Genomic DNA, 141873 nt, shown 5'->3' with positions numbered 1-141873 from the left:
GCTTCATCTAGATAAGAACCTAATTCCATTAGGAGTTCCCCTGGTACACATTAATCAGACAAGACAAGACTTGTTTAGGGACCACACAGCTGTCTGCAGAAAGCTGAGCTCATAAATCAAAGTTTTTTCCCTAGAAAAAAAGCTTATTACCCTTGGTACCACCCACACTCCAGGCCTTTCACACCAACACAAGTAGCACAGGTCATTCAGAAAAATTTAAGTACATGGTAGATGTGTTCCAGGATGAGAGAGGCCTACACTGACCTGAATCTGCTCCAGTGTCTCCCTAAAGCACAGCTTTGCAAACACTGGAATACTGAAACAAAGCTGCCTCGGGACCACTGTGGCCACAACAACTGCTTACCAGACAAGGTTTAAAAATAAACATTCTGCTGACTTGATTATTACGTGGAACCACATTACAGAGAACCTTATGTCTCTCGGCTTCTTAATCTGTCACACACAAAACGTACATGCGTTAATTTTCCCTAAAGAATGCAGAGAAAGATGACAGAAAAAGGATCCTAGAGGTTTTCATTTAGGGAAATATCCTGATATATTTAAATTCTTTAACAATAAAGTTATGACGGCCTGGCGCGGTGGCCTAGTGGCTAAAGTCCTTGCCTTGAATGTGCTGAGATTCCTTATGGGCACCGGTTCTAATCCCAGAAGCTCCACTTCCCATCCAGCTCCCTGCTTGTGGCTTGGGAAAACAGTCAGGGATGGCCCAAAGCCTTGGGACCCTGCACCCGTGTGGGAGACCTGGAAGAAGTTCCTGGCTCCTGGCTGTGGTTTGACACAGCACTGGCTGTTGTGGTCACTTGGGGAGTGAATCATCGGACAGAAGAAGATCTTCCTCTCTGTATATCTGACTTTGCAAAATAAATAAATAAACCATTTTAAAAAATAAAGTTATGAGTGTCAAAAGTGACATTTTTAGTAAGATCCTTAAAGGATTAGGGTTTGATTTAACTGTATCAAAATCTAAAAAAAATACAACTATCGGGCCCGGCACAGTAGCCTAGCAGCCAAAGTCCTCACCTTGAATGTGCTGCGATCCCTTATGGGCACTGGTTCTAATCCCAGCAGCTCCACTTCCCATCCAGCTCCCTGCTTATGGCCTGGGAATGTGATTGAGGACAGCCCAAGGCCTTGGGACCCTGCACCTGCATGGGAGATCAGGAAGAGGCTCCTGGCTCCTGGTTTTGGATCAGCTCAGCACCAGCCATTGTGACTGTTTGGGGAGTGAATCATTAGACAGAAGATCTTCTTCTCTTCCTCTCTGTATATCTGATTTTCCAATAAAAGTCAATTAAACCTTTAAAAAATGCAATTATCTGCTGATGTAGCAAGTGGGAGATGCAAACACATATTTATACAAAAGTGATTTTGCTGCAATAAGAAAAAAAACCAATGGGGTCACAGTGGCTCAACTGGTCAATTCTCCCTAATGGTGCTGGTATCCCTTATGGGCAGTGCTTGTATCTCAGCTGTTCCACTTCCCATCCAGCTCCCTCTTGATGGCCTGAGAAACCATCAAAAGATGGCTCAAGTCCTCGGGCTTCTGCACACACTTAGGAGGTCTGAAAGAAGCTCCTGGCTCCTAGCTTTGGATTGGCTCAGCTCCAGCTGCTGCAGCCATTTAGGGAGTAAACCAGGGGATGGAAAATCTTTCTCTCTGTAGCTTCTTCTTTCTTTATTCTGCCATTCCAACAGAAATAAATCTAAGGAAAAAAAAAGGACTTGAATATTCAATAAAAAACTGCCTGCATTCCTGCATTTTAATAAAGATTAATGAATCTGCATTTAGAAACCAAATTATTAAAAATCACTGCAGAAAAATATTGAATGACATGGGAGAATGTTCATGACAGTGAAAAATCTTAGTCATGAAACCTTATATATGTATATATGCATATATATACAAACACACGTACATCTATATATATATATGTAGAGAGAGAGAGAGAGAGAGGCAGAGAGCAAGAAAAAATGCTGAGGATATACAGCTAACAGTGCTTATCACCTCACCTTCAAAACTGGCTATAATAAGCATGCAAAGTTTATACTTAGCATTCTAATTATTTTATAATGAAGAGGAAAATTAATTTATAATTTAAAAAAATTATTTGAAAAGAAGACAGCCAGATTCAGATAGAAAAAAGATCTTTCCTCCACTAGTTCATTCCCTAAGTGCCCACAGTAGCTGGGGCTGTGCCATGTCAGAGCCAGGAGACTGGAATTCCATCTAGGTTTCTCAGCTGGATGCCAGGAACCCAAGCACTTGAGCCGTCCTCTGCTCTGCTGCCTCCTGGGGAGTGCGTTAACAATGAAGCTGGAATTGGAAGCACGCCAAGCCTATAACAACATAGGCCTTCCATCATGTGTTGAGGGGATGTCCTCACAAAGTTACTTTAAAAGAATGGCCGTGGGGCCCAGCTCCCTGCTTATGACCTGGAAAAGCAGCAGAGGATGGCCCAAGGCCCTGGAACCCTGCACCCACATGGCACACTCGGAAGAGGCTCCTGACTGCTGGCTTCAGATTGGTTCAGCTGGTTTTGCAGCCATTTGGGGAGTGAACCAGTGGATGGAAGATCTTTGTTTCTCCTTCTCTCTGTAAATCTGCCTTTCCAATAAAAGTGAATAAATCTAAAAAAATTTCGATCTTTAGAAAATTGTGACTGTTGATCTGCTTTGCACAGCTATTGAGCGTTCACTGTTACTCTTACATTTACTCATGTCACAGGCCAGTTTCAGAACAATGCAAAAACCTTAGGGAAAATCCACCTCCTTTACTTCATAAACTTTTGGGTCACTCCAAAAATGGGGAACTTCTGAAGTTGCAACTGGCTTGGTTCCTAAATCTACATCAACTACTTGCTTTCCATCAATCACTACCAAATCATCACTGCCCTAAATCTGGATTCCAGAACCAGAGTTGAACACTTTCTGCTGGCTCTTCAGGAAGGCCTCTGGCAGAGAAGGCTCTGCTCTGACCACGGTGCTGCTACCACACGGAAGGTGCTCAGCAGCCTGGACTCTACACCAATGTGCTTGTGAGTGAACAGAGCCTACACCTGGATCCTGGGGGCTCTTGTGTTCCAAGAATACAACAGAAAAGTCTGACATGGAAGAAGCTGGCAGTGTTAGGCATGGGCGGGGGTCTGAGCAGTTTTCCGCATCCCATGGTTTGAGAAAATGCCAGAAGGCCCAAACCACCCCTCTGATCACAGGCTGCCCTTGCTCCTTCTAAGCGGCCTCCAATCTCAGAGAGGCACAAGGGTTCCCTAGCAAAGAGGTGGATTTTGGCTCTGGGGAGACACTGTCAGCCGGGGCTAGCTTTCCAGCAGCACAGGTAAGTGGAGGGGATCAAATGGCAAAAAGAGCCATCAGCGCATGGCAGGTCAGTTCATGGGACTTGGCAGATACTCCGCCACGGAAAAGTTATTGCTCTGAGAGTCAACTTGGGATTGGTGGTGCCAGGGGGTGGGAGGGAGCAAAACACAAGCCTAACAGGAAAGGTCAAGAACGAGGCTGCCAAGCCCAGAAACATGTGACACTTGACCCTCCCGTACAATACGTTTAAACAAAGAAAAAAAAGCTTCTAAAAGAGCTTCTGAGAGATTTCACTTCAACATCTATTTTTGGCATCTACTCAAATTATCAGAAGATCTAGCAACACTGGCCCTTTGAGGAGTCTGAGTGCAAGCTTAACGTAGCCCCTGGGGGACCAGGGCTGAGGGGGACATGATGGGTTCTTTTTTTGACTCTCTGGGCACACAGCAAAGATCAAAGGCACCTTATAATGGAGGAGAGCTGTCATTTCTCTTATTAAAAAAAAAAAAAAAAGCCAAAACCTGCTCTAATTCTAAGAGTCCCAGCTACTCCAAATAGTCAGTTTCGGCATGAGGATGTGAGTAATACTCAGACTATGGTTCCTTTTCCTCAGGTTACCTCCCCTTCAGGGAATCCACCCCCATCCCCTTAACTGGAAACCTCAACTCATTATGTGCCAGCAGAGGGGCTGACTCAGTTAACATAAAGCCTCTCTAAGCTGTGCAGTAGTTCCTTTTTGAGCCTTGACAGAAACGTTCTAGAAACCAATGTTTCAACAAAATAAACTCTCAGGCTTTGGCAAAAATTTTTCTGTGCCTTCCCTCAAAATCATTTATGTGATATTTTGCCATTGGTTTATCATCTCCTGGATATGGAGATTCTTAGATTCATTGCTAAATTCACAGATGCATGTTTCTGCAATGCCACAAGGTTTTCAAGCCACAAAAAGCATACAGCCTTGTTTAAGCATACAGTTTTCAGCCTTGTTTAAGTATACAGTCATCACAATTCTACTGAAACATTTATATATCAGAAAATTGGTTTTAAATCCCTTCAGTGGTTAGAATGAATTCCAACTGTGTTATGAATAGAAACAGGTCTAACCAAGTAAAATTGCAGGCACCAAAAATAGTATGAGCAAGAAAAATGAAAATAAGATTAGACAATGTGTATCTACCAGAGTGCTGGACAGATGTAAACCAAAAACGTGTCTCCACAGAGGCCAGAAGTACACAGAACTGACAGAGTACATGGATGGCTCTACTAGTTATCTTTTTTACTTAATCATTTCCAAATTGCTTGGTAGCTGCTGAATCCAACATATTTCACGTAGTCTAATTAGGATCCCTAAGTCTCCAGTTTTCATAGACCTCATTCTAAAATTCCATGCGTTTCTATGCATCCTGGCCTATACCCACAGGCCCCAGAGAAGCAGAGGCCTCCCCTGGGAGCCCCCTTGGCAAACAGCCAGCTTAGTCATATGCAACCCCAGCTTCTCAGCATGGCAGCTACAGGCAGCACAGCTGGGTGAGGCAGCAAGGGTCAAGTCCCAAAGCCCAAACTGCTGCCTCTAAAGTCATATTTTCTTTTGCAAACTATCCTTGACACACAGGCAAAACGTATGCAAATACAAGAGAGCAAATAATGCACCATTCTCTCCATAGCACTGGAGGTAACACATAAGCAGTGAAACTAACTCTTCAAAAACAATTTGTTTATTAATTGATGTGACAGGCAATGAGAGAAACACAAAGAGATGACCTATCTCGAGATGCACTCCCCAAATAACCCCTACAGCTACGGCTGGGTCAGGCTAAAGCTGGGAACCAGGAACTCAACCTGGGTCTCCAATGATGGTGGGGGAAGGGACCATGCAGGGATTCAAATACTTGAATCACCACCTGTTGTCTCCCAGGGCACACATGAACAGAAAGCTGGAACTAGAAGCAGAGCTGGGATTTGCACCCCAGAGCCGGGAGGGCATCCCAGGAAGCATCCTTTGACAGAAGATTGGAATGAAGGATCTGAGAGCTCTCTTGGGCTACTAGCAGGCAAAGAAGGAGGGAGGGCCAGACTCTCAGGATAGCTGCATGAGACCAGGCTGATCCCAGACTCCTTAGCCCTGCAACACAACCACCTCACGGCAGGGCAGCCAACTGTGTGAATTAAGCAGTCCCGAAGGGGACTTTGGTGCCTTGTTCCTTCTAACTTCCAGAAAAATCCTCACATTTCCTGCCAGAGTCTTGGGGAAAGTACTGAAAGAAATACTGAAATATAAAACTTCATGGGAAATACCAAGGAAAGAGATTTAAAGAAAAAAATTTCGCTTTAAGAAAAAAAAAATTGTTTTTGAAGAAATAAAATAGACAATGACTGCCTAAGAAACAATGATTAGTCTGACCCTGGATGTCTGGTCCTGGGTTGGTCTCACACAAATAATATTTAGGTGGTCTGGCCTGAAAGAACTTTGAGTTATATTGCGATGCAAGCACCAAGCCCGCCTTATCCACTCCTTTCTAATATCCCCCCCTCCAAACACAGAGTCACTACTCATCCAACAAGCACCTTCTGTGTGTGGAGCACACTGTACCAGGATGAACAGGTGAAGTCCTTCCCTCACTAACTATCCTGCTGTAAAAATTCAAGTTGTGAGGACACTAACGATGCAGAGTCAGGAAGCACGCCCTACACACCACAGTCAACCACCTGCTCATATTTCAGGGAAATTTCTGGGTGTGTGAGAAATACCTGAACCCAGAAAACACACATTTAAAGGGATTTATATACTCCTCCCCGTTTCGCTATCCTCTGTCCCTCTGTTAACAACAGACTTTGAGTTCATCGCATCGCTTTTTTTCATGGCAGGCTTCCACCCTCTCAAAGGTTCTTAGCAGGCTTTCCTCTTTTACCGCTATGATTCTTCTGCTTAAGGCTCTTCAGAGCCCAAAGGACGAAAACGAACAGTCTCAAATGCCACCTCGGAGTCACTTGCCCAGTACTGTTCACCGGCCCTACTTCATGGATTGCAGCTTAGTCTCACTTTCTCCCAATAATCAAGTCTTAGCGTTTTTCATTCCTGTTTTGTGCTTACAACCTCAGGCTAGATGCTCGGACATTTTTTTCTCGCTTTCTGTTACAAACTTGGACCAACAACTTTTCACCCACTCCCAACGCTGACTCAGACCACTTTCTGACAAGATATAAGAAAAGAAAGAGAGGGGACCTGTGAGATGGCTCAGTAGCTAAATCTTCCCTTGCAAGCTCTGGGCTCCCATACGGGTGCCAGTTCATTTCTGATCCAGCTCTCTACTAATGGCCTGGGAAAGCAGTAGAGGACAACCCAAAGCCTTGGGACCCTGCACTTGTGTGGGAGACCCGGAAGAAGCTCTTGGTTCCTGGCTTCAGATCGGATCAGCTCTAACAATTGCAGCCACTTGGGGAGTGAATTGCTGAATAGAAGATTGATCTGTCTCTTTCTCTCTGTCTTTCCTCCTCTCTCTGTAAATCTATCTTTCCAATAAAAATAAATTTAAAAAAAATGTTGGAAAGGTGGACAGTAAGAACTGGGTCTTCATATTCTTCCACTAAACAGCATTCCCTCTTTACTCTTCACCTGACTGTATCACACAGACAAATCACACTGATCCACTATCAGTATCCAAAAACCTGGGCAGTTCTTTTTTTTTTTTTAAGATTTATTTATTTTTATTACAAAGCCAGATATACAGAGAGGAGGAGAGACAGAGAGGAAGATCTTCCATCCAATATTTCACTCCCCAGGTGACCACAATGGCCCGTGCTGCACCGATCTGGAGCCAGGAACCTCCTCCAGGTCTCCCACATGGCTGCAGGGTCCCAAGACCTTGGGCCATCCTATACTGCTTTCCCAGGCCACAAGCAGGGAGCTGGATTGGAAGTGGAGCTGCTGGGATTAGAACCGGCGCCCATATGGGATCCCGGGCGTGTTCAAGGCGAGTACTTTAGCCACTAGGCCACCATGCTGGGTACCAAAAATAAATAGGTCTTTTTAAAAAATTCATAATATGAAGTTATTTTTCTGCCTTTTTAATTTTTGTGTTTCTATTTGTTTTAAATGCAGGTAGTGGCTACAAATTGAACTAACATTGCCTCTGAGACTGGCATCTCAGCCAAATTTTATGGCCTCATGGCTAAAATGTATAGAAAAATATCTAGACTTTCAGAATGCTTTATTTTCTTTTCTACTAGAGAGACACTATTCTATGCTATTTGTAAATTTTTGTTCTTGCCCGAGGTGCCAGGGCATGTGCCTACCCGTGATCAGAAGAGAGCCAGCTATTGTATACCCTTGAAAACTCCCAGGATGTCTGAGAGCTCAGCTCTGCTCGGCACTAGCTGGGGAGTCAGCGTGGTGAAGGCAGCTGAGGGCCACCAGGACGAAGTCGGCCCAGCTTGGCGGCAGCAGACCCACCAACCCTGAAAGACTGGAAACCAGCAGCGGTGAGAGCATAGTGGAGCCCGGGTCTGGCCAGGCTCTTACTTCCTGGAAGGCTTTGTGTCCTGGGCAGCAGGACTGCACGTGCTGGTGAATTCCTCGAAATTCTGCAACCTTGGATTGGGAGGAGCCTCTTCTGAAGGGCAAAACAGCAATCTGGGGAAAGTTGTCAGGCTGTGAATATTCACTTGCTCATTCCTCTCCAGATTCATTTTGCTATTTTAAGCACACCAAAATGTTAGCTTAGTTTGTTCCTATAATTAGTTGTGTTTATTTGGAGAGTTGAGAGCCTAGGGGGAAATGCAGAAAAGTTTCTCAGGACTTTGTCCAGGAATCTTTAAGCCTCTGGTGGCACCGCCTCAGTGAGAACGAGGAATAGAAAAACACTTTCAGAAATGTTAACGCCTTCATTTGCACCGAGGGGTATTTTACCGTCATATCTACGAACTAATTGATATGACCAGATCTTGGCATTAGTGAAATATTTTTAGAGTTTATGGATCAGTAACAGTCTAATTTATAAATTATGTTCTTTTTTTAAAGATTTATTTATTTTTATTAGAAGATATACAGAGAAGAGAAGAGAAGAGACGAGATGAGACAGAGAGGAAGATCTTCTGTGTGACGATTCACTCCCCAAGTGACCACAACGGCCGGTGCTGAGCCAATCCAAAGCCAGGAACCAGGAACTTCCTCCAGGTCTCCCGTGCAGGTGCAAGGTCCCAAAGCTTTAGGCCATCCGAGACTGCTTTTCTGGGCCACAAGCAGAGGGAGATGGATGGGGGGATGGAGCTGCCAGGATAAGAACCAGAACCCATATGGGATCCCGGCACGTTCAAGGTGAGGACTTTGGCCGCTAGGCCATCGCACCGGGCCCTCATGTTCTAATGTGCTGAGTATGTTGTAGTAATCTGGAACCAGTGGCTCCCTCCCCTTCACTGAGGGAGTAAAACATCACTTGTCTTTACTGTACTTTTTATATTTGACTTTATATCTGATGTTCCAATAAAAATATCCAACAACAAAATATATATAAATTGGTCCATAGAATGTAGAACTATTGAAATCAAAGTCTTTTCTTCCGCTGCTCCCCCTTTTAGAGATTTGTCTTCATTGTAAAGGCAGTTACAGAGAGAGGAGAGGCAGAGTCCCATCCGCCGGCTCACTCCCAAATGGCCCCAAAGGCCCTTGCTGAGCCAGTCCAGAGCCAGGAGCTGGGGTCTTCTGGGTCTCTCAAGTGCATCCACAGGCTCAAGGAATTGGGCCATCCTCTGCTACTTTCCCAGGCCATAATAACTGAAAGCTGTATCAGAGGTATAGCTGCTAGATCTCAAACTGATGCACATATGAGATGCTTGTGCCACACACAGGCAGAGGCTTAGCCTACTATGCCACAGCACAACCCCACTACTGCTGCTTTTGTATTCAAGACAAAAATCTTCTTTTGTTTTTTTTAATGCAGTGGTCGTTTTATGTCAACTGATTAAAATAATTGAACTGTGTGTCAAAGCTGAGCCTCCTCAGGGGTTCAGAAGAGCAATGGACAGCATATCCAGCTGCACATGGAGGATATGGTAGTACACTGGAGCCTGCAGAGGACACCTGGTACCACAACAGAAGAGAGAACAAGTTGATCAACAACCCCAGCCAAGTGTTGGCAGTGAAAATCTGGGAAGAAAATCAGACAGAAAATGTTCTTCTCTGTCTCTCCTCTCTATATAGCTGACTTTGAAAAAAAAAAAAAAAAGACCCACAATTTTCTTAGTAGAATAATGTTTAACAAGATTGAGTGTAACTTATTTATTTTTTATAAGATTTTTTTTTAATTGGAAAGTCAGATATACAGAGCAGAGGAAAGAGAGGAAGATCTTCCATCTAATGACTCACTCCCCAAGCAGTCGCAACAGCCAGAGCTGCACTGATCCAAAGCCGGGAGTCAGAAACCTCTTCTTGGTTTCCCACGCAGGTGCAGGGTCCCAAGACTTTGGGCCATCTTCTATTGCTTGCCCAGGCCACAGGCAGGGAGCTAGATGGGAAGTGAAGCAGCCATATGGGATCCCAGCATGAGCAATGTGAGGACTTTAGCCGTTAGGGTACCACACCAGGCCCCAAATAAGTGTAATTTAAAATGATTTGTTTTTCCAACTAAAAAAAAACCTAAGAGACTTCCAACTCTCACCTCATATTTTTGTAACCAGTGACATAAACAGGGCCTAAATATGAAGTGGCAAGTACAGGTGGTCCAGCCTCAGAGGCACTGCCAGGACTAGGACAGGTCTTTTGAACTCTACTGTGCTAACGCAGTGTTTGAATGTGTTCCTTCAAGGAGTCAGTCTACAATCACCAGCAAGACACCCAGACTTGTGTGCTATACTTAAGAGGGAGCTTAGTGCCAAACACACAAAACTGCTGCTGCCTCTGCTTGCAGGTGTCACATTCTGACCTGCCTGACCTCAGACACTGAAGTGACTGCTGAATGACTTCAAAATTGGCACAGGATATTACACATCACATGAAGATGACAGGCTAAACTGGGAGTTTCTGATGTAATTTAAGTGAAATGGGGCCCAGCACAATGGCTCAGCAGCTAAAGCTTTGGCGTCACACACGCCAGGATCCCATATGGGGCACCAATTTGTGTCTCAGCTGCTCCACTTCCCATCCAGCTCCCTGCCTGTGGCCTGGGAAAGCAGCAGAAGATGGCTCAAAGCCTTGGGACCCTACAGCCACGTCAGAGACTCGGAATAAACTCCCGGCTCCTAGCTTCAGATAGGCTCAGCTCTGGGCACTGCGGCCACTTGGGGAGTGAACTAGCTGATGGAGGATTTATATGTATCTCCTTCTCTCCCTGTAAACTTGTCATTCCAATAAAAATAAACAAATATTTATTTTAAAAAATTTAAGGAAAAGGCAGGACAAAAGGTACAAATGTAACCTTTAAGGCACATTCCATGAAAAAAAAAAAGTTAAGCTATACTTGATTAAATAAGAATTTCTGTGACCAGCACCATGACGTAAGTATGCTAAGGCTCTGTCGACAGCGCTGGCACAGTTTGGTGGTCTCTAATTTAGAAGGTATACAAGCACAGTTTGGGTCTCAGCCACTCCATTTCCATTCCAGCTCCTGCTAACAGCCTAGGAAAACAGCAGCAGATGGCTGAAATGCTTGGGCCCCTGCACCCATGTGAGAGACCAAGAAGCTCCTGCCAGCTGGCTTCAAAGCAACTCAGCTCCAGCTGCTGCAGCTTTGAGAAGTGAGCTAGAGAATGGAAGATTCTCTCTCTGTAACTCTACCTTTCAAATAAATAAATAAAATCTTCAAAAAGATTCACAAATTTCTGCTCTGTGAAAGACTGTGAACAGAATAAAGACAAATCTCAGACTGGGAGGAAATATTTGCAAAAGACAACTGATAAAAGATTATTATTCAAAACAGAGAAAGAACTCCTAAAACTCAAAAATAACTAACAGGCTGTTTTAAAAACTTACTAAACACCTTTAGGAGATACCTGACCAAAGAAGACAACAAAGAGAAGATGTAAAATCATGTTATTGGCAATATAGGAAGGTGTAATACCTATGCAAACCTATCAGAAAGGTGAAATTACAGAACAGAGACCCCACCAGAGCCCGGCAGGATGACAGCAGCAGCAATTCTCATTCACTGCCAGCAACGCAAGATGGAACCCACAGCTTGGTAGTTTCCTAGACCCAAACACACCCTTGTCCTATGAATGAGCAGCTGTGCTCCTAACAGATGGGCATGAAGGGCACTGGTCAAAGCCTCTGCTTGGGACTCTTGCACAGCATACCAGGAGGACATGGAGTTCAGCATTGCCCCTGATCCCAGCTACTTGCTAATGTGCACCCTGGGAGGCAGTAGGTGGCTTTTCAGGCACTTGCGTCCCTACCAGCCATCTAATTTAGCAGACTGGGTTCCTGGTTCCTGCTCTGGCCTGGACCAGCCCCGACTCTCACAGGCATTTTGGGAGTGAGCCAGAGGATAAAAGATCTCTGTCTTTATCATTCGCCTTTCAAATAAATAAAACAAACAAAGAAAAATTATTTTGATAGAAAACTTACACCTAGAGGAAAAACTGCACAAAAAATCTGTTAATGGTAGTATTATTCAGGATGACTAAAACTTTCAAGCAACTTAAATGTCCTTCAGCAGGCAGATAGATAAACTATGGTGCATCCAGAGAATGGAAGGTATTCAAGGCTAAAGAGAAATCTCCTATTAATTCATAAAAAGACATGTAGGAACCTTAAATACATGCTCCTAAGTGAAAGAAGGCAGTCTGAAAAGGCTACATACGGCTCCGGCCATCGCGGTCAATTGGGGAGTAAATCATCGGACAGAAGATCTTCCTCTGTCTCTACTCCTCTCTGTACACCTGCCTTTCCAATAAGAATAAATAAATCTTTTTTTAAAAACTGCTCTAAAACATAAAACTTAGTTTTTTAAAAAAGCCACCACAGCCACAACTATATAAAATTACCCGGTAAGAAGAAAACATACCACATTTTAAACAGTGATTTGTCACACTGCTGCAACTATTTTTCCTTTTCTTTGTCTAAACTTTTTGGAAAGTCAGATATACAGAGAAAAGAGACAGAGAGGAAGATCTTCCATCTTCTGATGCACTCCCCAAGTGGCTACAGCAAACTGGAGCTGAGCTGATGCAAAGCCAGGAGCCCAAAGCCTCTTCCAGGTCTCCCATGCGGGTGCAGGGTCCCAAGGCTTTGGGCAGTCCGCAACTACTTTCCCAGGCCACAAGCAGGGAGCTGGATGGGAAGCAGGGCCTCCAGAACATGAACAGGCACCCATATGGGATCCTGAAGCGTGCAAGGCGAGGACCCCAGCCATTATGCTACTGCGCCAGGCCCCTCCTTGCCTACATATTTAAGAATCCTTTCATACTTAAAATATTCCTAAACATCACTAATACAAAAAAATTTGATCCTTCTGGTTCTAGTCATTTAGTTAAAATAAATGACTGTTTTAACTAGGATTTCCTGAATGATAGAATTAAGAACTAATTAAATTGTAGCTACTCAGTTACCTGAGGCCAGCCCAGGCTACTACATATATACTATCTTGGGTATAAAAATTCAGAAATTAGGGCCCGGCAGCATGGCCTAGCGGCTAAAGTCCTTACCTTGAATGCACCGAGATCCCACATGGGCACCGGTTCTAATCCCAGCAGCCCACTTCCCATCCAGCTCCCTGCTTGTGGCCTAGGAAAGCAGTCAAGGACGGCCCAAGGTCTTGGGACCCTGCATCTGCGTGGGAGACCCAGAAGAGCTCCTGGCTCCTGGCTTCGTATCAGCACAGCACCGGCCATTGTGGTTACTTGGGGAATGAATCATCGGATGGAAGATTTTCCTCTCTGTCTCTTCTTCTCTCTGTATATCTGACTTACCAATAAAAATAAATAAATCTTTTTTAAAAAATTCAGAAATTAGGGCCCGGCGGCGTGGCCTAGCGCCTAAAGTCCTCGCCTTGCACGCGCCGGGATCCCATATGGGTGCCGGTTCTAATCCCGACAGCTCCACTTCCCATACAGCTCCCTGCCTGTGGCCCGGAAAGTAGTCGAGGACGGCCCAATGCTTTGGGACCCTGCACCCACGTGGGAGACCTGGAAAAAAGTTCCTGGTACCTGGCTTCAGATCAGTGCAGCACCGGCCTTTGCAGTCACTTGGGGAGTGAATTATCAGACGAAAGATCTTCCTCTCTGTCTCTCCTCTTCTCTGTATATCTGACTTTGTAATAAAAATAAATGAATCTTTTTTAAAAATTCAGAAATTAGACAAAAGACATAGGGCCATTTTACAAAATACATATTTCTCAAGCTGAAAGAGAGCTTCAGCCTGGCTTTGGCAAGCGTTCCCACTACCAGAGCAGAATCCTACAGGCAACAAGTTCCCCACATCCCCCACATCCATTCAGCACCTTCTGCCCTATACTAACCTGGTAGCCCAGATCTTCTCCATTCATTCAGTTCCTTACTCCCTTGTCATTCTTGTATTCAATATTTACCCATTACTTTTCTTTTTTACACAGAATTATAGAGAGCCAGCTTCTGTCATTACCAGCCTGGAGAGTTCCTAATCTATAAGAGGAAAAGATTCTCAAAACAAGTAAAAACTATAAATAGGGTCCCATATACTCTTTTCTGTAATGATCAGTTAATGATGTGTTCTGCTTTGCAGACCTTACAGCTTCTGTGGCAGTCGTGCAACTGCCACTAAGGGACAAAAGTGACCCCTGGCAGTATGGAAACGAAATGGCTACGTTCCCATAACATTTATTTTTGGAGGCATAGGCAGCGGGCCAGTTCTGGCCTGCGCACTGCTGTCTGCTAACCTTTGGCAGGTGGCACACCAGGGAAATGTCCATGAGCAAAGAGCACAGGCAGCAGACACCACATCTGACTTGGGCAATCACACCAAACTAGAAGACAGTAGTGTAGTAAGGAAATTTTTGCCCAAAAGTCACTGAACTGGTTCCTCAAAAAGCAGTCCTTAAGCACACAGTGGAGAGGGCAGAGTCGTAAAGCACATGTGATACTGCTGGTGAGTAACACGATACTGACTCTGGACTTTTTCTTAAACATTTCAAAAATGATCATCAATGCTGTGAGCTAACACAGACTCACAGAAGTTATCAGCTGGTCTGAATGTGTACAACTCTGGCTGTGTGCATACAAGGTACATGCACACCTGCCAACTGCGTGCACCCACATCCTATGATGTGACCCACAGGACATGGCCTTCTCCATCTGAAGATAAAAACCCCAGTCTCCAGCTAACAAATTAATCATGTCCGGCTGGGATCAGCTCAAATCTTATTACTGCTCATCAACACACACATGAAGTCAAACAAGAGGAAATAGGGGAGACACACAAAGGTAAGAGGAAGTGAGATAAGGCTTACTACAGCCACTATGGATAATTTGCTCAAGTAAAACTTTCCTTTTACACTCTCCCATTTTTCAGAATTGAAAAATGTGAAAATGCTGGCAAGTAAAAAGAACATAAATGCCCAAGACTTAACAAGGAGAAACAAATGTTGTTAACATTTTGTTCTTTTCACTATAAAGCTCACATAGACATATTTATTTATTTACAATGCAGAATTTCAGAGGGACAAAAGGTTTTTCATCCGCTGGTTTATTTCCCAAATGTCTGCAACACACAGGATGAGCTAGGCCAAAGCCGGAAGCCCATGACTCCAGCTGGGTCTCCCAAGCAAGCAGCAGGAACCCAAGTGCCTGGCCATCATCTCCTCTCTTCTGGGAAGTGTATTAGCACAAAGCTGGTTGGAGAGAGGAGGCAGGACCCGATTCCAGCCATTCTAGAGCATCACATCCTGGGCAGTGCCCACCCTGAAAATCTCTTCTCTGTGTATATTTTAAAAAAAAAGATTTTAATTGTTTTTGCTTTCTTCATGAAATATTGTCATGAGTACTTTCCCATATGCTTTATTATGGCTCAAAAGAATGATTTTGTAATGTGTATATTTAAAGTCCATCAAATGAGTAGGTCATAATTTATTTAAATGTCCCCCATTTTTGGATATTTAGATCATCCCCTTCTTTTTCCTAACACTTTAAAAGTTAGAAGTAATCCTAACGAAGCTTACGAAGCTAGTTAAATACAATACTTTCTTTCATTTATTTGACAAGATACAGTTTCCTAAAACAAAATTCCATGCTGGAACCCAACTGGTGAAGGCAGTTATTAGTATCATCAGTGGCCACAGGAAGAAGCATGTCCCCTGGAGAAGGAAAGGGGCCAGGCATAAAACCACATCATCAACCCTCCTTCACGGGACATTAAGCTCTCTGGTCTTAGAACTTCTCTACTAATGGCAGAACAGGTAGTAAAAATCAATCCACGTCTCATCTGCGGCCCAAGAATGATGGGGTCTCAAGACTGAGCCTGGACTGCTCGCTCTGCAACAACCAGTGGAGGAAAACTTATGGATTCACTGCTATTATCAATATGGTGTAGCAGAAACGATATTAAATAGCTTATGACAGAGGCCTCATTCTGAAATATGGGGCCAACTAATGGGTCTTTGTCCCATGGGCATTCGGAGGAGGACATGGCGGGCAGAATGCCACAACCAGATGTGGAGGCCAGTCCAGCAGCAGCAGCAGCATGCATCCAAAAGAACAGGGGCTAGGAACCCTCTCAAGCCCACAGCAATGGAGGAAGCCAGAAAGATTTCTCCCATCTAGCTGTCAATCAGAAAACAAAAAGAAACTGAACATCTACTTCATCCAGTTTACAATGCTGGACTCTTCTCTTTCTAGAATAACATATCTTTGGCCTTTAAGCAAGCCAAGAGGAACAGAAGATAACTCTCTACAGGGATGACAACTGCTCTCCTGAGTCACACACACAAAGTAAAGTCCCAGCTCAGACCTCAGTTTCTATAGCAAAGATACAAGGTAAAAGGAAAGCACTTGTGTTTGCCTAATGTCAGTCATATAAAATAAGGCTGTTAGGTCTGGGCCCAGCAATATAATACAATGATACTATTCTTTTAATTAAAGATAAGAACAGAAATATGTCTGGTTAAAATTCATGCCTAATATTGTGTTGTTTACAGAATGTTGAGAAAGACATTATTTTTCACACCTAAATTTTCCAGAGTTATCTAGGGATAAATTACATTCTATGTACAGTCAAAACACACAACGTTTTGTAACAGCTTTTCTCAAAGCTTCTCCCCAGCTGTAGCTGTCTGACAAATCAAGAGATGTGTATGAACAGGGCATAAATGCTTCTTTCCATGTTCCTGCCAAAATAACTTTGTCTATGCAAACATTGGACCAGGACTAGGGAAGTACCTTTCAGTAACAACTAGAATAATCAGGTTACATACAGATCTGTCAAATGCGGAAAGCAATCACCTTTATCTCCTATTCGGAACACTGCAAACGGCTGAAGTCAAGGCTTTGAGACAATTACTCAGGTGACCAACAAGCTCACGTCACACAAACAGCCAACTGTCACTAGTCACAGGATTTGCTTTCAGACAATTCCTGCCGGCCCATATGGGTGTGTTTGCTTTTCAGAGCATGTCCAATTTATTGGAAAGTGTTGGTAAGGAGACAGTACACACACACTTACCTTACCAGGGCATCTGGTTTGCTTAGCTGGTTATTAGGAATACAGTTTTCCATTAAGTCCTTGTGTGTACTTGGGCTCTTGCTGGTACATTTCTGCTTCTTCTCGTTTTTACTGGACGAGGAAGGAATACTCCCATTTGTGGCGCTGTGACTTCGAGGTGAGGAGTTCACAACTCCACTGGCATTTTTGTAGTTTTTTGAGGAAGCAGTGCATGAGTCCTCTTTCAAGAGATTTTCTGTACTTCCCACAAGATCGTTATTTAATCTTTTACTATTGATATGATTTTCCATATACTCGATTTCTTGTATTTTAGAGTCTACAGGCTGTAGAATATTGTTGTTGTTTATCCCAAGGTTGTGTTTTTTGGCATCCTTGTCCTTTTCTTTCCCTTTTTCTCGGTACTCTATCTCTGGCAAAGTTGTGGAGAGCTTTTTGTTGGCTGGGATACCTCCGTTGTGGTGTATGAGGATTGAGGAGTCCATATCAGGTAACCCTTTGGCTGCTACAATACCAAAAACAAACCAACAAACAAAAAAAAGCCCACACCAGGATATTTAGTTTTTTAAAAACACAGAATAGACTGAAGCAATGACCTGTATTATCTATGCTTAGAAATTCAAACACTAATTTGCAAACTCACTTAGGGGCAATAATCCAGAGCTTATGATGCTGACTCCACAAAGCAAATCCAAATACAGCTGAGAAGCTGCACATATAGAAAAACCACTATCATCTACAAAGAACAAGCCATTGCACGCCTGGGCTTGAAATTACGGTCAGGATTTTATAATTAACAGTCACACTTCAATCAAATGAAACTTGTTGTCACAGGCATGAGCGAGTACAAGCCAATCAGTCTCCTATGAGGCCTTGGTTAAATAAACTGCTAATACCTTTCCTGCAGAGTAAAGGACTCAATGAAACAAAGCGGTGCGATCTGGGGATACACAACATCTATCATTTTTCTTGACTCCAGCATTGGGGTAATAAAAAAATCTATTGCTTTTACCAGACCACTTGCAAAGAATTTTCTGTATCTGGTCCACACATTATAATTTGTTAAAGTTTAGTGGAAAAGAGATTTTTTGTGTGTGTGCCATATTAAAGAAAAAGATATTGACACATATTATCACACTAAAAGCAAGGCCCCGAATTCCCTACTCCCAAACCAAAGGATTCTCTACAACTGAGGGTTACACACTCAAGACTGGTGCTGTCAGAAAGATCTCAGGGAGTGCACCAGGACCCCACTGCGGCAGCCTGTCCCCAAGGCTTCCGGTGAGAAAGCTGATTGCGCACACCTCCAGCTTCCCAGCTGGTTTCAACCACAAATTCACATAGTTGCTATTTTCTTGTTGGCAGTGAATATTTTAAAGTGTTTGTAGTAAACAAAAAAGATCTAAAAATAATAAAAATGTTTCAAAGTACATGGTCTCCAGAGAGTAGGTAAAAAATTCCACCCCTACTCTATGTTTCAACAAACAAAACAATGCCCCTGAGGCAGAATATCAGAAAATAGGGAAAATCTAAAATTCTAGTCATTTCTCAGAAAAAAATTAAAACTCTGCTGAGAGGCAAAATAACTGAGGCTCAAACTGAACCACAGCTTTAGGGTAAAGACCTACCTTCCTCGGCCTCCTTCTCCTGCTTCTGCAGCATTTGTTGCTCTGGAGGGAGGGCTTGTTGGAGAAGCTGCATGTAAAATTCGTTCTCTTTCTGCACTTCCTTTTGCTTCCTTAATCTCATTTTGTAGCTGACATAACTTTTGAAGCCAAAGCCCAAAGTCACCACGGGGTACCCAATACTAGAAAGAAGACAGTCCAGCCAGTCAATGCAAGTTCAAAACATACAACTCATGCATTAAGCACAGGAGGAACCCTAGGACTTAAAATCAAAACATAAATTATTAAAATTAACTCTAGCTGAGGACAGTATTCAGGAACCACATAAGTAAATGCAACATCTGCTGTGGAAATCAGGCAGTTGGCACACAGAACTAACCCCCAGGGAAGGTGACTACGAGGCCGTAAGAAAGCACTTCCTGTCTGATCTTGCTGCTCTTCAACCTGAGTCAAGGAGTCACAAGAGAGCTTGTCAGACCCTGAGGACGATGTCTGAAGAAACGCTGACCTGTTCTGCTGACCTCAGAAATTGGCATCTGGGTGCTCAAGATAACGACAGGTGGCCACAAGGACACATTCTACATGTTAAAGGACTCTCAAGGGGTCAGTGTGCTCGGCCCAACCCTCAGGCCGAGGCTTCCTGTGTCAGAGTGTCTAGGTCTGAGTTCTGTCCGCCACGACTTCTCTGGCGTCCTGCAGATGGACACCCTGGCAAGAAGCAAATAATGGCTCAAGTACTTGGACTGTTGCTTCTCATGTGGACATCTGGAAAATGAACTAGCAGCAGGAAGATCTCTATCACTCTGCCTTTGAAATAAACCTTTTAAAAAAGACATCAATTAGCAATTAGTCTGAACGTGATCTTTCTACAAATTTGAAGCGGTAAGTTTTATTGACTAGGTTAATTTAATTAACCTGTTTGTAAAGAGACTAAAACTATTGGAAACAGTATTTAATTCCAATTTTTCACCATAAATATCAGCGAAAATTGGTGTTTTTAAAATATGGCAATTCTATGTTCTTTTATGGTGAAATTGCAACACATTTTATCAAGACATTTTGGAATTATTATCTGACTATAATAAAGACAGCTAACATTTATCACAGACCTATCTGCGTGGCATTAAGCTCGAAGCTTTACATGCATCACCTCATTTCCTGTTGCTCAGCCCCGCCAGGTTGGGGCAGTGAGGCGTAAAGTCATCGGGCACTCTGCGTCTCTTCGCACACTCACTTGCCTGAGAAGTGAGCGCCTGCCCTTTATGACATGCTTTGTTGCTCTTTGGACCATGTAAAACCTCCAAGTTGAATTTACCACCCTACATTGAAATGAATGATAAATTAAGAAAATACAGACTTACCAGTGAGCAGCAAATGGACGACAAAGGTCAACATGAAAATTTTTGAGATCTTTAAATCTAATTGCTGCTTCAATATAAACAAAGAGAATCCAAAGGGATACTGTAGGCAAACACACTCCCCTTTCTGTGGCAAAGCAGAAGAGAGACAAGCATCAATGACATATTAACCAACAGAACAGATGGGCTGCTGGGAGGCTGAGTCAACTACAGTAAGTTCTATTAAGACTTCCTACTCGAGTGAAGTAAAACGCAATCTGACCCAAACTGAAAGCTTTTGTATGACAGTAAATTACACTGCATCACTGGAAAAAAACAATCATTCTGTCACAAAATATTTATAATGTATGTGAAACAAAGGATTCGTAGTTATAACATACAAAGAACTCCTATAAGTCAATGAAAACTAGAGAAAAACACCTGTAAGCCATAAAATAAATTATTTTAAAAACATGAAAAATCTGTTCAAATTTACTACTGAGTAAAAAAAATAAAAGATAATTAGATTTTATTTTTTCAATCCATTAGGTCGGAAATTTAAAAGATAAAAATAGTGCAGAAAAAATATGGGGCAAATTTCATTTTTATCTTTGAATAACATAAAGAAGGGAAATATCCTTAGGGGGCAACTTGGCAGTACAATTAATCTTAAATACTTATACTGTTAACTCAGAAACTCTTAGAAATCTATCCTACGAAAATATACAAAAGTTCTGAGATAAATGTATAGGTATACTCATTATAGCATTATTTGTAGTGACAAAACATCGTAATTCACTTAAGTAGTCAAGAAACAAGGAACTTTTAAATTATTACAGATCTATATAATGAAAAATGTTGCAACTCATCTAGAGAGTAGAAGATTTATAACGTTATGGGAAAATATATCTAAAAAGTAGATTCTGGAAGATCTTTCTCTCTGTTTCTCCTCCTCTCTGTATATCTGACTTTCCAATAAAAATAAAATAAATCTTTAAAAAGTAAATTTTTAGGAGCCAATACAGTGAAGTGGCACACTAATCCTCTATCTGAAGGCATCAGCACCCCAAATGGGTGCCAGTTCATGTCCTGGCTATGCCACTTCTGATACAGCTCCCTGCTTGTAGCCTGGGAAAGAGCGGAGAATGGCCCAAGTCCTTGGGCCCCTGCACATGCATGGGAGACCTGGAAGAGGCTTCTAGCTCCTGACTCCTGGCTTCGGATTGGCTGAGCTCTGGCTGTTTGGCCCTTTTGGGAGTAAACCGGTGATGCAAGACCTCTCTTTGCCTCACCTTCTCTCCATAAAATCTGCCTTTCAAATAAAAATCTATCTTTAAAAATTTAAATTTTAAGAATGAGTTTTAGATGACAATGAAATGTTTTTCTGACACCTAATTACTATTAAAAAATTTTTAACCACAGATCATATTCCTTTGGTAATTAAAAACAATTGTCAAGAGAGGAAAAACGTAACTTGCAACAGAGAAAGTAAGATGTAAATAATGGGAAACTTTTCGCTGATCTCGAGAAACAGAATCTGAAGCCAACATTTGTCTATGTGAGCCCGTGACAACAGCAGGGTATTTATGAATACAGGCTGCACAGATATGGGTGGGGCACAATCAGTGACTGCAAGCCCATTTCCTATGGATGTCTGAGATGGAACAAACAAACAAACAAACAAAAACTATAGAATCTGGAAACACGAAAGTTCAATTTAGTCCAACTTCCTTTTTTGTTGAAGAGCAAATTTTTGTTGGAGTTATAAATAAATAGCTTCCAAGTTCATACAGTGGTGAACCTGCTGTAAGGAGACCCCTAGTCTCCTAGGACACTGCAACTCTCAAGGATGCCAGTGATTTTATCCATTCTCATGGACTGAACACACCAACAACAGGAATTTTACACAAAGCAGAAAGAAAAACTGCAATCCATAGAAGAATGTATTTTCAAAATAAATTAAAACATTTCTAACCCTACCCTCCACATTAACTTATAAGGTTATGATAAATACATATCATAGAAAAAAAGATAAAATATCTGTAGTTCTATATCAAATGAATAAAATTACAAGACATTTTTGAACAAGCAAAAGTTTTACATGGTACATTCAATTTTGTATATTTTTTTCTCTTTATTAATAGAAATGAAAAAGTTAATGTAGTATTATTCCTCTGTGGCCACGTAAATACCATCAACCATTCCCAATATTCTTCTTTTGTAAGAGACTCGTTTACTTATTTGAAAGGCAAGAGAAACAGAAACAGGAGGAGAAACAGATAGAGAGAGATGGAAAGCTGCTTGTGGCAGTCAGGCCAGGACTAGGCCAAAGCCAAGACCCAGGGACTCCATCCTGGCTTCTCACAGGGTGGCAGGTGCCCAGGCACTCAGACCATCAGCAGTTACCTTCTCTGGCACACAGAGCAGAGCAGCCAGAACCCTGACCTGCCTGTGTGGGCTGCCAGCACTATAGGTGGCAACTTAATGCACTGTATCATAGGTCTTTTTACTAAAACTTCTTACTCATTTTTAATTCTATGTATTTAAAAAACAGAGAGAGACAAAGATCTTCCATCCACCAATTCTTTTCCCCAAATGCCTGCTACAATCAGCACTGGGCCAGATCAAACCCAAGATCCAAAAACTTCATCTGGATCTTTCCAAGGAGTGGAAGGCTCCGAGGCCTTGAGCAATCCCTGCTGCCTCCTCGAGTGCACAACAGCAGGAAGCTGGGTCAGAAGCAGAGCCACTCAGAAACAGAATGCAGGAAGCCCAGGCAGCGTCAGCTACACCGAGTGTCGGCCCCTTACTCCATTTTCAACTGTTAACATCACACAAGTTATGTATTAACGCAACGTATTTTATGAAAATAACTATATTTTCCAAATAAGAAAAACTAGTAAAAGTAACATTATTGTACAAATTTGATATTTCTAACGTCTGAGTTAAGACAATATAGTTTCTCACTATGTCCACCTTCAATCAACTGCTGTAAGTTGTCAAGTTTATTGTAAAAGTTTTGCTTAGCACGTAATACTTGAGCATTTTTATGGGGCACTGTATTTCAACACATGTATACAATATAAACTAATAAAATGAAGCAATCAGCGTTCCTATTCTGCCTTTGTCTGGAGCCCTCAAGCATCTCTCTTCCAGCATCTCTCTTGTATTACTGTGAACTGTGAACTCCAGTGACCCCATGGTGCTGAGGACACTTATCATATTCTTTTTTTTTTTAGATTTATTTTTATTATTTTTTATTGGAAAGGCAGATATACAGAGAGGAGAGACAGAGAGGAAGATCTTCCGTCTGATGATTCACTCCCCAAGTGAGCGCAATGGCCGATACTATGCCAGTCCGAAGCCAGGAGCCTCTTCCGGGTCTCCCACACAGGTGCAGGGTCCCAAAGCCTTGGGCCATCCTCGACTGCTTTCCCGGGCCACAGGCAGGGAGCTGGAAGGGAAGCAGGGCTGCCGGGATTAGAACCGGCGCCCATATGGGATCCCGGGCGTGCAAGGCGAGGACCTTAACCACTGCGTCACCGCGCCGGGCCCTATAATATTCTTAAGAAATTATTTTAAGTTCTAATAATCTAAAAACAAAAACTCTCTAAGTTACATAAAGAGTATTCATATTTGTTGGGCCCAATAAGAACAGAGTTGCTTCTTCATTTCTTTTGTTCACCTAAATACTAGTCACCCCAAATTAAAACACATCATGTTTGGCACAGTGATTAAGACCCCTGGCATCTCTTAATCAAATGTGTTAGTTCATATTCTACCTCTGGTCCCAATTCAAGTTTGCTGAAAACACTCCCCTGGGGGTAGTTAGGTCCCTGTTATCCACATGGAAAACCTGGATGAGGGCCCAAGCTCTCCATTTTGCTCTCAGCCAGGAGCTATCTCAGACATGTAAAGAACCAGTAGATGGGTAGTCTGCCGCTTTCTCTTTAAAAGAAACGCTCACAATTGAGCTAAAAGCATGCATTTCTAAACCTAGTATGGTGAGAGAGGTCAGTGTAATTTTTATGACACTATCTGTCTCACTGTCCTGTGGGTCAGCCACCAAACTACTGCACAGGTCTATAAACAGTTACAAATACATTACTGAAGGACATTGGGGAATCACCACAATTCATCTGAGTCCGAACAGACCAACTAAAGGGCTCCCTCCTACGTTACAAGATCACTTCAACTTCATACAAGAGAGAAAATTCAGACCAGGAGACTGTGATAAGCATTAAATAGCAACTCAGAACTGAAGCCAAGGACAAGAAAACACAGCTAAGAAACGATGCAAAGAAAATTACTTTAATAAGAGGAAAAAAAACTAAAGATTCTTTATAGTAGGGGCTGGTATTGTGGTGTAACATGTTAAACTACCAATGCTGGTTTGAGGGCCAACCGCAATAACATAGGGTTCAAGTCCTCGCCTTGAACACACCAGAACCCCATATGGGCACTGGTTCTAATCCCAGTGGCTCCACTTGCCATCCAGCTCCCTGCCTGTGGCCTGGGAAAGCAGTTGAGGACAGCCCAAAGTCTTGGTACCCTGCACCTGCATGGGAGACCCGGAAGACACTCCTGACTCCTGGCTTCGGGTTGGCGAGCCATTGCAGTCACTTGGGGAGTGAACCATTAAACGGAAGATCTTCCGCTCAGTCTCTCCTCCCCTCTGTATATCTGCCTTTCCAATAAAAATAAATAAATCTTTTAAAAAAAAAGGCTGGTTTGAATCCCAGTTGCTTTCCTTCCAATCCAGCAACCTGGCAATACACTTGGGATAGCAGCAGAATATGGCTCAAATGCCTGGGCCCCCTACCACCCATGTGGGAAGTTCACAATGGAAACTTGGAATAACTAAGTTCAACTATGTGTCTTCTAAATGGGCCAATATTAACTCTCCATCAGAGGCCCGCATCCTACAAGGCACTGCTGGGACTACAAGTCAGGTTTCACGCAGCTTTGCAGACAAATGTGACTCAGAGCTACCTTCAAATACCACTGCATACCAGTTAGGTTTTCATAGCAGGCTGCTGCCAAACAGCTCATCTTACCTTACTTGAAATAATGTAAGTGTAGCTTTCAGAAGGAAGTTAGAACTATCTGAAAATTCGGGTCAGCACAATGACCCAAATGGCAAATCCTCTGTACTGTAAGCACTGGCAACCCATAAGAGTGCCAGTCTGTGCCCCAGCTGCTCCACTTCTCATCCAGCTCCCTCTTTGTGTCCTGGGAAAACAGTAGACTATGGTCCAAAGTTTAGAGAACCTGCATCCACATGGGAGGCCCAGAAGACATTCCTGGCTTCAGATCAACTCAGCTCCAGCCACAGAGGCCACTTGGGGAGTTGAACCAGTAGATGGAAGATCTCTCTGTCTCTACTCTCTCTAAATCTGCCTTTCAAATAAAAATAAATAAATCCTTTAAAAAAAAAAGGAAAGGAAAAAAAAAGCAATACAGAATGGTCAAAGTGCTCACAATACTACAGAAGGAGGAAACCTGCCAAACCAAAGATTTTTTTGTGAAAATAAGACTTAAGAAGAAAACAGTCTTCACACTTCAAAACAAATGCTAACATGAAAAGGAGACTGTACTCAGAGGGCCTCCACTGTGTGAATTCAAGGTCATGCTTGGAAAAGTTTGCAGACTCCTAAAATTTTAAGGAAAAGATGGGTGCATTTCAGGAAGTTTTTCTGAGAAAAGCCTTTTTATAGCATCTTAGGAAATCAGCAAATCCATCTTAGGACATCCGGAATGAAAAGTGTAAGGGATGGGAAGAGGCATCAGCAGTGCAAGATGGCACAAGGACCTGCGTCCCAGTCATTTACAGAAGACTCGGGTGGCGTTTTGGTTCCCAGCCGGCAGCTGCAACCATTTGGGGAGCGAACCAGAGGATGGGAGAACCCTCTCTCTCTGTCACTGCCTTTCTTTTAATAAATCATTTTTTTTAAGTATTATTAAGTAAGAACATTTGAGCTCAATATGAGCAAAACCTTCATACTGCAGTTGCCCCTAAATGGAAGAGTGCCAGGAAAAAAAGCTTTTTCCACTTCAGATTTTTCAACCTGAAGCCAAACTGGCATGTGCCAGAGAGCCAGTGTGGGATTCCTGCACCCAATGGAGGCGTTCCTTAAGTGGCCTCAGACACACCTTACGCTCAAATTCCATGAACGTTACCTTACTTGGCACATGGCTATCCTGATGTAAATCCAGACTGAAATCATTTCAACTTTTTTTCAAAGTATCTATGCAATCAGAGTTGGTAATTGAAATACCTACAACCAAAATGCCAAATCCTAAAAGCTTAAACCTTTGATGCAAATAATGAACAAAAAGATAAAACATACTTGTAAAGGTAGATAATCTACTAAGAAAAGGTAAGTTTAAAATGTCTACCTTAGGGTTATGTATCTGGCCTAGCAGTTCAGGCCCCTTGAGATGCCTACATACATCAGAGTGCCTGGGTTCAACGCCAGGCTTTGCTCCTGACTCTGTTTCTTGCTAAGGCACACCATGCAGGGATCAGGCCAAGCAGGGAAGTGCCTGCACCCACATGGGGGATCCGGACTGAGTTCATTCAGTCTGGACTAGACCGGCTGTTGTACAAATTTGGGGAGTGAATCAGCAGACATAAGATCAGCATCTCTCATTTGCTTCTAAGTTTTAAAGTATATGCTAAACTCAACTCTATATAATTTATTCAAATAAATCATACCTTAAAAACTTGAATCTAAAATGTTATTCTGTCTAAGAAAGCCTTAGGAATTGTGGGGAAGAGGGGCGCAGTAGCTCAGCGGCTAAAGTCCTCACCTTGCATGTGCCAGGACCCCAATAGGATGCTGGTTCTAATCCCAGCAGCTCCACTTCCCACCCAGCTTCCTGCTTGTGGCCTGGGAATGCAGCAGGGATGCCCCAAAGCCTTGGGATCCTGAACCCACAGGGGAGACCAGGAGGAAGCTCCTGGCTCCTGGCTTTGGATCAGCTCAGCTCTAGCTGTTGCAGCTTCTTGGGGCAGGGGGGAGGGTGAATCATCGAACTGAAGATCTTCCTCTCTGTCCGATTTTCCAATAAAAATAAATAAATCTTTTTTTTTTAAAGATTTATTTTTATTATTTTTTTATTGGAAAGGCAGATATACAGAGAGGAGAGACAGAGAGGAAGATCTTCCGTCCGATGATTCACTCCCCAAGTGAGCGCAACGGCCAATACTATGCCAATCCGAAGCCAGGAGCCTCTTCCGGGTCTCCCACAGGGGTGCAGGGTCCCAAAGCTTTGGGCCGTCCTCGACTGCTTTCCCAGGCCACCGGCAAGGAGCTGGAAGGGAAGCGGGACTGCCGGGATAGAACCGGCACCCATATGGGATCCCGGGCGTGCAAGGCGAGGACCTTAACCACTGTGCCATCGTGCCGGGCCCAAATAAATAAATCTTAAAACAAAACTTCCCTGGGGGACGGCATGGTGGCATAATGGACTTATTTTCCACATGCAGAACCAGCATTCCTTATGGACACTGGTTCTGATCCAGTATTCTGCTTATGGCCTGGGAAAACAGTAAAGGATGGTTCAAAGCTAGGCCCCTGCAGCCATGTGGGAGACCCAGAAGAAGTTCCTAGCTTCCAGGTTCAGACCAGCCCAGCTCTGGATACTGTGGCCACTTAACAGAATGAACCAGCAGATGGAAGACTGGAAGACTTTTTCTGTTAATTTTTACAATAAAAATACAACTTAAAAAAAAAAGATGATGATGACTTACCTGTATGCCATACATACTGAACCCACACATAGGTGCTAGCAGCAAAAAAGAGCCACTGTATGGGGATGAACAGCAGACATATTATATTTGACGTGAACGCTACACAAACAAAAAATACTGAGAAGGCCTAGAGGGAAAAACAACACAAAATTAAAAACACACCTCAGAACTGAATTATTTCCAAACACAGGTTACTAAAAGTACATCAGACAAACTCATTGAATCTAAATGATAATTACAGAGAAAGTTAACAAGAAAATTTTAAACATTTAAAAGCAACCATTTAAAGCATGGATTAGAAAAGTAAAGGCATACATTTTCAAAAGCACCAAGCCTAGGTGAGGGAGTAACAGCTCTACCACGTGGCTGTGTAACACAACTGAGCTAATACATCGGGCCCAGGGTAATGGCCTAGTGGCAACATCCTCACTTTGCGAGTGCCAGGATCCCACATGAATGCTGGTTTATGGGAGGCTCGGAGGAAACTCCAGGCTCCTGGATTCAGATCAGCTCAGCTCTCTCTCTGGCTGTTGCAGCCATTTGAGGAGTGAACCAGCAAATGAAGGATCTTTCTCTCTTTCCTTCTCTATAAATCTGCCCTTCCACTAAAAATGAACAAGTATTTAAACACACACACACAAACTAAGAGAACAAGCCCAGGCCTGTGTCTTTACTCTAACTCAGCAATTCTCAAAATATAGCCAGGGAATTTCTGGGAATAGGGTGGAGTTCTCTGAACTTCTCTCAGTGGGTATTTGAGGTCAAAAGGTCTTTATAGTAAATTAGGATGTTATCTGACTCATTTGTCCTTATTCACTCATAAAAAGGACAGAATTCTCTAGAATTTACATGAGCTACTATAATATGATAGAATTCAAAAGGAGATATGAGAATCAAACTGTCTACTGAACCAAGACAGTCAAGAGATCTGCAAAAATAGGGCTGTACTATTTATTTTGAAGTCATTTTTCATTTAAAAATACAAGGTATATTAATGAGATAGGTTACTGTTATTTTAAATGAATTTGTAAGTATGCTTTTGAGTTTTCTGTTTTAACTTCTAAAACAGTAAATATGGGTATATGCAATCCATACTACCAAAAGCTCTTTGGAGTTCCCAATGATGTTTAAGTATATAGAGAGGTCCTGAGACAAAAAAAAAGAAAGTAAAATTTTAAAAATCGAGAACTACCAGTCTAGGTCTAACCCAATCACTAGCACAGAGGCAGAGGTTTCTAGAAGCAGATCAGAATAGGAATGGGCATGTATGGCTTCTTCCACTGCTCCTTACCCTAGGAAAGTCCTCTACCCAGCCCCTCCCCTGGAATGAAAACAGAGAGGGGGAGCTGTGATGACTTGGTAGTGGGTTTAGACAAAACGGCATTAGAGACCAGTTTCAGTTAGCAGATATTATTAGCTCATCCCAACACAGTCACCTTTAAGCAGTTCACTCTCAGCCACTGAAGATGTTCTTAGGAGGAAAATGAAACGCCCCACACGTGGAGAGCAACGTTAGTAAACATACCAGCCCCTGGTATCTGAAGGAGTCATAGACGCTTCTGATGAAGAGCCAGAAGGGCCACAGGTACTCAAATCTGAACTCCAGGACAAAATCGGCCAGAAGGACCAGCGCCCACACTACCAGGAATTTCAGGTATAAAAAGGTACTGCAAAATATAAACATAAAGAATTAACTGGAGGTCATTTATGCAGAACTAATAAATAGAAAATCCACTGATTTTATCTAAGAGACAAAAAAATAACTTCATATGCCATAAGGCAGATATATCCTGAATTTTCAATGCCCTGGTGTTTATTCTGAGAGCGATCTTAGCAAGCTAAGATGATGCCCAAAAGTGTTTAATTCCATTTAAGATTGGGAGAATAAAAAATCAAAATCTTACCACTGTTTTTAAAAACAAAATTAAAAACTAAGTGTCTGACTTCAAAATACTGCAACACTCTCAGAATTACGGCTTTCAAGCTGTTCTTCATTAGAAGAGAATGTCACAGTCTAAAGGCCTCAGATGGGCTGCTACCCCTCCCTTCTACATCTGTTCCAAGCCTCCTTGAAATTCTTCATGCACATCTCTACGTGCCTGACGAATTCCTTCCTTTCCCCCTTTCTAATCTTGAGCCTCTGTGATATTCATCTGCATTAACCAAATGAAAACCAAATGACTTCCCCCAAATAGAAACACGCTTCACAAGCAGATGCCATCCACTACAAGCACATAAAAAAACACATTCAAGAAAAAAATCTGCAAGCACCCAAACCTACTCCAGCTGAGGCGTCAGAGTGTTCAGCTGCCTCCAGTTTATGTTAAATCAAAACACTGTGACACTTGGGACACACATCTAACTACCACAATGGTTCGAGACTAGGTAAGGACATAATCAGAAAAAAGATCCAGGTATAAATTGTAGGTTCATGAGATGCCTTTAATATTCTAACAAATTGATCAGCTTTTACTTTCTGTATGCCTAATCCCACCAATTTTAGAGGTAAACTTTACTAAATATGGATTTCTTAGAATGGAGGGAGTTTGGTGCAGCCATTAAAACAAGACTTGGGACGCACACATTCAGGTGCCTAGGATCCAGTTTTGATTCGTTTCCAGTTCACCTTGTGCCCACACACATCATGGGAGGCAAGACAATGTTGGCTCAAGTTCAGTCTGTGTCAGCCTCACAGGGTACCTGGGTTGCACTCAGCACTCCTGGATGGCAGGCATTTGGGACAAACCAGCAGATGAAAGCTATCTAGACCTGTCTCTGCATCTCAAATGAATAAACTTATGCTTCCTGAACTATGTGGATGAAAAATGCCAAAAACTTACTTTGATTTTGACTAGAGCCATTGCCTAACAAAAAAGCCAAGAGTTTTACATGTATTTCAGTGAGGGCCCAGCGCGGTGGCCTAGCACCCCCACTTCCCATTCAGCTCCCTGCTTGGGGCCTGGGAAAGCAGTTGAGGACAGCCCAAGTGCCTGGACCCCTGTACCCATGTGGGAGACTATGATGTCTTCCCTCCTGACTTTGGCCTGGCTCAGCCATGGCCCTTTTGGACATTTCAGGAATGAACCAGTGGATGGAAGATATCTTTCTTTCTGTATATATGCTTTCAGCAAATGAATCTTTTAAAGAGAGCAAGGCAGAGAGAGAGAGAGACGGAGAGAGAGAAGAGGTTTGCTATAAAACCAGGGAACTTGGGACCAACACGGTAGCCTAGTGTCTAAATTCCTTGCCTTGAAGGCACCAAGATCCCATATGGGCGCCAGTTTGAATCCCAGTCCCCCCACTTCCCTGCTTGTGACCTGGGAGCCAAGGATGGCTCAAAGCCTTGGGACCCTGCACCCGCGTGGAAGACCTGGAGGAAATTCCTGGCTCCTGGCTTTAAATCAGCTCAGCTCCAGCCACTGCGGTCACTTGAGGAGTGAATCATCGGACGGAAGATCTTCCTCTCTGTCTCTCCTCCTCTCTGTATATCTGATTTTCCAATAAAGATAAATAAATTTAAAAACAGGGAACTTAACAAGAGGATAGTCTGAATCCCATATCACACCTTAGAGTTTCATTTCTAGTTTTGTTGGTCCGATGAGACCAGTGCTCTCCTCACTCATGAAAGCCAGGCCCAACCCAGCAGCAAGTAATGCACGCTGTTAGAAGCAACAACTGAGTCACACAGCGTCTAGCTTGAAATTAGATTTCAAAGCTGCTGGACTTGGAGATGGTGGCTTTTTCCTCCGTCTAAAACCGTTCCTAGGTTTTGAAGACAGAGCAACAGTCTCTTTACCATGTTTCAAAGGCATTTCAAAAATGGTATGAGATGCATTTATCTTCTTGATTAATCCTCTTTTCCGTGATTGGTTCCTAAACAGATCTGCACAGGGCACCAGGAGCACCTGCTCTGTCTAGGAGTTAACATTCCCTGGGTGGAGAAGGAACAGTATCACAGGCTGCTATCTGCCCAAACACCCCCAGGCCTGGCAGGAGTCTGGCCTAAGTGGCAACACTGCATCTCTGTATTTAGACAGCACTAACCAGAGAATTCAAGACTGGTGAATGCCTTAAAAAAAAAAAATCATTTAAAACTAACGCAAAAGACAGCATCTCTGTTAGTGACAGCATCTCTTTCTCAACCCTGTAACTTCAAGGCAGGAAGTCAGTCATATATTTTATTTGTAAACAACCTCTTTAACACCAGTGATGTTCTTTGACATCCAGCCTTTACAGTCTGGAAGTCCATGGACCTCGGGAGACATGATCTTTGTCACAAACAGGCCAAATCCTCAGCTTTCCTGACTTGCCTCTCCAATCAAGACACTTGGAACTTTTGGGGCTCATCTTGAACTCTACTGAGTCACTTCAGTCTCACAGTTCTAGAAACTTAACAAAGCTGTCTGGGGCAGGCAGTGATTAAGCTGCTGTCTGAAAAGATGGCCTCCATATCAGAGCACTGCCTCACGTTCCAGAAGCTCCACTTGAGATCCAGCTCTTCCTTTCAAATTAAAAACACAACATAAAACAAAGGGTGGGGAAGCAGAGGATGAAGGCCATGCTGAGCCACACCTTGGGCAGTTTCTGCAGCAGGAAGGCCTTCCCCGGACACTGAATAACTGGTGCCACACTCTTGGACTCATCATCTAGGACCATAAGGATAAGGAATCACTTCTTCATAAGCTACCCAGCCTCAGGTATCCAGAACAAAACATATTTAAAAAAAAACAGGACAACTAGTCTATGTTTTAAACTTGTCACTGTCACGAACTTCACTCAATTCCACCAAGTTCAGAAAAGACTGCTCTAGGGTCCAGTGCAGTAGCTTAGTGACTAAAGTCCTCACCTTGCACATGCTGGGATCCCATATGGGCACCAGTTCTAATCCTGGCGGCACCACTTCCCACCCAGCTCCCTGCTTGTCGCCTGGGAAAGTAGTCGAGGATGGACCAAAGCCTTGGGACCCTGCACCCGTGTGGAGACCCGGAAGAGCTCCTGGCTCCCAGCGTCGGATCAGCGCAATTCCAGTCGTTGCGCTCACTTGAGGAGTGAATCATCGGACAGAAGATCTTCCTCTATTTCTTTTCCTCTCTGTATATCTATCTGCCTTTCCAATAAAAATAAATAAATGTTAAAAAAAAAAAAACCCTGACTTTCTAATAAAAATAAAACAAGACTTGTTTTATTTTTATTGTACAGCAGATCAGATTTATGGAGAGAAGAGACAGAGAGAAGGTTCCTCCATCTACTGGTTCACTCCCCAAATGGCTACAATAGCCAGAACTCTTCCAAGTTTCCCAGGTACATGCAAGGCCCCAAGGCTGTCCAGCTTTTTGGGGTCTCTACTGCTTTCCCAGGCCAAAAGCAGGGAGCTAAAGGGGAAGTACAACAGCAGGGACACAAATCAACACCTATAAGGAATCCCAGCACTTGCAAGGTGAGAATTTAACCATTTGAACCATCACACCAGGCCTTTTTTATTTTAAGATATGCGGGAAAGGCAGGGTCTGCCAGGCCATGACTTGCCACCCTGGCCCTTAGGAGGAAAGCTGTGCAGGGAGCTGCTGCAGATTGCCCAGGGAAGAGGGTCTGGGGATGTACTGCAGTGGGAGCAGCTAAGGACACATCTGACAGGGGAGGAATGATTTCTGGAGTCTTCCATGGACCAGGCAACTGCATTCACACATAGACAAAGGAGTTGAGATCAGGTGGTTTGGGGCGTTGGGGGGGGGGAGGCGAAACTGGAAGGAAGGTATGTTTGGGTTAGGCCAAGGCACCCCCCAATCCAGCTGGGCTGGGCTAAACAGTACTGCCCATGACCCACTGTAGCATGCAAAAGCTAGTGCTAGAAGCAAGCCTGTCTGGTCTAGACATCAGTACTGGCCAGCAAGTATTGGAGCAGGGAGTGGGCCACATCAGGCTACATCACAGTACTCAACAGAATATCAAAGAACCAGATCTGGGGGCAGGATGAGCAGGAGAGCTGGGACTGGGGGCAGGTCAGGCTGGGCTAGTTTACCATACCCTCTGTCTCTATGAGAGCCAGAGTAGGTGTGGGTCTGCCAGACTAGGTAGCAGCACCAGATGGCAAGTGCCAGGACTAGGTAAGAGTCACATAAGGTTTGACCACAATATCCTTGGGCAGATACAATATCTGGTGTTGGGAGCATGCCAAGCAGGAAAACGATAGGTACTCTCCAGAGAGTACCTTTACCCACCACTGGTGAGCACAAGAACAAAGGCTGGGAGCAAACTAGGCTGGACAAGGCAGCAGCACCTGCTGACCTCTGTGAAGGCTGGGTCTGGTGGCGGGGCAGGTTGAGCTAAGCAGCAGCACCCATGAGCGTGAACAAGAGTCAGATGGTATATAGCCCAGGATGGGCTAGCCCACAGCACAGGCTGGCAGGAGCAAAAAATGGGGGCAGAGTGAGGTCTGTGAGGATTATTGAGGATCTCTCTGACTAGGCTGTCGTATCCACTAGTATGCATGAGGACTAGGTCTGTAGTGGGCTGACTGGGCTGGGCCCTAGCACCTGACACTTCCCTTGAGGTTATGGGGCGAGAACTGACCAGGCAGCCGCATCCATCAGTATGTATGTTGGCTCGTGAAGATGATAGACCGTGCCTAAACATGCACTGGCTAGTGCACACAAAGTCAAATCTAAGGTAGTTACCCCAGGCTATTTCTTGGTGGATTCCCCAACCAGGCTGCTGGATTCAGATCTCAGCCACAGGGAAAATCACAGGATGTGTGGGCTGATGTGGGGGTGTATGTGCCAGTCTAGGCCTACTCAGTTGCTGATGCCTATGCAGTTATAGCATGCCCAGATGCAACAGGGGACATGACAGCCAGCTCATCTAGGCCAGCAGGGAATACCACACTGCCTGCCTCATTAAAGGATAGAAAGCAGAAAAGGTTAGACAATTCTCCCGGCCAAGCCCTGCAGCATATTCTTGGGTCTGTGGATGCACTGAGGTGGACTCTGTCAACCAGCAGACCTTGGAAAGATGTTCTCAACCCTGGAGCAATGAAACCAATAACTTCTCAGGACAATCAACCCCACTCTGGTGGTACCCCTTAGAACACTCTTCCCCATATCGGGGTCTCTAAGGGATCATGAAATGACAGTCTCCTAGCCCCAGGTGCTGATGTAGTTTGACAGCATGCAGCAGTTCCCATCCCCTTTCTCCCTGCAGACACATTAAAAAGAAAAAAAAAAAAACTGAAACATTTATCTTACCCATCTTCCTCCATGCTTGATCCTCCCCACCCTAATCAAAGACCCAAACGGGGGTGCATTCCTTTCAACCATGTGAACAATATTAAGAACATAAAAATTTAAAATATATATATATTGAAATGTAAATCTCAAATAAATACAAGCTCTTTGAGATTCTTTCTCATTTTTAGTTTATTTTAAAGCGCACAGATTCTAAAACAAAAATAAAATTGAGAAATACTGGACTATGGGATATTCCATTGATGCTAAAGACCAACTAGAACCACTACTGATTTGCCAAGAACACCCTTGTATAAAATTTTAAAAAAGGGGAAAGATTCAAGTAACTCCATACTCCATTTCCTATTCTACACCTTCTCAGACTGCAAAGGGAACCTAGAGTCTGCTATACACACACAGTGCAACAACACAGTTGCACATCTAAAAATGTCCAAAAGAAAAAATACTCCCAGAATGGAAATCACTTAAAAAAAAAGCTTTCAAGAATTTTGTAGCATAGTTTATTTAAAGATCAATTTTTTTAAAGATTTGTTTATTTTTATTGGAAAGGCAGACTTACAGAAACAAGGAAACACAGAGAGAAAGATCTTCCGTTTGCTGGTTTACTCCCCAAGTGGCTGCAACGGACACAGCTGAGCCGATCTGAAACCAGGAGCGAGGAACTTCTTCCAGGTCTCCCACATGTGGGTGCAGGGTTCCAAGGCTTTGGACCATCCTTGACTGCTTTCCCAGGCCACAGGCAGGGAGCTGGATGGGTAGCAGAGCAGCTAGGACATGTACCATTATCCATATGGGATCCCAGAGGATGCAAGGTGAGGATTTAGCTCCTAAGCCATTATGCTGGGCCCAAAAACTTAATTTCAAGATATATTTATTTCAAAGGCAGAGTATCAGAGGAAGAGGAAAGAGGTGAGGAAAGAGTGAGGTCTTCCATCTGCTGGTTCACTCTCAAGACGGCTGCAACAGCCACATCAGGCCAGGCTGACACCAGGAGCCAGGAACTCATCCTGGTTGCCTATATAGGAGGCAGGGTCAAGTACCTGGGTTATCTTCCACCACCTTCTCAGGCACATTAGCAGGAAGCTGATCAAAAGCAAAGTAGGATTTGAATATGTACTCTGTATGAGATGCCAGTGTTACATGCAGCCACTTAACCTTCTAAGCCATAACGCTGGCTTGCAGTTGTTGCTATCATAAAGGATCATATAAAACACAAAAATATTAAAGAGAGTGACCACAACCTAACACAAGTGGGGAGTTTTTGAAGGTTAAAATTCTGCTTCAAAAGTACTTAACAGGCCTGGTATGGTAGCCTAGGGGCTAAAGTCCTCATCTTGCATGCACTGGGATCACAGATGGAAGCCAGTTCTAATCCCAGCTGCTCCACTCCCCATCCAGCTCCCTGCTTGTAGCCTGGGAAAGCAGTCAAAGACAGCCCAAAGCCTTGGGACCCTGCTCCTGTGTTAGAGACCCAGAAGTTCCAGGTTCCTGGCTTTGGATCAGCTCAGCTCCAGCTGTTGTGGCCACTTGGGGAGTGAAACAGCAGTCAAACCTTTTTCTCTCTCCCCTTCTTTCTGTAAATCTGACTAATAAAAATAAATAAATTTTTAAAAAGTATTTGATACCAGGTACCAGTGTCATGGCACAGCAAGTAAAGCCTCTAGCTACAACACTGGCATCCCACATGTGCACCAGTTCAAGTCTCATCTGTTCCACTTGTGATCCACCTAATGGCCTGGGAAAGCAGCAGAGGATGGTCCAAGGGCTTTGGTCCCTGAAACCATGTGGGAGATCTGTTAGAAGTTCCGTGCTTTGGTTTCGTCCTGGCCCAGTACTGGCCATTGCAATCATTTGGAGAGTGAACCAGTGGGTGCAGGATCTTTCTAACTCTGCCTTTCAAATAAATTTTTTAAAAAAGATTAAAGAAAAAAACCTGACACCACGTAGAATCCATGCAGACTGGAAAAGGGGAAGATGAAGGAGCAAACACAATGTAGAAGTCCTAGGAAACGTGTACAGCAGTACATACACACACAGACCCGCTCTGCAATGTAATCCAGGTTATCACACCCATCACCGACAGTCATCCTCTACCTCATCACACCTCCCATTCACACCACACTTCAACTTCTCCAAATGCTTTCCTAGTAACGCCTTCATCTTATTCGTGCCACTGTGAAGCAGGAATGGTCATTACTGCCATCCCACAGACAGAAAACCTGTGGACCAGGGGTGGACCAGGCTGCAGTGTGCTGGTGCCAGAACACAGTAAGAGCTCAGGAGTCCACGGGGAACCGTTTTCATTGCACCTGGAACCCCAAGCTGCCACTACAGTAAGTCAAGTGGCTCTCCAGATCAACAAGCAGACACATACAATGGAATCCTATTTTTGTTAGGAAAGAAATATTTATATACTTTTCTCAAACAAAGCAAAAACCCTACACTTAAAAATTATACAATGAGTGGAACCTGCCACTCATGTGAGAGACAAATCCTGGGGTAGAACTGAGGGCCTTTTCAAGAATATTGTTTCTAGAGACTGAGTGCTTAATTTTTTTTTTTTTTACAACTAGCATGTGTTATTTAACTTCTCATTCTGAAATAATTTCAGACTTATGGAAAAGCTGCAAAAATGGCACAAAGAATTCCACTGTATCTTCCACTGAGATTACACACACATACACAACACACACAACCAACTTGACACTTGCTTCTCATTCAGCTGGTGCATCTGGGAGGCAGCAGACAGAGAGCCTGAGTCCCTGCCACCCATGTGGAAGCCCTGGATGGAGTTCAGCCTGGTCCAGCGCTAGTAGTCAGCAGCATTTAGGAAGTAAAGCAGAGTGTAAAAGACATCTCTCCTTATCTGCTGCCCTCTCCCCATCATCCTACCTTTCAAATAAAACCAATCAGCTAATTTCAAAGGGTAAAGTGCCACAATGTAAGGAAACAAGACAGCCACAGACCCTGGAGTTACTCAGACACAGGTCTCCATCAGGCAAGTAAATCTAGCAATATTGGGTTTCCTCATCTGAAAACCTGAAGCTAACACTCACTGGTACTGAGATAATAAGATAAAAACATAATAGCAAGAGTGTAACAATAATCAGTTTTAGGACAATTTATATAAGGTGTCATGCTAAGCAATAGGGCATTACGCTCAGCTATGATAGTAGTGCCCCTTTTTCCACAGGGGACATATTCCAGCCCCGTCTGGATGCCTGACACTACAGACAGCACTGAGCCTGACAGACAGCATGCTTACTCAACTTACGTGATTCACTACTTTTCCAAAGATAAACAAGATTTTTAAAAATAAGTAGATGTGAAGCCATTGTGGCACTGTGGGTTAATCTACTACTTACAACGTTGGCACCCCATATCTGAGTGTTGGTTCAAGTTCTATTATCCTTCTGATCCAGCTCCTTGCTAACTGCGCACGGGAAGGCAGAAGTGCATGGCCTAAGTACCTGGGAACCTGCCACTCATGTGAGACAAGCGTGGCCAAGAATTGGCTGCAGCAGCACTGTGGGGAATGGATCAGTAGGTGGAACATCTCGCTCCTCTTCACTCCTATCCCCTCCTTTCCTCTTTCCTTGTGTTTCTGTCTCTCTCTCTGATGTTCCCTGCTTTTCAAATAAATCTTAAAAAATAAATAAATAAAAAGTTGGGCCCGGCACAGTGGCCTAGCGCCTAAAGTCCTCATCTTGAAAATGCCAGGATCCCATATGGGCGCCAGTTCTAATCCCGGCTGCTCCACTTCCCATCCAGCTCCCTGCTTGTGGCCTGGGAAAGCAGTTGAGGACGACCCAAAGCCTTGGGACCCTGCACCCACGTGGGAGGCCCGGAAGAAGTTCCTGGACCCTGGCCTCAGATCGACATAGCATCGGCCATTGCGCTCACTTGGGGAGTGAATCATCGGATGGAAGATCTTGGAAGATCTTCCTCTCTGTATATCCGCCTTTCCAATAAAAAAATACATCTTTTTTTAAAAAAGATTTATTTTTATTATTTTTTTATTGGAAAGGCGGATATATTGGAAAGGCGGATATATAGAGAGGAGAGACAGAGAGGAAGGTCTTCCGTCTGATGATTCACTCCCCAAGTGAGCACAATGGCCGATACTATGCCGATCCGAAGCCAACAGCCTCTTCCAAGTCTCCCGCGCGGGTGCAGGGTCCCAAAGCTTTGGGCCGTCCTGGACTGCTTTCCCAGGCCACTGGCGGGGAGCTGGAAGGGAAGCGGGGCTGCTGGGATTAGAACCGGTGCCCATATGGGATGATGCACTGTGCCATCGCGCCGGGCCCAAATAAATACATCTTAACAAAAAAAGTAGATGTAGTTTATTAGAACAGGCTCTCATTATCTTACCTCATAAACTTACGATTTAAATACTTAATTTACAATGGCAATATGAAGCTCTTCAGAAAAAATGTGTAAGTCAGATGTTCTCTATGGAGACAACTATGACACAAAAAAATGAGACAACTCAAGTGTGCAATCCAACAACATTCCCTCTCCCAGAAAGGTGACGATAAACAAAACATGTAAAGTAGAAAGAAAGCAGGTGCTCATGGCGTTCACTTAACCGGGTGGTGGATGCCCATGCTTCTCCCATCAGTACCTGGGTTCTGTACCCAGCTCCAGCCCTGATGCCACAGCCTTGCTAACAGACTGAGAGATCGTGGTGAGGGTTCAAACATGGGGGTGCCTGCCACCCACATCGGTGACTGGGAACGAGTTCCTGGCTCCCACTCAGGCCTAGCCTGGCCCAGTCCTGCAGGCAGGCACTGGAGGAATGAAGGTGGACAGTACAGCATTGTGTGTGTGTGTGTGTGTGTGTGTGTGTATGCGCGCATGCACACTCACATACTGTCCATTTTAAATGTTTTAATTCGAAAAAATGTTTTAAAAAATTTTAGAATATAAACAGAACTCATTTTGTAAAAGATGTACTTATTTATTATTGGAAAGTCAGATACACAGAGGAAGAGAGACGAGAGGAAGATCTTCCGTCCACTGATTCATTCTCCAAGTAGCCACAACAGCCAGAGCTGAACCAATCCAAAGCCAGGAGCCTAGAGCTTCTTCTGCGTCTCCCTTATGGGTGCAGGGTCCCAAGGTTTTGGGCCATCCTGGACTGCTTTCCCAGGCCACAAACAGGGAGCTGGATGGGAAGCAGGGCAGCCAGGATATGAACCAGCACCCATACAGGAACTCGGTGTGTACAAGGTGAGGACTTTAGCCACTAGGCCATCACACCGTGCCCAGAATTCATTTTTTATAAAGTGAGTGGCACAATGGACTAGAAGTAATTAGATCTGGAAAAATGAGAAAACTGTTCTTACTACACCTGAGAAAGAAGACTGAAGCCTCAGTGTTTCTCCCATCGGGGATGGTTTGTGTTGTCTACGTACACTCTTACTAGTGTTCAAGTGTCCTTGTGCCACAACACAGACAAGGTACTGACTACAGCAGTGAGCCACAGACTTGATTTTAAAAAAAATGGACAAAGTAATTATAAAATCTAAGAGCACAGGGAGATTACTTCCAGCTATCTTAAACAGCTCAAATGCCCCAGTGATACAGACGTATCTGCATAGACTGACTGCACCACTGCAATCCACTAAATGCGAAACCTCGAAGGAAACAAAAAGAGCAAAGAGAGGCTGTGAATAAATTACTTCTGATGTCCCCGTCCCATGCCTCAAACTGAGCACAGCGCACTTAATGTAAACAAATGAAGGTCAGTGCCACGGGAGACGTGTGATGAGCTGACCAATTTGCTATCAAGCATGTTAAATGGCAAGTTAAATATATAAAGCCTCAATGAATATTCTCTCAATAGTTGATAAAATTTTTCAAAGTTTCACCTGCCAGGATGCATGTCCCTGAAGGTAAGAAACCATGAGGAAACAGATTTAAGTGGACAGAAAGTCTAGCTAGGGGGATGTGTGTGCCACTGGCGTACGCCACTTATGTATGCAGCTTCTCAGGCAATCAAATGGTTATTGCTCCACATCTAATTCTTGAAAAAGAACCAAGTGAAATAATTACAGTCAAATGCAGTAAGTCTGCAGAACACACTAGATAATATGAAGAATAACTGCAACATATTATTTTACTTAACTACATGAAACATTTATCTGACCCTACCTTGAGCTGGTGGCCTAGCAAACGACAAGGCAAATACTCCCGAGACCCAGGGGTAACTGGGGGAAACGGCCAAAGAGACTCCAGCAACGTGAGTGCAGAACACGTGTGCACAAAACCAGTAAGAAAGTGCAACAAGTCACCAAGTCTGCCAATAAAACCAATCTCTTGCTCTAGTGTGGCTCATGCACGAAAGGCCATGAAGAAAAAAGGAATGCCAGTGACAAAAGAGGAAGCTTTTAAACAAATTATCTGAAATAGAGCACATCTGTCCTTTCCCCTTCTCAACCAGGCCAACTTTGGGGGTTTTCAAAGCACCTGGTGCAACTAACGTGCCAAAATTGTTCAAACAAGAATCCATAACGGAAGTCACAGGGAAGCCCTTTTTTAAATACACTACTGACAAAAACGAAGCATAAACATTCCAGTATGGCATTTTAAATTATTTCATGGCAACCACAAACATTGGAATTTAGTTAAATATACTTCACTACACACATCAGTACATCTCAATTTCTCCATTATGCCCAACCCCCCAACTCGAACATCTGTGTGTCACTTTGAGGTCAAGACCAGCATCACTGTCCATCACTGCCCGACATCACTGAAATGCTTCTAGGCTGTAAAGTTGCAACACCGGTGTCTAACTGCCAGTTGCAGAACACCTGCTCGGATCAAGGAAGCCAGCCTCCAGGGACTCTACTATGCCTAGCCCAGAGGCATCTACACTCAGGCTTGGACGGCACCTCAAGGAGGCAGGCCGGCGGGCAAGCAGGCAGCGGAACCTCCAGAGAACACATTACTTAAACAGGGGTCTAAAAAAGGAAGCTGGGAGGCTGATTAGGATGTCAAATGTGATCACTTTAAAAAGTCCCTTTAGAGACTCCCCCAAGACCCGGGAATGCTTCTCCAGAATAAAGATGGGAAGGTCTCGTCAACATGAAGGCCACCAGATGCTTCGTCCTGGTGGCCAAGGTCCTGAGCTGCGGGGACTTGACCATCAGGCACAGCACAGGCAGCCAGGAAGCAGTCACAGAGCACAGCGAAGGGAGCTTCCCCCAGGCATGTTACCAACATATAAAACTGCCCCAAAGCTGAAAAGCAAACCTTACTTAAAATTATTTTCATATTTACTTACGTAAATAACGAGTTTAACTGGTAAGTTTTGGAATATACTTTCAACACATGAATGAATCAACAATTGTCAATGAGAAGATGGGAGCACAGGAGAGCAAGCGAGCTGGGGGTAACCCCCACAGAATCAACCCTTAAGAAACACGCAGCTCCCAGCTGTGTGTTCCCCATACCTGGAGACATGAGCCTGCAATCTACCCTGGGAGTGGCTGCTCTGGTGCTGAGGGCCACAGGCCAGAAAACCCAGGCCTCAGAAAAGCAAATAGTTAAGGAGCATTCTTACTTACTTTTTAATAACTTGCTTTTATAATTGTCAAAATACTGTCACATCTATGTCACATCAGTTAGTGGCAACTGTCTACAGCCTGTGCTATCATAAAACAGCACAGGGCAAAGCACAGCTGTAAGTGTATCAGGTGAACCACTAACATGTAAATAAGCCAACATTTAGTTCCAGAGCAGCATTTCCACTGGAACACAACTCCTGAGTTCTCAAGGCTCTAATGCACTGTGCGGATCTGAGAGGATGGCATGTGCCATGCAGGGACCACAAGGAGCACGTCCCTTCCTCCACCACGCACTCCACACTGCAGACCGCTAACAAAAGGGATGCCTTCGCTTACATTATACTTACGCATTCATTTACTCACTCAACACTTGAGTATTCGACACTGATTGCTTACTCTCTGTCACGGTCTGTGTTGGCTCAGATTTTTTTAAACTCACACTGAATTTTTAACCCAATAATATTAAAAATCACCATTCCTGCTTCCTTTCTTTTAATTGAACTGGAGTAATATTTTCATTCCAGTTTCCATTTCTGAGTGATGGGAATATACCTACCTACAGGTAACACTGATATGTCTAAAAGGAGCTGGCATTGTGGCAAAGAGGGTACAGCACTGCTTCTTGCCCAGCTGCTCCACTTCCGATCCTGCTCCCTATTAACCACCTGGGAAGAGCAGCAGAAGATGGCCCAACTGTTTGGGTCCCTGCACCCATGTCGAGGGACCCCTCATCTCCACCAAGACCAGCACTGGCTGCATTGCCACGTGGGGAATCAGACAGTGGATAGAAGAGCATTCACTGGTTCACTCGATCACTCACTCGCTCTTTGTCTCTCCTCTCTCTGTAACTCCTTCAAAATAAATACTTTCAAACACACTTATACATATAGATACTGTCTAAAATTGATTTGCCTTGTCTCTTGCCCCGGAACAGAATTCCAACACAGCTGTGACACTAAGAATAAACAACATAATTAGACAATCGCCTCAGTAACAGTGGATGGATTGGAGGGCATGATTAAAAATGTCTCAGGAACAGAATTTTTTTTTATTAAATTACATCATGAGACACAGTTTCACAGGCACTGAAAATTTTTTAACCTAACACCAAGCAGCAACTTATCCCCATTTTGATGGTTCAGCTCTGTTTATGGCTGCACCAAATCTTAGAGACTTTCTTGCCTCTTCAAAAAATAAACCACAAAGGTTAAAACTGTGACAGCAACAATCGGTAATAATATTTACCACACTACAATGCACAGTTTCACAACCTGTACATGTACCTCCATTCATTCTCAAAACTCATCTAACTGATGTGAGGCTTGGAGCTCCGGGGTGTGGATGCACTGCCCCTGTCAAGTGCCAGAGTGGGCACTCAGAGTTTGAACCCAGCACTCTGTCTGTCCAGGGCACTCTCTCCACAGAGACCCCCTGCCTACACCAGCGCTCAGAAAGCTGTGCAGAGAACCAGAAAATAGTGAATCCACCAAGATTACACTATGAAACGGTAGTGCTTATCGAAACTTTCAACACAGCCTCAAAAAAGCCAACAGAATGAGCCCAACGCAGCAGCCTAGTGGCTAAAGTCCTCACCTTGCACGCACTGGGATCCCATATGGGCTCCTCCACTTCCCTTCCAGCTCCTGTCTGTGGTCTGAGAAAGCAGAAATGGACAGCACAGAGCCTTGGGACCAGGAGCTCCTGGCTCCTGGCTCTGGATCAGTTCAGCTCCAGCTGTTTCAGTCACTTGGGGGAGAGAACCAGCCAACAGAAGATCTCTTTCTGTCTCTCCTTCTCTCTGTAAATCTGACTTTCCAATAAAAATAAATCTTAAAAAAAAAAAAACACTTTGTTTAGTGAGGCCGAAATTCATCAGATGACAAAGGTAATAGCTGGTGTGAAAAACAATTTAATATAGACTCCATGCAGTGATCAACAGAAATTTGATATTCGTGTCTTCCAATCTCCTAATTTATGACTCGCCTCTTCATTCTGCTTACTTAGCAACTGGACATTTTCTAAACCTCTCTTTAAAAACAGAATTGTAAGAAGAGACCTGGTCTGGTTCTTCAGCCCCACACTCCACAACACAAACCAAGAAGCAAAAGAGAAAACTGAAATGTCACGTAACGTATGATCCTACCAAAAACAAGGGCAAAAAAAAAAAATGTTTTTAATCTTTTCATTACAATTTTACTTAGGAGAGCAAACAGGTGTGAGAGTACAAGTACTGCTGGTTTTTGGAAATCTCAGATATGAAACCAAAGAACTTGCATCATTTGCCATAAACCTCTTAGGGTAAGAGGAGATTCGAATCCCAAAGCCACCAGAATGCCAGACCTCCAGCAGCGCCTGAGCGCCTCCACCAGAGCCGCTGTCCTGCTACAGGCGGCAAACTGCTCCAACACAAGATGTTGACATCTGCTAGGAACAGCGGTCGGTCCTCTTGTGTTACCGCAACTGGCAAGCCCACAAACGCCACAGTCCTCCCAGGTCCACCTCCTCCCGTCCCCATGACACCAGGACACTAGGCTCCTCACATTTTTCTCAGGGGTGCATAAGGGGAACACTTTATTCAAGGATGCGCAGTGTGTGCAACTTGAAGGGACCTTCCTGCCACCCACTCACTCTGTGGGAAAAATACACTGTGAGTCAAAACAGGTCCAACAGACTCGGCACAGATTCGGGAATGTTTTACTCGCAGCCACTTGCTGATGGGCTAGAACAGTATCTGACACACACTGTATGTGCTGAACAAATGCATCTCATGCCATAAGGACATAGCTAATAACTTTCTCACTGTGCCTTCTTCACGCTATCACCTTAACTCATAAACCAAAAACCCCTATGTTTACATCCATGCACAGGGGCCGGTGGGAAACAGCCCTCCCACGCGTGTAAGCAACAGCATGCGCAAGACGCACAGGCCAGTAAAGTCCCTCACCCACTGCACAAACTGCACAACAGCACGAAGACTCCAAGCCTACAGCCAGGCACATGTGGAGAATTTGCCCATGTAAACCAAGCATCTCTCGGAACTCCTTTCTCCACTCAGGCAAGGGCCATCTACAACCAACCCTGGGAGAAGGACCAGCAAATGACAGTCGTGCACACAGTCCCTAAGTTCCCCCCATGAACCTGTTGTCCTTCTCCCAGGGAGGCCTGAATTTCAATTTCTATTTAAAGGGAGGCCACTTTTCTTTGGGAGGAGAAGGGGGGGCGGGGAGAATGAGTTTGGAGAAAAGCTCTAGGAAAATGTTTGGGGGAAACTAGCTGTTGGGAATGTTCAAAATATTGTTTGTCGAGAGACTGACCCCAGAGTGGGGCCACAGGGCATGATGTGGGGCTATGGCTTCAGCCATCGGTGCCAAGTCGGGGATCCCAGATGGGAAGCAAAAGACGCAAGCAGGGGCGGTGTGGCCCGGACCCAGGGGGTTCCAGGGGCCACAGTCGGCTTCCAACTTGGCCAGCTCTCCACCCGCCCCCGTGCCCGTGGTCCACGCACCTCCCGGCTCAGGCCAGACCAGAGGTCAGACCGGGATGGAGGGGAGCTAGGGGGTCCTGGGAGGGGACCCCCGAGGCCGGACGCCGCGGGTCCGGGGGCAAGGAGGGGCTCGCCGCCCCTCCCCCCGGCGGGCCCGGGCGCTCCAACGGCGGCGCGGCGGCTCCTCGGCCCGCGCCCGCCGCGCCCTCCCCACGCCCCGCGCTCCCGGGGTGGACCCCCGGCGGTCCGGCCGGCGGCTCCCGGGGCAGCGCTCCCCGGCAGAGCCCCCCGGCGCGGGCGTGCGGCCTAGTCGGGGTTACATAACGGGGCCGGGCCCCCCTCCGGAGCCGGCAGGAGCGGCGGGGCCCGCGCCCGGCACAAGGGGCGCCGCCGCTCTCACCTGCCGTAGATGCCCTCGGTGATCCGGTTCCGCTTTAGGGGGCGGCGGAGCTTACTGCAGTCGGCGTTCCGCCGCTTCATCCTCCCGCCGGGGGGCCGCTGCCCGCGCCGCCGCCGCCGCCTCTCGCCTCAGCCGCCGCCCGCCGCCCGCCCGCCCCGCGTCGGGCCTGGACTCTACCCCTGGGGCCGGTCACACAGACATGGAGCCAGCACCCGGGGGGAGGGGGTGGCACGCGGGCGGGGGGGTTCAGAGCCTCCTCCGCCTTCGGAAACAAAGAAATGACAATTCCGGGGCCCGCCCGCCCAGCACCAGCCAGCCGCCTGCCCCGCCTCCTCGACCCCGACGGACGGCCCGCGGGGCCAATCCAAGACGCCGCGACGCCGCGGACGGCCAATCCGAGGGCTCGCTGAAGCAAAACGGACTCTAGAATCCGCCTCTTTGAGGGACGGAAGAATGTGCCAATGAGGATGGTGGCTGGACCTGCGGCTGGGCCTATCAGAAAAGAGCTAAATAGAGGCTTATAAATAGGCCCTATAAATATAACATCCTATATTGTGCGTTGTTGCGAAGGTACGCTTCGCGGTTGGGAGGGTCGTTGCGTTTCACTGTGTTTTCATCCATGCCAGAGCAGGCCGCGCCTCCGGCTCGCGCGGCCCCGGCCTCGTGCAACCCGGGCTGGCGGCGAGCCGGGCTTCCGCGCCGACATGTGCTCCCTTCAGTCGCGTCATTATGTAAGGGAGCGTCCCGGCGGCCGCGTCGAGGCCCTTCCTGCGGACGCCTGCGTGCCCGGCCAGGCCGGCCGCGTCAGCGCGCGGCGGGGGTACGAATGACAAAGCAAACCCCACACACACCACACACACACACACACACACCCCGCCGGCTGCCCGCGACGTGGTGACAGCGCGGCGGCGCGGGGCGGGGTCGCCGCGGTTCCGCCCCACTCCGGGCGCTGCGTCACGGGAGGCGTGGCCGTGGAGCGCGCGCAGCCCGCCGGGGTGTCGGGGCTCCACGTCCGCAGGCCCAGGCGGCGTCCACGGGCCGTGCGAGGGCGCTGCCCCCGCGCGTTGTCGTCATCGTCGTCGTCGGGGGCGTGTCGGCCGCCGCTCGGTTGCTGCTTCCAGGCGAGGACGCGGGGACGGATACCCTGCCGGCCTGGCCCGGCTCTGTGCCGGGTGACTCGCGCCTCTGCTCTTTTATCCCTCTCAACGTCCCCTGCCTTGTCCGGATGGCCAAAAGAGCGACTGGAAACGACCGCAAAGACTGCTTAAAAAGGGGGAAGAGAAGTCAGGCTAGAGAGCCGGGGGCAGGATCGGAAAGCCACGCCCGCGCCTCGAGGCTGCTGCTGCTACTGCTGCTACTGCTGCTGCTGCTACTGCTGCTACCGTCTGGCTGCGTTCCTCTTCCCAGTTGATCCCCACAGATGATACTACATCAGGATCCGATAAAACAGGGGACATGCTAGCTATCACATCTTCTGTCCTGTTCTTTACCTAGCATAGGTGTTTTTCCGTGTTTTACCCCCTTCCTAGCTATTTGTGAGGGCTGCGGACTACCCTCGCAGGTGGCTTTCCCAGCCTAACTTCCCAACCACGGCGTGCGGGGTTAGTCAATATTTCAGGACATAATCCTAGGAATTAGATGCTATCCTGTTTTGTCTTGGGACACAGTGGGCCCCGTGATCACCCCCTGTCACAGCCCATCCGGGGAAGAACTTGTAGTTAGCACCAAATGCTTTTGTCAGAGCCACTGCAGTTTGACTTGCTCCTGCTTGTGGACCCTCAAAGATGGCCCAGTGCCTAGAAAGAAAATGCATTCTGAGGCGTCCAGAGCTGGTCAGCCGTGGCCCTACCCTCCTCTTCAAGCCTCTTCACTGGCCTTACACCAACTGCAACTGTATCTTCCGCCTCCTTGCCCTTGCACCATGGCCCGGCTGGGTGTGAGGTTTCCTGGTGAGGTGAATCCAACCACCTTCACAAAAAGCTCCTTGAAAACTCGATCCACACCCGTGGAGATGCAGGTCTAGAAGAAAGGCAAAGAGTACAAGCTTTTCCAGAGCAGTGTTGAAATTCCAGCTTGGCCGCTTAACTAGCTCGGGCAAGTTCCTGACTCTCTCAGAGCCTCTTTTCCTACCCACCTGGGTTTGAAGGCTGAGGCAGGCAGAGAGTGGTAACACCAAGTAACTGCTGTGAGAGTGGTCTTGTTGCCCACCCTCGCTTCCACACCAACAGGTTGGTAGGATGATGTTGGGTAGACAAGAATAGCAAAATCGGCAAGCTCCAAGTGGCACCCAGGCCTGCCCATCCCTAAGAAAGGGTGTGAGGCGGAAGGCGTTAGGGGGGACAGGCACACGGGAAGGTTCTGGCTCCGGACGCCAAGGGAACCCCATCAGGCATCACCAGAGCCCAGTGTCCCTTCATCCCCAAGGCCACCAGTGTACACACTGGATAAGCCGCTATATCTGGGATCTTCCCCCACTCCCTGCTGGGGCGCTGGGGTCAGGGTGCTGGCACCGTGTGGAATGTGTAGGTGAGTTATCCTGAGAATAGATAAGAGGGAGAGAGGTGCTGGGGACATGTGTCAGAACTGTAGCGCTTGTTGTCTAGCCTGTCATCAGATAAGCCCTTGACAGGACTGTGCTGGGCCACGGCGGAGGCGTGGAGTGCCTGGGAGCACTAGGAGGGAGCCTGGAAGGTCACCTGCTGGGTCTCCAGAAGCAATGCCAGCACAGAGAACCTCAGGGTGCTGGCCTGAGGAAAAAACATCAAAAGGCCTGGGCTCCAGTTCTACTTCAGACACCCACTCACCTGTCTAGCCTGGGTCAAGGTGCTCTGCGGAGATGCTTCTAGCCCTATGTCTCCCTAATATTATAGGCAGGTCTCATTGGCTCCATTTTCCAGGTGGGAAGACTGAGGTAAACCAAACACAAGGCCACACAGTTGGGATAGTATAGCAATTGAGCCCGGGCATGAGATCAAGCCCTGGGACTTCCAGCACCTGCTAGTTGTTGCTGATGTTAGGGGTGTTGATAGGGTGCTTGTCTGGGGTGGGCTGGGGAGGATGGCCTCATTGCAAGGCACTTACCCGCAGGCCTCAGCATCACTGCCCTTCTCTCTACTCTTGCCTTTCCTTCCAGACCCAGCTGCCTTTTCCCTGCTTTCCTGAGCCCAAGCCCTGTGGGCTCTAACCTAGTGCCAGCCTTTCCCCGCTCTGCCCCACCATAGCCTTTTGGGATTCTGAAGATGAAGAGCTAGGCTGTCCAGAGAGGCCTCCTGCCAGAGAGGCCCCCACCCCCCTCTCTCCCCACATTTCCACACTAATCAGGAAGCACAGTGCTGGTAATTACACAGATGAGTAAGACAGCAAAGTGAAATAATGGGCTTTTCTTCCAAAGACTGAGGCCCACACAGGAAGTGAGGCCAAACCCCACTCCCGGGACTTTCTGATGAGCCAGGGGTTGAGATTTACACTTGAGCTTCTGAGACCACCACATCCTCTTCCACAAATAAGTACAGGTCACACGCACTGCCTTCAGCAGCTTCAGTTCCCTCCAGCCCACATAACAGGCCCAGCCCAGGTGCCTTCAACTCTGCTTCTGGCCTACAGGAGTGGCAGTCCAGGCCTTGGAATGGCTACTTTGTCTAACAGGTGACTCTCTATCGCCCAGAGAAGCTTTCTCAAAGAAGATGCTCATTGTTGTGTTCACAACTAGGGCAGAGTAGAAATAGCACAGTTACTCTGAGAGGCTTGGTCTGAGACAGCGCCTTGGCATAGCAAGCTAAGCCTCTGCCTGTGATGCTGGAATACCATGTGGGCATCAGTTTGAGTCCCAGCTGCTTTACTTCCGATCCAGCTCCCTGCTAATTAATACACCTGGGAAGACCCAGAGCAATGGCTCAACTGGCTGATTCCCTATCTCCAAGCACAGCATCACGTTATGGGCACTTGTTCAAGTCCCAGCTGCTCCACTTTCCATCCAGCTCCCTGCTTGCAACCCGGGAAAGCAGTAAAGGGTGGCCCAAAGCCTTAGGACCCTGAACCAGCGTGGGAGACCAGTAAGAAGCTCCTGGCTCCTGGCTTCAGATCAGCTCAGCTCTAGCCATTGAGGCCATTTGCGGAGTGACCCTGTGCATAGAAGATCTTCCTTTTTATCCTCCTCTCTGTAAATCTGCCTTTCCAATACAAACAAACAAACAAAATACACCTGGGAACCCAGTGAAGGATGACTCAAGTGCTTGGGCCCTAGCATCCACATGGGAAACCTGAAAGAAGCTTCTGGATTCAGACCAGCCCAGCTGGGGTTGTTGCAGCCATTTGGGGAGTGAACCAACAGATTCACTCTGTAAATTTGTATTTCCAATGGATTATTTGTATTATATCATTTTTATAGGGGAAAAATAAGGCCTAAATCCACCGTAAGCGCTGAAAAACTTCTGGAAGGACACACACACACACACAGTACAGCACTGCTTTGTAGAGATGGGCCGTCATACCACGCTTTATGCTTTTTCGTGTTTTCAGGGTTTTCAGCAGCAGACATGCCAGAGCTGTGTGCTCACAATAATCACTAATAATCAGAGACTTTTTCCCGTAGCCTCAACACTAAATGCACAACCTCACTTTATCGGCACAGCTCTTAGAGGGAAACACTCCAATAACCCTCCGCGTTCTGGAAGACAAAGTAGGCTCAGAGACACTGTCATCCCCAAAGTGCATCCAAGTTTGGGTGATTTCAAGGCACTTGAGGAGTCAGAGAATGAGTGTTTGACTGAGCCAGGCTTCAGGAACATGTGCCTTAGGCAAGATCACGCCCTTGGTGGGCGGGAAGAGAGGACCTGCCCACCTCACTGCTCAGTGCCTGCCATCCAGTTTAGCTACGCTTGACTCTGGGCAAGAGGTCATGGCAAGTGTTCCCATAGAGCCCTTATCTGGCCAAAAAGGCAAGGTGACATCAGCCACTTCCAGATTGCGTCCTGAAAGAAGTTTCCTTAAGGGGAAAAGCTGTTGAGAGCTGCAGGCTCCCAGACTTTATTTGCTACCACACCTGGAGACCCCCCTCATGCTGCAAGCCATTCTCTCAGCACCCCCGACCTGTCCTCATTTATGGGGTGCAGGTTGCCAGGCACACCCTGTGTTTTCACCTTTGCAGGGACCCTGTGAGGAAAACATAACCATTACCTTGTGTGGCCCACAAAGACAGGGAGACTATGGGTTGTTTAGTGCCCCGGGTGCCATTTATGAGCTGTGTGACCTTGGGTTTTTGCATCATTTCTCTGAGCAGCAGATTCCTTGTCTATAAAACAATGGTAATGATGGGGAAAGATTGAGTGAAGTCTTGTGGGCACAATGCTTGCTCTGGCACTTGGCATTGCAGAAATATAGCTTCTCACCGCGGCCAGATGTGGATATATGAGGGTTGGGGGTATGCCATGGAGCCTGCTGCCACCGTGGCTAGTTTACCAACTGAGAACTAAACTCCAGGGGGCTCTATGAGTTGGCAGAGCCTGGAAGTCTTCTAACTTCATCTTACTAACATCTGGCACTTCTGGGCAGGTGGGTGCTTGGCTGGCTGACAGCTGAGCCACTAGCTGTGGGCCCAGCGCATAAACGCTTATACCCTGCATGGGGGTCCCCCCTTAAGTAAACCCGTCTCTCAGAAAGGCTGCCTGCTCAGAGGAGGCTGGACACTCCACTCAGGGGCAACCTTGAGGCAGATGGACACCTCTGAGCCCTGGGGGTCAGGGTGCCTTGCCTCTGATATGCCATTAGGCTGGTGGAAGCCTTAGAATCCCATGCTTTGGATTGGCTCAGCTCCAGCCATTGTGGTCACTTGGAGAATGAATCATCGGATGAAAGGTCTTCCTCCTCTTTGTCTCTCCTCCTCTCTATATATCTGCCTTTCTAATAAAAATAATTAAATCTTAAAAAAAAAGAAGAAGAAGAAGCAATGTAGGCCAGAGTGAGTGGTTACACACTCAAGGGCTAAGATTAGACTGCCTAGGTTAAAATCCCAGTTCTGTTATTTACCAGAACTGGACCCTAAATAAATCACTTAATTGTTCTCTGCCTCAGTCTCCCCCAGTGCAATGTAAGGTAATAGTTCCCACCCCACAGGATCACATACTGAGTTCAAACATGCGAAATGCTTAAGATAGAGGCAGGCGACGATAAGGGCATGATGGATATTAGTTTTGGGAATGAACAGCACAAAAGCAGACAGAGTTCTGTGGTTTCCTATGCATATGTTAATATATCATTATCATTAATATATCATTATCATTGATTAATTTTTGAAAGGACAGAGAACAATTGCCCATCCACTGGTTCATTTCCCATGGATCTATCACAACTGAAGCTGGGCCAAGCTGAAGGCAGAAGCCTGGAACTCAACTTGAGAACTCAATGCTACTTTCAGGTAGCAAAGAATCAAGGGCTTGAGCCATCACTTGCTTCCTGACAGAGTATACATCAACAGGAAGCTGGATTGAAAGTGGAGCTGGGGGCCTGGTGCGATAGCATAATGGTTAAGGTCCTTGCCTTGAACACACCGGGATCCCATACGAGCACTGGTTCTAATCCCAGCAGCCCCACTTCCCATCCAGCTCCCTGTTTGCAGCCTGGGGAAGCAGTCAAGGACGGCCCAAAGGCTTGGGACCCTGCACCTGTGTGGGAGACCCATAAAGAAGTTCCTGGCTCCCGTCTCCTGATCAGCACAGCACCACCGTTGTGGTCACTTGGGGAATGAATCATCGGATGGATGATCTTCCTCTCTGTACATCTGCCTTTCCAATAAAATAAATAAATCTTAAAAAAGAGAGAGAGAGAGAGAGAGAGAGAGAAGGCCCGGAGGCGTGGCCTAGCAAGTGGCTAAAGTCCTCGCCTTGAGTGCACCGTGATCCCATATGGGTGCCAGTTCTAATCCCAGCTGCTCCACTTCCCATCCAGCTCCCTGCTGTGGCCTGGGAAAGCAGTCAGGGACAGCCCAAAGCTTTGGAACCCTGCACCCCCGTGTAGGATATCCTGAAGAAGTTCCTGGATCCTGACTTCGGATCGGCATAGGATCAGCCATTGTGGTCACTTGGGGAGTGAATCATCGGATGGAAGATCTTCCTCTCTGTCTCTCCTCCTCTCTGTATATCTGACTTTCCAGTAAATAAATAAATCTTAAAAAGAAAGAGGAGCTGGGACTCAGACCCAGGCATTCCCGTATGAGCATCCTAACTGCTATCATTTGTTATTTATATACAAATAAACACACCATGCACACTGTTTTGTAACTGGCTCTTTTTCTTTTGTTTTTAACCAAATACTATGCACTTGTATGCCACTTTTGACAGTCTTTAAGAGCATTTTTCTTTGGCTTTTCCCACATATGTTCAGAGCCATCATATTGGTGGCAAATTATGTGTCCTGTAGTTTTCTTAGCCAGTGCCCTATGGAACACCATTGTTTTTACATTTTCCTTTCTGTAAATCAAGCTGCACCGACAAAAAGTGACTGAGGCCAACTGCCTGTGTGACCTGTCTTAGCTTCTTCACCTAAAAACAAAGTGAGGAGACTCTCCCGGTGCCCCAGCTCTAGCTGACACATAGCCTTCAGCTGCCGCTTGCAGAAGCTCACTACTCCCATGCAGCATGTTCCCTGGGACAGCTCCCAGGCTCCCCAAGGTCTTCATTAGCCTAGACCAATGTCACTGTCCCTGTAGTTCGCAGTCTAGTCTTAATCTCAGGGGTTCTATACCCAGGGGCCAGCGTGGGAAATCTCTATAGAAGGTGAGGAATACTCAATTTAATTAATTTACTTCCTCCCTCCTTCCCGCCTTTAAAAAAAAAAAAAGATTTATTTGTTTTTATTGGAAAGGCAGATTTACAGAGAGGAGGAGACACAGAGAGAAAGATCTATCATCTGCTGGTTCACTCTCTAAGTGACCACAACGGTGGAGCTACGCTGTTCCAAAGCCAGGAGCCATAAGCTTCTTCCAGGTTGTTGGGGGCACTGACCATTTCCTGCCCTGTGATTGGCCCTTTGCCCTGATTGGTGTGCCTTGGTTATCTTTAAGTTGATTGGTCAGGTTTGACAGTTAAGCAGGGGGGCTTGGCGGGGGAGGGGCTGGAGCGTAACGGTCATAACGGTCACAACGGAGTTAACGGAGTTAACGGACACAACGGAAGATCAGAATAAAGAAGCGCCTTGGAGACTCTCTCAAGTGTCGGGTGATTTCTTCCGCGGGACGGGAGGACCCCCGATACCAGGTCTCCCACATGGCTTCAGGGTCCCAAGCTGTCCTCTACTGCTTTCCCAGGCTGCAAACAGGGAGCTGGATGGGAAATAGAGCAACTGGGACATGAACTGGCTCCCATATGGGACATTGGCACTTGGAGGTAGAGGATTAGCCAGTTGAATCAACACACAAGCCCCTAGTTTGACCCACTGCCTGTCTTTCCCGCAAAGTTATGGTGAAGGTGAAATGAAGGAAGGAGTGAAAGAGGACTGAGGTGAATGGAATGCATCCTTTTACAGCAAGTTTGGCAGGAATCCATAGAGGAATGCATTTATTGAATGAATGAATCAATGTTGGAATAAACGCACCTCATCCCAGTTGGATCATGGCCCCTTCTACCCATGTTAACCCCACCCCCAGGCCCACAGAGCCAGCTGTGCAGCTTGAGATAAGGCCTATGGGCGCGTGTCTCCCCTATTGCTCCGTAAGTGGGTGCTCCTGGAAAAACCCAGCGCGGAGAGCAGCACCATGGGCTCCAAGTACCAGCGGTCGGTCCGGGGCTGCCTGCCCCCGTGGGCCTTGATACTGCAGGGCGCCCTCGTTGTCCTCTTCGTCTTTTTCGCATCCTCTGATCCTTCCTCCTCAGAGAACCAGCAGAGTCTCCTGGGGACCTACCAAGGTGAGGGTGCCCTGGGCAGGTGGTCACCAAGGCAAATCGCAGGGGCTGGGGCCAGGCGGTTCTGTGGGTCCCTCTGAACACCAAATTTCCAAAGAAAGCGATTCGTTCACTTTCCCCGACAAAAGGGGCTAGGAGCAGGGGTATCAGCAGGAAGTTTGTATTAAGCTGTCATTGCAGAGTGGGGGGTTGTCTCTTTCCCTTTTCCCAGATTCCATGTGCCAAACGGTTCCTTTCATTCTCGGCTTCCCTCAACTTTGTTCTCCTTAGCAGCAAGGCGTTGCAGCACTGCTGTTGCTTTTTTGTTGGCCTTTTTGGTCTTTCTTGCTCACTCCCACTCCCAGGAGACTTTAGTCTGTGGCTTCCCTCCCCCACCTTCTCCCTCTGAGGCCTAGAAGTCTGCATTCTGCTTGCAAATCCAAAGCCAGGAGATGGGATGGAGGTGAGAGAGGAAGTGTAGCATGGTAATAGTTATTTCACATGCAGCTAAAAATATTCCCAGGTTATGAGGAGAACAACTGTAAACAAAATAAATATCTACAGTGGTGTGACTTTTATAAACAATTGTTCAAGATTCATACATTTCAACTGACTTGATATGCGGATAGGCCTCCCTGAAGTTGGCGCTGAGTTAGCGGTTGAGCGCTTGCAGATTCCTAAGTGATGTCCATGGACCAGTCCCCTGGAAGAAAAGTACTCCAGAGCGATGTTAATGGACCGGTGGGCTGGAAGCAAAGGAGGGGCCCCTGAGCTCCAGGACAGAGGCCGGTAGACAGAGCTAGGACCTCAGTAGTTCTCGCACCAAGTACTACCACATACTGGGCTGGCCCAGGGAGGGGCATGCCATGACAAGGCCTGGGCACAAATTTAAAATGGATTGATTTTCTTAAAATGCAGAGTGACACACAGAAAGAAAGAGATCTTCCATCTGCAGGTTCACTCTCTAAATGACCATACTGGTCAGGGCTGGACCAGCCAGCTCATAACCAGGAGCAAGGAACGTTATCACAGTCTCTGATGTGGGTAGCAAGTGCTCAGAACCTGGGCCATCATTGCTATTTTCCTGTCCTGGGCATGATTTTAGTCTGTTTAAGCCTACTTTAGTTTGTTTTAATCCAATTCAATATAATCCCACACATTGCATCCAGTAGGGGACTCAGGTTTTCTGAGCACTTGCTAGGTACAAGTTACTATTTTTTTCTTTTTCTTTTCATTAAGAAAGTCAGATATACAGACAGCAGGAAAGACAGAAAGGAAGATCTTCCAAATTAGCAACCAGGCTATTGCACCCAGCCCAAAATATTCTCCAATATTAATGGTGCCAGGCAGTCTCCGAGTGGGGTCCATGGAGGCACACATCTGCCTGTCACATTTGATTTACTAACGTTTTTTTTTTTTAAAGATTTACTTTATTTTTATTGGAAAAGCAGATATACATAGAGGAGGAGAGACAGAGAGGAAGATCTTCCATCCAATGATTCACTCCCCAAGTTAGCGCAATGGCTGGAGCTGAGTCAATCAGAAGCCAGGAGCCAGGAATTCTCCTGGGTCTCCCACGTGGGTGCAGGGTCCCAAGGCATTGGGCTGTCCCTGACTGCTTTCCCAGAACACAAGCAGGGAGCTGGATGGGAAGCAGGGCCGCGAGGATCAGAACCAGTGCCCATATGGAATCCCAGGTGTGCAAGGCGAGGACTTTAACCACTACGCTATCACGCTGGGCCCTAGACTAACATTTTTTTAAACCTCAACCATGACTGACAAAGAGCTTGCCAGGGTGGGGCATGGCTGTGCCCTTTTCTTTTTGCTGGCTTGGTTGCCTCCAGCAATTGTTTCTCTCTGCTCTGCGTTCTCCTCCTAGGGGTTGCTTAAGTCGTAAATGTATTTTCTGAAAGTTGAGTTCAACCTTGATAAATGAGTTGGTCAGTCCACTTAATTTAATTTAGTCCATAAACTATAGTAACTTGTTCAACCTGCCACTCTTTTGTTGTTCTTGTTTTAATGTTTGTTTATTAATTTATCTCAGAGGTGAAGGGCTGGGAATTGCAGACCCCTGAGGGCCACTGGTAGGGAAAGGCCAGCAAGGGAAGGACTCAATCTTCCCACTTTTTTACTTTTTTTTTTTTTTAAGATTAATATTTGCATTGGGAAGCCCAACTTTACAGAGAGAAGGAGGGACAGAGAAAAAGATCTTCCACCCATTGGTTTACTCTCCAAATGGCTGCAACGGCCAGAGTTGGAGCTGAGCTGATTCATAGCTAGGAGTTTCTTCTGGATTTCCCTGCAGGTGCAGGGTCCCAAGGCTTTGGGTCGTCCTCTACAGCTTCCCCAGGCCACAGGCAGGGAGCTGGATGGGAAGTGGAGTAGCCAGGACACAAACCAGTGCCCATATGGGATTCTGGCGCTTGCCAAATGAGGATGTCACCACTGAGCAATCCGGTTCCTCTCTCTGAAACTTTACCTTTCAAATAAGATAAAATAAGTCTTTAAAAGAAAAAGAAATGTTTAAGACAACCATAGAATTTGAATAGAACAAGACTCTTTGGACAAACAGGAATGGGCGTTAGCTTTGTGAGGTGTGAGAGAAGCTCGGTGTCTGTTTCCTGAGGCCCCAGTTTGCAGAGTGGAGTACTGAAACAGCACGTGGAGTCTGCAGTTTGCTTCAAGCCAGAAAAAAAGAAAAAGAGGACAAGAAGGGAACAAACACTGCAACCGGATCCTTGTGACAGTTGGCAAAGCTTGGCGCTGTGTCTGCAGGGTCACCACTCTTTTCTCTGCTTTTTGGATCCATAAACATTTCCATAACAGCAAAATCATATTTAAGAGTCTAACATGAGTCGCAATGTGACGAAGAAATACTTGTCAGGAATTCCCGAAAGCAAAGAGATTGCAGGCTGCCTGACTGTGTGAGCAGTTAGGGGAGGCCTCTTATCAATGCATTAAACACCTACATGATTGCCAACCTCCCCAAGCACCTAGAGCGCCCTAGGTGAGCGCATCTCCGAACATGCTCCTCACTCTGGCTGCCTCAGAATCCCCTGGGAAGTTACCAGAAACACAGTTTCTCAGACCTCATGCTTGGGCACTGGGAGGGAGAGACCACACATGGACATTTGCGAACTGCTGCGGCTAGACTCATTTCAATCCTCCCTGGGCGTGGTGTTCTCTGTGAGCACTTGACAAGTTGCTCAGCTTCTGTCGTCTCCACTGCAACCACTGTCATCTGTTGCTAGTGTTTATCTCTTTAAGTGACAGACAGGATCCAAAAAGTTAACAGGCTAAAAGAGTATTGGTGTTAGTTTTTATTAATAAGCTTGAATTTTTTAAGGTAAAAATTAAAGTAGAGGTGCTAATATTTTTTTAAAGAGATTTATTTATTTTTATTGGAAAGTCAGGTATACAGAGAGAAGAGACAGAGAGGAAGATCTTCTGTCCGATGATTCACTCTCCAAGTGGCCACAACGGCTGGAACTGAGCTGATCTGGAGCCAGGGTCTTAGAGCCTCTTCCTGGGTCTCCTACGCAGGTGCAGGGACCCAAGGCTTTGGGCTATCCTCGACTGCTTTTCCAGGCCACAAGCAGGGAACTAGATGGAAAGCAGGGAGGCCGGGGTTAGATCCGGTGCCCATATGGGATCCTGGTGCATGCAAGGTGAGCACCTTAGCCGCTAGGTCATCCCGCTGGGCCCAAGGTACTAATATTTTCTTCCAGAAACTTCTGTGGGTTGTCTTAGACACTTCCTGTGTCTAAGCATGTGTTCTTTGCTTTGTTGGCTACTAGGCTGCATGACTTGGGAGGAAGCCAATGGACAGGAGAACCGCCCAGAGATGTTTAGGGGATAAAACCAGTTGTCTTTGGTAAAAAGGAGGGAGGAGTCAAGGATGGCTACCAGTGTGTTCCGTGGAAAATGGCAGTGCCATTCCCTGATATGAGAGGCACAGAGAGGAGGCAGGACAGGTTATGGGCTCGTTTGTTCCTTCTTGGCAAGGCCCTGAGAGGCCTGGGAGGTACTCCAGTGACACAATGCATCAGTTACCTGTTGCTGCATAACAACCACACCCAAGCACAGAGACTTAAAATAGCAGCTATTTAACTTACTCAGGATAGTGATTCTGGGTTCAGCAATGGGGCTGGGCTCAACTGGGCTGTTCTATGGATTTGCCTTGGGACACTCATGAGCCTCCAGCCTGGAGATGGCTTCTGAGAGCCTAGTTTAAGGGTTTGCAGTTGGAACTAACTGGCCACTGGGCTAGGCCCTGTGTTTCCAGCAGATGAGTCCCAACAGTAAGAATGGGTGAGCCCAGGGTGAAGAAGCTTTCATCACCTCTGACTCTAACATGTTGTGCTCATTTCTGCAGCATGTGTGCTCACATTGGAATGATCCTAGCATGTTTCCTAATGTTCCATTGGCCAAAGACAGTGACTGCACTGGGAGGTGCGACTCATTGGAGGCCAAGATTGAAACAATCTGCTACACAGAGTCTGCCCTTGGGTGAGCCCTATGCTGTGGGTGTCACTCACTTCCCCCCTCTTCCCTACCACCCTGTACTCCCCAGAGACAAGGAGAAGGGCTGCAAGAACACAAGGGGAGGCTTTCTTAATGACATGTAAATAGCCCAGACCCTGGCACCTGCCCGTCTCAGCCTTGGGCTATCCCTTTAGGAAATCTCCTTCCCTTTCCAGGCTGTTTCAGAGTGGAGGAAAGTGTGGAAGTAGAGGCTTTGGGATAAAGCAAAAGCTAAGGCTATAAAGGGCTCTGGCCTGGGGCCACAGAGGTCTTCCCTGCTCAGCAGTGGGGAGCCAGTATAGGGATTCAGGGCCAGAACCTGGGCCATGGAGGCAAGGCTTGGCTTCAGAGATGCTGCTGCTGCTGTGGGCAGCTTGTGCAAGCCAGAGCAAGGAGCAAGAGCAGGGGTTCACAGATCCAGAATGATTGGGGGAGCAGGCTAGCTGGGTGGGGGGAGCAATAGACTGGTGGGGGCAGCTGTCCTTGTGGATGGACATGAGAGGCCAAACTGCAGATGGACAGACAGGTCTAGAGAAAGACTGGTCTTGGCCAAAGCTGCTCGGTGACAAGGGCCGGCACACAGTGATGTTTTCCAAGCCTCACTCCGCATCTAATGCTGGGCAAAGGGATTTGCATGCACGAGTGAGCTCTGGCGGCATGGTCTACTCGGTTTTACAGCTTAGGTGGCTGGGGCACAGAGGTGGGACCAGGCCCCAGATCTTGTCAACCTGACTCCAGGGCACATCTTTGCTACACCCTCTGTGCTGCCGAGGAAGCAGGATCAGGTAGTCGGTAAACCAAGTCGACAGGGTTCAAAACTTCCCACCATTGTTTGGTAGTCATGTGACCTGGGCTAGCTAGTTGCAGCTCCTGTGTGTGTCCTATGTGTAAACTGAGGATGAGAAATCATATCTACTGCCTTGGTTGCTGTAGATTTAGCTGGGAGGTGCTGGTACTGGGCTTACAGGTGGCAGGTTCCTTCTAGACCTCATCACTCCAAGTCATGGGGCTGTCCTAAATTCTTCCCGGAAGCCTTCCTGAAGTGGCTTAAGACTCCCTTCTGGTCCCAGTCCTTGGGGGCCCCTGGGGCTCACCCACTCCTTATCAGCCAAAGCACTTGAGCCTCCTCCAGTTAATCAGACCAGGCACAGGCTCTGTGAGGTGACAACTGAGGCCCTGTGGGGATTCCTTGGGCTGGGACCTGGCCCTGATGGAGGGGGAGGAGGAGGAGAGGGGCAGGAACTTGGTGGATGCAAGGGTGTGAAGGAACCTGAAGCCAAATGGTATAGTATTTACTGACCAGTCTTCCAATCCTCCCTGCCCATCCCTCCCCAACCCATCCACCTGTTGTTTATCTGGCAACTCTCCACTCCCCATGCTCCCACTAGCCCTCTCCTTGGAATATTCCAGAGCTCTAAGGGCCTTGGAGAGTATCAAGTCCAACTCCTATGAGGGAAACTGGGATCCAGAGAGATCAGGTAGCTGAGTCTAAATCTCTCCCAAGTGGGGTATGAGGTCTCCAGTTAACCACAGTCCTCAACGCTCCCAAATATTTCATTGTGTCTTTATACACCTGTTTTTTACTTGATTTCTGATGTTCTCTGAGCAATCCCCAGTCTCCTGTAGAAAATGTGATGCCCTGTCTGTTAGTTATTTAAAAAGGTGCAAGAGTTCTAGTTCTAGTTCATAGGATATTACGATATTTTACGCGCAGCTAATTCCCACAGCCTGGTTCTTTACCGTGAGCTGAAAACACCAGACGCAACGACATATCTTGGGAAGTTTATTCCAGCGGGGCAGAAACAGGGGAAGGCGGGGAAGGGAGCCAGAAGGAGGAGAGAGGGGAAGAGCAAGGAAGAGGAGAACCGCACCTGGGGGCCTTTTTGTCTGCCAGGTGTGGGGGGCGGGGATTCGGAGGGATTGAGGTCAAGGCCCCAGGGGATTGGTGCCTGCAGGTGAATGCCTGGGGATGGTTGGTGAGTGGGCGGGGTTGGGAAAGGGGCTGGGAGATCAGAGGTGGGATTCTCAGGTGGAATGCCAGGTTACATCTGATTGGTGGATGGCTGGACTGGCACGAATTTCGTGAGCTGTGAGGAAGAAGAAACGACGTAGGGTCCAGGTGGGATATTGGAATGAGTCCTTACACTGTCCACTCCCACTCCTGAAAGGATACAAGTAGGAGATGGGGACATTCCCTGCACCTGTCAGAGGAAAGGTGTAGAATTGGTGCTCCTTTCCCACCCACTCCCAGCTCCTCAGACCTCCATGAGGTTCTCAGGGGCTTCCTAGATCCCCATGTAGCCCAAGTCCTGTAGGACAGCCCAGGGACATGGCATTTTCAGTAGCCCAGGATTTCAAAGGCTTCTGCCAATTGGAGGGGCTTTGGAGCCCCCCAGAAATGCTCTAGTCATGAGAGGGGCTGCCTCGTGGCTAGGAGGCAGGGCAGGTGTGTTATCCCTGCCGCTGTGCAGGTCCCCACCACTGTGCAGGTCCCTGTACTGAAGGTGAGTTGACACTATGTGTTTGCAGAGCGCTGGATGCGAATCAGGTGCTGGCAGAGCTCTTGAACAGAGCTTCGGCCGCAGCGGCCAGGGCAGCCTCCGATACGGGGAATAAATGCCTTCCTGTAGCTGCCAGGAAGGCAACAGCACACAGGACACCAACTGTGAGACTTCAGGGCACCGAGGGGGAAACACACGAATGGCCATTTGTACTGGAGGCTGGTGCTGTGGCCTGGTGGGTAAAGCTGCTACCTGTAAGTCAGCATCCCACAGGGCTGTTGATTCGAGTGTTGGCTGCTTCACTTCCCATCCAGCTCCCTGCTCCAGTGCCTGGGAAAGCAGGGGAGAATGTCTCAAGTGCTTCATTGCACCCACATGGTAGACCTGGAAGAAGCTCCTGACTCCCGACTTCAGATTGGCCTAGTTCCGGCCATTGCAGCCATTTGGGGAGTGAAACAACAGATGGAAGAACTTTCTATCTGCCTTTCAAATAAATAATCTTGGCTTTGCACAATGGCAGTATCGTAGCCACCGAGGTTTATCTGAGGCGCAATTACTGCTAATTGAAAGCTTTTCCTAATACCCCACTGTGATGACTTGAAATATAGCTAGCATTGGCAAATAATAATAATCTTTCTTACATTTATTTATTTTTATTGGAAAAGCAGATATAACAGAGAGGAGGAGAGACAAAGAGGAAGATCTTCCATCTGATGCACTCCCCAGGTGACAGCAACAATCTGAAGCCAGGATTGACAGCAAGTCAATCTGAAGCCAGGAGCTCTTCTGGGTCTCCCACACTGGTGCAGGGCTTTGGGTCATCCTCAACTGCTTTCCCAGGCCACAGGCAGGGAGTTATATGGGAAGTGGAGCTGCTGGGATTAGAACTGACAACCATATGGGATCCTGGCACATGCAAGATGAGGACCTTAACCACTACGCTATCGCTCCGGGCCCAATAATAACAATCTTAAACAAAAAGACTGCCACTGGTTAGCAATTCAAGAAAAATATAGAGCTGGAGTCTGAATTCAAAGCCATTGTGGTTTTTTGTTGTTGTTTCTGCTTTGTTTATTTGACAGAATTACAGAGAGATTTTTCATCTGCTGGCTCACTCCCCGACAGGCAAGGGCTGAATCAGGCTAAAGCCTGGAACATTCTCTGGGTCTTCCACTTGGTGGACAGTTGCTTCTGCTTGGGAAGCCAGAATGCTGCTCCACTTCTCCTCTTGGGGGGTGGGGGGGTATGACTCTCCCAGCAGGTGGGGAAGTAGAACTCTGGTTTCTGGGAAGCTAATTTGCTTCCCCTAGGAGGTCTGTCTGGCTAATATCCACCTCCAGTGAGTTAGTTACTCAGAGGAAAGTTTTGTTTGTGACACTTAAGGAGACTGCAGGGGGAGGTATAGTTAGTTCCCCACCCAGCAGGCTTTTGTTGTATCAAGGCTTTTGTTGTCAGGGCTTGTTGGGGGCAGTGGACAAGGGAGTGGGGGGAAAAGCAGGAAAGGCCGGAGGCAGTGTGTATTTTCATCTTCAATCAAGAGCTAGGGGCAGCTGGCGTCTTCATCCTCCAGGCTCTCAGGGAGCCCCCAGGTTGCTGGCAGCTTCCCTAGATGGTGGCAGTTAGGCGCCTTGGAGTACAATTGTGGGAGCTCAGCTTTCCCAGCACTGCGGGAAGGGGGGGGGGGGACAAGCTGGGGCTCAGCCTGGTTTCAGATTCTCTGCCAGTGCACGTGTGGGTGCCTCCCTCCCCCTCCCGCCTTCACTGGTCCCCTTTCCTACACTCCGGTTTCCAGAGCGCACCTGCCTGGACCTGGGCCTGCCTCTCCTGGCTCCTGTTGTGTCACCTAGGCCAGCTCCCTGAGCTTCAGCCACCCTATTTCTTCTTCCCATGCAAAACCCAGAGATGGAAGCTGATCTCCAGAACAACAGCAGTAACGGTCTCTCCTGAGTGGCAGCTAGGTGCCCAGCCCCGACCCCTGAGGGCTCCCATGCCTAGAGCACCATTTCAGCTAGGACAGGAGCTGCACCGAGAGTCAGGCCTTGGCGAAGCACTTAAAGCAGCTCTTCCCCTGCTCACTGCCACCTGCACCGTCTGCATTGCATTAGTCCCACCATTCACATGGAAAAAGCAAGGCCCAGGGAGGTGGTGGGACATGACCCAGCCCTGTGGGGGGGTCCCTTCTAGCATCTCTGCTGTGTAACTCTTGGTTCACTGCTCCCCCCAACCCCTCCTGCCCGGGCAGTGCTCCAGGATGTCATGGTCATGGCGGCCCTCGGCTTGGGCTTTCTCACCTCGTCCCTGCGAAGACACAGCTGGAGCAGCGTGGCGTTCAACCTCTTCCTACTGGCCCTCGGGGTGCAGTGGGCGCTCCTGATGGACGGCTTCCTGAGTCAATCTTTCAACTGGACGGTACCCATCAAACTGTACAGGTAACCCTGGGTGGCTGTCTTGCTTCTGGGTATTTAAAGGGCATGGGGGCAGCCGAGAGGGAAAGTTCTAGAAGAACTGGTGCCAATGTCATGCCATCGCTAGAACAGAGTAAAAGATTTCTCACTGTTTGTCTCACCTTGAAGTCGAGCTGGGCGGTGTCCTGCCCTTGATCTGACCACCCTCTTGCAGGTGGAGTCCTCCTGGGCCTCCACATTGTGGCTACCTAACAGTCTGTCCGTCAGCCTGGCTGGCAGGCACAATAAAAATAAATAATAAATAAAAATAAATAAATCTTTTATAAAAACTTCACTTCAAAGGAGTTTCTCCAGAAAAAGGCAAAGTCCTGGTTTCCTTGGTACCTGGTTCTGAGACAAAAAGCTCAGAAAGGTTTTTATTGGTTAACTTCCTCAGTGCTTTTTGATGATAAACTGACCATTCAGATACTACCCCCTTGGCAATGGCCCGGAGGTGGAATTGGGCAGGTGTTTTAGATGGGGAGTTGATATATTAGTTTTGCCCTTGTCTCTTAGGAGAAAAGTGCTCTAGCGAATTTAAGACATGGAAGAGAAAATGCCATTTTTATATTTGAGAAAAATGACTCGGAGTCCCAGAAAACCCTAAATGCCTACTATCCCGTCTGACTCCTCACACACCAGGGCACGCAGAGCATCTGTATAACCTGAGCTGTGGGGAAGGGGAAGCAGGGAGTGGCCAGTCTGAGATGGCATGTTCGAATCCTGTCTTCCATAGGCAGATAGGCAAAAGTTTTCCTGCCAACTTGTCTCTGTCTTACCCAACCTGCTCCTGCCCATGTGATGGGAAATCCCATCAGAGGCACTTGAGGCACCTGATGACCCTTCCTGTTGCCCTCTGGGACCCTGCTGAGCCTCTTGGGCACCTGTTCTTGCCTGGCTATCCATGGGCCATCCCCTGTGCCAGTATATCCTTCCAAGGAGGGATCAATCCGACCTGGGAGTGGAGGCTGGTTAAGACAGCTAAGCGGTGGGACAGGCTTTGGGTTTTAAGTATCTGTCGCCCTTTCAGAGTGGCTGTGGCCATCACCCTGAGGTCCCAAAAAAACAAGTGGCAGCTCTCCAGGCTCTTTGTTTCTTGTAAGTTTTAGGCCTGAGTCCCATGGGGATGGGATCTCCTCCACCCTCAGGTCTCTACCTAGGGAGTGACAAAAGCACTGGTGTGTGTGTGTGTGTGTGTGCTGTCATAGGGGTGACCCTGGGCTGAATCTCTCTCTCTCACACACACACTCACACATACACCTGCAGCCTTCTACACCTTGACAGAGCAGGAAAGCCCTTTTCTTCTGACACTTTCAGGGATCTCGGTTTTTTACTCGATCCGTGAGGACCCAAAGGGGCCATGAGCAACTCAAATGCCCTGCCCCACCCGTGGGGCCTGCTCCCCAGGGCCACGGCTGCTGCTGGAACTGCTTTCCAGAACAGAACAATGACCATCCTCTGACCATCCGGCCAGGACTAAGCTGCTGGGCACTGTCCGCTTGTCCTGGTGCAAGCTCTCCTCCGTCTCTCTTTGGGCATCCTTGGCACTCTAGCTACTTGACCTGGTTCCCTCTGGGTCGGGGCCTATTGCTCAGCTTTGCTGTCCTGTGTTTCCCCCTGTAATGAGAACGATATGGGTAACACATGTGACTTTTAATGCTACATTTTGAAAGGCCAGGGGTGGGCTGGGGGTACTAAAAAGACCGTAGCAAAGCCTTATTGCAGCTGACACATTTCAACTCGCTTTGCTCACACAACAGCTCCAGGGCCATTGCCTCCTCCTTAGGCACAAAGGCATTGAGCACAGAGTGGTTGAGGAATTGCCCGAGATCACACAGCCAACAAGTGACTGAGTTGGAGTCCCCTTCCCGGTGACCTAGACCTGAGACTGCCCTGCCAAGCAGCACATTTCCCCGCCTCCACACTGGGCCCCCAGGCCTGACATACTGCCTCGGGTACACACCCTCCTGAATCAGGCAATTGTTGATGAAGTGGGTGCTCCCTTACTGGGCACACCCATCCAGGTGCGATGAGCAGTGAGTTAATCCCTTCTTCGGAATTGCTTCTGGTTCCTTTGGGACTCTGTGTTCTTTCTGTGCCCTAGCCCTTCTGTGCCCTGCCCTCTGGGGTCCTGGACCCTCGGGAGGTCACTGTGGTAGCTGACCCCAGGCAACCCACCTGGGTTTGAACCTCATGGCTGTGGGGCTGCTGCCCAGACTGCTTGCTTCTCATCTTCTTGGCCCCGTCTGTCTATGGGGGCCACTGATTCACCACGCTCAGGGGTGGCAATGAAGGAATGTCACACCAGGGTCATGCTGAGTAAATCACAGCGTCATCATCCTCCATTCCCATGGACGAACATCTCCTAATCAAAGGCTCAGGGAACTGCCTCCCTAAAGCATTCCCTGATGAGACCAGGCAGCCTGGCTTTCCCAGTCAGCTCTCCAGCTCCCGGACACTGCAGGTATTCCTCGTCCCCACGCCCTGGTGCCAGGAAGGGCTGTCTTGTCCTTCCCTGAATTCCAAGGCACCGTCTGCTCCTCCACTTAGTACAGCCACACGCTGGGACAGGCAGACAGCAAAGTTGGAATGCTCAAACAGTCCATCCAGGCCGGCGCGAGCTGGGTTGCCTCCGCCTGAGTCTGCGCTGTGCATTATTATTTCACAGGGGGTGAAATAGGTACAGTGAGGTTAAACAGTGGCCCTGGCGGCAAAGTAGAGGGCACCGGGCTTCTGCTGCTTGTAAACCCACTCTTACGCAGCGATAGGAGGCGGTGAGAGCGCCCTGTGACGGCTGTGAAGGGCGCCCTCTACCGAGCGCCTGTGTGCAGTGCACTGTGGGACTGCAGAGTCCCCTTGGAGGCTACGCGGAGTGACAGCAGCTGGTCACTGAAGTGGGTGTGGACACCCCGTGAGGTTGACACGGGAGGGGTGAGGGGCCCTCACGGAGGGCGTTCTTGGGTGAGCTGAAAGGTGCCAGCAGGGAGCTGGTGGCAGGAGTAAATGAGTGACATCCTCCAACCCCGTCCTTGCCCACAGAGTTCACTTGGCTGCTATGAGCGCCATGTCCGTGCTGATCTCTATGGGTGCCGTCCTGGGCAAGGCCAACCTTGTGCAGTTGGCAGTGATGGCGCTGGTGGAGGTGACAGCCTTTGGTGCCTTCAGGATGCTGACCAGGAGTGTCTTCCAGGTGAGTCGGGGTGCTGTGTGTGCGTAAGGCGGGGGCCTCTCCTGTGTGCGATTACAAAAGCAGGGTCACAGCTGCATGTGTGGACGCAGAACAAACAGGGCTTCAACTCCCAAAATACACTCCTGTAGAAGTGTGCCCCCCCAAGGTGATTCTGGGGTGACTGGCAAGAGAGTGGGCATCTATAGCCCACGGACAGTGGTCCCAGTAAGATGAGCGGCCGAGCGCTGTGGCAAAGTAGCCAGTGATGTTCCTGGGAGAGACTGTCAGAAGCCAAATGTGAAGGGTGACTCTGCCTTAACACTGACCCTGGGCGGAGAGGGAAGGAAGGACAGATAGCCCACCTCCCCTCTCATAGATGCCGAAGCAGAAGGGGTCGCAGGCTGCCAGGTGCACATGGCAAGGCAGTAGCCAAGCCCTGGGGAGAGCCTGGAGTCTCAGCCTGGTAAAGTGATACAGAACGAAGTGATGCAGTTGGACTCTCCCACACTGGGGTCTGTATTCCAGCGCTGCCCTACCTTCCCACCTGACCCTGGGGGAGCTGAGCCTTTGCAGGGAGATAAGCTGCCCCCAGAGGAAGAGTGTGAGGGACACGACAAGGAGGGTGGGGAGTGACCAGCTTCTGGCTGCATTTGAAGACAGGATTGGCAGGATTTGCACATGGGGTGTGAGGAAGAAAAAAGGTCAGGAAGGGTTTGAGCTGGAGGAAGTGGGTGGATGGCTATGCCGCTGGCTGAGCTGAGGAGCCCTGGGATGGGCGGGATGATTCAGAGTTCAGTTTGGAAGGTGACAGTGTTATGATTATGTTTAGGATAATGGATGGCCGGAAATGAGGATTAAATATCACACGGTAGGGGGCTGGCACTGTGGTGCATCTCGTGTGAGAATGCTGAGCTGAGTCCTGGCTGCTCTACTTCCCAGCCAGCTCCCTGCTAATGCACCTGGGATGGCAGCAGAAAGCCTGAGCACTTGAGCGCCTGCATCCATGCATCCATGCATCAAGCCAACTTGAATGGGGTCTTGGCTTCAACCCGTCCCAGACCTGAATGCTGTATCCATTTGTGGAGTGAACCAGTGGATGAAAGATATCTCTGTCGCTCCACTTTTCAGATTAAGTAAATAAATTAATTTTTTAAAAATGAGCAAACAGGGGGGAGCATGGTGGCATAACAGGCTGATCCTCTGAATCCCGTATGGGCACCAGTGTTAGTCCCAGCTGCTACACCTCTGATTGAGCAACCGAGAATGTCCCAAGTCTTTGGGCCCTGCACCATGTGGGAGACCCAAAAGAAGCCCAGCTTTGGACTAGCCCAGCTCTGGTATTTGAGGAGTGAACCAGTGGATGGAAGACTTCTCTCACTGTCTCTCCCTCTTTCTCTTTGTAACTCTGAGTTTTGAGTAAAATATAATAAGCCTTAAAAAAATGAAAGCAAGCAAACAAAAATCTTCTCTTAGTGGAGGGTAGGCATTTGGTGCCGAGGCTGAGATGCCCCTTGGGATACCTGCATCCCATATTGGAGATTGTGGACTTGGGTCCCATTTCTGCTCCAGACTGCAGCCTCCTGCCTCTGGGAGGCGGTGGGTGATGCTGCAAGTATTCAGGTCTCTTGCCACCCATGTGGGACATCCAGATTGAGTTCCAGGGTCATGGCTTCAGTTTAGCCTACCCCAAGCACTTGGAAAGTAAACTAGTTAATGGAAGATCTCTCTTAGTCCCCCCTCCCTTAAAAATTATATACTTATTTGAAAGGTAGAATTACAGAGAGGGAGAGGCAGAGAGAGAGAGAGAGAGAGAGATCTTCCATCTGCTCAAAATGGCCATAGCAGTAGAGCTGGGCTAGGTTAAAGCTTGGAACCAAGAGTTTCTTCCGTATCTCCCTTGTGGTGCATGGGTCCAAGGACTTGGCCATCCTTCACTGCTTTCCCAGGCACATTAGCAAGGAGCTGGATTGGAAGAGGCACAGCTGGCACTTGAACTGGCACCTGTATGAGATGTAGTGCCCCAAGCAGCAGTGTTTTGTGTTTTGTCACAGTACTGCTCTCCACCACACCTTTCTACACACTTATAAAAGAATAAGTAATCATCCCAGTGGAGACCCAGAATGGAAATACAAATCTGAAGCTTAGAGGGAAAGTCAAGGCTGGCACTGTACATTCAGAGTTGTTAGGGTGTATATGGTGTTTAAAGCTTGAGCCCCCAAATCACCTAAGGAGTGAGGGTAAGCGGAGATGGGAAGATGTTCCAGGTGCATTGGGTTGCAACTGGAGGAAGAACGAGTGGGGAGCCTGGGCACTGCGGCCAGACAGCGAAGGGGAAATCCAAGAAAGGGTGTGGATCTGGAAGGCCAGGAGAGAGAGGACTTCAGAGGTCAAGCAAAGGGACATCTGAGAACTGACCAGGGGACCTCAGCACACTGGGTTTGCAGAAGGATGGAGTGAAAGCTTGGCTCGGTAGACTTGAGAGAAGGAGGTGAGAGGAGCAGGTGGTTTGCTTCGTGCTGTGTCCTACCTCAGTGTGCCTGGGTTCCGTGCCCGCTCTGGCCCCTGCGAAGTAGCTTCCTGCCGCTGCAGACGCAGGGAAGGCAGTAGTGATGTCTCAAGTCATGTACATGCCACCCACAAGGGAGATCTGGATCCACTTCCTGGATTGACGTTGGCTCCTGCCCCAGGGTTGTTGAGGGTATTTGACGAGTCACCCAGCAGCTGGTAGCCCTGTCCCTCTGTCTGTGAGAGATGCGTCAGTACAGACTGTGGCAGCCAACCTTCTGGAGACTTGGCTAAACAGGCAGAATGTGGTCAAGAGAGATTTCACTGTTTTCCTTAGGATGATTCTTCCACACCTGGTGGTAGAACAATCCAGCTGAGGACCTGGTGTGATGGCTCAACTGGCTGGTCCTCCCCCTGCAAGTGCCAGGATCTCACGTGAGCTCTTGCTTTTGTCCTGGCTGCTCCATTTCCCATATAACTCCCTGCTTGTGGCCTGGGAAAGCAGTTGAGGGTGGCCTAAAGCCTTGGGGCCCTGCACCCACATGGGATACCTGGAAGAATCTCCGGGATCCTGGCTTTGGAGCAGCTCAGCTCTGGCCGTAGCGGTCATTTGGGAAGTGCTTTGTCTCCGTCTCTCTTTTTCTCTGTAAATCTGCTCTGCATTTCCAATAAAAATAAATAAATCTTAAAAAAATAAAATCCAATTGAGAGTCAAACAACTGATGAAGTGGAAGAGAAATGAATTTCAAGAGTTAGATATTTCAGTGGGGGAAAAAAAGGGAGCCAGATTCTGTGCCCTGTAGCTGTGTGGGTAGGAGTAACAGGTAGGGGTTGGGGGTTGGGGCAGGGGTCATCTGTCTTAACAGCCTAGGGACATGGAGTCTGTGGCTAGGTTGTCACTTAGTGGTGGGTGAAAAGGCACAGACTCCTGGTGAGAAAGTTCTCTGTGTGTGGCTTTTATTTTCTAGGAAAAGCAAGATCGAGGGCATTAGTGGTCTATGTGTGGATTGGGGTAAAATTTAAGGAGACAGGGGTGTGATGTTGTCATCTATGAGAGTATAGGAGAGTGAAGGGGCCAGGGACGTACAGGAGACTCCAGGTTAGTGCCCAGGGTCCCTTGGGACTTGTGCTGTAGAAACTTCCTTCCTTGGTGCCAGGACTGTAAACACCTAACCTAGGATGGAGGTGGAGGTGGCAGGAATTAGCCTGATCCCTCCAGGCTCAGCTACTACCCAGGGTGTACCCAGTGACCAGGAGAGACCAGAGGTGGGAGTGTTTGTGAGTGGAGTGAGAGAATAAAGGCCACAGGATTGAATCTAGTTAAACAGGGAGTCAGAACAGGATAGATATTTGGAGCCTAGCAAAGTCCCATTGCATGGCTTCTACAGCTGGTCAACCTGGTTCCAAATCTCAGCCACCTGCACGGGCTGCATCAGCCTGAGCAGCTTGGTTAATTTCTCTGTGCCCCAGCTTTCATGGTTAAGAGGGAGTAACAGTAATGCCTGCTTTCTGGGACTCTCGTGAGGCTCCAGCCAGTTGAGAAAAGGGCCCTGAGGTGCAGTAAGTTCTGCCTGCTGACTGGGGAAGTGAGTTGAGCGGCAAGGAGGGAGTGGCTGGTGCAAGAAGGGAGACTTAAAGCTGGGCTTTGGCAAGTGGTGTAGTGACTCGTGATGACAAGGGCTGGAGTTGGAGTGGGGACATGGGTGGCTGAAGGGAAAAGCAGGGGAAGGTCTGGGTGGATATCAGACTAAGGGATGGAGTGGAAGGAGCTGAGTGGACAAACGTACCTCAGAAGAGTGGTGGGGAGAGGAGCTGAGGCGCAGGTGTCTCATCCTTCGTGGTCAAGGGCAGCCCTGAGGAGGGCTGGCAGACTGCTATAGCACGCAGGGGAGCCAGGGCAGGCAGTTGGGAATGAGAGAGCAGTGGCCTGGGAGCCCTTGTTTGTTAATTTTCTTTTTATTCTATTTTATTTTTAATTTTATGGGTTTGTTCATTTCCTATTCTCTCCATCTATGTGGGACTTTACTTTTATCCCTACGTGTTAACATATACATGTCCCCCAAACATGGGCATTCTCTTTAAAAAAAAAATAAGATTTATTTCTATTTAAAGTCAAGTTTATGGAGATAGAGAGAGACAAAGAGAAAGATCTTTCATTTACTGGTTCACTCCCCAAATGGCTACAACAGCTATAGCTGAGCTGATCCGGACCTGGGAGTTGGGAATTTCTTTCAGGTCTTCCATGTGTGCATAGGGTCCCAAGGACTAGCCAGGGAGTCCCCAAAGAAACCTACCTGGAGTGACTGCTGACTTGACTGTTGTATGTGCCCGCCAGTGCAGGGTCAGGATTGGTCTGTGACTTATACCAGTCAGTGCACCTGCTGGTGGATAAAGCTGTGGCACCAAGTGCTGTAGCCCAGCCCAACTAGCCTGCCACAGATCCAGTCCTCATGTATTCCAGTGGATGCTGCAGTCTAGTCGGGGCAACCCTCCAATAACTCCCCCCAGTCCCATCCCCAGCCCTGGTTCTTGCATGTGCCAGCCTCTGCTGTGGCATAGCCTGGCACAGCCTGCTTCCCTTCCACATTGGCGCTATAGCTTAGCTCAGCCTGTCCCAGTCCAGACCTGGCCCACATGTATGTCGACAGGTGCCAGAGATGGACTATGTGCCTCTCCAATAAAGACAGTTTTAATCCTGTACAGATAATAAGGCCCCCCCACCCAACTTTTTTTTTTCTTTTTCTTTTATTGGCCTTGTTGTCCAGTCAGGAACCCAAAGTGGCTGCATGGTGATGGTAGTGAGGAAGAGGGGGGTGAGTGAAGAAGGAGGAACTGGAGCCCAAGTTGGAGATTGGGATGTATCAGGGTTACAATGGGATGGGAGTCACTGGATGACTCTGAACAGAAGTGGGACCTGCCTCACCCTGCACGTGGAGGCGCTGGTCGCTGCGTAGAGTGTTGTCCGTGTCAGGGGGGAGGGTTTTGCCCACGTTTGCAAGGCAGCATGGACCCCTAAGGGGGCTATTCAGGTGATTGCATTTGATCTCCATGAAACCCAAGTAATGTATCTCCAGAGCTTACTAAAGGCATTAGTTTAGTATAGGAGTCCGCCTGCTTCGTGCTGCAAAGGGTGGGTCACTCAGATTCCCCCAGGAGACAGAGGCCACATGGCTATGTGATTTTGTATCCTACGGAAGAAGACCTAAGTCCAAAACTTCCAGTGAAGGCCAACTTGTGAGCTCGCTGGAAGGAGAGGTGGCTGTACCCGGCTGGGCAAGCTCTAAGCGCTGTCTTGTGGCTGCAGGTCATGCCTGCAGCTTCGGACTTGGTCCATAGAACATTGGGTCGATGTGACACTCATGGATCCTGCTGGTTTTGTTGCAGAAGGACGACCACGCAACCATGATGCACATCCATGTGTTTGCAGCCTATTTTGGGCTGACTGTCGCCTGGTTCCTCTCAAGGCCTCTGCCCACGAGTGCACAGGAGAAGGATCAAGTAGCCATGAGCCCCAGCTTGTTTGCCATGCTAGGTAAGCATGAGGTGGGCTGGATCGTGTCCTCCACTGGTTGAGCCGAGCCTCTCCCTGCTTTACCACTTGCTGCGTGCCGCGGAGGAGACCCATCCAGAGCATCCAGTTTCTTGGGGTCGTGTTGAACTCCTCCCTTTATATGAAACATTGCTTTCTGGGGAACTCACATTCTGAATATCCAGCAGAGAGAAGAGTCTTGCTTAATTTTTGAGCTTAAATAGGTGTATCCAAGCCTTCTGTCCTCAATGGAAAGACAGAAATTGGTTGAAGGAACAAAGGAATTGAAGGAAAGTTGGATGAGAGAACAGCTATAATATGGTGTTTGGAGGGGCTGCAGGGAACGTGAGCCTGGTATCTAACGTGGTCAGAGGGAATCAGGTGGCAAGCACAGCAGCGGGCAGCTGTCCACCTGCCAGGGAGTGGAATCAGGGTAGCTCCTTGCAGACCAAAAGTTGTACCTTTCAGCCCGGAAGGCCTCGGTTTCCCAGCCAAGGGGAGCTTTGAACCACTGACGGTCTTTTTTTCTTTTTTTTTTTTAAAGATTTATTTTTATTAGAAAGGCAGATATACAGAGAGGAGAGACAGAGAGGAAGATCTTCCGTCCGATGATTCATTCCCTAAGTGAGTGCAACGGCCGATGCTATGCCGATCCGAAGCCAGGAGACACTTCCGGGTCTCCTACGCGGGTGCAGGGTCCCAAAGTTTTGGGCCGTCCTCAACTGCTTTCCCGGGCCACAGGCAGGGAGCTGGAAGGGAAGTGGGGTTGCCGGGATTAGAACCAGCGCCCATATGGGATCCCGGGCGTGCAAGGCGAGGACCTTAACCACTTGTGCCACCACGCTGGGCCCACTGACGGTCTTGGAACTACAAGGCGACTGGTTAGAGCATGCCAGGTCCAGGGGTCTTCTCTGCTGCAGCCTGTGGAGCCTCCAGATTCTGGCCACTGACCCTCTCTGGTCCCCAGGAACCCTCTTCCTGTGGATATTCTGGCCGAGTTTCAATTCTGCTCTGCTGAGCATTCCAAACGAGAGGAACCGGGCCATCCTCAACACCTACTACGCCCTTGCAGTCAGCGCGGTGACAGCCACTTCCGTGTCGGCCTGGATACACCCTCATGGGAAGATCAGCATGGTGAGCTGGGGACTCTGTGCTGGACAGTGGGACCTGGCTTTTCTGGGTCTGACACATAGGCTCACACCTGCTTGGGTCTCCAGTAGGTTGGCAGGAGGTGCCGGTGCTGGTGCCTTGTCCTGGTGGTCACAGAGAGCCAGGAAGGGTGCTGGGTGAACTTTAGAGACCTTCAGATAGTCCAAGGCACCCTGGGGGGAGAGATGAAACTCATTAGCACTTCTGTCTAAAAGACCCACACGTAACCCCATGTCTACCAGTTCTCAAAGCCACCCTCATGAGCAAAAGGCTGTACTCAGGTGGCACCAGAAGTTGCCTCTCCGCTTCCTCTGAAACCCTTCAGATTCAGAAATAAATACTTTCCACTGCCTGTGTGGCCTTGATCAATCACTTTAACTTAAAAATATGTTTATTTATTTTTATTGGAAAGTCAGATATACAGAGAGGAGGAGAGATAGAAAGTTCTTGCACCCACTGATTTACTTCCCAAGTGACCGCAGATGCTGGAGTTGAGCTGATCTGAAGCTGGAAGCCCGGAGCTTCTTCTGGGTCTTTCACACCATTGCAGATCCCAAGGCTTTACGCCATCCTCTTCTGCTTTCCCAGGCCACAAGCAGGGAGCTAGTTGGGAAGCGGGGCCACTGGGATTAGAAATGTCACCCATATGGGATTCTGGTGCACACAAGGCAAGGACTTTAGCTGCTAGGCTTCCTTGCTGGGTCCCACTTTAACTTTTTGAGCCTCCATGGGCCCCATCTGTAAAGTGGGAATGAAGAGAGAATGTGTGGACTAAGCATTCGCAGGCATTAGGTGCATTTATTCTGGCAGCAGGGCTGGAGGCAGGGGGTGTGAGTCTGAAGGGGGAAGAGGAGACAGCCACAGACAAAAATGCCCCTGATGATGGGGAGTGGTGCTACCAGCCAGGAGTGGCAAGAGAAATCCTGGGCAGACAGGGGACCCTGGAGTGGAGAGAGTGCAGTTGCACATGGCAGGTCCAGAGCCTCATTCCAGCACCCAGGAGAGGTGGGTGTCCTCTCAGGCCAGTTCCATGGTTACCAGGAGTCCAGAAGAAGCCCAGCTGGGGACATACAGGGTGGCAGCCATGTGCATCGGTCCAAGAAACTCAGAAGCTGGTGCCAGGGCCTAGTGCCTGATGGCCTTGTTGGAGTTGAGGGGATCAGATAAAGCCCAGATGTGGCAGCAGGGGAGTAAAGAGCTTGGAAGTGCTGGGACTCAGCTTGGAACTGGGTGTGGTCAGATCAAGTGACACAAGCATCAAGTAGCCAATGAGGAGCCTATTCAAGGCTCGGAGCTAAGGACTTTCCATGTGATAACCCATTGAATATTCACCAGCAGGAGGTACAGGCAAAGCCCAGTGCCCAAGGACATATCACTGTGGGACCCAGGAGGGGTGGCTAGAATGCTGGGCAGCCACACTCTCCAGCTATTCCTTGGAGGGTCCTGAGCCTGAGAGGGAGAAGTGAGATGAGGGCGGTGCTGAAGGTCATGCGTTCCAGCCAAGAGGCAGGCCATAGGGGCACAGGGGATCTGGGATCATCTCACTCACTGGCAATTTCTCTGCAGACGCGAATCCACAATGCAGTGCTGGCAGGAGGTGTGGCTGTGGGCCCTTCATGTCACCTGATCCCTTACCCATCTCTTGCCATGGTGCTGGGCCTTGTAGCTGGGCTCGTGTCTATCTCAGGAGCCAAGTGCTTGCCGGTAAGGAGCTGGACCTTCAGCGCCCCATGTTTTAGCTTTGGGACCCCGGTGAGCCATCATGTGGTGCCATGGGGTGCTACTCCTGTAGACAGGAGTTGGCACCTTCATAGCTTGGCATTATGAAGGCCTGGTGAGGGACTCAAAGCCCAGTTGGATGGTTCATTGGTTGGGGTTCTAAGGAGTGAGTGAGTCCATACAGGTTTGCTGACCAGGGAATTTGTCATAAGGCTGCATTAGGATCTGTATGAGGCTGTGGGGGGGGGTCAGAGAACTCAGGAACTAGGCTGCATCTGGGCACCCAGAAATGGCAGACACCAGGGACTGGAGTATTCAGAGAGCCCAAGCAGTCCCTGCTCCCCTTCTTTCCTGCTTTTCCTGAGCGCTGGCTTTCTTCTCACGCTGCAGAACTGCTTCTTTTCCTTACTTCTTGCAGTGCAGTGTAACCTGTTGCTTAAGAAAGCTGTTGGAGTCTCTTGGCTGCAATTCCAGGTTCTCTGGAGAAGGGGCTTGGTGGCTTAACTCTGTTGATGCTGTCTTCCTCAGTGGGTGTTGAGGAGGGGCGTGCTACAGATACCTGCTTCGACAGTGAACCATGGGCTGGGGGTGGGAGCAGCAGCACTGGGCTGGTAATAAAGCCAAGAACAAAGGGTACTTTGTCCGGAGGGTCCACAGTGGTCTCAGTGTCCCCATTCCCTTGCCTATGTCCCTGGAGAGGACTGTTCAGAGATCATGAATTGACTTCTGGGTTCCTAGGCCAGCCCCAGTCATTCAAGGACTGGGAGGGACTGAACCAGTGGATGGAAGATCTTTCTCTGTTTCTCCAAGTATAAATACTAGATTTTTGAAAAGGAGATATGTTTATTTGGGGCGTGAAAGATTTGGAATCTAATCATTTTTTTTATGGTATGGATTTTCCATAATTTTTTGAAGGACACCCACCTGTTGCACATTTCAACACTTGACCTGCTTCTCAAGCTACAGCTTAGTGTGGAAAGTGGGCAGGTGGCAAAAGTCCAGTGGAATGACTGCTATAGGAACACACCTAAGCCAGCCTGGGACAGGTTAGGAAGATACTTCCTAGAACTGGGGATGGCTCAGCTGGACCTTACTAAGCAGAATTAGCTGGGCAAATAAACGGGGACATGTATTCCAGGAGGAAGGATCACTGCGAGAAGTGCACGTGACCCAACCAGGAGAGAGAATGACATTCTTGTGGCCAAAACAGCGGCTTGCCTGGGAGCCTGATGAGAGGGCAGGTGCTCAGGCACTTCCCCTGGTTGGTTGAGGACAGGAGGGGAGGAGCCCCATCAAGTTTACATCTGTGGACACCGAATGGTTGTGAAGAGAGGGGGTCGGGAGATGGGTCTTCCCTGCAGATCTGCTCACAATGGCATTTGTCCCCAGGTGTGTCTTCACTCTGTCTTGAGGATTCATGACACCAGTGGCATCCACTACACCTTCGGCTTGCCAGGTCTCCTCGGAGGTATCACCTATGTTGTGCTGATGGCGTTTGAGATGAGCTGGGCCAGCAGTGCCGGGTATGTCATCGGGTTCTCCCCCTTCACACACCCCTGCCCAGGACGGAAGCAGTATGCTCAGCATTCTGAGCTGGCAAACACACATCCAGGGCCATGTACTCTGTGGGCCTCAGGAGTGACTGGTTTATTCAGAAATTCTTCTCACACCCTGCCTTGAATGGAGTCATCACCCCCTAGGACCACTTCTTACTGAAAGAGGCAGCTGAGGTACAGGGTGGAGCACACCGTCCCCAAGGCCACACAAGTGCAGCCAGAGCAGGTCAGGCTGGCTCAAAGCAGTTGGGCCACTTCTCTACCTGCCAAGATGATGGTGGGCTTGCACAGTAGGGTCTGTCTTGACATCACTCTTTACCCCCACTTCCCAGTGGGCTGAACCACTTGCCGTTCTCAGCCGTTCTCAGCCTTGGCTGCCAGGTTGTCACTGAAAGTGAGAGGGAGGGATCCTGCCACAGAGCTCTGGGGAGGGCACTTCGTGCCAGCTCTGTGGGGCTTGAAGGAAGTCAGAGTAGGAAGACGCTGTGCACGGGAAGGAGCCTTGGCCAAAGTTCTGATGCATGGGCTAGTGGACCAGAGTGAGGTCCTGTGTTGCCCTGTCCCACCATGTGCAATAAGGCTTCCTCTGACTCCCTCTGACTCCCTCTGGCCATGCCCTCCTCCATGTCATGTGAGTGTTTTCTGGATGTGCCTTCAGTACACTAAGAAGGACTTGGGAACAGGGCTACAGGGCTTGCTGGCTGAACAGACATGACCATGAGACTGTGACTGTTAATCATTCTCAGGGTTTATCAGCTCTGCCCATGCACTGGGTCTTGTGCCAGAATGTATGGTAGGCCCCACCTCACTTCATCTGCACACTGCCTTGTGAGGAGAGATTATCGTCTGCTAAGAGATGGCCCTCTGGGATAGTTATCTGTCCGGCTCACCAGGCTGGAACCCAGCAGGCCAAGTGACTGAGGTGGGTGATGCTGAGCTCATGCAGCCCTCTCAAGAATCACAGAAGAACAAGGGTCTCTCCCAGCTCTCGGGTCCCTTGGAGGGAGAGCAACAGAGACCCCAGGCTTCTGCGCCTGGGAAGGTTAGAACTGCGGTTTGTTCTCAGCATGTCTTTTTGTACAGCTCCTCCCAGCTCGCTTGCATTTAAGATAGTGACACAAAGTTCTGTTTTGAACTCATTTATATACAATTTGAAGAAAAATATGCTTTAGAACAATAGCATCCATCTCCAGAATGCCGAGATGACTAAACTCCTAGAGGTTGCCCTCAAATGCAGAGAGACACAGCAGGTCACCTGGGGCCACACGGACATACATGCAGGGACCAGGCAGCAGACAGATGGGGAGGGACTGGCCCTGTACCTTTCTGAATCATGACAGGGGCATAACTGGGTGTGAATGTCCCCCAGGGGGCTGGCAGTGAACACATACATTAGAGTTTGTGGTTGGGAGATGTACAAATGTATCGTCCATGCTAGCAAAAGTGACTGGCAGGAGAGTGAGGCCAATAGCTCTTGCGAGGAGCGTGGCCCTGTGGTGAGCAAATGCTGGATCAACAAGTGCTGAGTCTAAGGAAAGATGGTGAGAATGAGTTTATTAGAACACACACGTTCTATCCACTGGGCTTAACCTTGGATAGCTTCCAGTTCAAAGAACACTCCTATAAACGTTCTAGCACTTTCTTATCTTTACTTGCTGAAGGCATTTCTGTTGAGTACATGCATAAAGTAGGATTGCTGCATCATCCACTGTTCACACCATGAGCTTTGGTGGATGCCACCAAATGGTTTTCCGTAGGAGTTGGTGCCAGTGGATCACAAGCACGCCTCTTATTCCATATTCTTCGTAGTACTACTCAGTGTCTTCCACCTTTACCCAGCCAGCTGGCTAGCAAACTGACCGTTTTTGGCACAGCAAGTTAAGCTGCACATGCATCCTGCCATGAGCACTGGTTCAAGTCCTGGCTTCCCTATTCCCTATCTAGCTATCTGCTAATGCATCTGGGGAAGCAGTTAAAGATGACCTGATTGGTGGGTCGCTGTTAACCACATGGGAAGACCCAGATGGAGCTTCTGGCTCCTGGTTCCAGTCTGGCCCGGCCCCGACCATTGGAGCCATTCGGAGAGGGAACCATCAGATAGAAGATTTCTCTCTTCCTCTCTCCCTTCCTCCACCCCTCCTCCCTGGATCCAATGTGGGTGTCAGCTTGTGGCCCGGCTGTTCCACTTCTTCCTCTTTTTAAAGATTTATTTATTTTCCTTAGAAAGGCTTACAGAGATAAGGAGACACAGAAAGAACTTCCATCCTCTGGTTCACTCCCTAAATAGCCACAGTGGCCGGAGCTAAGCCTTTCTGAAACCAGGAGTTTCTTCTGAGTCTCCTGCATGGGTGCAGGGTCCCAAAGACTTGAGTCACCCTCCACTGCTTTCTCAGGTCATAAGCAGGAAGTTGAATTAGAAGTGGAGCAGCCAGGACACAAATTGGTGCTCATATGGGATGCCAGTGCTTGAAGGTAGAGGATTAGCTTGTTGAGCCACCCTGCCTACCCCAGCTGCTGCACTTTGGATTCAAAATGGGGCCAGTTGGTTGTACACATTTTGTGGAGTTGTTGCGACAAAAAGTAGGGAAGACTTGAACCCAGGCTTGCTCTGGACAGCTATTCTGAGCCCCCCACAAAAGGACAGACAGTGCCAAGGTTCAGACTCAATCTTGGGAAACCACACTCAGGGTCCCTGCAATAGTTAAATGAGAATGTGATACCCTGGAGTTACTACAGGTACATCCCAGGGGCGCAGGTGGGCAGGGGAGATGAGTCTGATGGCCAGGCTGCCCCTCTGCCCCCTTTTCTGGGAGGAATAAAGCCTTTATCTCTAATTGTGTAATGGCAACCAGGAATTCTGAGATGGAAGTGACTTGTTCAGTGTCATGCTGCTAGCAAGCAACAGAGCTGGGACTTGAACTTGGGTTTGTTGACTCCTGGTTTAGGCCCTTGGCCTTGGGATGCAAGGGTGAAAGTAGGCCAGAGAGGATCCTGGATTCAGCCTTCCCTGTACACTTCCTCCTGCATGTCTGTGTGGCTTCATGAACAAACAGCTGGGCTGTGCTGGTGGCAAGAGGAACAGCTGCTTTGCTCCCAGCCCCATGGCCATACTGCTGCTCACTTTGTCCCTGATGGTCTTCACAGCCTGATGCCTATGTGACTCCTGTGTTTGTCCTTTCTAGGGTCGGCTACCAGGTACTCATCGACACCGGGGCGCTCAGCCTGGCCATGGCCGTGGGCCTGGTGTCCGGTCTGCTGACAGGTCAGTGACAGTCCTGCCTTCCTCCGTCACAACCCAGGACTCAGCATCTAGGTCCACTATGCATTGTCTTCTGGCTGGCTCTGTCCATGCCCACCCTCTCAGTTCTAGCCCAGGGGGATAAAGGTTCAAACTCTGATTTTGAAAAAGACAATCACATAATTTCAGAATTGAGATAGCTCTTAGAAGTCTCCTGCTGCAGACACAGACCCTGAGGCCTTGAAGAAGGACTTCCCGAGGTTCTCTGTGTGTGTTGGGTGTGGGGGTGGCAGCAGTTTAGCCTTTGGGATCCAGGGTGATGTTTGTATCCAATTCTGCACTGAAATCCAAGTCCAAGGGACCCTTAGGCCAAAGCTCCTTCCTTCTGTTACTTAGATGCCTGTAATATGATTGTACTCAAGTGTTTGTTCCCTATGTAGGAGTGATCCCTCAGGTACTGGTGACATAACAGCAAATTTCTTACCCCACGGGCTGACAATTTTGGTATGGGAGGGTATTGATAATTAACAGACAAATTTGTTCATGGTCAGATGGTGAAGACAAAGATGAAGACAAAGAAAGCCAGGAAGGGGGTGCGGCGAACACAGCAGTGTGGGGGAGGAGAAGCTTAATCTGAGAAGCTGGTCCCCCAGGAGACGTGCAGATGTAGAGGGGGTTGGGGTGTATGTGTGTGTTATTTTGAGGAGTTGTTAGAGCATTTCATGAAAAGGCGCCAGCAAGTACCAAGGTCCTGAGGCAGGAGCATGCCTTGCAAGGTTGAACAGCGAGGAAACAAAAACACAAGACTCCTGTGGCCGGAGTGTGGCTGAGGGGCAGCAAGGGACACGGGGAGTGGGGGAGATCTTTAGCCAGGAGGGAAAGCTGCTTCTACAGCTGCAGGGTGATGGAAGGGCAGAGAGCCCTGGGAGGAACTCACTGGTCACTGACTTGCACAGCAGCTGAAGATCTGGGCTCTCCGGATTCTACCAGAAAGCATCGGCAGGCCAGACCCGCAGGCAGGGAGTCGGTGGCAGAATGGACACAGCATGGAAGCACTCAGCAGCAACTTGTCGGTCCTCAAGCACGCCCCGCTCCTCTCTGGGCCACAGTGCCAGCCCCACACACTCTTAAATTCCATTCTGCCACAGACTTTATGGTGTATATGCCTGTGTCTTGTGTTGCTTCATATGCAAGCCTTTAAAAAAAAATTATTTATGGGACCAGCACGATGGCTCAGTGGCTAAATCCTACCCTTGCATCTACCAGGATCCCATGTGGGCGCTGGTTCCTGTCCTGGGTGTTCCACTTCCCAACCGGCTTCCTGCTTGTGGCCTGGGAAAGCAGTAGAGGACAACCTAAAGCTTTGGGACTCTGCACCTGTGTGGGAGACCCAAAAGAAGTTCTTGGCTCCTGGCTTCAGATTGGCTCAGTTTTGGGCGTTGTGGCCACTTGGGGAGTGAACCAGCATATGGAAGATCTTTTTCTGTATCTCTGTATAAATTTGACTTTGCAATAAAAATAAATAAATCTTTAAGAAAATTAAGAATATTTTTGTATTTGAAAGAGTTACAGAGAGAGAGATTCCGACCACGATTCACTCCCCAAATGGCCATAATGGCCAGAGCTGGGCCATGTCAAAGCTGAGAATCAGGAGCTTGTTCCAGATCTCCTGTGTGGGTGTAGGGTCCTTTGCACATGGTTCCTGCTGGTTCTGATTAGGTGCCCATGGACTTGATCAAGCTGGCCCCAGGATGAACGTGTTTGCCTTTGACTTATTTCTGGAGGGTGGAAGCAAATGGCTTTCTTTCAAGGCTCCATAGTCAACCCACCTTATCTCCATTCATTTTGGGATGAATGCTGTGCTCCAGATGTCTTAACATGTTATCATAAATTTAAACAGGTTTTGTCTTAAATCTCAAAATATGGAGAGGACCTCATGTGGCAAAATTTTTTGATGACCAAGCTGTCTGGGAGGTAAGAATTTGAACTTACTAACATGATAGATTTTGAGTGCATGAACTTGACAAGGTTAGGAATATATATGTGAACTTTATAGGAATGTACATGTGAACAAACAAAAAGGAAGTGAAGAATCTTGGGGGAGGAGCAAATCTACAACATGCCTCTGTGTGTGTGTGTGTGTGTGTGTGTGTGTGTGTGTGTTTGGTAGAGGGTGTTGGTGAATGTATTGGTGTATGCATCTGTGTGTGTTGGTATGTGTGTACATTGCTGTGTATGTGTTGGTTTGTGGTCTGTTGCACTGTTTGTGTGCCATCATGACTGGCTCACTCGCTGTCACCCCACTATCCTTTTTGGTGATGGGTGTCACCTTCCCTGGCCCTCAGGTTGGCGCTGGGAGGACGCTGGCCAAAAAAGGGAAGTCAGACTAGCAGAGACCAGACTGTTGTCCAGTGTCACGCTTTGAGGGTGGCAGAGACAAGCTAGGACCCCAACCCTTTGAATTCCAGCCCAGTCCTTTGGGCACCTGGCACCCTAGGTATGGATCACTAAGGGGGATGGAGAACCAGCCTTATGGGTCCACAGGGGCCAAGAATAGAGGGACCCTCCAGACAACCTGCCATTCCTCTTCCTGTTCTGCTCTCACAGCATTAATGAGCCAACATCCATGTGCAATGAGCTCAACATATTCAAAGATACGCTTACAGATTTATATACCACCAGGACAGCTTTGCAACCGAGACAAGAATCACAGCCATCATCCCAAATCTTTCTTGGTGTCCCTTTGAAGCAGTTCCCTCACCACCCCCACTCAGTCCCATCCCCAGGCAACCACTGACCTACTTCCTGGCATTCCAGATTGTATTTTCCATGATTATAAGTGGCATTAGTAGTCTGGCTGCTAGAAAGTTACCTGTGCTGTGTATAACCTGCCTTCCCTGCCACCAGCTTCTGGCTCCTGGCAGCCCAGCACTTCTAGTCCTTTGCAAGCATTCTTGCTCCTCTAGCTGAACAGAGAAACTAGAGAAGTGGATGAAGCCATGTGTTCATTCCATGAGTATTAATTGGGCAACTATTAGATCCTAAGCACTAAGCTAACCAATGTGGATTACCATATCGGGACCCAGCTCAACCAAGTGAGTTGTGATAAATATTTACTGAATAACAGAGAGAAATCTGGGAATCCCCCACACCCAATCTGTCCCCAGCCGCTTTGTCAGTGAGGTGGAATGGATGTCTGATTCCAGCACTGTCTGCAGTATAGGATGTGAGTGGGTTCCTGGACCTCTCCCAGCAGCAGTCTTTGTTTTACCTCACCAGATCATTTGGAGGATCAAATGAGGCAATACTGTTGGCACCAATACTCCATAAAATGCAACCCCCAACCCACAGGATTGCTGGAAGTTTCTTGCTAGGGGTGTCATCTACCCTGAAGGAACATGAGAGCAGAACAGCCCTCCCATGGCAAGCCTGTTGTTTCTGATTTTTCAACACACCTGATTCTAGCCTCTCAACAGTCTTGCCTAAGAGTAACTATCCTGTTCTCAAAGATGAGCAGCTTGAGGCCTGCGGAGGTTAAGCTGTCCAAAACGACAGTGCTCAGACATGAAGGGGAAGACGATGTGCGTTTGACCCCCCAGGACACCCCACATCTGAATGTGCTCTGGCAGCTACACCATCCTCCTCCACCCCCGGCAATCTTCTGCTTTCTTTCCATGCAGCTGAATAGACCCGTTTATCCAGCAGTGTACAGATGCCAGCTTGCTTTGGAATGCCAAACACCTGTTAAAGGGGCAAGGATTGAAATTTGCAACTGATAAATCCAGGAGCTGGGTTTATCATGTGTGTGTGTGAAACACTGAACAAGGTATTCAAATGCTGTGGAACACCCAGATTACATTTCCTAGACTACCAGGACTGGAAGGAATGTTAAAGCTAGCCCATGGCCAGCATTATGGTACAGTGAATGAAGCCGCCACCTCTGACATCCCATCATCAGTGCTGATTCAAGTCCTGCCTGCTCTACTTTCTGCTAATGTAGCTGGGAAAGTGGCAGAAGATGACCCAAATATTTGAAGGCCCTTGCATCCACATGGGAGAATAGATAGAGTTCCCAGCTCTTGGCTTCAACCTGGTCCAGCCTGGATGCTGCAGCCATTTGAAGAGTGAATCATCAGATGGAAGCACTCTCTCTCATTCTGTTTCTTTTAAACAAATAAGATATCTAAGATCCTGAAGCTCCATCTGGTCCCCCATGTGAGTGGCAGGGGCTCGTACAGTTGGACCATCTTCTTGCTGCTTTCTTAGGTGCATGAGTGGGGAACTGATTGAAAATACAGCAGCCAGGACTTAAACTGGCACCATATGGGATGCCAGCATCACGGACAGTGGCTTAATCTGACCGCAATAAGATACATCATAGGAAAAGAATAAACAACTAGCCAGGTGGCATTGCCAGGGTTGGGAGACTTTCAGTTCCCAAGGGGCACTGTCTCTCTTTGGACAGTTTATTGAAATGCATTGCTTCACCCACTAATCGATCCCACTAAATGTGCTGGCTAACCTGTGACACATGCTGTGTAAAAGAGCTGGGGAGACACATGTAAATGCAACACAGTATTGGGGGTCCCAAGGAGTTGGAGATGTTAACCCCCGTCTCTGTGTGTGTGGAGGCTTCAAACGGTTTATGAAAGATGGACTTAAAGGTATTCATCTTGGTGCAAAAAATGTAAATCCATGCATAGTCTATTCATTTCCCTGAGTTTTTTGAAGACCCCCATGATAGTGTATAATGGTCCTCACATACTCATTTACAGAATTTGAGTTTATAATAGTTTTCAAGTATCTTGTGTCTTCATTAAGAGAATAAACTACTTTCTTCATGTCTTTAGTTAATAAACCACAGATTTTATCTTGTACTTTGCAAAGCACAAGGACTCACAAACATGACATTGAAAATTTTTTAATTTGAAAGACAAACACATGCATGTATAGATCCCGTGCTCTCCCACAGGCTGATTCATTTTCCAGATGCTCTCAGTGGTTAGAGCTGGGAGCTTAGCGCAGACCTCCCACCCAAGTCATGGTGACTCAACTATGTGAACCCTTACCTGCTGCCGCCCAGGTCTGCGATAGCTGGAACCCAGGCTCTCAGACCCAGGCACTCTGTTTATAGGATGTGTGTTTCCCAACCAGCGGCTTAATTACTAGACCAAATGCTTGACATTGTTTTAAAAAAAAAAATCTACAATGAATTTTTCTAAAGTCAAGAAAGGGATTTTTTGCAAGTCTAATGTTCTGAGTCCAGTTGTTTCTTGGTATATAAGAGTTTCGGGTTCCCTTGTGACACCAAAATCTGCAGGGGCTTAAGTCCCTCATTATGGCGTAAAGCTCACTTACACCCTCCCATATGCTTTATTTAGAAAAAAAAATCATTTATTTGATAGGCAAAGAGGAGAGAGAGAATGAGTGTGTATGAGGGAGAATGAGCTCAAAGCAGCCATAACATCTACTACCATTTGGCAAAAACCAGAAAGTGTTATGAGTTCTTCTTGCTGATTTATCTAATACACATATACATTATAATATATATTTACATATATATGTATATATATAAAGCTACCCTTGCTATATTGCTACCACCCTTGCTGCTGATTTTTAAAAAATGTTTACTTATTTGAAAGGCAGAGTGTAGGGGAGAGGTAGAAGGAGGCAGGAAGGGCATGAAAGAGAAAATCTTCCACCTGCTGGTTTATTTCCCAAATGATCCCGATGTCTGGAGCTGGGCCAAGTTGAAGCCAGGAGCCTGGAGCTCCATCCAGGCCTCTCACTTGGGTAGCAGAGGTCCAGGCACTAAGGCCACCCTCTGCTGTTTTCCCAGGTAAAACAGGGAGCTGGATTGGCTGCAGCGCAGCTAGGACTGGAACGGGTGCTCTGATAAGGGATGATCCTAATGGCTGCTTAACATGCTGTGCCACAACACCAGTAATGTGTTTCTGGTTTAAATGAATGTTTTAGACCTCTGATAAGGGTTCAGTCAATGCTTATGGAACCAAAGTGAGAAGAGTTGGGGTTTCAGCTTAAGTGGTAAGAAGCCTGCCAATTCTCAGTGGAAAAGCATTGTTCTGGAAGGCAGACTTGAATCTCTATCCTAGCCAGCCCCTGACCTCAGACAGGTTCCCGTGTTTCTGGAATTGTTTCTTCATCTGTAAAATGGGATCCAGTTCTAAAGTGTGCTCAGACTCCTCCACCTCTAGCTCTGTGACCCGCCTCGCAGCACTTAGTCTATGAAAGGAGGAAGTAATATCAGCTCTAGGGATAGACCGTTAGTCAAGTGCTTAAGATGTCTGTGTCCCAAATCTGAGTGTCGGGGTTCAACACACAGCCTTGACTCCTGGCTGTATTGGGGTTCCTGCCACCCATGGGGGAGACAAGCCTGAGCTCCCAGCAACCAGCTTTAGCCCAGCCTCGTCCTGGTTGTTGCACACAGTAGTGGAGCAACACAGCGGCGAGAGCTTGCTCTCAAAACAAATCAAGTAAGAAACCAGCAATAACTGTTCTTGCCAAGGGTTTGAAAGAGCTCACATCGACTGATTCACAGAAAACAGCCCTGCCTGTTGGCTACTCTGGTTCCCAGCTCCACAGCTCTGGTCCTGGGTTACTGCACATGTGGTAGAGCCAGAACACAGCACAGCCAAGAACCAGGAGCAGAGACTTGCAGAGGGCTAGGCAACTCTCTTCAAACACTCGGAAAGACTGGCAGGAAGCAAAGAAAAAGTTCCCCTTAATGCTTCTGCTGAGAATTTAACTCATTTAAGTGGGGGGGGGGGGGCTGTGCTACACATCTCAAATCATTTCAACTGTTTGTGAGCTATGTGTGTTGGGAATGGTATGTCCCCTTGTCCCTGGAGGTATTTAACTAGCAAAAGAAAGTCGGCCTCGAGTCTTTTCTAATTCAGTCTCTGTGTAGGAATCTCTAGGGCAGTGGTGGGCAGCTGCGGGGCAAAGTACAAAATTCAGCACATCTAAAACAAAAACCCAGCACACCTGTAGCGGGCTCACTTTGCAGCAGACAGCACTGTGTGGCCCGTGAAGGGTGTTATCAACAGCCAAGTGGCCTCGGCAGGAGAAAGGTTGCCCGCCGCAGCAGGTCCTCCTAGAGACATGGACGTTAGTTTTGTGGGAGGCTCTGAACAGTCCTGGTCTAATGGTTCATGTGTAACATGAGTGTTTGCTCTGGTTTACAGTTTCCTCATTTGGCCGTTGGATTTTAAGCAAACGTGTCCACACAAACGAGCTGTCTGCAGGCCTGACACCTTCCTCCCACGCTGCCCATCTCGGTTTGCTCACCGCACTCGTCGTAGCAACGTGTCCTTCTGTGTGATGAAATCGGGTCAAGTGTCAGTATACTATTTAAAAATAAAATGTGAAGGATGTGTTTTAGTGCTAATTTAATACTTCTGGGTTCCTTAAAGATCATTATTTTCTTAGCTCTTGACATAATTAAGATTTTGGTTCCATTTTATTCATGACACCTAGATTCTTTTTCATGTTTTAAAAAAATTTTTAAAGATTTATTTATTTTTATTGGAAAGGGAAGTTTACAGAGATAAGACAGAAGGATCTTTCATCTATTGGTTCTCTTCCCAAGTGGCCACAATGGCCAGAGCTGAGCTGATCTGAAGTCAGGAGTCAGGAGCTTCTTCTTGGTCTCCCAAGAGGGTGCAGAGTCACACGGCTTTGGCCCATCCTCTATTGCTTTCCCAGGCCACAAGTAGGGAGCTGGATGGGAAGTGGAACATTTGGGACACAAATTCTACCCCATGTGGGATCCTGACACTTCCCAGGTGAGGATTATCCACTGGGCCATCACACTGGGCCCCTTTCTCATGCTTATGAAAGTGTATCCCCTAATCACCTCTTGCCTGCTTCAGCAATACAATAAACGGAAACAGGAAAATTAAGGACTCCGTTGAAGTTAGTTCTTACAGACATCAAAATGTAACACCCATTTTAAAGATTTGTTTTATTTGATATGCAACTCAGAAGGAATGAGGTGGGAGAAAGAGGATCTTCCATCTGTTGGCTTACCCCCTACTCTGTGCCTGAGTTAGGAACCAGGAAGCCATCTGATTCTCTCATAAAGGAGACAGATGACTATATGCTTGGGCCATCTTCTACCACTTTTCCAGGCACATTAACAAAAGCTGGATCTCAAGTAGAGCGACTGGGACTTGAACCAGTCCTTTTATGGGATGCTGTTGGTGCAGTGGACACCAGCTTCCTGATGCCATGTTTATTGGCAGTCTTATGAGACCAGGGCATTTCCTGAGCAGTCTGAATCATTCTGTGGCTTGAGGATCTGGTCATGTGCAGAGTGGGGAGGGGTCACCTTGGGATTAGAAAATTAGTTTTCTGACTCTGAGATCATTTCCATTTCCATGTTGTTGGGTCCCTCATGTGTAAAGGGTGGGGAAACCTTCAAAGATCTTCTCCAGTGCTCTGTCTGTGGCTATATGTGAAATGATGAAAGTGACAGCAACCTTCTCCAGTTCTTGGGTCATGTCCTGGTACCTGGACAATATTCGAAGCGCAGCAAGCCAACGTGGCTGATGTGAAGAGAGCCCCATGGGGAGCCACGAGACATGCTCGCTCTGTGCACCATCCAGGGCCGCTCGTGGCGCACTTACTTCACCAGGACATTTCAAGCTGTAGTTCTGAAAAGTAGGACTCCGTTTTACTGAGATTGGGGCCGGTGGAACATAACTGTTTGCATTTATGATTGAGCTTACTGCTCCATCAAGCTTAGTGACTGGTCAGGGCAGAAATACAACGAAACATGGAATCCAATTATTATGAGAATGACAAATTGGCACCCAAGCATGACACAGGTGACTCCTGTCTCATTCTCAGCCTTCTCCTCTTTGCCCCAGTGGTGGGCACACAATGACTGTTGGTTCCTGGAAGAGATCCCCCCAACGGGGCCAGAGGATCTGGTCCTTGGGTCGTGGGCTTCTCTCTTCCAACATTGCCACTCACAAGGCCCTGAAATGCAACTAAGGCTGAAATGTTTATAGGTTTTTTGTTAACACTGCATAAAGTATGAGAAAGAATTTTGTTAAAAAAAAAAAAAAAAACACCACTTTTTTAAAATAAGGAGTTAGCTTGCATGAGAGCTGGGGCTGGGGGCAGAACTGACTATGCAGCTGCAAGAACAAACTTTGTCCTGCATCAACTGGCACACACAAGAGCCAGGCCCGAGGACCTCCCAGGCAAGGTTTCTTAGGGGGTTCCCACACGGGATGGCTGCTTTCAAGCTCCGATGTGAGGGCAATTACATGAACCTGGCGCACATGTTGCAGGACTGGTCCACCTTGGTTGCCGACTTCCATTCAAACACAGAGTGTAGCCAGATGAACACGAAAGACAGAGAGCTCACCTATGCCAACACAAGACTTCGAGTACCTCATCAGAAGCTGGAAAGCAGGACGGACTGAACAACACTCCTGGTCAGGCTTTGCAGCAAGCACCCAGGTCTGTGCTACATTGAGGTAGACCAGAACCAACAGGCCTTAGGAAGAATTTCTCATCTCTGGTGTAACGAAGGTGACAGCTTCTCAGAACAATCAAGACCACTCAGTTAACACCCTCAGAACATTCTTCCCCACGCTGGGGTCTCCAAGGCGACATCTCTGACCCTGAGCACTGATGTAGTTTTACAGCAAGGAGCAGCGTTTCCTTCTGTCTCTCTACTGCCTGGACACAGGAGACAAGATGCACACCCACATTTCCCCCAACGCCAGTCCTCTCCACCCTACTCAAAGGACTGCATGGGTCTGCAACTCCTTATTCATGTAATCAATATTAACATTATTTTACAAACTGTAAAAAAAAAAAAAAAAGAGCCCAGGACTGGTACAGAGATGCAGCACATGCATTGTCTGCCTTTGGCACTAGATCCTGTATGGAAACCGGTTTGTGTCCTGGCTGCTCCACTCTGATAGATCTCTGTGCCTGGGAAAGCAGAAGAGTACTTGGGCCCTGCACCCATGTTGGGAGAACTGGAAGAAGCGCCTGGCTCCCAGCTCTAGATGCATTTGGCTCTGGCAGTTGTGGCCATTTGGGGAGTGAATCAGTGGATGGCAGATTCTCTCTGTAACTCTGCCTTTCAAATATTCAAAAATTCTAAAAAGAGGCATTGCAGTATGGTAATTTAAGCTGCCATTTGCAGCAACCTGTATGAGCACTGATTCGAGCCCCAACTACTCCACTGCCTATAACTCATCTCCCTGCTGTTGTAGCTGCGAAAGCAGCAGAGGGCAGCCTGAGTACTTGGGCCCCTTCACCCATGTGAGACCTGGATGGAATGTCAGACTTCCGGCTCTGGCCGGGATCAACCCTGGTCTTTGTAGCCATCTGAGGAGTGAACCTGCAGAGGGACCACCTCGCCGTCTCTCCCTCTGTAACTCTTTCAAACACAGACAAGAAGTCCAACATACACCACTAGGCACAGAGAGGCCACGTCTCCATCAACGCCTACTGCGTACTCTCACACTGCAGTTTTGGCCCCTGGACGGAACAAGCACACTGACTCAGCCACACTTTCTTCTGTCACTGACTTTTATTTTTTACAAATTATGCCATGATAAAACATGACAAAAATTACTCATGTGGAACATTTGCCTTTAACATGTTATAAGTTAATCAAGTGTATACCATAATAGAGTTTGTGGAATACAGAATTCTCATGATTTCAGTATTAATGCAACTGGAAGCTGAGAATAGACAGAAGTTTACAAAACGGCATTACAAAAAGACTGGGCATGGCAGTAAAAACCTCGGCGCAGGGCTGTGTGCTCGGGAAACCACCTCACTGCCATAGGTCTTCGGTGCGGCCAAACTTAAAAACCAGCCCTCTGCGAATAAAACAAAGAAATATCACATGAATGATATAAGAAATATCACATCACTTGGGAGAAAGCGCAAGTGAGAATGGGGAAAAGCTCCAAATAATTAGAAGTGGGCATTGTTGTGCAGTGGGTTAAACCACTCCTCAGGATACCCCTTGTCCCAAATTTAAGTTGTAGTTTGAGTACTGGCCACTCCCTGCTCGTTCCCTGGACGCAGCAGATGGCGCCGCAGGTCCTCGACTCCCTGCCACCTACACGGGAGACCCACATAGTTCCAGGCTCTTGGCTTTGCCCTGGTGCAGCCCAGCTGTTGTGGCCATTTGGAGAATGACCCAAAGGCCTTTAACATCAATTAGACTTTAATTAAAAAAAATTTATTTATTTTTATTGGAAAGATGAAAGGAGGAGGAGAGACAGAGAGGAAGATTTTCCGTCCGATGATTCACTCCCCAAGTGACTACAACGGCCAGTGCTGCACCGATCCAAAGCCAGGAGCCAGGAACTTCTTTTGGGTCTCCCATGTGGGTGCAGGGTCCCAAGGCTTTGGGCCGTCCTCAACTGCTTTCCCAGGCCACAAGCAGGGAGCTGGATGGGAAGTGGAGCTGCCGGGATTAGAACCGGCGCCCATATGGGATCCCGACACGTTCATGATGAGGACCTCAACCGCTATGCTATCACGCCGGGCCCTCAATCAGACTTTTGATGAGCTATATGAAACAGTCTGACAGGCAGTATTTCGAAACAGAAGCTGGTCATTCAAAGGTAGTGAATTCTTCCATCCATCTTCCTGGATCGAGTGCCTTCAAACAGTGAAGCCATGTTCAGCACAGAGCTACTGTATGTCTGATTAGATTACATTCATTCACAAATGGTTTTTGACTGGGCTCGCCTAGCCCTAAGTGCTAGGGCTATGCAGACATAAGACAGTCCTTGGACGGCTCACGTGCCTGGGAATGTGGTGTGGGATGAGGGAGAAGGGGAGAGAGGCATATTCACGACGCCAGCGAAGGAGCCCAGAAACACAGGCGTCAGTGCCTGGACCAGGCAGAAAAGGAGTTCCTGGGCTGCGGACTATTCCAGATGGGATTTGACGGATCAGCTGGGGTTGCGCTGGGAGGCTGGGTGGAACCTGAGCTGGAGGGAGGCTGAGGCAGGTGTTTCAGGGAGAGGAAGCCGGACAGCAGACAGGCAGAAGAGCCATGGAGGACCAGGGGGGCTGTCGTGCAGGGAGTCGCTGGCTGAGCTCCAGGAGCTGTTTGTGGTAGGTGGTGGACTGTCTGGCTGTCTTTAGTGTTTTAACTTAAAGGCACGTTAAAGGGGCAGTTACAGGTGTGCAAAGAGGCACAGGTGAGAGACATAACACGGAGAGTCCTGCACAGCAAGGTTACAGCACTGAGACAAGCAGGACGGGGGAGGTAAACAGTTGTGCTTTGGAAGTCAAGGGCTGGGTGGCATGGATGTGTGGAGAGGGCAGGCACCGGGCAGCCTGAGTGCACCGTGAGGGGAGGCTGGTGCTCAGTCCCAGTAGTGGATGAAGGAAACGGGCTGCACAGACAGCAACAACAGCTCAGCTCCAGGTGACAGTGGGGAGTGGAGCCCAGGGGGCCAGATCTTCCAGTCAGTTTTCCCAGGGAAAGCCAAAATTCCAGGAGCCTTGACCTTGAAAGGGAAAGGAACTAGCAACACCACGGGCAGAGCCTCAGGGCTCATCACTCCATCTGAACTGTGCTCTGTGGGCGCAGCTAAATCCTCTAACGTCTCCGTGCCTGTTTTTTTCCACTCACAGTGGGCTCACAAGGGACCACGTTCGGAGAGTTGGGAAGGTGGTGAAGAGGACAGGAAAGTGCTGGGCCTGGTGCCGGGAGCAAAGGGACTGCCACACACTCGGACACACACTCAGACACACACTCAGACACACACTCGGACACACACTCGCTGGGGCCCGTGGCTTCCCGGGTGGCTTTTCAAGTCTCTGGGGTTTGATTGTTTCTTGCAGCTATGATCGAAGGAGGCGTGTGCCTTGTCAGACCGCCTACATAGCTCCATTTTCTACAACTGCCGAAATGCCTGCTGGTGAGACGGCACAGGCGTGGCCCCCACCTGACTGCCACTCAAGATGGCGCTCCCCAGTCCGGAGGGCTTCAAGTAGCCACAGGCATTGGTTGTTTGTGGAGGCAGGTGACATTTGTGAAGTTCTGTCACACCTGGCAGTGTCTTAGCCTTTTCTGGACTGGGGACTCAAAAAACATCCTCCAAGGACAGAGACGAGGCCTTTCCAGAAACCGGCAGGGACACCACGCTCCTGAGATGCACGCGTGGGAGGATTCCCCCTCAGGAGAGGAACTTGCACCCTCGGGAGGCGGAAGACAGGGAAACCTGGCTCCGTCAGCAGGGGCGAGGCCAGGTCCTAGGGTCCCCAGGGAGAAGGAGACTCCGGAAGCTGACCCATCGGTCTTTTCATTAGTAACTGCATAAGAATAAATCATGTGAGGGCTCTTCCTTCCCAGCTCAAATCGCCCTCACCAACGCTAGTCACACGAAGGACAGAAGAGCTCAAGATGTACCGGGAAACCACAATTCACGGAGAAATGGCTCAAAGCAGTATTTATTACCAGCAGCCGTTAGAGATCTAGGTTTAAAATAAACACAGCTGGTGTTATGTAACTAAACCTGCACAAGTCGTTTATTGATTGATGGGAGCTGGTGGCAATTATAGAATTTCATGTATGCCCCCGAGGTTGGAAACAAACCAACCCATGTATTAAAAATGTCGTCATCAACCTCATTCTTGTAACTTTATGAAAATAGCAGGTGTGGGCCATCAGAGAGGCAAATTAACTAAATATAGTCAGTGACACAACAGAAACTTAGTGAAAAAAAGACAAGACAGTAAATGCAAAATAAACTTACCCAAAGAAGATGAAGGCATTCTGAAAAAACACAGCGATCCCAGGATATACTACGTTTTTATCTGTAAAAACAGTTGTAACAGGCAGAGATTGTGATATCAAAGCATATTGTTACAAACCCAATGTCAATGCCATTTTACCACCAAAATCAGCGACTTTCCAATAAGTATGTGCCACGCAGTGGCACCCATCACAGATCTCCCCAGGGCACACCACACGCCATCTGGCCCTTGCAGATAGTCTGCAGAATGAAGACTGACTCAACACAGTGGGAAAGGCACCTAGCTGCCTCAGGAGGTGACACTGGAGCAAGGACACAGAGCAGGTGAGGATGAAAGGGACACTGCTGTGCCCCAGGAGCGGCCATGGCAGCAGGACAAGGTCTGAGCAGTGAAAAGTGCAGGCTGGGTGGTGCGGGGCCTGAAGGGACTGCGGGGTTGCTGAGGGCTCAGATTGTCACTGACTAAGCTGAGATGCCATGGGAGGGTTTAAGGGGAAAAGTGACCTCAGCCTGCTGTGTGTGGGGGGAGGCAGGGAGAAACCAGGGACAGGACTGTGACGAACTGAAGCAGGAGGTGAGAGAAAGAGGCGGCAACTTGACAGGCCTCCAAACACCTGCCAGGACACAGCAGCCCTGATCGATCAGGATGGGCACCACGGCCTCAGGAAATGTTGCTCTTATGTATCCAGAACTAAAACCCAAGTTCCACACCCACCACCGTCAATGAATGAGCATTAACCACCATAGGGAGGCACTCTGGATGGGTGGACTTATTCTCACCTTAGAATACCTTCAAGCTCATTCTCTAACATTCAGGAGCTGGTTTATGTAAGTTTCAGCAGTCCCACATTCAATAACCTTGGCCACAAGATGGTTCATAGAAATGCCATGTAAAGGTTCTTTAGAGGCCCGTATCTGACCGCATCCCACACTGGAGCACCTAGGTTAGAATCCTGGCTCTGTTCTCAACGTTCACCTCCTGCTCATGCCCATCCTGGGGAGCCACAGGTGATGGCCCAAGCAGTTGGGTCCCTGATACCCATGTGTGAGACCTGCATGGAACTTGGGGCTTCCAGTTTTGGCTTGGTTCAGCCCCAGCTATTGTGGGCATTTTTGGGGAGTGAACCAGCAGACAGGGACTCTGTATCTCTCTAACTCTCAAATAAATAAAATTAATTAAAATTGGGAGGAGGTGAGCACTATGGTGCAGCGGGTTAAGAAGCCCAATTTGAATCCTGGCTATTCTTTCCGATCCAGCTCCCTGGTGACATGGATGATAGCCAGTGGATGACGGCCTAAGAATCTGGGTTCCTGCCATCCACTCAGGAGATTAGGAAGGAGTTCTAGGCAAAGACCTTGGTCTGGCTCAGACCTGGCTGTCATGGCCTTTTGGAGAGTGAACCAGCATATGGGAGATCTGTGTTTCTCACTCCGTCACAGTGGCTTTTATATAAATAGATACACCTTTTAAGCTTCTACTTGGACAACCTGGGGCTGCTTTGGAGGCACAAACGTGTGGATGGAAGATCTCAATCTCTCTGTTTTTGGATACAAAGAAAGAAAAAATTATTCATTTTTGTTTTAAAAATCCAATGGTAAAAGGGGCCAGCACAGTGGCTTAGTAAGCTAATCTTCCACCCACAGCACTGCCATCCCATACAGGTCCACTTCCAACCTAACTCCCATGTTATTGCCTGGGAAAGCAGAGATGGCCCAAGTCCTTGGGTCCCTGCACCCATGTGGGAGACTCAGAAGAATCTCCTGGCTTCAAACTGGTTCAACTCTGGCCACTGTGGCTACTTGGGGAGTGAACCAGCAGATGGAAGATCTTTCTGTCTCTCTTTCTCTCTGTAAATCTGCTTTTCCAATATAAATAAATAAATCTGAAACAAAAAAAGTTTGAACACCACTGAACAGCTAGACACACACACAGTCAGCTGCTGAGGTCTGTGGAAGCCAAAAAGAAGCAGGGTTGGGAGCTGCATTTCCCCACCTCTTCTGCCTCTAGATGACAAGAACAACAGCAAAGTACAGAAGTAAGGAAATGCAAACACACAAAGCAGACCCTGCAGTGCAGGGGCATCCAGCGGTGAAGACTCTGATAGTCACTGACCCAAGCAAACCAAACCAGCTGATTCTAAGACAACAACATTACCATACAACCCTGGCATCTGGGCGGTGAGGTGCAGCCCGCAGCCTTGCTCACCTTTTGCCACATAACCTCCAAAGAGGATCCACATGGAGGCGATCAGCGAGCCAAAGGCCAACATGAAACCAATGAAGAGCCAGATGCGGGCACCTGGGGCAGGAGAGAACCAGAGACACGGTCAGGACAGCCAGTACTTCCAGAAGGACAAACACCCACACAGAAACAATTAGAGTCTAAAATCAGAATGGCAAGAAAAAATATGTTCAGTATCTTTCATGATGACAGGTGTTGGTCTATCATGCCCGGGCTGCTCTGTATTTCTTCTTCTTTTTAAATAAAGATTCATTTATTTTTATTTGAAAGGTAGATTTGCAGAAAAAAGAAGAGACAGAGATATCTTCCATTCACTGGTTCACTCCCCAGATGGTTACAAAAGCCGGGGCTGAGCCAATTTGAAGCCAGTAGCCAGGAACATTTCCAGGTCTCTGGTGTGGGTGTAGAGGGACCAAGCCAGAACATGAACCAGTGACCTTATGGAATGCTGGTGCTTATAGACAGAGGATTAGCCTGAGGTGCCACTGCACCAGACCCATAGCGTATATATTCTTTTCAAGAAATAATTATTGGGGGCCCGGCACGGTGGCGCAAGTGGTTAAGGTCCTCGCCTTGCACGCCCGGGATCCCATATAGGCGCCGGTTCTAATCCCAGCAGCCCCACTTCCCATCCAGCTCCCTGCTTGTGGCCTGGGAAAGCAGTCGAGGATGGCCCAAAGTCTTGGGACCCTGCACCCACGTGGGAGACCCGGAAGAAGCTCCTGGCTCCTGGCTTCGGATTGTCTCAGCTCCAGCCATTGCGGCCGCATGGGGAGTGAATCATCAGACGGAAGATCTTCCTCTCTGTCTCTCCTCCTCTCTGTTTATCTGACTTTCCAATAAAAATAAATAAATCCTGGGGCCGGCACTGTGGTGCAGCAGCTAAAAATAAATATTTTAAAAAAACATTAAAGAAGAAAGAAAGAATTATTGTTTATCAATCTAGGTATTCCAAGAGTATTTATTTACCTTCCCCAACTACTTCATGGTGAGTAAAATCTACTCAGTTTGCCATAAAACATCTCGCGGCATGCGTCACCATGGTTGAAGGCTTATTCCCTGTGGATTTGAGGAACTGTGCTTTCAAGTGCAAAAGCTACAGAGTCCTTTCAGGTAGTGACACACGTCCTGAAGACAAGCCGCACCGGGTGGCGACAGGATCTACCAGTTTCCACAAGCCACAGGCCAGGCGGTGAAGTGAATGCAAATGTGTTGTGGCTGCACGTAGGGAAGTTGCATTAAAATTACATGAGCTTTGAAATCACATTTATCTAACATATAGGAAGATTTGCTATAAATAAATGGAGTCATCAGATTGGTCAAAGTGAATTCTAAGTCAGAATTTTTTAATTGGCATATATTCTTACAAAACATTGCCTAGCTCAATAACGAACAGCAAATAGAATATTACACAGTTTTCTAATTTCATATCCCAAACATAAAACAATCATTTCAACATAATAAGCTGTGTTAGATCTATTCAAACATGTACAATGTAAAATGATGGGCCAACACTTTCCCTGTGGCATTGCACATGATGCAGGCATCCCACATGGGTGCTGCTCTGTGTCCTGGCCATTCTACTATTAGTCAAGTCCAGGAAGAGCAGCAGAGAATGGCCCAAGGACTCAAACCGCCCATCTAAGTGGGCTACAAGACAGAAGCTCCTGGCTTCAGCCTGGTCCAACCCTCATTGCCAGCACCTGGGGCAGTGAACTAGTGGATATATCTCCCTGTTTCTCCCATTCTTTTTCTTTCAAACAGACAAATGAATAAACAACACAAACAGCTAGCCAAGCACCCCAGCCCTGCATTCTCCAAGCTGTGCGAGCAAGCAGGTTTTACCCTGTGGTCAGTGGCTAACCACTGCCAGCACTCGTCTCTTCTTTCGGAGTCACAGGGGTAGTGCAGGCGGGTGTTTTTGAATGCTTCACTAAAAATAAAGAAATGAGGACCCGGTGCAGTGTCCTAGTGGCTGGAGTCCTTGCTTTACACATGGCGGGATCCCATGTGGGCAACAGTTTGTATCCTGGCTGCTCCACTTCCCTTCTGGCTCCCTACTTGTGATCTGGGAAACTAGCAGAGGATAGCCCACAGCCTTGGGACCCTGCACCCACGTGGGAGACCAGAGGATGCTCCTGGCTCCTGGCTTTGGATTGGCTCAGCTCCAGCTGTTGGCGGTTAGTTGGATCTTTCTGTACTTCCTTCTCTCTATAGATCTGACTGTTCAATTGTATGAGAACAACTGATTGGGTATCATTTGAATGAGGACGCTTGATTGAATATGCAAAAGAAAAAGAGATACTTCTCAGACAAGGGTGTGGAAACAATTGAGGAGTTCTGTAGACAGGCTTTTGGGACTATGTAAGCTCCTTAACACCTCCTCCCTTAAGCTATGTGACTCTCAGTCTACAAAAGCCTGCTGCCACTAATAAACTTTAGCCATTGACCATCAGTCAGAAGTCCACATGTATTCTTATCACCTCTGTGTACCAAGTCCACCACTGCAGGACAGCAAATACCAATAAAAGTAAATAAATCTTCCTAAAAAACAAAGAAACCAGTCACTCTGAGACTTGCCTAAATCTGTTTTTACTTTGGTATAGATGAACTATTTAAGTTTGCCATCTAAATTGTTCAATAAGGACCATCTTCTCAAATCTCTGAATGAGCTGGCACTGTGGGATGTCGTCACTCCTTGCATTCTGCCCACCTGGGGCACAGACCCTAGAGCCAAGGAGATGGAGTCCCCGGCTGAGCCAAGAAGGACCCTTGAGGGCCCATGACGCAGAACTCGGGGTTCCACTTGGCTTGAAGGACAGGAGTGCTGATGCTTGGTTACACAGCAGGCGAACGGACTCCATACATTCTGAACACTGGTGGTCCATACAAGAGGGTAACTGTGGCTCTGCCATGAGATGTATTTTGTCACAATTATGTAAGTCCATCTCCCTCTCTATTCTAGGATTTATTTATTTTTATTAGAAAGGCAGATTAGTGTTTCAGAGAGAAGGAGGGACAGAGCAAGATCTTCCACCTGCTGGTTGACTCAGAGCTGAGCTGATCTAAAGTCAGGAACCAAGAGCTTCTTCCAGGTCTCCCACATGGGTGCAGGTTCCCAAGGCTTTGGACCACCCTCCACTGCTTTCCCAGGCACAAGCAGAGAGCTGGACCGGAAGTGGAGCAGCCAGGACACGAACTGGCACCCATATGGGATCCCAGCACTTGTAAGGGGAGTATTGCTTAATTTAGTCATTGTGTTGGGCCCCAGCTCTGTGATTTTAAACCATATAAAAATGCTAATTCAACCACATTAGCTGGCAAAAAGGGTAGAAAATTTAGGTGATAGTTTAATAAGCCAGAAACTGACTGTGCACACCTGCTATCGGTACTGTTCTCTGCTGCACAGGTTGGAGACTCCCATCCTCACTGCCCTAGCACACCCTATCCTCACTGCCCTCGCACACCCATCCTCACTGTCCTAGCACACCCCATCCTCACTGCCCTCGCACACCCATCCTCACTGCCCTCGCACACCCCATCCTCACTGCCCTCGCACACCCATCCTCACTGTCCTAGCACACCCATCCTCACTGCCCTAGCACACCCATCCTCACTGCCCTCGCACACCCCATCCTCACTGCCCTAGCACACCCATCCTCACTGCCCTCGCACACCCATCCTCACTGCCCTAGCACACCCCATCCTCACTGCCCTAGCACACCCATCCTCACTGCTCTCGCACACCCATCCTCACTGTCCTAGCACACCCATCCTCACTGTCCTAGCACACCCATCCTCACTGCCCTCGCACACCCCATCCTCACTGCCCTAGCACACCCATCCTCACTGCCCTCGCACACCCATCCTCACTGCCCTCGCACACCCATCCTCACTGCCCTAGCACACCCATCCTCACTGCCCTCGCACACCCCATCCTCACTGCCCTAGCACACCCATCCTCACTGTCCTAGCACACCCATCCTCACTGTCCTAGCACACCCATCCTCACTGCCCTAGCACACCCATCCTCACTGCCCTCGCACACCCATCCTCACTGCCCTCGCACACCCATCCTCACTGCCCTCGCACACCCCATCCTCACTGCCCTCGCACACCCCATCCTCACTGCCCTCGCACACCCATCCTCACTGCCCTCGCACACCCATCCTCACTGCCCTCGCACACCCATCCTCACTGCCCTCGCACACCCATCCTCACTGCCCTAGCACACCCATCCTCACTGCCCTCGCACACCCATCCTCACTGCCCTCGCACACCCATCCTCACTGTCCTAGCACACCCATCCTCTCACTGCCCTCGCACACCCCATCCTCACTGTCCTAGCACACCCATCCTCACTGTCCTAGCACACCCATCCTCACTGTCCTAGCACACCCATCCTCACTGTCCTAGCACACCCATCCTCACTGTCCTAGCACACCCATCCTCACTGTCCTAGCACACCCCATCCTCACTGTACTAGCAAACCCATCCTCACTGTCCTAGCACACCAATCCTCACTGCCCTAGCACACCAATCCTCACTGCCCTAGTACACCAATCCTCACTGTCCTAGCACACCAATCCTCACTGTCCTAGCACACCCATCCTCACTGCCCTAGCACACCCATCCTCACTGTCCTATCACACCCATCCTCACTGCCCTAGTACACCCCATCCTCACTGTCCTAGCACACCCATCCTCTCACTGCCCTAGCACACCCATCCTCACTGTCCTAGCACACCCATCCTGACACTCCCCCTGCTCACCTCCATCCTCTCCCTAGCCTGTCAGAATCAGACAAGCGGCCCTCCCAGGTGCCATTCTCCTTCTCAGGATATAAACATGTACAGTCAGACGTTGTTTGTACTGACTTACCTGTTTGACCAAGACAACCTTCACTGTAACTATCGCCTCGGACTTGTCCATTGGATACTGCATTGATCCTATACAAAATAAAATCAAGATCTCAGGATTTCTGATTCCAGTAAGAAAGCCATCCATGGTATCAATCACCAGATGCAATAGGCTGGTATTTCCTCAGGTCAGCCTGCTCAGTACTGAGTAATGGGTTCATGTGAGCTGAAGTAAATCTGGTCAAGTGGAGATCCTCTCCAAGACAGTGGTTGTGGCATCAGACTGGCAGATCACCATTCAGCCTGGTGGAAAATCCCTGGCCTCAGTCCAATCTGCCAAGGCAGAAACTCTCGGTGTGAGGTCAGATGGCCGCGTGCTAGTGAGTCCTGTAGGTGATACGGAAGCTTGTCAAAATCAAGAACACGATTCTCAAAAAGGTACCTTGCTAAGACTGGGCAGGTCAAAGGGTGACTTGGCTTTCCATTTGTACACATCAGACGTCCTAACACGTAACTATGTATGGCAATGGCAAACAGAATGGGCCCTAGACAATCCAAAAATGACCAACAATCAGCTTTCTGAACGAATGTTTTAAAAAAGATTTTTAGGACTCGGCATGATAGCGTAGCAGCTCACTTTGCAAGTGCCAGGATCCCATGTGGGCGCCAGTTCTAATGCCTGCAGCCCTGCTTCCCATCCAGCTCCCTGTTTGTGGCCTGGGAAAGCAGTCGAGGATGGCCCAAAGCCTTGGGACTCTGCACCCGCATGGGAGACCTGGAATGAGGTTCCGGGCTCCTGACTTCAGATGGGCATAGCTCTGGCCGTAACAATCTCTTGGGGAGTGAATCATCGGACGGAAGATCTTTCTCTTTGTTTATTTTCCTCTATGTATATCTGACTTTCCAATTAAAATAATAATAAATTAACAATAACAAAAAAAGAATCCTGTGAGGGTGAGGAGGCGTTTGGCATCTCAGTAAATGTCTCACTTCTCTCACCACCCAATGCTCAGACACCCTGCCTTACTGTGCCTCTGACTCCAACAGCCACACCCTGTCTGCATGGAAAGCCCCCTCCTTACCTGCCCTGGGGCCCCACATCTGACCCTCCTATGTACACGCCTGGCATCCTGACTCAGAAGATGAATGTGTGCTGGAGTTGAACTGTGCCGAGCCCGGTGGTGGAGGGGAACAGAGCGGGGAAGGCAGGCAACCGTCCGTATGGAGTGTCTGCTAACCCGTCTTTAGCCTGGTTCCAGTGTCCCTTCCACACCCTTGGGGGACGGACCACCTGCATGCACTCTGTGCCAGGCTAAAGTTTGGGCCCCAACCTCTGCCTGCCACCTCTCGTCCAGAAATCTGAAAGAAATTCAGTCTGCTGAGGAATGCTCCCATACTCTAATATTATATTTTTTCTTCTCATTTCTAATAAATTTTGGAAGGGAGAGAAAAAAATTTTCCTGACATTTTTAACCAGAACTTCTATATGGTTTTCAAAATTTTTTTCTCGGGCCCGGCGCGATGGTACAGTGGTTAAGGTCCTCGCCTTGCACGCCCAGGATCCCATAGGGGTGCCAGTTCTAATCCTGGCCATTCCACATCCCATCCAGCTTCCTGCCAGTGAGTGGCCTGGGAAAGCAGTCAAGGACGGCCCAAAGCTTTGAGACCCTGCACCCGCGTGGGAGACATGGAAGAGGCTCCTGGCTTCAGACTGGCATAGCATTGGCCGTTGCGCTCACTTGGCGAGTGAATCATTGGACGGAAGATCTTCCTCTCTGTCTCTCCTCTTTGTATATCCGCCTTTCCAATAAAAATAAATCTTTAAAAAAATTTTTTTTCCTTCCAATTAAAAAAAAAAAAAGACATGTATGTATGTATTTGAAAGGCAGTAACAACGTGGGGAAAGATAATGTGGGAAGAGAAAAAAAGAGAGAGATGGAGGGAGAGCGCGTGTGAGGGTGCTGGACCAGAGGAACAACAGGATCACAACTGGCACGTGCAGGGGATGCCATCTGCCATGACAGGTGGTAGCTTAACCTGCTGTGTCACACTGCTGGCTCTGTTATTTTTTTAAATTAAGTGGAAAATTATTCAGGGCAGTTTACCTGAAGGTAAGTGGGGCTTGGGGTGCCCACATGCCATGTTGCAGTGCCTCCTTCAAGTCCCGATCTCTACACTACTGATCTAGCTTCCTGCCAATGCATACTTTGGGAGGCAACAGATGATGGGTCTCGTACTCAGGTGCTTGTCATTCATGTGGAAGACCCAGACTGAGTTTTAGTTTCCTGGGTTCAACAAACTTTTCCTTCAAGATACAATTCTAGGGGCCGGTGCTGTGGCATTCTGCATTAAGCTGCCACCTGTAACACCAGCATACCATGCAGATGCTAATTTGAATCCTGGCTGCTCCACTTCTGATCTAGTTTCTTGCTCATGCACCTGATAAAGCAGCCTAGGATGCTTGGGCCCCTGTACCCATGTGGGAGATCCTAGATGAAGTCTCTGGTTTCAGCCTGCCCCAGCCCCAGCTGTTGTGCTCGTTTGGAAAGTGAACCAGTGGATGGAAGTTCTCAGTCTCCTCTCTCTCTCTTCTCTTCCTGTAACTCTTACGAATAAATAAAATAAATCTTAAAAAGAAAAATAAAAGCAGAAAGGATGCCATTGTAAATATTTCAGGCCTGTGGGTCACAAAGGCTGTTACATCATCCAAGTTGGCGATGGTAGGTAATACATAACTGAACAGATGTGGCTTGTGCTCCAGTAATACTCGATTTTAAAATAAGCCTGGCCATAGTTGGCCAACCCTTAAGTGGTCTGTAACACACTTTGCAACTGTAACTGTCATCAGGATAGGGAATAAATATTTCTTTAAAAATTATTTATTTTACTCGAAAATTAGAGTAAAAGAAGGAGAAACAGAGATGGATCTTCCATTCTCTGGTTCACTCCCCAAGTGGCCGTGACAGGCAGAGTTAACCTGGTCCAAAGCCGGCAGCTTGTTCTGGGTCTCCCACATGGGTGTAGGGTTCTAAGGTCTTGAGCCATCCTCTATTGCTCTCACAGGCTCTAAGCAGGAGCTGAATTGGAAGTGGAGCAATGGGACCCAAACTGGGATACCCATATGGGATGCTGGTGCTACAAGCAGAGTCACCATGCTAGCCCTAAAAACGTGGGTTTTTTTTTTTTTTTTTGGTTTAACTAATTAACTAATTAAGAAAGTATTTGGAAAATTTCAAATTCACATCAAAATAAAGGGACTTCTGGGACAGACAACTCAGCAACATGGAGAATATATAATACAATAAAGAAATGTTGAGGGGGCTGGCGTCATGGTTCAACAGGCTAATTTTCCACCCTGTGGCGCCAGCATGCCATATGGGCACCAGTTTGTGTTCCAACTGGCTCCACTTGCAATCTAGCAGTCTGCTCATCGCCTGGTGAAACAGTGGAAGACTGCTTGAGCCCGTGGGCCCATGCATCCTTGCAGGAGATCTGAAGAAGCTCCTGGCTCCTGGCTTTGGATCAGCTTAGCTCTGGCCATTGTGGCCATGCAGGGAGCAAATCAGCAGACGGACCTTCTCTTCTATCTCTCCTTTCCTCTGTAAATCTCTTGCAAATAAAATAAATAAATCTTAAAAAGAGAGAGAGAGAATGTTGGGAAAACTAAGGATAGGACAGAGGAAGATACAAAACAGAGAAAAAATGGCTAGAAATACTAGGGTTGGCCAACTATGGCCAGGCTTATTTTAAAACAGTTTTACTGGAGCGCAGCCACATCTGTTCACTTACATACAGCCTACTTGCTGCCTACTTGGGATGATGTGTACAGAGGCTCTATAGAGCCTGTGTGACCACCAGGTCTGAAATATTTACAATGGGATACCACAGTCCAGAGAGTCAGAAACCACCCACATTAGAGCAGCATTCGAGAAGGAACCCGATTCCAGGGAAAACGGTGCTTTCAATCAGAAAGACAAGGGCCCATGGACTCCAGCAGAAACAGGAAATCGGTACGCACTAACAATGCAGGAAATGAGAACTGTAGTATTACAGATTTAAGGAACACCTCGGTAGATGGCAACATGAAAGCTTAAGAACCACAGGGTGTGGTACTGAAACTGCTATTATACCACTATCTCACTTTGAATTTCGTTTGCCTTTTTTTTTTTTTTTTAAATTTTCAGAAGGACTGTTGCTGTTAAAATCTGTCAGGCTTATTATTCCTCCCCTCAAAGCCTCCAGCGGCTCCCTGTATGTCACAGGGAAAGCCAAGTCCACAAGCACTCTGCAAGACCCAAGACCATGGCTGCTCCCCACCTGGCCCTGCCACTTACTCCTTCCCTGGGTCCCACTCCCTGAAAGAGCCCATGCACTGGCTGCTCCATGCTCAGCTCCTGAATTTCTTCGGCTACTCAGAGCCACATGCCCAGGAGACATTCCTGATTGTAAAACTCCCTGCACTTCCTGCTGGCATTTCCTATCTCCCCTTTCCGCTTTGTAGTTTTCTCCCTTGCCGGTATGATCTAAGACGCTGTTCATTTCTCAGCTATGAACCGCCTCATCCATTAGCACATTCCAAAAAGGTACGAAGTTTTCTATATTTTAACTATTGAATCCATTGTTACTAAAGAGTTCATAAACAGTTGGAAGAAGAAGGAATAATCTCTTGGGCAAAAGATACAACTTCTGACCTACATGTACATGTATCAACATGGGGACAGGGAGGGAGACAGGGAGGACCAGCCAGGGCACGCTGGTCCACACCAGTCCTTGTCTGCCATCCGACTTCCAGGTCAGGCTGAATGTGTAAATTTGACATTTAAAACCTTTCAGTCTATGAAGTTTACATAAAACAGCTGTGCTTTGCGAGCCTGTCTAGGGAGCACCAACAGACTTACATGAGGAAGGCAATGGTTGCTATCACACCGCAAGCATGATAGGAGTGATTGAAGTCTTCCATTCTGGGATACATCACCGCAGCGTCTATAATAATCCACCATCCTGTAAAAAACTAAAGCAAACAGAGGATACCAATGAGGAATGATAGCGATTTTAAAGTCTCACTGGTCAAAAAGAAAGGAAGATCAGGATGGCACCCTGATGTTATGGGTCAAGCCACTTCCTTGGGTGCCAGCATCCACCTAACTCCAGGACAAACTTCAACACAGGGGAAAAGCATGGTCTAAGGACGAAGGGAATGGAAATAAAACATACTATGTGAGTTCAGGTACTGGGTGTTCCACTTTCCATCCGGCTCCCTGCTAACGCAGCTGGGAAAGCAGCAAAAGATGACTCAAGTGCTTGGGCCCCTGCATCTGTGTGGGAGACTGACCCAGCTCCAGCCACTGTGGCCAGTAGGGGAGTGAACCAGCAGACAAATTCTGTCTCTCCTCTCATGCTCTGCAATTCTACCTTTCAAAGAAAGAAGCAATTTCTTTTCCTTTCTTTTTTTTTTTTTGAAAAAAGGTAAATACTTGGAAACAATGATCGCACCTACTTCTCCCTAATCCTAGATCCTTCCCACCCATCAACTATGTAAACATGATAAAAAAAAAAGTAAATGCTCTAGCAGTTTGTTGAACATAATTTACACATGACTTAATAGTCACTGCCCTTAAATCTAACAGCAATTAACATTAACTTCTTAGCTAAACTGCTTCAAACATTATACTATCACAACAAAGTCTGTAATTTGTGAAGAAGCTAAGTTACAGTAGCTCTTGGCAGGAGAAAAGGAAAAACTGACTCAGAGGTTGCCTGCTGCTGACGTGCTCCGAGCATCCAGACCTCAGCAAGGACAAAGGCGAGACCAGGGGCGGGCGTCCGTGTGCCACACAGCGGCACCTAGGCTGACGCCCCACTTCATTTCTGACTCCAGTTTCCTACCAATGCGGATCCTGGGAGGCAGCAGGATGGCTCAAGTAATGGGGTTCCTATCATCCATCCGAGAGTTCTGGACTGTGGCTTCCCAGAGTCACCTGGGCCTAGCCCTGAATAGGGGAGGCAATTTGGCCAGTGAACCAGGGGATGGAAGCCTGCTGCTCAAACTTCCTAGATTTCTGAAACATGAAGAAATCACTCAAATTTAAGCAAGGAACCATTACTACTGACAGTTTTAGCTAAACTCTCAGTATTGTGTTTAACAGCTCTGCGGCTCTGCTCTTCCTTGGATGAATTACATTCAGCACAGCCTACAGATGGCTAAGATGTGATTTGAAATTCAAACAGTGGATTATCACTAATTTACTTGAACTTGGTCTTGGATATAAATGAGGGCAAATTATACAATGGCAAAAACAAACTGCACAATTCTTTTTTTCATTGGAAAGTCAGATATGCAGAGAGGAGGAGAGACAGAGAGAAAACCCTTCCTTCCACTGGTTCACTCCCCAGGTGGCTGCAATGGCCAGAGCTGAGCCACGCTGAAGCCAAGAACCAGGAGCTTCTTCTGGGTCTCCCACATGGGCACAGGGTCCCAAGGCTTTGAACCATCCTCAACTACTTTCCCAGGCCACAAGCAGAGAGCTGGATGGGAAGTGGGGCTGCAAGGACATAAACAGAGGCCAAATGGGATCCTGGCGCTTGCAAGCTGAGAACTTTGGCTGCTGGGCTACTGCACTGGGCTCTCTGCACAAATTTTTGTCATCTGCCAGAAACTTAGAAATAATAATCACTAAATTCTGACACGGAAGGTTTTGAAAGTAATTTCTTTCCTATTGGGATCTCTACCTCTGATCTAGTTCTGAGAAACCGCATTTTCTGATAATCATTTGAAAATAAGCATGTTAGTTTTGCGAGGAGTGATTCAAACATCCCAGGCTGGACCAGGCGCCATTTCCTGCTTCCCCTTCTCCACAGCTCCTTTCGGGTTATCCTTCAATCAGATGTAACCTGAGATTGCCACTCCCCAATCTCTGGCCCCTCCCCCTGGTCTCCACCCACCTACCTGAGGCTCAGATAATCCCAGTCTGGGGGGGGCGGGGGGCCAGCATGCAGCCCCTTCCTTCCCTTCTCACCCAGCTCTCCCTGTCCTCCTCCATCTTGCCCCCTCCCCTGCCCTGGCAGCCCCCATCCGACCTCCATGGCAGGAGATATGTCCCTTCCAGTTTTCTCTCCCTCCACCCCGCCTCTGCTCCTATCCTGCTAGAATGAAGGACCTACTATGCACCTTGCTGCATCTGGGATTTTGGCTTGCGGTAAACTAATCGTGAAGAGGACTCGGCTACAGGAATTAGCTGCGTGTAACAATGTAAGAATTTTAAGTGCTTTTAAAACCTAACAAGCCTAATAAAATTACTTTTATCAGATTATAGACAGATCTATATTCTATTTATGACATCATTACTAGCTAGAATGAATACTTATTCACTTCTTTTTTTAACCTTCAAGTCAATATACTTGAGATTCTTTTTTATAGAAGAAAAATTTGAGGGCACAGTGTGAGGCTTAATGGGTAAATCCTTCCCTTGCACATCGAGGATCACATATGGGCACCGGTTCTAGTCCCGGCTGCTCCACTTCCCATCCAGCTCCCTGCCTGTGGCCTGGGAAAGCAGCAGATGACAGCCCAAGGCCTTGGCACCCTGTGCCGAGGTGAGTGACCCGGAAGACACATTTACTAAATGCACTTCTATGATGTGTTTACCACACAGCGAGTAACCCAACCAACCTATTAATCAAGTTTAACCCCTAAAATGGAAATAGTAGCACAACTGCCCATTAAAAAAGTCAGTAGTGACTGGGTCTGTTGCTGTAGTACATAGGGTTAACACGTGATGCCTGCATCCCATACTGGAGTGCCTTGTTTTGAGTCCTGGCTGCTGGGCTTCTGACTGCATTCCCTGTTAAGGTCCCTAGAAAAGCGGAAGACAGCCCACAACCTTGGGCCTCCACCGCCCACTTGGGAGAAGCAGATGGGGCTCCAGGCTCCTGGCTTCTGCCTGGTCCAGTTCCAGCTGCTGCAACCATTTTAGGAATCAACTAACAGGGTCCAGCAGCGTGGCCTAGCGGCTAAAGTCCTCGCCTTGAATGCGCCAGGGGCCCATATGGGCGCCAGTTCTAATCCCGGCTGCTCCACTTCCCATCCACCTCCCTGCTTGTGGCCTGGGAAAGCAGTCGAGGACGGAAAGCTTTGGGACCCTGCACCCACATGGGAGACCCGGGAGAACTCCTGGCTCCTGGCTTCGGACCGGCATAGCATCGGCCATTGCACTTACTTGGGAAGTGAATCATCGGATGGAAGATCTTCCTCTCTGTCTCTCCTCCTCTCTGCATATCTGACTTTGCAATGAAAATAAATAAATCTTAAAAAAAAAAAAAGAAATCAACTGACAGATGAAAGATCTTTCTCTCTGTTTTTCCTTACTTTCTGTAACTCTGTTTTTCAAATAAGTAAGTCAATCTTTTTTTTTTTTTTATTGGAAAGGCGGATATACAGAGAGGAGAGACAGAGAGGAAGATCTTCGTGCCGACGATTCACTCCCCAAGTGAGTGCAACGGCCAATGCTATGCCGGTCCGAAGCCAGGAGCCTCTTCCATGTCTCCCATGCGGGTGCAGGGTCCCAAAGCTTTGGGCCGTCCTCGACTGCCTTACCGGGCCACAGGCAGGGAGCTAGAAGGGAAGCGGGGCTGCAGGGATAGAACTGGCGCCCATATGGGATCCTGGGCGTGCAAGGTGAGGACCTTAACCACTTGCGCCACCGCGCTGGGCCCAGTAAGTCAATCTTAAAAAAAAATTTTAACAATTATTCACACATTCAGTATGGTCATAGATAAAATAAAAAGCAGTTAATTTAAAACATCCCACAAACTCCAAATCACATGTACACAAACACACAGAAATGACGCAAACACCAATTTCCAGGGCACTTACCAGCACCCCCGCAGCGATGGATGCGATAGTGTTGCGCTTCTCCCCCCAGTCAACGCATTCCGAGCATCTCATGCCTTCTAGAAAGCCTGACATCTTCTCAGGTCACTTCACACACAACTGGAGCTCCTCCGCCGCTCGCTCTTACTCCTGACTCAGGTTCCTGCGAAGTAAGGCACAGTTCAGGACAGCGGCACAACACTATTACAAACGCCTTCATCCTGGCTCCACCCACGGCTCGGAGGGCAGTTTTGCTCTAGCCTCGGACAAATGCTCCCATTGCAACTTTGGGAAACAAAATCTGCAATCGTTTCTTCCTTCCGATTTAAAAGATGGTTTGGGTAAATATGAATGAAAGTGGGTACCCAGATACTGAAAGCTTGTACTGGCTGACCTCCCCTGCAGCTATTACATCCTATGATTTCATGAAAGTTATTCATTTAAGTGAGTCTTGTAATAACAGTGTACAGTAAATAACCCATCAGTTATTTTAGATCATCTTAATTCCAAAATGATATGATTGCGGTATACACGGTCCAGAAACACCAGGTGGGGTGACACAAATGAAAACTCTGGGTCAAAGCACCTGGACTCAGACTGAGGCATGAGACAGCCAAGGGTTAACCAGGAAAACCAAGAAAAACAAATTCGAAACAATCCTGAGGCAGGAAGACAGAAGGGCTGATTGGAGAAGTTGAGACAGAAACTCCAACTTACAACCCCAATGTTCCAACTGCCTGAGGGACAAATTGTGAGAGAACTTGCAAAACTGCCAATATCTCCAAGTAACAGGTGTATGCACAGGCATGTGAATGTCCAGAAACCACACCGAGGGCCCTTCACCCAGCACAGACTGGCCTGGTAAAGATGCAGCCACAAATGCCTCAGGGCCTCAGGCCTCGTTCCACAGGCTTGTTCTGCTCTCTCCAGTGTGCAAATACACCTTTCCAGGATGGCATTCTGCTGCGGTGGGTTAAGCCATTGCCTTCAACTCGGGCCAGTTCAGGTTCCAGCTGCTCCCCTTCCCATCCAGCTCCCTGCTGATGCGCCTGGGAAAGCAGCCGAGGACGGCCCAAGAGCTCGGCCACTGCGTCCACGTGGAAGACCCGAATGCAGTTCCAGGCTTCAGACTTTGATCTGGTCCAGTTTGGACCACTGTATTTGAAAGTGAGCTAGCACGAAGGACAATCTCATTCTGTTCCACTCTCCCTCACTCTTCAACTCTGCCTTTTAGATAAATTAATCTTTAGAGATATTAGTAGTCAACTATTACTGATTATGTGTTTGCGCCTCCTTCAGTTCAGAGGTTCAAAAGCACCTCGTCCATGCCTTCCTGTGTGTGTCCCTGACAACAGCGGAAACACATTTTTCTGAGGAATCTTCACATTTTATCATGGAACATGTGCTCTTCATACCCAAATTAGGAAACTAAACACGGGACTGCGGGCCACACCACTTCCTTCCACTGCAGTATTTTCTCCCTCTCTTAGGCAGACGTACAGGAGGCCTTCTAGGTCACAGAACACCCTTTTAATCTAAACACCTCTCATTGCAACAGCCGTTTCCATCAAAAGCAAGTACAGGTTTGTGGTTAACGTTAATTCAAATGCAAGCAACTGCTGCTGAAACGACCACAGTCGACCGAAACTCCCCACAAATTACACGCAGCATTCCTCAAAGCTGCGCTTGCACAGACCTGACCAGAGGCCAGGTCAAAATAAATTAAAAAATCAACACGTACACCTTACAAATAATCAAGCCGCACCCACACCCCCACGGAGGAGAACCGGCTCGGGAAGTTACTCCGGTCGCCCGGGTACAGAACATCCCTTCAACAAGCAGCGACTCCCCACCTGCAACTGTCACGAGGGCTAATTCTGGAAAACGACTCTTTCTATCCTCTCAAACCCGCCCGTCTGGGAGTGTTATCCTCCGCTCGCCCGGCCCCGACCCCGCCCTGAATCAGACCCGGGCACCTCGAGGTCCACGCGGGAGCCGCGGGGCGCCCTCGGCGGCTGCGTGGACATCGGCCGGCACGCCCTCCCGGACGTAGCGGTCCCGCGGGCAGGACAGCTGTGCCTCCCCGCCCGGCACTTACGTCCGGCCCGACCCGCTGCTGCCGGGGCTCCGGAGCCTGAGGTGCCGCCGCGTACGCCACCCCGCACGTCCCCACTAGTTGCTGCTGGGAAAACAAAACAACCCGACGAAGCCCGGATGCTGCAACTCCGCCCCTCGTCCCGCCGAGCTCCGTCGCGCATGCGCGAGGCCGGGAACCGGGCCAGCGCGATGCCGAGAGGGGCCACGCCCATCGCGCCCACGGTTCCGCGCATGCTCTGAGCTGTCGCGTCGGTCCGGTGGACACGGGCAGTGATGGGTTTGAGGACTCGGCGTGAGAGTCTGGGAGCCGAGGTCGCGCTTTTCTCTGATGTTTCGAGGAGGAGTTGCTCTTTGGGCCTTTGTAGCCGCCTTAAGTGAGGTGCTCAGCCTTGTAGTGCGAGGCTCGGTCCGCAGCTGCTCAGGTGTGGATCGTCGCAGCTGACGCGCGGGGTCCGGCTCTGCGGCCTCCCAGCCACGCACACTCCACATTTTTGTCTTCTTTGTTTTCCCCGGGCGTAACCCAGCCTGTTCCGCTGCGGTGCCTCACCGACCCGGGCTGGCTCGGTCCTGTGGGGCGTGGTAGCTTGCAGCCGCCTTTCTTCGGCGTTCCCTTTAGGGTAGGGCTTCTCACCCTGGGCACTTGCCGACATTGAGGGCACCGAGAGCCTCCCAGTCCGTTGTAGAACCATGATGGCATCCCCCTGGTGTCCAGCCGCTGGAAGCAAGCAGTCCCTTCTGTCAGGCTTGTCTCTGGACCTTCCCGGGGAAGCTCACCTGTGTGGACAGCCCCTGGCTGAGGGACCGTCTGCAATTTCAGGAAGCAACCCTCTTCCAAGAAGAAAGGAAGCTGAGAAGCAGAAAGCAGCCGCGTCTTAGCTCCCGGAAGGACTCGGGGCCCAGTTCTCCCCTCTTAGAGAAGCGGTCCATCGTATCTCTGGTTGCCCGGGGGGGTCGTGGTCGGCTGGGGAGCAGGGTCAAGGTCCTATTCTGGACCTCCCGTTGCAGGAAGTACACGCACTTCCGGGTCTGTGCGCTGGCAGGTGCTGCGCTAGGGGATGGCAGAGGCATGAGATCTCGCCCGGGCGCCACTTGGGCGCGTGGCTTACCCAAGGAACCGAGCTGGTGGAGGGAGAGTTCATGAGGTCTCAGAGCTGAGTCCCTTTCACTTGATGTGAGGATAGCGGCTCCTGTGTGGTTAAGTGAGGGGCTGTTTGCTCTTAGGTTGGCGTTTAGCCAGGCTCTGTGGGTAGCCTGGGGAACAGCGGTACTTATGTTTCCTTTGCTGTTTTGAAGTCTGCGTTTTTGGAGGGGACTTTCCAAGCTAACTAAAAGATAAAACTAGCCGGCGCGAAGGCTGAGTTGACCAATCTTCCACCTCCAAGTGCTGGTTCGTGTTCCCTATATTCCTTTTGCCATCCAGCTCCCTGCTTATGACCAGGGATTGCAGTGGAGGATGGCCCAAAACCTTGGGACCCTGCACCTGTGTGGGAGACCAGGAAAAAGCTCTTGGCTCTTGGCTTCAGACTGGCTCAGCTCCAGCCATTTTGGGGAATGAATCAGCAAATGGGAAATTTTTCTGTCTCTCCTCTCCATAAATCTGATCTGAATTTCAAAAAAAAAAAAAATTTAAAAAAAAACAGAACTGTATAGTATAATCCATGACATATCTTTAAGTGGTTATGGGATATGATTTCATTCTTAGTGCAGAAGTCAAAGCTGACCATGACAGTTTAATGTCTCAGGGAGAAGGAATGGAGAGCAGGCAGTTTGAATGAAACCTCTAAATGCTTGCTAAATGACCAAGACTAGCTTACCAGCCACACTAAACACTAACTTCAGTGGGCAGAGGAAAGGCATTAACTTACCTTTCTGTCTGCAATCCGTCTCTTACCGCCCTCCCCCATCCTGCTGTTTGTATCAGAACATGATTGCCAAAAGTTTCAGAAGCACACCTGAGCATCTTTATGTTTCTGTTATACTAATGGGCATGATTTGTTAGTCTTTTTGGGATATGCAATAAGAACAATGAACTTGCGTACTATAGCCAGAACAAAGCTATTAGAAGGAGGAAAAGCTTAGGGCTGGCGTGATGGCTCAGTGGCTCAATCCTTGCCCTGCAAGTGCTGATATCCCGTAAGGGTTCTGGTTCGTGTCCCAGCTGCTCCACTTCACATCCAGCTCTCTGCCTGTGACCTGAGAAAGCAGTGGAAGATAGCCCAAAGGCCTAGAGCCCTTCACTCACATGGGAGACCTAGAAAAACTCAGGGCTTTGGATCTAGCCATTGTAGCCTTTTTGGGAGTGGACTAGCAGATGGAAGATCTTTCTCTCTCTAAATCTGCCTTTCCAATAAAAATAAAATCTCAAAAAAACAAAAACAAAACAAAAAACCTAAGTGGCCAAAACAAATGCAACAATATCTTTAAAAATACTCAACATTGATTTTTTTCTGCTAGTCACAGAACTGTTCTTATAGCCAAAGCAGCTGGTATAGCTAAATCAAATCATGCTTCAACTTATCTGGACAATAAAATGCTGGACTCTTATGTTTTGTAGATGCTTGCAAGGAAAGAATGTCAACGGAGTTTGAACTGTGGTAATGCAACAAGGTGGAAGAATCCACCATGGAGGGGGGTGTTGGGGAAGGGAGGGGGGAATCCCAGTTCCTATAAAACTGTGTTACATAATCATGCTTCAAGGTTTGAGGTAGACTAACATCAAACAAATGAGGAACCCTTGAGAACCACTGCCAGCAACAGCTGGCTAGCCATTTGCTGAATTTGCCACAGACTACTTCTCAGAAGGGCTAACTTTGGTAAAGTCAAAATGGCAGATCTGTACACAGTACACAGGCTCTCCCCCAGGAGAACGGGAGCGTCCTGGGCCTGATCTTGGTGTCTGTACTGTCCCTGAGAGCTGCACATGCTAGGAAGCCCTCCTGAGGGCAAATGCTCCTTTCGTCAGTAATGAGTGGGAAAGGCTGGTGGTGGAAAGAACCTGTGTTCTCCTCAGACCAGGCTGAAAACACTGCTTCCTGGAAACTGACTATGGCCGTTGTCTGCATTCCATTAGCTGAACTCGTGGTCATGACTGTGGTTTACAACAAGGCGTGCTCTCCTGCTGTGTTGCCAATCTATTTCGTCATCAATGTGCACTTCATGAAAATGGCAAGTACAATACTTGATTTCTAGGTTACCAAGAAAGAATGACATGCAGCTGTGCTATTTTTTTTCCCAAAGATTAATTTACTTGAAAGAGTTAGAGAAAGGGAGGAAAGGGGGAAGAGAGAGAGATCTTAAATCCACTGGTTCATTCCCCAAATAGTCACAGTGGCCAGAGCTGTTCCAGTCTAAAGCCGATCCAAAGCCAGGAGCTTCCTCTAGGTCTCCCACGTGGGTGTAGGAGCCCAAGGACTTGAACCATTCTCCACTCCTTTCCCAAGCCATTAGCAGGAAGCTGGACATGGTATTGAGTAATCAATATATTAAAACCATGCAAATTCTTAACTACATCCTGTGACTACTTCATTGACATTTCAATTTTTGTTTATATACAGAACCGGCTGCTATACACCTCAAAGTGGCTATAAAAAATATGGAACGCTTCACGAATTTGCGTGTCATCCTTGCGCAGGGGCCATGCTAATCTTCTCTGTATCGTTCCAATTTTAGTATATGTGCTCTCAAAGTGAGCATGATTCTGTCAGTTCTTACCAATGATCACGCTCTGTGCAGTTTATAAAGTGATGTGTTGAATCATGGTATATCACTTTCCCCCAACTCTGAAGCACTTTTATCTGAGAAAAAGTTTCAGATCCATTTGCTTTTCTATGGAAGTTTCCATGAACCTTCAGAAAATATAAAAGTTTGTCGAAATCATTGTCTAGATACAAACTCAACTTTTCTGTATATTGGGCAGAGTGCAGAGATAAATGTTGGTCAGTTCAATTCTCTGTGTAGGCCTCTTAATAAAGAACTTTGGGGGCCCAGTGCAGTGGCCTAGCAGCTAAAGTCCTTGCCTTGCATGTGCTGGGATCCCATTAGGGCTCCAGTTCTAATCCCAGCAGCCCTGCTTCCCATCCAGCTCCCTGCCTGTGGCCTGGGAGAGCAGTTGAGGACGGCCCAAAGCCTTGGGACCCTGCACCTGTGTGGGAGACCCAGAAGAACTCCTGGCTCCTGGCTTCAGATCAGCACAGCTCTGACCATTGTGGTCTCTTGGGGAGTGGGTCATCGGACAAAGATCTTCCTGTTTGTCTCTCCTCCTCTGTATATCTGACTTTGCAATAAAAATGAATAAAATCTATTTTAAAAAAAGATCTGTCTCTGATTCTCTGTAATTCTGCATTTTCTTTTTTTTTTTTAAAGATTTATTTTTATTATATTTTCATTGGAAAGGCGGAGCGCAACGGGCCGATACTATGCCGATCCGAAGCCAGGAGCCTCTTCCGGGTCTCCCACGTGGGTGCAGGTTCCCAAAGCTTTGGGCCATCCTCGACTGCTTTCCCGGGCCACAGGCAGGGAGCTGGAAGGGAAGCAGGGCTGCCGGGATTAGAACCGGCGCCCATATGGGATCCCGGGCGTGCAAGGCGAGGACCTTTAACCACTTGCGCCACCGCGCCGGGCCCTCTTTTTTTTTTTTTTTAAGATTTATTTATTTTTATTGGAAAGGCAGATATACAGAGAGGAGGAGAGACAGAGAGGAAGATCTTCCATCTGATGGTTCACTCCCCAAGTGACCGTAACTGCTGGAGCTGAGCCAATCTGAAGCCAGGAGCTCTTCCAGGTCTCCCACGCGGGTGCAGGGTCCCAAGTTTTGGCCTGAGACCCACCAGCAGCTAGCAGGCTGCTGGAAGTTTCAACCCCCAGGCCCAAGGTCACGCCTCTCCCCAATCCCATCCCCTGTCCAATGATGGTGTTGGTTGTCCCTGTGCCTGCCAGTGGCCAGAGTTGAGCGGTTCCATAGTCAGGAGCCAGGAGGTTTTGCTTATCCCACGTGGTTTTGGGCCAACCTCCGCTGCTTTCCCAGGCCACGAGCAGGAAGCTGGATAGCAAATAGGTGCAGCCAGGACATGAACTGGTGCCTGTATGGGATGCCGGCACTTGGAGGTAAAGTCAGTTGAGCCATTCATTGTGCTAGCCCATTAAATGGCTACGAAAACTACAGACAGGATCCGGCACAGTAGCCTAGTGGCTAAAGTCCTCACCTTGCATGTCCGGGATTCCATGTGGGTGCCAGTACTATTTTTTTTTTTTTTTTGCCAGTACTAATCTTGGTGAGATCGCTTCTCATCCAACTCCCTTCCTGTGGCATCAGAAAGCAGTCAAGGATGGTCCAAAGCCTTGGGACCCTGCACCCATGTGAGAGGCACAGAAGAAGCTTCTGGCTCCTGTCTTTGGATCGGCTAAACTGCAGCTGTTGCAGCCACGTGGGGAGTGAATTAGTAGATAGAAGATCTTTCTGTCTCTCTTTATACATCTGACTTTCCAGTAAAAAAAAATAAAGTAAATCTTAAAAAAAAAAAAAGTACAATTTGGAAGATGGTGGTGTGTGCAGCCAGTGATGCCAGCATCTCGTATCGACACTGGTTTGAGTCCTGCTGCTACACCTCTGAATCAGTTCCCTGTTAATTCCCTTGGGAATGTAGCAGAAAATGAACCCCAAAACCCACATGGGAAACCAGGATGGAGTTCCAGGCTCCTGGCTTCTGCCCTAGCCAGGCCATTGCAGACATTTGGGGAGTGAACCTGCGAATGGAGGATCTCTTTGTCTATGTCACTCTTTCAAATAATAAATCTTAAAAAAAAAAAAAATCACTGGATTGGCCTGGTGCTGTGGCTCAACAGGCTAATCCTCTACCTTCAGGTGCTGGCATCTCATTTGAGTGCCAGTTCATGTCCTGGCTGCTCCACTTCTCTTCCAATTCCCTGCTTGGGGCCTGGGAAAGCAGTCGAGGATGGCCCAAAGCCTTGGGTCCCTGTACCCATGTGGGAGACATGCAAGGAGCTCCTAGTTCCTGGTTTCAGATCAGTGTGCCATTTGTGGCCACTTGGAGAGTGAACCAATGGATGGAAGATCTTTCTTTCTGTCTTTCTTTCTTTTTGTAAATTTGCCTTTCCAATAAAAATAAAAACAAACAAAAACCCTAACATAAAAAAAGAGAAACCAGCCTAGTGGCTTGAGGAAGGCCAATTTAGGTGACCTGATGTGCCATAAAGTATCCAAGTGGATGGAATCATTGCAGATAAATCATGCATTCCAAAGAAATCAGATATAGGTCCAATTGCACAACACAAGGACCTCCAGCATCTGTGTACTCATTGTAACATTTTCAGGAAAAGATCTTGCATGTTAAAGATGTTTCACCAAAAGGTTGATGAGTAAGGGGTTAACAGCCAGAGCTGTTTTTTTTTTCGAAGCACATTGATGTCATCGGCTAGGCTGACAGGTGCATATCATCATCCATGGGGGAATGTGCTCTGTATGATCCTGTTCCATTCGTTGTAAAACAATGGCCTCATGGCACTATATCCTCAATATGGTCTTCTGTGGTTGGGATGAGGATGAACGTGACCTTTACATGTGCCACAACACCACTGAGTTATTGACTCGAAGCTGAAAAATCCAACATGGTCCAGCAGAGGCTGGGAGAGACTTGGGATAGCGGGATACAGCCTAGATTACAGCACATGGAACCTTTGAACAGAAAGTCTTACAGCACTTGTAATAGACTCATATACAATTTCTCCTTTTTCTTTTTGGGGCCAATTGACTTTCTCATTATTCTCTTGTTGGTGACTTTACCATTCCTGAAGTCAGATTCCTTGTGAGGACTGCAGTGTCTCAAGATTAAGGTGTATATAATTAAGACAGCTTGTTTGGATGTGGTTTGTTCCCCAAAGGCTATGTGCTAGAAGTTTGCTCAACCAATGTGGTAGTATTAATACGTGGAACAATTGAGAAGTAGAGTCTAGTGGAAAGTAATCAGGTCATAGGGATGCCAACCTCATTGAATAGATCAGTGCCTTCTTCAGGAATAGGTCCGATCTTGTGGGACTAGATTACCGTGAGAATGCGTTGCTATAAACAACCCTAGCACTTCCCAGAGATTCTGTCTTTGTAAATTTTCTAGTCTCAGGGATTTTGTTACAGCAAGACAAAACTGAGCAAAACAGCAAAGGCAGACACAGAAGAGTTCTACTCCTGTGCAGAGCAGCAAGCAGCCATCGGGCATGCGGGCATGGATGTAACTGTGTCCCTCCCAGTCACCGGGGCACCAGGCCATCCTTGCACCTGTGTGGGTCATCAGGTCTGACACTGGCAGGCACATATCTATATGTGTGTGCTGTTTGTTCTTCATGGCTTGCACCAACATAGAAGCCACATGACACAGTGCCAGAGTGTTCACAACTGTCTGTGGTGGCGGCACTGAGCCAGAGGCTTCGGCTTCCCTGGTGCTGTCCTCATGCACTGAATAGATGTGCTGAGCTTGAGCTGAAGCACTGCCTCTGCACAAACCACCTGTATGTGTGCCACAGCACCTGCACAGGAAGCCATCACCCAAAGGACCAGCGGAAGTTACAGCCAAGTTCTCTCGAGGCTCAGTGATGGCAGGCATGAAGGAGTGAGCTCCCACGGAGCAATGACAAACAGGTGGCAGGAATTCCTCGGAGCATCCCAGAAGGCAGGAATATTTGCTGATGTGTAGACTCATTCCCTTGAATTCTTCACTGACGCCCGCAGCTAATGATTCTAACAGCTCTTACAGCTCAGACGTTTTCTTTTCAAGATCAATGACTTTGTCTTCTAACCCATAACCATTCAAGAGCTCCCCCGTTCCTCTTCGCACCTCTCACATTGTTGGACAAGCTCTCCAATCCCATCTCTGCTGGAAAGAACTCCACTTACTCCCCACAGCATGGGAGGCACTCTGGGAGGAGTGCAGAGTCTTCACCGCCACCAGCTGCTCCAGGGTGTGTCCTGTCCAGGGCTATGTTGACCTTGGCCTCTTGGATTTCCAGCAGTGCTGCAACTGCTCTGAATCTTTTTAAATGGTTTCGAGGTACAGCTTTTAGTTGAAAACCTGGAAATCACATACATGTCCCTGAATAAAAAGAAAAGGACAGGTGAGAGGGTAAGGTCTGGTCTTTATTATGGCATATTAAACAACTAATAAACACGATATATGGTTCATCTTACAGGATATTGATTATAGACGTCTTAAATCAATTTGTTTAGCAGGACCTGCCCAAGGATACCACCATCTACATCCTGAAGCAGTGCCTGCTCTCATCTAAGGTACAGGCGCCTGGACTTGCACTCGCCCACGGGGCGCGCCGCACCAGTCTCTAACTTTGGTTTGGGGAAGGGTGGTTCTTGGCGGGCCCCCCCCTCCACAGCTCACCCGGAAGAGGAAGAATCAAGAACCTTAGGCCAGCTGCCAGGATTTCAGAGCTCAGAATTGGGCACTCAGCGGCGCGTGCGCACATTAGACTCCCCGCGGGGCGGGACGGCGGGAAATGGGGTGAGGTGGGCGGGGCTAAGGGAGGAGGCGAGCGGCGGTTGGGCAAGAGACAGGCCACGCCCACCATTCTAACGTCTGTGCGCCTGCGCCCGCCTGCGCCCGCCTACGCCTTCTCGTACTTTCGACACGTCTGCGGACGTCCTTGTCATTTCGCGTCGGGACGTCGGCCTTGTGGTTGACCAGACAGCTGCTGGGAAGCAGTGGCGGGAAGCGCCCGTTCGCCGCGAGCTCCGAACGGAAGGTCGCGGTTGGCCTTTGTCTCGGCCCCGAGGGAGGCGGCGACGCCCGGCGGTGAGTGTTCGGGTGACTGAGCCTCCCGGGCTGCGCGCAGCTGGGGCAGGCGGAGCGTGGCGCCGCGGCGGGGGCGGGAAGGCCGCGGTCGGCGCGGCGGGGCCGAGCGGGGACGCGCGGGGCTCGCCTGCTTCCCGGGCCGGCGCCGCGGCCCAGCCCTTCCGGCCGCTGACCGGCCTTGGTGTGTGTTTGCGCACAGGCGTTCTGCGTTTCCGGGGAGGCGACATGTCCGGCTACGTGAGCGCCCTCTGGCCCGGCTCTCCGCAGGACAAGGGCTCGCCGTCCACGTCGCGCTCTGGCCGCTCGAGCCGCTCTTCGTCCGGCAGCTCGCGCGGCTCGAGCCGGAGCCGGAGCAGGTCCCGATCCCGCTCCCGGAGGCGCCATCAGCGCAAGTACCGGCGCTACTCGCGCTCCTACTCGCGCAGCCGCTCGCGGTCCCGCAGGGCCGGCCGGTCCCCCTGGCGGGGCCGCTCCCGCAGCCGGTCGCGCTCGCGGGGACGGTGGTCGCGCCGACGGCCGCAGCCCCCGGTGGCCCGCGCCCGCCGCTCCTACGGCTTCGCACGCGCCGTGTACCCGGGGCAGCGCGGCCGGCGCAGGGGCAGGTCCCGCAGCAGGTCACGCAGCCGCACCCCGTTCCGGTTGAGCGAGAAAGGTGAGTTGTGGGTCTGGGGAACGGCTGGCTGGGTGGGTGGGTGGGTAGGGGTGACTGTTGGTGGCAAAGGAGACTTTGAGCTGGCGCTGTGGCCTTGTGTATTCAGCTGCTGCCTCTAGTGCCGGCGATGAGGGTTGGGGGTCCCTGCACCCACCCCGGGGATCTAAAAGAAGCTTCTGGCTTCAACCTTCATTTTGGGGCCGTTTTGGGAGTGAACCAGCTGGTGGAAGATACCATTCTCCATCTCTCTCTACAATTCTGCTTTTGGAATTTAATAAATAGATCTTAAAGAATATTGTTCCAGTTTCTTTGGGCATTGAGTATTGAAACATTGCATTCTTTTCTTTGTGTATTAAATTTCAGCTGCTGGTGTTGATGGCTTAGGGTGGAGGAAACCTTTTCTCAGGTAGTTTGTTTTTAGTGTAGACTTTGAGATGCTAGTGACTTGTGTCTAAACTGCTAATTTTTTTTCCCCGTTTTCATGTTTGGCAGACCTAGAGAGTGCCTACATCTGCTGGCTCACTGCCCAGATGCCGGCTCTAGATGCTGCAGCCAGGAGCCTGGAACTCAGTCTAGGGCTCCTATGTGAGTGGCTGCTGCTCCCCAGGGGTGCACTGTGAGCGTGGGGGCTGGGAAGATCCAAAGGAAGCTAGGTGCTCTGTCGGGGTGATGGGGGGATCCTCACCTGGGCTAAAATTTGAACTTCTCCTGAATGTCTAATCCCTCAGTGAGCTTTTGTGAGTTGGAGAGAATAGTATCAAAACATTTTTTAGTTATCAGTAGTGAACAAAATTGAGTTGTGCAATATTTTATAACATCAGTTTTGCTTAGGATGGGATCACGGAATGGAAAAGTTAGGTACAGTACAGTTGAGAAAGTGGGTGAAATGTGGACATTGTTAGTTTCAGTCAAGAGGTTGATGGATATATGTTAAGGGTCTTTTAATTCTTAGGTTTAGAAATAAGCATTTGATGAGAAAGCAACAACATAAAGTAGTTGATCAGAACTGAAGGCTACTTCAGATTGTTTAGGAAAGTTTATTTTCCTCAGCAAAAAATAGATAAAGGAATTTTGTTTGTGTGAATATAATTGTATGAGTGGAAAGTAAAGCAAGTTTCACGTCCTTTTGTATTGCTGTCTTAAGCAGAAATAACCACTGTCTGTGTTTGTCTCATAGATCGGATGGAGCTGTTGGAAATAGCGAAGGCCAATGCAGCAAAGGCCTTAGGAACAGCTAACTTTGACTTGCCAGCCAGTCTCCGAACACTTTCAGCTACCAAAGAAACAAGCCATGGAACAGCTGTGTCACAGGATGGAGCAAAGTCCGAGGTAAGCACCTTTGGCTTGCATCAATGAGATCTTTACAAAGCTTCGGGGAAAAGCCCTGATGAGCCATTTTCATTTACGTTAGACTGTATCTCCTGGAAATCCTAGCCATATGTGATGTCCTAACACCAGCAGATGTGTCAGAAAACAGATGGGATCACGTTCAGGAAGCTTACTGTTTTCAGTTGACACAGTGATGGTGTCACATGTTGTAGCTGGAACATTGGTGATTTGTAGTACCAAAATTTTATAATTCCAGTGTTTCTCTGGTCTTCAGAGTATTTATCTGTAGCTTTTGTTTACAACATTATGTTCCCACAGATCTCTTTTCAACATACAGTATAGTTTATCTGCTTTATTTCTGTCTTATAGAAATCATGAATGTGCTCTCCAGACATTGATGAAGAAAATCTGTTGGTAATTGGTACATGGGCAAAAGCATCAAAGGTTTAAGCAAGTTTACTTAACATTCCTATTGGTTGATCCATTCCATGTGCATGCTAGAATCAACAGACATTATTTGCATATGGTACTCCAGAGTTTGGAGAACTAAGCAGAAGTCGGCTTTGTAACGGTGGGCATCTCTATTATAGATGTCCCTTTCATAATACATGCAGTATATTCCAGATATTTTAAGAGATTACAGAAAAGGCCTGCTTCATTTGAAGATAAGCTTATTGTAATTCTCCAGAGATATGCAGGTGTGCATTGCAGACTGCACTATACTTCGAAGCTAATAAACTCATGGCTTTAAAAGGTCTAGGGTAGAATAAAAGTCAGTTAATGTAGCAAAGATACTGCAACTAAATGACCTGTCATTGGAACCCAAGTGTGGGTTTGCTTGGTATGAGTAGACAAGGTTTTCACTTACTATGTAAATGGTTAGATTCTCAACTGGCAACTGAGTTTCTTGAAACTAGTTACATCCTGGTATGACTTTGTTACTAGCATTGGTAACAGGGGAATACATTATGAAGAACTGTGCCTTTAATTCAGTTTTCCCGGATGTAACAGTCAACAAAGTTTGATGTTGCTCAAGCTGTTACTATGTAATGTTAGGTCCAGTTTTATTGTGTCTTACTATAGATTTCTTAGGGCTTGGACTGATTTTTACAGTACTTGTTAATGAGGGAGGAATATGTTTTTAAAAGAAACTTGTTCTTTGGTTTATGTAGATGTCAGAAGAGCTAACAAAAGGTGGAATTTAAAACCTCAATGAAAAATCTTCCCAGCAGAGAAACATAGCTTTTAGCTCTAATGTAGGTATATGCAAGTATTGGCTTTTCAGAAATTGGATGTAGAGTTTAATTAGGAGTGTTACTGATTCCATCTTTCTGGTGATAGTCACACTTTGAGCATGATTTCCCCCTGTGGCTCCTTGGAGCGAGCACCTTTACAGTTTGACTGAATCCTAATACAAATAGGGCCATGTTTAGAATTTAATTGATGGTATCTTGTCTCTTAAATTGAATTGTTTAATATAATTTGTGAGAAACAAATAACTATATCTTTCAGAAGCTGACTGAACTTGTTTTCTTCCAGAATTCTGTAGCAAAACCAGGCCACAACATGGATAAAGCTGTTGCTGAAGAAACATCTTCAGGATCACCACCAAAGATTAATAAGAAGAAAAGTCCATATGAGCTGTGGCTACCTGTCTGAAAGAAGAAATCTACAAAGATTGCCCAAAATTGCACTTTATTGCAAGTTTGTAGCATTATCCCATCCCCTTTGAGCAATTTAGTAGTGATTATTATACACATTTTAAGTAATTAAATGTTGATATTCTAGGTTTCTCTTGCATCATATGAGCACACAGATGGACCAGAGGTTACATACAGGTGGGAATCTTTGTACATATACTTGTAAATATTGTATAATAACAGTTGTACAGAAGTGAAATTTATAAGAAATCAATAAACTTTTATATATATTTGTTAATAAATTTTTAAACTTCATTTAACGCAGAAGCATAAAGAGGCATTTCTTAATATCAGTATTTGTTATTTTATACTTATGTTGAAAGACAAAGACGGAGATCTTCTTTCTACTAGGTCACTAATGTATATGGAAAGAAAGATGGAGATCTGTCAGCTGGGACACTGCAGATGGCCACAGAAGGTGGGACTGGGCCAGGCTGAAACCAGGAGCTTCTTCCCAAGCAGAGGCTTGCATTTCATCCTGAAAGGGGAGGGGAAGCACTGGAAGTCACTGCACCTGGACCTCTAGCTGTGAATCTGCGCCTGTCAGGGGACCGTGTGGCAAGCACAGAGGGAAAGGTGGTTAGTGAGGGGACCTGAGGGGAAAATTGTCTTGGCTTGACTGTGGCTTTGTTTTTTTTTTTTTTTTTAAGATTTACTTATTTTTATTGCAAAGTCAGATATACAGAGAGACAGAGAGGAGGAGAGACAGAGAGGAAGATCTTCCATCTGATGATTCACTTCCCAAGTGACCGCAATGGCTGGAGCTAAGCTGATCTGAAACTGGGACCAGGAACCTCTTCCAGGTATCCCACACGGGTGCAGGGTCCCAAGGCTTTGGGCCGTCCTCGACTGTTTTCCCAGGCCATAAGCAGGGAGCTGGATGGGAAGTGGGGCTGCTGGGATTAGAACCATTGCCCATATAGTATCTCAGGACATGCAAGGGAAGGACTTCAGCTGCCAGACCAATGTGCCAGCCCAGGCTTGACAGTGTTTTAAACAATTCCTTGAAAGTTTGATTAAAAAACAGCCTTCTAAAGTATACATTCCATTGTGCAGATAAACTTGAGAGGTTTGAAGGACATGGGGTCATCATAAACTAGGAGTGATCCCATTTTTATTCCTCTTTAACCTGATCAGGTTGAATGAAAAAGTTTGAGCCACAAATAGGTTTTAACACCTTTAAAAAGCTGTGATAACCTGTATCTCTTGTGACCACAGAACAGAGTTAGGAAACATCTTCAGAAGGCAGCCAGTGAAACTACAGCTGAAACTTGTGAAGAACAATGTTTTCCAAATCAAAGGTAAAACCCCCCAAACCCACTACCTCCCCATAAAACATTGACTAGTAAAAAAGAAAGAGAACCTGTAGATTTTAGAAGAGCTTAAAACCCATTTTGATAGTTAAATGGTAAATGGCATAATGCATACTGCGTAAACTCCCAGTGTGATTCAGAGGGACCTCTAAGCCAAGTGTGTTCCATGAAATCCAAGTGTTTAGGTCACAAAGGTAACAGAATTGGGCCAAGAGTACAAATTTGATTGTCAATTGTGTTTTATCAACAATGAGATACTTTTATTGGGAAGGAGGATTTACGGAGAGATTTTTTGTCCATTGATTAACCCCTAGCGGTCATTACCACAGGAGCTGAGCCGATCTGAAACCACCAGAAGTTTTTAATGGGAGTGCAGGCTCCAAGGCTTTGGGCCATTCTGTAATTGCTTTCCGAGGCCATAATTGGGGAGTTCAGTGGGAAGTGGAGCAGCTGGGACATGAACAGGTGCCCATATGGCATCCTGGCACATGACAAGATGAGGATTTAGCTACTGAGCCATTGCACTGGGCTCTCTCTCAGATCTTTTACTATTTCAACATAAGTAGATGATTAAGCTGCCCCAATATTTCTGTTTCTGTAATTGTGTATAAAATTAAAAGCTCCATTTTTTAAAAAAAGATTTATTTTTATTTTTATTTTTATTGGAAAGGCGGATATATAGAGAGGAGAAACAGAGGAAGATCTTCCATCTGATGATTCACTCCCCAGGCAGCCACAACGGCTGGAGCTAAGCCAGTCCGAAGCCAGCAGCCTCTTCCAGGTCTCCCATGCGGGTACAGGGTCCCAAATCTTTGGGCCGTCCTCGACTGCTTTCCCAGGCCACAGGCAGGGAGCTGGATGGGAAATGGAGCTGCTGGGATTAGAACCGGCACTGTTATGGGTTCCCTGGGCGTGCAAGGCGAGGACCTTAACCACTGCGCCATTGTGCCAGGCCCAAAAAAGCTCAATTACAATACACTTTTTTTGGGGGGCTGGGTAATTTGTTTTTTTAAGAGATTTATTTTTTGGGGGGAACTCAGAGTTAACAGTGGCCCCAACAGCTGGACCTGTGCCTACACGAAGCCAGGAACCTAGAGTTTCTCAGTCTTGCATGTGGAGGGTCCCAAGGCTTTGGGCTGTCCTCGACTGCTTTCCCAGGCCACAAGCAGGGAGCTGGATGGGAAGTGGGACTGCAGGGACACAAACTGGCACCCCTATGGGATCCTGGTGTGTGTAAGGCAAGGACCCTAGCCACTAGACTGCCACACTGGGCTATTTCTTTGTTCTTCAGGTTGGGGTCACTCCATCCTTTTTGGTCAAAGTAAATGCAGTATCTGATGAAAAGGGTCCTGTGTTACTCCAGTGGCATTGCCAGTTGTGGTCCACCATGGTCTCCTGACCCGATGATGGCAGAACTAGACCTCTGAAGCAGTGGTTGGTCACCAACCCTTGAGCAGACAGTTGCCACTCGGGTATCATTGTCCGCAAACCAGGGAGGTAGGAAGATACCCAATAACACTGTTACCAAATATCCTACCTGGGTTTGTCTTTTCTGATGATGCTGTAAGTGGTCATGTAAGTTTTTGCTTAAATTCAGATTCAAACAAGTCCTATATATTGTAATTAATCCTTGTATCTGTTGAACTGTCATAGAATATCCCTATTTATACTTTTTTGGAGGTGGGTGGGAGAGATGGGATGAGATGGAAAAACCAACAGTCCATTAGTGTTCCAAAATGGATTCTGCCACTTGCCTTTTGACCATGTCCTTTATCATATTCTTTGGATCCCAGCAAAGTGAACATCAGATGCAGGGGCGTTATACTACGTAGGCCACACTGTTATTGAGCAGGAGTATTAGAAGCTGGAGCTCTCCCATGAGACCCAGCCTCTCCGGTTTATTCTATTGGCAGCTTACCAGCCCAGTGACTCGTCTGCAAAAGGGTGACTATCTGATTCCATCACTGTTTCTTCATGTGTAATCTGGCTTCTGGATAGTCTTGACACTGCAATAGTACTGCAAGTGAGTTAAGTCTTTTTTTTTTGTTTGTTTTGTTTTTTAAAGCTTGTTTATCTTTATTGGAAAGGTAGATTTACAGAGAGGAGATACAAATCTTCCATCTGCTGGCTCATACCGCAGTTAGCCTCTGCAATGGCTAATGCTAAGCCGATCTGGAGCCATGAGGTAGGATCCTCTGGGTTTCCCATGCAGATGCAGGTGCAGGATCCCAAGGAATTGAGCCATTCTTCGCTGCTTTCTCAGGACACAAGCAGGAAACTGGATGGAAAGTGAAACAGCCAGTGAAACAAACTAGCACCCATATGGGATGCTCGTACTTGCAAGGGAAGGATTAGCCAGTTGAGCCATCATATTGGATTCATGGTTGTCTATTTTTTCATTATAAGATTTTTTTTTTTGATGATTACGTAGTTGAGAAGGATGTATGCCCATGTGGACCACTGGTGAGGGTGGCGGGGGAAAGTGGTTGACAGTTGCTTCCAGTTTTTTTTTTTTTTTGGTTGGTTTGTTTGGAGGAAGAAAAGAACAGGGCTGTTCCCAACAGCCTAACTGCATCAGTACCTGCGAGAGTGGGATGGCCACCCAATGTCATGTTAGGGTACGTTTTGTGGAACATGTTCCAATGGTACTGCTTTAGTGATTTAAGTGATTTTCTGAGATGCTGTTGATTTTGTAGCTCCAAGGTTGAGGAAATCCCTCCAAGATCCATTGGCTGACATAGTCCACCTTAGAGTTTCTAGTCACCCAGATACCTGCTGTCAAAGCTTGGTCAGAAGAGTTGTTCAGTTTCTTCCATCTTCCATGCTCTGCCATGGTACTAGACACCTCTGCAGGTCTCAATGAAGTGGTTGTCATGTCCCTCGTGGATATTTGGGCATGCCGTCCACTGCACAGGCTTCCTCAATTGAGGAGAACCAGTTCTGACAGATGCACTCCACAGTCAGACCACACATCTTTTGGTTTTCCCAATGGTCGGAGTTTTGTGTCCAGTGGTCCAGTTGGGCTAGGCTCCCCAAAGAAACCTCGTGTGAATTGTCCCCAGACCTGACTCCTGTGTGTACCAGCCAGTGCAGGGTCCAGCTTAGTTCATCACCCACATCAGTCTACACTCACCAGTGGTTGCAATAACCTGTTTGGTTCTGTCCCCAGCCCCATCTCATACACAAATCAATGGATGCTGTGGCCCAGCCTAACCCTGCCCACCACTCACTTGGCTTTCCAGCAGCAGGAACTGCAGCCTAGTTGGAGTGACCCCAAGTAACCCCCAAAGGCCCACCCCCAGCCCTGGTTCCTGCACTTGGTGGTATGAGCACCAGACTTTCAGTACCCTCACCCCATTCAGCTGTCATACACATTAATGGGTGTTGGAGCCTAGTTTAGCCTGACCAACCAAAATCCAGCCCATACTCATGCCAGCAGGTACTACTGCCTGTCCAGCCAGGCCTGCCCCCAGCCTTAGTTCTTACGCTCACTGGTGGGAGTTCCAGCCTATCAGAGGAGTGTCCACAGTTTCTAGGCTTACTCCCAGCCCTAGATCTTGCACTTTCCAAGTGGTTCTGTGGTCTAGCCTGATAGCACTTGCCCCAGTCATAGCTAGCTAGTGCTTCAGGAACGCCTGACCACCCTGCACTTATTCTAGTGGATACAGTTGCGTAGCCCAGCCAGTTCACATGCAGGCTAACAGGTGCTATATCCCTGGCCAGCCTAGTCCACCTCAAATCCAGCTCTCACACTCATCATTGAGAGCAGTGGTCTAGGGGCCTGGCATGGTGGCCTAGCGGCTCAAGTCCTTCCCATCCAGCTCCCTGCCTGTGGCCTGGGAAGGCAATCAAGGATGACCCAAAGCTTTGGGACCCTGCATCCACGTGGGAGACCTGGAGGAAGTTCCTGGCTCCTGGGTTTGGATAGGCTCAGCACCGGCTGTTGTGGTCACTTGGGGAGTGAATTAGTTGACAGAAGAGCTTCCTGTCTCGTCTGTATATCTTGCCTTTCCAATAAAAATAAAATCTTTAAAAAATAAAGAGCAGTGGTAAAGCAGGGGAGCCCCAGCAGCTCCCCCTACATGTTTTTCCCCCCTCACTATGGTGTCTTGCATGAACTGGTGGGTGTTATATCCCAGTCTTGTATGGTCTGCTTTACCTTGGCATTCCCCAAGCTCCTCTGTAAGGTTACCTCCCAGACGCAGATCTTGTGCACACCAATGGGTTCTTGGCCTGGCCCACCTTTTATCCTAGCATTCACTGGCAGGTACAGTAGCCTTGCCCAGCTGGCCCACATCCATTCCAGACAGCCTAGCCCCACCTGGTCCACTCCCAGATCTGGCCCTCACGTGGTTTAGTGGTGCCAAGACCTAGCATTTCCTCTCTCACATCCACTCTGGCTGTTGCAAGCACTGGTGGGTGCTAGAGCCTAGCCCAGTGTGGCACACCCTAAGCCCAGTCTTCACCCTTGCCAAGGGATGCTGCAGCTGTCTTGCTCAGTTTGCCACATCCGTGCTGGTTCTTGTGCTCACCAGTGGGAACCACAGCCCAGCTGGGGCATGCCCTTAACTTCCTGACCAGGTGCACTTTCAGCCACAGATCTTGCACATGCTGGTGGTGGTTCTGACCCATCCTAGCATAGCCCACTCCCATCTTAGCTTTTGCCAAGAGATGCCACAGCCTGGCATGGCCTAGCCTGCCTGCAGTCCCAACTCTTGCTGGTGGGTACTGCAGAGTAGCTCTACAGTCTGCTGCTATCCCTGGCTTGCTGGCAAACTGGTGTGATAGCCTAGCCCACCATGATCCATACCCCATCCTGGTCCTATGCATGTCAGTGTGTTATGGTTTGGTCGAGCCCTGCCCTGTCTGCCTGCTAGCCCACACACCTGTTGACAAATGGAGCAGCAGAGGTTTCAATAGGTAACAGTTCTGAATTACTGCCAATCTCACCACTCCAAGTATGACGAAATCGCTCCAGAAATCCACTGGTTCACATAGTCCACCCTAGAGTCTCTGCCCAGATATTCACTGACAATACTTGGCTGGGGTAGTTGATTAATTTGTTCTGATCTCTGTCTTGGTACCAGGTATCCTCGACAGGCTCCAATGTACTGCTGTATCCTCCATGTGCACCTGGATATGCTGTCCACTGCTCTGTCTGAGCCACTGAGGATGTCAACTCTGACTCATGCACTCCACAGTCAGACCACGGAACCAACTATTTTCTTCATGGATGGGGTTAAGAGTGATTCAGTTGGGGGGATCGCCAAAGAAACTTCATCTGAGGTGATTCCAGACCTGATTCTTGTGTGTGCTTGCCAATACAGGGTCTGGCACAGTCCATTGCCCAAATTAACTTATACACATGATGGTAGTTGCAATTGCTGGGTCAGTTCTGCCTCCAGCCCTGTCTTCTACACAAACCAATGGGTGTTAGAGCCCAGCCCGATCCTGCCCACCACACACCCAGCCCTCATGCAAACCAGTGGGAGCTGCAGCCTAGTTGGAGCGACCCAAAAAACCCCCACCAGTCCTACCCCCTGCACTGTTTCCTGTGCCTGCCAGTTTGTGCAGCTGACCAGTCCAGTCTGTCCCACATCCCATTCAGTTCTCATACATGTCAGTGGGCATTGAAGCCTAGTTCAATCCAACCAGCCCCACTATCCAGCCCACAGATGGGCAAGTGGGTACCACTCTGTCTAGCCATGCCTTTCCCAGTCCTGGTTTTCATGCTCACCAGTGGGAATGGCAACCGAAGAGCGAGGTGCCCACTGTTTCCCTACTGGGCCCACTCCCAGCCCCAGATCCTGCATTCTCCAGGTGGTTCAGCAGGTTAACTTGACAGAATTAGGCCCCAGTGCCAGCATCTGCCAACCGATGCAGTGGCAAAGCCTAACCAGCCCATAACGACTTGGCTTATGCTTATACCAGTAGGAATAGTCAACCCAGCCCACATGAGGCCCACAGGTGTTGTAGAACTCCTCGGCCTGGTCTGCTCCCATCCCAACTTATTCTCCAGTGGCAATGGTGGTCTAGCATGGGAGCCCCATGCAGCAGCCCTGCTGGCTTCACCTCCTCCTGTGTCACTGGGTACCACATGTGCTGTTTGGGTGTTGTGGCACAGGCTGGCATGGGCCACCTCACCTCGGCATTTGCCAGTGGGTGCTGTAGCCTGGTCCGGCCTGGCTCACCCCCGATTCCAGCTCACACTGAAAGAGGTGGGATCTACAACCTAGCCAAGCCCAGTCAGCCCCCAGTCCTGGCCCTTACGTGAATTGGCATGTGTTGTGATTGAACCCAACCCAACCCACACTCCATTCTGGTGCTTGGATTCATCAGCGGGTGATGTGAACTGGCCCTGCCTCGTTCGCTCCCGACCTGCACCAAATGTATGCTGGTAGGTACCATTCGCAGGCCTGATCTGGGCTTTCTCCCTCTTGTGGTTCTTGTGCTCACCTGCAGGGATGGTGTTTTCCAAACTCCTCCATCTGAACCTTTCCTAGTGCCAGATCTTACATACGCCGGTGGATCCATGAGCCAGCCCTACTTAGTCCACCTCCTGTCCTAGCAGGAACAGTGGCTTATCCTGACTGGCCTTAACCCATTCTGGTTTTTACTGTTGCAGTTCACACCTGGTTCAGCAGGGCAAAGACCTAGCCTAGCCTGCCTACACCTACCCTGGTTCTTACGAGCATCAGTGGGTACTGGAGTCAAGCCCGGCCCGGCACACACCAGACCCAGTCCATACTTGTGCCGAGGTACACTGCAGCCATATCCAAATCAACACAGCCCCCACTGCAGCCCCTTGTTCTCACCAGTGGGAACTACAACCCAGCCAGGGCATCCCCTTTGTTCCCAACCAGGTCTGTTCCCAGCCACAGATTGTTGTGCATGCCAATGGTTGTCCTGACCCAGCTTGGCATAGTCCCTCAACTGTCAATGGCCTTTGACTTTGAATGCTGTAGCCTAACCTACCTGGCCTGCCCCCCTCAGTCCCAACTCTGGTGGTAAGTGCTGGAACCTGGCCCTGGTTAGTCTACTCCGATCCCTGGCTCATGTAAACCAGTAGGTGTGATACCCTATCCCAGCATGAGCTGTACTCCAGCCTGGTTTCTGCACTTGACAGTGAGGTAAGATTTACTCAGCCCGGCCTGGTGTGCTCCCTTCCAAAATCAACTGGAGCTATCTTGCCCAGCTTACCTTCCTCTCTGTTTCTTCTCCTCTCTGTATATCTGACTTTGCAATAAAAATAAACAAAACCATTTTAAAAAAAAGAAAAAAGCCACCAGATCTCAGTGCCCTGGCTTAACTGCAAGTACAGTGGCCCTGAAGTTGGAGTCCCTCAAGATTCATTCCTCTACTACACACACAGTGGCCTTATCCATGGATGTCCCTAGGCAGTAATTTCATACCCCCAAGACCACAGAGCTCACAGTCTGGCTTGTCCAAGATGGTGGCGGTGAGCAGAGCCAGGGACCGAGCAGAGTTCCAGAGAGATCCCTTCACAGTGTGCTTATCACCAAAGGAGAAAACCCTCAAGTCTAAGCAAGGGCAGGGCTCACCCCACTTGGCAGTGGTGGCTGGAGCTAGGGCCCCAAGGACTGAGTCAGACCTAGCTCAGGTACCCATAGCTGCCGCCATGCTGCTGGTATATTTTGTATTTTAAAGATATCAAGGGCCCGGCGCGGTGGCGCAAGTGGTTAAGTCCTCGCCTTGCATGCCCGGGATCCCATATGGGTGCCGGTTCTAATCCCGGCAGCCCTGCTTCCCTTCCAGCTCCCTGCCTGTGGCCCGGGAAGGCAGTCGAGGACGGCCCAAAGCTTTGGGACCCTGCACCCGCGTGGGAGACCCGGAAGAGGCTCCTGGCTTCGGATCGGCATAGTATCGGCCCGTTGCGCTCACTTGGGGAGTGAATCATCGGATGGAAGATCTTCCTCTCTGTCTCTCCTCTCTGTATATCCGCCTTTCCAATGAAAAATAATAAAAATAAATCTTTAAAAAAAAAAAAAGATATCAAGAGACAGAGGAATCCTTCTAATTGCCGATTCACTCTAAATTCAGTAGCTGTGGCTGAGCCAGGCTGAGGCCAGGAGCCCTGAACTCAATCCAGTTCTCTTTACAGGCTGTGTGTTCTGAGGAAGCTAGAGGGGAAATGGAGCCGGGTCCCAGATCATCCCTTGTGGGATCCAGTGTCCCTTGCAGGACTGGAACCTTGCTATGTCTATTAGCTTCTTTTCGAGTCTTCAAATTTGTTGAGACAACATATTCTCAGTAATAGTCAACCTACGAATACCCCCAAATAGAGCATATCATATACAAACTTCTGCACTTTGCATTTTCCACTTTTGTTTAGAGATCTTTCCAAATTAATATAGAGAGCTACCCCATTTATTTTTAAGCTTAAAAAAACTGAAATGAAGAACCTCATGAGTTATTTTACCGCTGTGTGGTGGACTGTACCTGTAACAGAAATCCACACCAATGTTTTATGTAGGAATCATGAGTAAATGCTTCTGTAGCTACTACCACAATGTGTGCCCTAGAGCTGGGGCCAATTTCAGTCCTTCTAGCATATGCAGAATTTCCTTTTCTTCAGTTTTACCAACACAAATAGTGTTGAACTTCTAGACTCACACCACATTCTTTTTCAGTTCTAAAAAAAACAGCAACCCAGAGAATCAAGATGGCAGAGTAGGGTAAGGACAAATTTAAACCGACAGAGAAACATTAGCCAGTGAGAAACAGAGAGGGCACATTCCAGGAAATAAGAGAGGACAGAACAACAGCAGAGGGGTACCTGGAGACTGACAGACACAGGAAGGCAGTAGACATAACGGTGTGGTGTTGCAGCGACTGATATACCCCGGCAATATTTGGTTAACCATTATCTGAACTCCACCAGCAGCCAGAACTCCACCAGCAACAAGGTGAGAAAGGCTGTTAACTGGGAGCTCAGGAGGTGAACCCAAACAAAAAATAAACTGCTTGTCCTGCTGGTCTGTTTGGTTTTGTCAGGAGCAGAAAGAGAGCAGCAGATCCCAGACAGGTGGTGTGGAAACAGGGTAGATTTCACAGCCCAGTCTGCCCTCTAGAGCCGAATTGGGCACCATTTTGTATAGGGAGGCAAAAGTTATGGACAACAGTGCACATGCACTGAGCTGGGAGTGAACTGCAACAACGTGGCATCCTACAGGTTCCACCCAAGATAGGTCTGAGTAGCCCTCAGACGTGATGGCCAGCAGATCAAGAACTCTAGTAGTGGCTCATCAGGTGTCATTTTGCACAGTGTGGAAATCTTTAAGACTGCAGCGACAACAGTGAGCTGCACATGAGCTGAGCTGGGAGCAACCTCACTGAGCTCAGTGCATTGTAGTGGTCCCACAGGGAAAATAATACTGACTTTGGCATCGTATGAATCAAAATAGGTCTGTGGGGACCCTCAGACCTAAGAGCCAACAGGTTCCAACAAGATCATCATCAACAACATTCTAATTATATAGGACACCTGGTGTATTCCTATTCCTGGGAACTCTAACAGGAACTGGGAAAAAGGTTGTACAGGCAATGGTGCAGCCTCAGCACAGTATCACAGGAGGTGGAGACTGGTGAGCCCAGAGCTGGGGCTAGAGACCATGGTGGAAATCTAACATAAGAACCCAGACCTGGAACTCACTGGAGGGAGTGGCACAACTGACTGCAAACAAAGAGCCGTGTACCAACCACAATAAGTAAAATTGTACTGTAGACCTGTGAGTGACACAGCTTAGAAGGAGAAGACTCTAACTAGAAGTACATTGACCAAGAGCAAAAGAGGAGGCAAAGCCACAATTAATATTACTGAAGACTGCTCTGCAAAGGAGCAAAAGCCTTTGCCAACTTCAGAGTTTACTGAGGAAGACATTGAGAAAATGGGGATACACAATTCAAAACACTTGTTATAAAACTTCTTATCAACAATGGAACCTGTCATTGATACTGTCTCAACCCAGATGTTTCGAAGAATGGAACTTGCATTATTTTTAACATATTGTTTACCCAATACTATGTCAATTAATTCCATAATGTTGTATATTGATACTGAGGCCTTGTTGGGGCTTTTAACTGACCGGATCTTTACTCTGTTAGACCTATCTTCAGACCATAGAAGGTCTCCCCAAGAGGCCACTGAACTTCTCTGGACAATAAGACGCTGAACTTTATGCTAGGCATGTGTTTGCAAGCAATGAATCTCAACTGAACTTGAACTATGGTTATGCAACAAGGTGGAGGAATCCACCATGGGGGGAGGGGTATGGGAGGGGTGGGGGGAATCCCCAGCGCCTATAAAACTGTACTACATAATACAATGTAAGCAACAATAAAAAAAAAAAATGAGTAACACGAAAAGCATGCATTCAAGGAATATGTCACACTGGAAATGAATCAAATGAAAGCTGATATAAGATGAAGAATACAGTGGAGCAAATTAAAAATACATTGGAGAGTCTCCAAAATAGAATGAAGCAAGCAGAAGAAAGAATCTCATAATTAGAAGATATTTCTTGTCACCAGGGGAAAACAAACAAACAAAAGGGCTGGAAACAGAGCTGGATCAGACTTAAAAAAAAAAAAGTATTCAAGAATTGAAAGACACTATTATAAGCCCAAATATAAGAGTTATGGGAGTCCCAGAAGGTGCAGAAAGAGAAACTGGGATTAAAGGTATATTCAATGAAATAATAAGAAAGAATTTCCCTAATCTAGAGAAAGAATTGGGAAACAACATCCAGGAGGGGCACAGAACCCCTACAGACTTGACCAAAAGTGATCTTCACCACGATACATGATGATCAAACTCTCTTCAATCGAACATAAGGAAAAAATCCTTAAGTGTGCACGTGAAAAAAATCAATTGACATATAAAGGAATGCCAATTAAATTCACAGGAGATTTCTCACAGGAAACTCAAGAAGAGAATGGAGTGACATATTCCAGATTCTAAAAGCAAAAAATTGTCAGCCTAGGATAATTAACCCAGCAAAACTTTCCGTTGTCTTTGAAAATGAAATCTTTGAAAATGAAATAAAATTCTTCCACAGTAAAGAAAAGTTAAAAGAATTTGCCTCTTTCAAACCTGTCCTACAAATGATAAAGAGATTGTCTTGACAGAGAAAAGGAATAGCACCCACCAAAACCAAAGGCAAGTGAAGAACATCCCAGTAAAATAACAACATCCCAGTAAAGAAGAACATCCCAGTAAAATAACAACAGAAGACTAAATTAACGAACAACCCATTGCTAAAATGACAGGACCAAATTACCACCCATTCATATTAACCCTTAATGTAAACGGCTTAAACTCGTCGATCAAACATCATAAATAACAGACTGGATTAACATAACAAAACCCATCTATTTGTTGCCTCCAGGCTAGCTGCTAACGTAAAGACCCGCGTGAGGAGGAATGGCTTTTCAGCCACCTTTGCCAATCACCCTCTCGGAACCGCTTTCTCACCATTTTTTCTCCCCCGGTCTGGCCTCAGCAGCCTTCTGCGATTGCCACAGGCTCTGCCCAATCAAAAAACCCGTCACCCCTAGAAAGGGCAGGGATTGGTCCTACGTCCCTGAGGCTCCCGTAGGGGGCGGGGCTTATAGTTTATTTGCGTAGGCAAGCCAAATACTGGCAGAAGTCCTCGGTGTTGTTGCCGGAAGTGGAGGAAGAGGCTTGTAATGGCGGCCGCGACAGAAATACAGGTGAGTGCCTCCGCCTTACCTAGGGGTTTTAGTGAAAATTAGAAGTAGGGGCCACACAGGTGGAGACGAAGCTGGGCGTCGGGCTGGGGAGGCGCGGACGCGCGGGTTGGTCGCCGGGATCCGCGAGGACTCGGCCGGGGCTGTGGTGGGAGCAGCCCAAACCGGCCCCGACCGCAGCTCGTCCTCCTCGTGCAGGTCCCGGGGGACAGTGCGGAGGAAGGGGTGCTGACGGCGGCCGAGGAGCTGGCGGCCCAGAAGCGCGAGCAGAGACTGCGCAAATTCCGGGAGCTGCATCTAAAGCGGGTGAGTGATTCCGGAGGGGCGTCCGGAGGGCATCTGCCTGGGCCCCTGGGGTGTGGTCAGGGGACCAGGACGCCACAGCTAGCATCTGGCCCCGGGCGTGTGGTCAGGAGACCAGCATGGCACATTTGGCACCTGCCCCAGCCACAAGGGTGTGGTCAGGAGATCAGGACAATACAGCTGACACTTGCCCAGGCGCTGAGCATGTGGTCAGGGAATAGGCCCACAGGCCTGGGGCAACTTGATTGCTTAGAACGCTCGCCTGCAGGTCGTGGCCATGGCTTTGAGAACACACCCTAGTGCCCCAGCCCCAACCCGGCCACATTGGGCTTAATTTATTTCTGTTTGAAAAGTTCTGTTTCTGCTCCAACAAAAATAAATGTACCTAGGGAAATAAGAGCTGAGGGCTGGAGACCGCTGGGTCACTTGGGAGTCATCCACAAGCCCTTCTAGGAAGGCAGCGAGGTGGCCTTGCTCTCAGAGGCTAAAGTCTCTGCTGTTTCATGGTTTTAGAATGAAGCTCGGAAATTAAATCACCAGGAAGTTGTGGAAGAAGATAAAAGACTCAAGTTACCTGCAAATTGGGAAGCCAAAAAAGCTCGTTTGGAGTGGGAACTTCAGGAAGAAGAAAAGAAAAAGGTGAGGCCCGTCTCTCCATTGTTCTGCTGAGTGGTGTCTTCCTTCTGCTGGGTCCTAACCGGGCCGCGGGCTTGGGCTCCTTATCCTGGAGCAGGTGTCAGAGCTAAACGCCAGAGATCCCAACTCTGCTCTTGCCCAGCCATCATGTTTCACAGAATTATTATTTTTTTAATGCTTCTTTTTAAAAATTTTCATCTTGAAGGGCAGAGTGAGAGGTGCAGCTATGAACTCCTGTCCACACCCCGTAGTGCCCTCCCAGCCAGGGCTGGGTCAGGCGGAAGCCAGGGGCCTAGAGCTCTTTGCTGGCCCCGCACGTGGTTAGTAGGGGCTCAAGTAGCTGGGTGGTCGTACTTCTGAAGATGTATTAGCTGAAAATGGATGGAAGTGGAGGAGCTGGGATCCCGGCGTCCGAAGTGGTGGTTTGGCACAACAGCACCCACCCTCAGGCCAATTATTGAACTGTTTTGTATTCCAGTTTTCTCAGCTGTAACAATGGGATTACAATCAGTTATTTGAGTTAGTTATAAATTAAGTGAGTTAATGTTTACAGATTGTTTAAAACAAGACCTGACACATGTGTTCGCTTATATCCCATAGCAGATTCCCAAGTTTTTTTCAGATATTAGTCATTCTTCTTAAAGTGTTCCTTGATGTCTTTGTTGACTGTTTCTTGATTTAAACTCAATCAAATAATTACTTATAACATAATTGTAGGTATTGGCTTTTCTCTTGAGACATTTGAGAGGCAGAGACTGAGCACACTCCAGCCTACCTTCTGGTTGACTCCCCAAATTCCTGTCGCTGCGAGGGCTGGGCCAGACCAGAACCCGGACCTGGGAGCTCAGTGCTGACTCCTGGCTGGGTGGCGGGAGTCAGCCGCTTGGGTTCCCCTGCTGCGTCCTGCAGTGTGCGTGAGCAGGTCACCGCAAGCAGGGGCGGAGCAGGTCTCCCACCTGGGCCTCTGCTGTAGGATGTGGGCGTCCAGGCTGGCGTTTGGGCTGGCCCAAGTGCCTGCTCTGTATCTCTTCTTAGGAATGTGCAGCGAGAGGCGAAGACTATGAGAAGGTGAAACTGCTGGAGATCAGCGCAGAGGATGCCGAGAGATGGGAGAGGAAGAAAAAGAGGAAAAACCCCGATCTTGGATTCTCGGGTAACCTTGACATTGGTGGAACTTGACTGTTGACCTGGCCTGTTAGGCAGGAGTTGCCTGCAGCATTGCTGGCGTTAAGAGGATGTGCGCGCTGAGCTGCTATCCTAAGCCCAAGAAAAATGCAAATCCCTCACTGGGCAAAGTAAAAAAAGTCCTGTACTTCAGCCAGGATCCTGTTACTGTTTTGTTTAAGCTGGGCATAAATTAATGTCTTGTGTATGCATTACTTAGTCATGCTTTTTTCCAGCGTGGTACCGAGCAAGGAAATGCATCAACTCTAATTCTCATTTTGTTTTTAGATTATGCTGCCGCCCAGCTACGTCAGTACCATAGACTGACCAAGCAGATCAAGCCTGACATGGAGGCCTATGAGAGACTGAGAGAGAAGCAGTGAGTGCATAAGTACCCGCGGGTCCCCTTTCCGTCCTGAGGAGGCGTGGGTGTGTGGGTGCATGTGTCTCCCTCAGAGACCTTTCCTGCAGTGAGGAGGCTGCGTCAGCACTCTGAGAGTGACCTCTGTTCACTACCCAGCAGGTACGGCTAACCACCTGGCTGGACTTCGCAAAGGCCGAGTACTGAATGGTTAGCCCCAGAGTCTCTGTTCGCCACACTTGGAGTTAGGACAGTTAGGATGGTGCAAAGGTGGCTGCTATGGCAGCCACCGTGACTAGGTGTGACTGTGCCAGTGAGTGCATTGTGGGCAGTGGAGCGTCTGTATCTCATACAGAATGCTGGTTCAGGTCTCAGCAGTGCTGTGTCTCTGATCCAGCTTCTTGCAAGAACCTGGAGGAGGCTGTTCATGGCTCTAGTTCTTTTGTTGTTGT

At 48.0% G+C, this 141873-nt stretch overlaps 5 protein-coding genes, 1 non-coding gene and 1 pseudogene across 9 annotated transcripts in view; 4 read left to right on the top strand and 3 right to left on the bottom strand.

The window, feature by feature from the left end:
• MACO1 (macoilin 1) overlaps positions 1–46685 on the bottom strand; it is a 71151-nt gene extending 24466 nt beyond the window's left edge. Inside the window, exons 1-6 of one of the 3 annotated variants that reach the window (XM_040979592.1) lie at positions 46372–46685; positions 29198–29339; positions 27673–27799; positions 19941–20064; positions 18583–18761; positions 16958–17459 (exon numbers count right to left, since the gene is read on the bottom strand). In XM_040979592.1, the coding sequence (XP_040835526.1) occupies positions 16958–17459; positions 18583–18761; positions 19941–20064; positions 27673–27799; positions 29198–29339; positions 46372–46451 (1154 nt within the window). In that variant the 5' untranslated portion in view covers positions 46452–46685. Of the gene's footprint in view, positions 1–16957; positions 17460–18582; positions 18762–19940; positions 20065–27672; positions 27800–29197; positions 29340–39284; positions 39748–46371 lie in introns of those variants that run through there. The other 2 variants (XM_040979593.1, XM_040979594.1) reach the window with 2 other exon arrangements.
• Positions 46686–55061: 8376 nt separating this feature from the next.
• Positions 55062–88986, top strand: RHCE (Rh blood group CcEe antigens). Its single transcript, XM_040979591.1, has 10 exons — positions 55062–55268; positions 64512–64698; positions 67753–67903; positions 73772–73919; positions 74884–75050; positions 76632–76769; positions 78174–78307; positions 81523–81602; positions 83479–83552; positions 88784–88986. Exons 1-10 carry the CDS (start codon positions 55118–55120, stop codon positions 88808–88810), a joined length of 1257 nt encoding a protein of 418 aa, XP_040835525.1. The 5' UTR covers positions 55062–55117; the 3' UTR covers positions 88811–88986.
• LOC121156178 lies at positions 62772–62965 on the top strand (annotated as a pseudogene).
• A 3152-nt stretch (positions 88987–92138) lies between the features above and the next one.
• On the bottom strand, positions 92139–113536 carry TMEM50A (transmembrane protein 50A). Its single transcript, XM_040979590.1, has 7 exons — positions 113425–113536; positions 111330–111489; positions 107356–107468; positions 102480–102547; positions 97563–97655; positions 95357–95417; positions 92139–92452 (listed from the first exon to the last, which is right to left on the bottom strand). Exons 2-7 carry the CDS (start codon positions 111420–111422, stop codon positions 92407–92409), a joined length of 474 nt encoding a protein of 157 aa, XP_040835524.1. The 5' UTR covers positions 111423–111489; positions 113425–113536; the 3' UTR covers positions 92139–92406.
• Positions 113537–117009: 3473 nt separating this feature from the next.
• On the bottom strand, positions 117010–117116 carry LOC121156179. The gene has a single exon (XR_005883819.1). It is a non-coding gene; the product is annotated as a U6 spliceosomal RNA (small nuclear RNA).
• Positions 117117–122053: 4937 nt separating this feature from the next.
• Positions 122054–126001, top strand: RSRP1 (arginine and serine rich protein 1). Of its 2 annotated transcripts, XM_040979588.1 has the most exons (5): positions 122054–122233; positions 122433–122885; positions 124063–124214; positions 124584–124628; positions 125754–126001. In XM_040979588.1, exons 2-4 carry the CDS (start codon positions 122459–122461, stop codon positions 124590–124592), a joined length of 588 nt encoding a protein of 195 aa, XP_040835522.1. In that variant the 5' UTR covers positions 122054–122233; positions 122433–122458; the 3' UTR covers positions 124593–124628; positions 125754–126001. The 2 variants fall into 2 exon arrangements, with proteins under 2 accessions (XP_040835522.1, XP_040835521.1); XM_040979587.1 differs by lacking the exon at positions 124584–124628 and having other exon boundaries at positions 122065–122233.
• Positions 126002–138895: 12894 nt separating this feature from the next.
• Positions 138896–141873, top strand: part of SYF2 (SYF2 pre-mRNA splicing factor) — a 5576-nt gene continuing 2598 nt past the window's right edge. The window contains exons 1-5 of the mRNA XM_040979586.1: positions 138896–138960; positions 139156–139263; positions 139774–139899; positions 140932–141049; positions 141349–141439. Coding sequence (XP_040835520.1) covers positions 138937–138960; positions 139156–139263; positions 139774–139899; positions 140932–141049; positions 141349–141439 — 467 coding nt within the window. The 5' untranslated portion in view covers positions 138896–138936. The remainder of the gene's footprint in view (positions 138961–139155; positions 139264–139773; positions 139900–140931; positions 141050–141348; positions 141440–141873) is intronic.

The sequence above is a fragment of the Ochotona curzoniae genome, unplaced genomic scaffold, assembly GCF_017591425.1.
Source record: "Ochotona curzoniae isolate NIBS_2020 unplaced genomic scaffold, NIBS_Ocur_1.0 contig_3255, whole genome shotgun sequence".
In the NCBI taxonomy this organism is placed as follows: Eukaryota; Metazoa; Chordata; class Mammalia; order Lagomorpha; family Ochotonidae; genus Ochotona; species Ochotona curzoniae.
The sequence above is the reverse complement of the archived record's forward strand: the minus strand, read 5'-3'. Positions and strand labels throughout refer to the sequence as shown.

Coding starts and splice junctions, on each gene's coding strand:
- RHCE (XM_040979591.1), top strand. CDS start 55,118: ATGGGCTCCAAGTACCAGCGGTCGGTCCGGGGCTGCCTGCCCCCGTGG. Junction 75,051..76,631: donor CTCATGGGAAGATCAGCATG/GTGAGCTGGGGA, acceptor ATTTCTCTGCAG/ACGCGAATCCACAATGCAGT. Junction 81,603..83,478: donor GGTGTCCGGTCTGCTGACAG/GTCAGTGACAGT, acceptor AAATTTAAACAG/GTTTTGTCTTAAATCTCAAA.
- TMEM50A (XM_040979590.1), bottom strand. CDS start 111,422: ATGTCAGGCTTTCTAGAAGGCATGAGATGCTCGGAATGCGTTGACTGG. Junction 102,548..107,355: donor GCAACCATTGCCTTCCTCAT/GTAAGTCTGTTG, acceptor TATTTTGTATAG/GATCAATGCAGTATCCAATG. Junction 97,656..102,479: donor AGGTTGTCTTGGTCAAACAG/GTAAGTCAGTAC, acceptor CTCCTGCCCCAG/GTGCCCGCATCTGGCTCTTC.
- RSRP1 (XM_040979587.1), top strand. CDS start 122,459: ATGTCCGGCTACGTGAGCGCCCTCTGGCCCGGCTCTCCGCAGGACAAG. Junction 122,886..124,062: donor GTTCCGGTTGAGCGAGAAAG/GTGAGTTGTGGG, acceptor TTTGTCTCATAG/ATCGGATGGAGCTGTTGGAA. Junction 124,215..125,753: donor AGGATGGAGCAAAGTCCGAG/GTAAGCACCTTT, acceptor GTTTTCTTCCAG/AATTCTGTAGCAAAACCAGG.